Raw genomic sequence first — 126,309 nt, 5'->3', positions numbered from 1 at the left:
TGTTATCATGGCTTATAAGTAGAGCTTAGTGTGAGCTTGAGATTGATGCATGGTAGGTTATTAATTGCTAATGCATATGCCCATTAGATGAACATATTGAGTATGAGATACTGATGCATTGATTTGACCATGATGCGCATATTCGTATTTATTTATTTTGTTGCATCGTTGATTACACTACTTGTAGACTATAGAAGTAGATACTTGCTGGCCTTTATGTACACCACATTCTGGTAAAAAAAAAATTTCTAGATCTGTAGACGCCCCCGAGCCCATGGAAGATCTATCGAAGACTAGTTCGTAGTTTATTTATTTGTTTTATTCTTATAAACTTAAGCATGATAGATTATAGCCGCTGTGTGGGCATTAGGATCTTTTTATGGATATGTCTTTTGGGACTTGTTTTGACCTTTGGTGTTAGCTTGTTTTGTCTATATTATTTGTTGAAATATAAATTTTTTCTCTTATATATTGTGTCGAAACATTAATCAACAACTCACATGGTAACCACGTGGATTCTACTTATGTGAGGGGCACGTGTATTGGTGGTGAGTGTTACACACAACGTCATGCTAGCACACGAACTAGCTCGACCCTCTCAATCACATCCTTTGACTCGAGCAACGTATCTCCAACAATCCGGTCTGTGGTGATTCTCGCCTTCAGTAGCGAGACATGGAACACCGGATGCTTACGTGTTCCCTCCGACAAATTCAATAGGTATGCGACTCGCCCAATCCTCACCAACATGTTGAGGAGATCAAAGAAACGATGTGATAATTAATTTATAGTTTACCACTGGCCCCAAGATTACTTGGCAATAAGGTTGAATCCCAACACAAACTAAATTTTCCCCAAAGCACAAGCTATGTGAAGCAAAAAGAGGTCCAAAGATGATATCAAACCCTATGAGGAATTATGATAAACACTTGTCATGCATTAAATTAAGCATAGGGATACATATGAACTAGAATGATCTAAGATATGGAAAATAAGAAACAAACTAGCTCAAATAGATGAGAGTGAATGAGTTCATTCCAAAGAACTCTATAGAAAATTAATACAAATACTTTGTGTTCAACATAACTATAGTTCACATTCAACAAGTCAAATCTAAACAAAATAGCACAAAAATAAGATCTCACCCCTTTTAATCAAAATGAAAGTGATTAATCATAGGGTGACATGCTCTGATACCAATTGAAAATATTAAATTACCTTTTAATAGATCTACTTCACATAGAATGATAAGAGACAATCAAAATATGAAACACTAGGCTTATCAAACACAACAATTTTAATATGGAAAAACTCCTTATCAACTAAGGGTAAAAAATAACAAATCTCTTCTATGAGATCAAACCAAGCACTATAAAATTAATGATTATAAAACACTTACAACCCAATGGTTATTTTTCACAATTCTCTTGATGATGTTTTACTTGATTCCCCCTTAATACACCACTTTTCGTGCTTAGTACCCAACCTTAATGACCCTTAAGGTTATAAGTTTGCTTCTATAATCCTTGAGACAATGTCGAATTGAACCTTCAATATAGTGGAACTCCAACAAGATGAAGCATTGCTCTCCCCAACCTTCAATCACTTGTCCAACTTCTTTTCAGCAAATTGTCTCTGATTAACACACTATTATTACAAAGAAACCAAATGAAAGCTCTGACTTTTAAAGAAGTTTTCAACTTCCAGATATTAGCCAAGTCTTTGGTGATCCTTCCACCATTGTTAAGGAATTGGTAAAGGGATTTAACTATAAAAATACCATTATTTTCAAACCTCCAAATTACTCTATCTGCTCTACTTGTCCTTGGGGAACTATTTTAAGTTACATAATTTTTCAACTAATATTCCTCCTCAATCATACTCATAGAAAGCATTCCGTGGTAATGTAGATTCCAAATTTCAACACTCGGTCCCAAACCACATTAAACAAGTTAGAAAACCTTGTTGCCAGGAAATATTCTCCAATCTTCCAAAACTTTAACTTTGTTCCATTATGAGCTTCCCATTTCATTCCAATTTTGAACATTGAACCTGTTTGAATCACACTACTCCAAAAAGGGGACACTCTGCTAGAGTAACAAGTTTAAAAGAGTGAGCTTTCACTCTTCTCTAGTGACGCTACATAACAATCGAAGCCCACTGTTGGTTTTTAGAATAAGTAATCTCCACCACCATTTAGCTAACAGAGATACATTTAGTTCCCGCAAGTTTATAATCCTCATACCTCCATATTTTTTTCTCCGGCACACTCTATTCTAGTTTACTAAACATATTTATTACGGACCAGATCTGAAACGGTCCGTCCGAAGGATGATTATAAAAATTTAGGTGGAAGTAGCCTCATGAGTTAGGGTTCTAATGACTCTAGTTTCACCTGTATCGGAGATCAGAATGAAAAGATAAAAATAAAATAGTGGAAATAGGTCAGAGAGGGCAAAATGATAATTTTTAACATTGTGACGGTCGTCGGAGGGTGGCGGACGGCCAAGGGTGGTGGTGGACGGCCGTATGGCTGCTGGAGATAGGAGGTGGCTAGGGTTTGGATGCTTGAAGGGATCTACGGTTATGATCTATCCTTTTAAAAATAAAGACAATCTAATGGCTAATGAAAAAAAAGATAAGGACGAGAATAATAACTGGCTAAACTCAGATTTCTCTCTATTCACTTTCCACATAATTATTAATACATATCCACTCCTATTTATAGAAGTAAAAATTCATAGCGGATCGGATCCACATGCGGATTATTCGATTTATTTGAAATTCAAACAACAAGATAAAGCTAGCTAACTAACTAAATCAGCCTTGTTTATATTTCTTGTTATTTATCTTTCTCCGATTAATCCTTCGTTTCGTTTAGATTTTGAATCCGGAGAAGTCTTAAATATCAAAGTTGTAGATCTGGAGGTTAATGATCTTATCCCGCTATTTTGATATTATTCGGATGTCCGTAGAATATTCTGCGAATATTTTCTCAAAACTGCGCAAAGCTGGATTTAGCTAATTAAATAAAATCCTAATCTTCTAACTAAACCAAATAAACAAATAAGATTACTAAACTCAATCCATTGAGTCTAATCTCCCTTTGATATGATCTGATCTGACCGGTTCGCATCAATATCCTTTATTAGCCTCAGCTATACCACGTCACAAAAAGTCTCTTCTCAATTTATTAATTTTCTTACAAACCCAAGCATGCATATTGAAGGACATATATTACAGAGGAACCGCACTAATCACAGAATTATTAGAGTAATCCAACCACACAAGGATAGTAATTTGCCCTTCCAACCAACAAATCTTTTCTCAACTTTTTCAATCACCGGTGTCTGGTCCTTCTTCATCAATTTACTGTCATGAAGAGGTAAACCAAGATATTATATTTTATAGGTAATTCCTCTGCTTTACAATTCAATAGGTTGGCCAATAAATTTTCTCTCTCTTGGATTTTCCAAGATACACTAAAGAATTCTTCTCAAAATTTATCTTCAGACTAGAAATAGCTTCAAAGTCATAAAGTAAGAATTTTAAAACCATCACCACTCATCAACTTTTACAAACAATAGCGTGTCATATGCATACTGTAGGTTGATGACACCCCTTATCACACACATCAATCTCCAAACCCGTGAGCAAACCATTCTTTTTAGTGTTATTCAACATTTTGTTAAGACCATCAGCAACGAAAACAAAGAAGTATGGAGACAAATGATCTCCTAGTCTTACACTCTTCCTACATTTAAAATAATTCTCCAACTCACAATTTAAAGTAACAACAGAAGATCCAGATTTTACGGAATACATCACCCAATCAATCCACTTATTTAAAAATCCCCTCCGTTTAAAAATATCAGCCAAAAAATCCTATCCAACTTTGTTATAAGCTTTCTCAAAGTTTAATTTCAAAAATAATTTCATAAGCACTAATCACGCTATATAAAATATATCTATAATTTATAAAAGCACTTTGACTCATTAATCATAAAATCCTCTACTTTGTCAACCCCACATTTTTTTTTTGGTATTGGGAACATCCTCTCCGGTACGGTGTTAGATGGGCCATCGCCTTGACTTTTTAAAGAATTTCCGACGTCGCACCTTGGTTAGGTGCTTGCGTGGGTGTGCAAATAATCGAAAAAGTCAATAGGTGGCAGTGTTAGATAGACGAAGCAAAAAGTCCTTCATACTATGCCGATATCTGTAGCTCGACAGTCAATATGTTCTCTGTGTGGATTGGTAGGTTAAAATTTAGTCTTTTTTCATCATTTGTGAGTACTACATGTGTGTATATATATATATATATATATATGATTTTGAGCTAATTTCTTATGAGGAAAGCTCTATATTTTTTAACAAATCCAATGCAATCTTATTTTATTTATAATTTTTAATTATTAAATAATATAAAAATTATGTACTAATAACATTTTATTAAAATTTATTAATAAAATTAGTAACAATACTTTGTTTTTAATAAAAAAATTATTGCCGGAAAGCTTTTGTTGAGATTTTTCAAATAAGAATAATATTAAATAGTTTCGAAATTATTTAAATTTAATTAGTAGGTTTATTTAAATAAATGAGTAAAATATTAGCAAAGAAGATTCATCTTATTAGGTGCATACTGCATTAGATTATTCTTTACTGACTCATTAGATTAGATTTTAAATAGATAGATTTGAGAATCTGGGAATATTGGACACCCAAAATAATTTGAGAATAAATAGAAACACCGATTTCTAATAAGCTAGAATCAAAATAAGCTTCGAAAATACTAAAATAATATCTAAATATCGAATTTGACAAAATCAACAAATTTAAAACTATTATTTTTAAATCTCAAATATTTTATTAAAGAACAATAATTTTGGAAATATAAAAATTATATTTCCTTCTTCACATCATCTTATCATGTGCATACTGCCAAGTCTGAACAGCGACATCAATTGAGCACTGGCTAATCCTTTATTAGTATTAATTATTCCCACACTACCAACTTGTACATACGTAAACTTCATGCAACAGTTGGGAGGCCATGCAAGACCACGGTCTCCACCGTGAGCCCTGGCCCGAACCCAAACAGCACTCCCCATTCCAAACCATCTCCGGTGGTGGTCTTCCCTCCCTCCACCGACCTCCGCCGCATCTCATCCATCACGAATAGCACGCACGCGCTCGACATGTTGCCGTATTCGCTGAGCACGTGCCGCGACACCGTCAGCTTGTCCTTGTGCAGCCCTAGCTTGGCTTCCACCAGGTCCAGGATCGCCCGCCCGCCCGGGTGCACCTGCCAAAAGATCGAGTTCCAGTCGTCGATGCCGAGCTGTGCGAAGGCGTCGGTGAGGCTCGTCTCGATGTTGTTCGAGACGAGGCTGGGGACGTCCTTCCGGAGGCGGAAGGTGAGACCCGCCTATAGTACAAGTAATTTGAAATTAATTATAAACCTCAAGTGTGCACAAGAACTCCAAGTACGTAGTATACTATATTGTAAATGATAATTGTTTTCTATGAAGTTTTTTTAGATTACCTCGAGAAGGTGGCCCTCAATGGCGCCCTCGGAGTTCGTGGCGATGGCCTGGCTGGCATAAACGATTTCGTAGATCGGGCGCTCCACGGCTAGGTCGGGGTCAGAACCGACGATGACGGCGCTCGCGCCGTCTCCAAAAATTGCCGCGCCGACGAGGGAGTCAATGTGGCCCTCGGACGGCCCCCGGAAAGTCATGACGGTAGACTCGGAGCACACCCCAAGAACCCGCGCCCCGCGGTTGTTCTCGGCCAAGTCCTTCGCGAGGCGGAGCACGGTGCCGCCGCCGGAGCATCCCTGCTGGTACAACATGAAGCGGTTGACGTTGGAGCGCAGGCCGAGTTGCTTCGTGATCTGGTAGTCGGCTCCGGGCATGTCGACGCCGGAGGTGGTGCAGAAGATGACGTGGGTGATTTTCGACTTGGGCTGCCCCCACTCCTTGATGGCCTTCACCGCCGCCTCTGCCCCTAGCCTTGGGATGTCTTCCACGACCATGTCTTGCCGAGCGTTGAGGGATGTTCCCATGAACTGGGAGATGGTCGGGTTCGCCTTTAAGATCTCCTCAGTTAAATGTTGGTGACGCTTCCTGATCATTGTGTTATCGCCTGAAAAGAAATTAAGAAAGAAAAAAATAATAATAAATATAAACCATGCATCCATGCGTAGTTGCACGTACACATTAAGTTTCATTAGCGCCGTTGTTGCTATTTGGCCCCTTCTTGTCTGTAAAATTGATATGTAACACAAAAACGTACATATTTTCTTAAACTTCTTCTTGAGCTCTGTGAGATGTTCACTGTTGGTCGTGCGAAAGTAGTAGTCGGCGTAGTTGCTCTGGTACACGACGTTGTCCGGCGTGGCAGTGCCGATGGCGAGCACCGTGGCGGGGCCGTTCGCTCTCTGTGCCTTCCTGAGCTCCTCCACTGTCGCCATTGCTCTCTAACTCGGTCCGAGTCGGAAGTACAACTCCGAAGGTAGCAGGATAGAAGAGGAAGGAGAAGAAGAGGAAGGAGAAGAAGATGCAGGATACAGAGTAGGAGGGATATTTGATGTTGTTGGAATTAAAACAATGGGTGTGTTTGTGTATTTATAGCAGCGGTTGGGATATGTAATATCCATATTTCGTTGGACTTTTGTCACCGTGGTTAGGTAGCTCGCGTGGTGGAGTAAAAAATTGGAAAAGTAGACAGATAGAGCGCAGTGTTAGATAAAGCTTAGAAAATAGTTATTAAATTTCGTCGGACTAATATTACATACTTTCATAATCATTATTAAATTTCCAATTTTTATTACAAAAATGAATTTTTATTTTAAAATAAAATGTTAGGAGAGAAATGGTACACAAACACATCATTAATAAGAAAATTAGAGTATATTATATACGAAGATATTATATAGATAAGAATAAGAAATTATATTATACGAAATAAGTGTATAATAGTCCAGTAAATGTTAACTCTGTACCCACCTCCTACTCCTTAATTGATATTACACTAAATGAGCTGAAATTATAATAGTAATGGTAACTATTTCCTCACCGGATGTTAGAGATTAAAGTTTTAGTTATTTTAATTTACAAGAGCATATTATATGTATATAATTTGAGCTTATGGTTTTAAAAAGTTCGCTAGGTTGTCTGACATATGGCTGCGAAGAAAGGATTGAAATATTTTTTTTTCTTAGCTTTAAATTACAATTAATGCCATGTGATATTTTTCGGGGTCGTTACGTTCCCTATTTTGCCGTTTAATTATTACTATTGCCTCCTAATTCTTTACAACACAAGATGCATTTGACCGTTATTTTGGCCATATATGAAATATTTAAGTTGAGCACTTCATGTATGATAGGAAGTCAGATTTGAGTAAAAGACTATTGGGAAAACATCTCAAATACAATCATAACTTAAAAATCTACCCATGCCAATCAGCAGCGAAATTATCCTCGCGAAAGATGTGTTTAATTTCACAATTATGATTATTGCTAGTTAATAGAAGAATATCATTGGTGATAGATTCCATCGACTATGAGGCCAGAAAGATGCCCTTGATGATGTTGATTAGGAGGAGAAAGTCAAACTCCAAGCAGATATTAGTGAAATTCTTATCTTTCAAAAACAGCAAACCCTCCCGCATAGCAGCAGCTTCAGCTATCAAAATAATCCATACTCTACAGACAACAATTAGAGCAGTAATAGACGTTGGGTGAGGAGACAATATAGTGGGAAGGGGCATCCCGTATCTCAAGGGGTCCAAGTGGTTCACTACTCTAGGCCTTCCCTTAGACCCACCCTTACCTCCACGTGTCCCTTTCCCAGTCTTTTGACCAACCAGGTGAGTTTACCTTACCCTTTCCTAGCACTAGCGGTAATCTTACTGTTGATTTCGATGACCTGATCCACCATGTCCGCGCAGTTACCGACTGCCCGGTGGTGTTAGTAGAGGTTTGAACAACAGGGTCGCCACCGATTGCACCTAGGATAGTGCCCTCCTGGTGGCGACCTCGTCGGCCTCTCTTCTGAACACAAAATCCAAGGACCATTCTCGAGGGAGATAAACCCTCACTTCTTACCTTAGCACGAGCAGCATTTTTGGCGGCCAGCATCTCTTATTTCCTACCATATTTACCATCTCATATCTCGTAAAAATATGTTAATACTAATTAGAGTTGATTCTTGTCATATCTTTTCATTCATTGTTGTAGTGGCCTCATTCAACTATAAATAGGTCACCACTTGGTGCATCTCAATACATAAAAATATAATCAATCTTTCCACTATTACTATTCTACTATTCTCTTTCCTATTTAATTTTCTACAATTTCTACAGCATAGAGTTGCGTCATGGTAATTGGTATTCTAATTTCTCTGAAAGAGTGGTGTATTCCATGACAGTTTCAAAAGAATTATACTATCACATGCTACTTCTATAACTTATGTGTTTTAGAGCCATCGTTAGATTTCTTTTTCTTTTTTTTTTGGCAAATAAGTATCTGATCGTGAATGTAATTAGAATACTTTGTAAAAATCAGGATTATGAAATATTTAAAATATGAAATGCGTGTGCAATACAAAGTACAAGGTATTTGAATGACCACTCAAGCGTTTGAATATTTTTAATAGAGAAGCAGAAGTTGTTGCGGAGCCTAGAAACTACCCCTTAGGTGTTTAAACGCCTGAGCCATAGATGATAGTGTAGAGGATGGTCAAGGGTGGCGATAAATAACCGTATAATCGGATGGCTGTTGGAGAAAGGTTGTGGCTAGGATTTAGGTACTTTATGGGTTTTATAGTTACGATCTACTCATTTGAAGATAAAGACGATCTAACATCTATGATAAAAAAAATTGATAATAAGAAAATAATTAAACTCAATTAATTCTTAATGCTTGGATGTTTGGATAAATAAACTAAGCCTAGCTCTTCTATATATAGAGGTCGGATATAATGAGTCTTACTCGAACTTAGCCCTAAAGGCTTATACAGCTCAAACTAGGATTTGTCTTAGAGGCTTACATAACTTAATCGAAATTGTCTTAGTGGCTTACATGAATCGAACTAGGACTTGTCTTAAAGGCTTACATGACTTAATTAAACTTATCTTAGTGGCTTACATAATTTAGATGAACTTGCCTTAGTGACTTACATGACTTAATTAGACTTGCCTTAAGGGCTTACATAAGTATGAATTAATTAAAAGATAAATAGACTCGATCTATCGAGCCTAATATCCTCATGATGCAATCTGATCTAACTGATTCGCATCACCCTTAGAATCTGAGAGAATGGTCTAGCTAGCGGAGACGAGTTCATAGATGGGGCACTCGACGGCTAGGTTAGGGTCAACTCCGGCAATGACGGCACTAGTGTTGTCTCCAAAAATTGTCGTGCCAATGAGGGAGTCAATGTGGTCCTTGGACAGTCCCCAGAAAGGGAAACAATTATCTCATATCAAACAACAAGAACACATGCCACCCGTAGTTGTTCTCTGCGAAGTCTTTCGCTAGGCGAAGCAGCCCTGATTGGACAACATGAAGCTGTTTATGTTGGGCCATAGGCCGAGTAGCTTGGTGACCTAGTAGTCGACGCCAAGCATTTCAACGTCGGAGGTGATGTAGAAGATGAGGTTGGTGATCTTGGACTTGGGTGCCCCCACTCCTCAATGGCCTTCATGGCAGCTAGACCTGATCAAACAGCGGCCGCTCGTGCCCAAGCCTAACCCGGCCTAGTTTGGACCGGGCTTAGCCCGGCTCGAACCTGGTTTGGGCCCAGCCCAGCCCGAGCGCGAACTACCAACGAGCGGCACGAGGCAACCCTTTGCCCGCCCGGCCCGGCTTGGAAGCCCGCCCATTTGGCCGACCCGTTTGGCCCTCCCACTCAGCCCACTAGTTCGGCACGCCCGTTCTACTATAGTGAAAACCAATTGAAAATTTTGTACACTATACCGTTTTATAAATTTTAGCCCACCTCTCCCATCACATATTAGCCCAACATGTACTGTTTAAATTTTTTAGCCCACCTCTCTCATCACATATCAGCCCAACATGTACTGTTTAATTTTTTTTAATATACTTTTTTTTGAAAAGAAAGGAACAAAAATATTTTTAAAAAAATGTAACAGTAAAAAATATTCTAAAAATAGCTAAAAAATTCTGAAAATTAGCAAAATAGGACCTCCACTTTTTTACCATTTTACCTTTTTAACGGAAATAAACAACTAGTTTATAGGGGTATTTTGGTTATTTTAATTTTTCTCATGCTTATAAATAAATGATAAATTTTTTAAATTCATCACATATTCTCAAATTATCTAATCTCTCAAGTTCTTTCCAAATTAAAGGTTTTAAGATTTTTAGTCTTTAAATTAGCAAATTCTCTCCAATATGGATTCCTTTGATGATCATATAGAATCGCAATTGGAGGGCGAAAATTCAATTAATCCTACACCTGCATCTCAACTTGAACCTGATTTGGAAACTCTGGCTTCTACTTCATCATCAGGCAGTTCTAAGAGATTAAAGTCCGAGGTTTTGAAGTATTTCAAAAGCATTGAAACGAAAGATGGCCAAGCTAATGTTATAGATTGTAGAGAAATGTCTTTGATGTAATCATAATTTTTCTGCATTAACTAATAATAGACTACTCACCTAATGAGACATATTAAAGATAAGTATAAAAAAAGATCAACTTGATATTGGTCAAATGTTGCTTAATCAAGTTGCTTTCGAAAATATTTCTAATTTTAAAAGGAATTATGAAAATGCTCGTAAAGAAATAGTCAAATATATTATTTGTAGAAATAAACTTTTTGCATGGGTGATGAACCGGAACTTGAACGTTGTTTACAAAAAAGTTTTAATTTGGCTTTTAAAAAAATGTCTCGTCATACAATTAGAAGAGATGTTTTAAATAATTTTAGATTTTAAAAAATTAAAATCTATAATTGCTTTTACTAGTGATATTTGAACTTCATGCCAATGTTGGTTTATGTGTATAACCGCACATTTTATTAATGATTTCTTTTCGAAAGCTTGATGAGAGTCATACTGGTGAATATCTATCTCGTACTATTATTCAAGAGTTAACAAGTTATAATATCCAAAATAAGGTTTTTTTCTCTCACTCTTGATAATGCATTTAATAATGATTCCACAATTTCTAATCTTCAATGTTTTCTTTCTTTACTTTGTAATAGTGAATTATTATATAATAGATGCATATATTATATTATAAATTTAATTGTACAAAGTGGTCTAAAAGAAATTGCTGAGCTAATTCATAAAATTAGAGAAATTATACATCATATCATTTTTAATGATAAAAGAGCTAGAATATTTACAAATATGTGTAAAAGGTGTGAATTAAAAGGTTTCAATTGAAGTACAATATAGATGGAATTCTACTTATGAAATGTTAGAATTAGTACTCGAATATTAAAAAGCTATAATTTCTTATATTTTTTAGATATTAATAATGAACTAGAATGTCCTACTGATTTAGAATGAGAAAATACAGAAAAAAATAAAAGATATTTTAAAAATAGTATTTTATGCTACTAATATGTTGTCAAGCTCTTATTGTTCTACAATTACAATCGCTGGTATACAACTTGTTAATATTGTTCAACTTTTTATTGTTTTTAAAAATGATCGGACTTTACATAATGTTTTACAAAAAATGAAAACTAAATATGCTAAATATTTTAAACATTTTTCTTTACTTATTAGTTTTGACATTATATTAGAACATCAATTTAAGAGCCCGGCCTTTTTGATATTTTTAATAGTTTAAATGAAGATAAACAAGATGACTATGTTTCTCGTGCGGTAAATATTAAAAGTTATTTTGAAAGGTTTTTTAATGATTATTCTATTATATATAGTTATTCTTCTTCAATGTCTTCTGTTATTCCTCCTAAAAGTGGTAGTACTAAGAGGTCTTGCCCAACTTAAAATGAGGAGAACTTCTTGATCAATGTCGGAGAAAATTACTAAGCTTCAAATATATTACAATCATTTTGCAAGTGAAGGCAAATGAGACGAGATTAACAATTGTTGCTACCATGGCCCGTGATATATTGACCATACCTATGTCTATTGTACCTTCAAAATATGTTTTCAGTACAAGCGGATGATTAATTGATCAATATAGATCATGTTTCGGAAAAAAAACAATTGAAGCGTTGATGTGCCTACAAGACTGGTATGCTGTCAAATCTAGATCACAAGTGGACAACCATTTTGGAATAGAAAATATATGATTTGAGTTTTTAAATCTCAATGACTAATATAAGTTTATTTTATATTTTATAATTAACGGATGGATTATATAAATGATAAATAGTTGCGCCGGTGCTAGTTGGGATGTGCCCATTCTATAGTGATGCAAAAAAAAATCCTTCTATTTTTTATATAACTATTTGTTTAATTATGTAATTTTTTTGTGCTAAGAGTCATTGATCTATTCAAGTCACTCAGATGATCAGATCGTAGCCTTCAATCTTCATCCATCCGACGGATTGGGTCTCTGAGATGCCTCGCCGAGGTCGAGAGATGGGCATGACCGTGTGCCGCACTTGGGCATTCAGTGATGACGGGCCTAATGCTCTCCAGATCTCCCCTGGCTGCTTCGATGAGCACGTCTTCGAGGGATGCATTTGACTCGTTCTTCTCGTATTTGGTTTTCGGAGTGAAATTGGTGATGGGTTTTGGTTTATTGTGAGTTCCGTGTCGTGGTTTGGTATGATGAAGTTGAGAACTTGACAGGATTACTCGGTTGTGAATTGACTTTTACTGGAATCAATTGTCTTTCTCTTTCTTGCTAAGGTAAATCAATGATAAGTTTTGCATTATTTTAAGATTCACGTCTTGTTTTGCTATAAAAGTAAAATTGATTTTTATTTGAAATCCTCTCCTAGCAATTTTTATTCAATACATTGAAATGCTTTAAGTTTTTAGTGGAAGAGATCTCTAATTGCTTTGAGTCAAAATTGCTGGTTATGATAGAAAGAGTGTATTTTCCTTCTAAATGAAAATATTAATGGAATTTAAATATTCATCTAAACTAGAGGTGCTTCACTGTTCGCCTTCAGTTTTAATGTTGTTATGGTGACAAGACTTTCTCAATTAGTAGTGTTGTTGGGTTGCCAACTTGCATCATTAAATAGAAAGGAATATAGTATGAGAATATGAGGTTGTAAATTTGTAATTGTCTTTTTCTATGGCAATTAAAGTTTTAGTTGGATTAATGGTTTCTGTGGAATATATGGATGGTCAACATTGATTTGTATGAGTGGAATGTTAATAGTTTTAACTTGGTATATGGTTACATGTTGGATTGATGACTATTTATATTGGTAAAATGTAGTGAAGCAGGTTGAAGGAGAAGTCAGGAGAGAGAAAAGAGAAGATAAAAATTGTGTGATTTTCTTTTAGTTGTGAGAACTTTAGATAAAAATTGTTTGAGCATTCCCTTTAATTATGTGTTGCTAATAGTTTTATAAGAATCTGTGGTAGAAACTATGCTTAAATATTGAATTATTCAAATAGGTCGTATAATGTTTTTTTTTTTTTGTCTATAATACCCACCCATTAAGCCCGATCAGCCCCTCTCTCTCATGAGCTGATGGACGGTAATAGGCTACATTATTTTAGCCCGGCCCAATCCACTCGTGGGTGAGCCGACAAATACAGTGCTTGGCCCGGTAGGCCCGCCCGGTAGGCCCGACCCAGCCCGCCTGATGATCACCTCATATGGCAGCTTACACTTCTTCCCGTACGATGTCTTGCCGTGCTTCAAGGGATGGAGCCATGAATGCACAAATGTTGGGGTTCTCCATTAATATCTCCTCACTCTACTAGAAGTAACGTTTCTTGATCATCGACTTATCGCCTAAAATTAATTAATTAACCATGTATGCATGCATGCACGTATACATTTCGTTTATTAGGTAATCAACAATAATGTCAGCTGTGGAATGAAAAAAGAAATATACTAAAATAATATAAACTATGATGTACGAGATGAGAGGTCTCTTAAACTTCTTCTTGAGCTCGGTGAGATGCTCACTCTTGGTGATGCGAAAGTAGTAGTCTGGGTAGTCTCTTAAACTTCTTCTTGAGGCGATGGCGAGCACGGTGGCTGCGCCATTTGCTCTCTGCGCCGTCCTGATCTCCTCCACCGTCGCCATTCCAGTCAGTCTGGTCGATCGGACGATGAAGTGTGACTCACACTGTGTGAGGAAGAGAAGGGTAAGAGTGAGGAAAAGTGCAGGGTGCTTGGTGATCTATAGTTAAATAGGAATTAAACCAAGTGGCGACGGGCATATGCACCCCGTCGGTTTCGTTTAAGACCGACTAGAATCAAATCAAATAAATTTTATTGTTGATCTAATAAATTTCGAGCTGCCCCAGCCAATCACTGAGTAGTGATAGATCAACTACTATTAAGATCTAAATAGGGGCGCCACCTTCGCTATCCTTCTCAAACTTCTTCCAACTGAAAAGTGAACAACAAGTTGCCCATTTGCCCACATTTAAGTTTGTGAAATCATAACACAAGTCACAAAACTATTACCTATAAGATTAAATCATTCTCTGCTTAGTTTCAAAGATATGAAAGTGAGGTCAGCCGAAAGTAGAGTGAATAACAAGTTGTCTCTTTAACATAGTAATCAAATAAAAGAACTAAAATATTTAAATAAATATCAATATAATACTATATAATATTAAATGTAAAATTTTGACTGAGCCCCATTTAATATATTAGCCAACGGCCCCAAGATGCTACCGACGGCTTGTCAACCTAAACACCACTAAGATATTATTATGAACCGAGCTAAACTGAATTTATTTATCCAGATAGTGGTAGCGATTTGGTAGTCGGTTTAATGGAGATAGTGAGATCTAAGGATGATAGCAAAAGGAATAATAGTGATGATAATGGCATAGGGTAGATCTGTGATTTAGTGTGAGAAGATGGTCGACCCTAAAGAAGAAAGGGGAGGAACTAGCCGACGACTAGGGTTTGAGGGAGGAATGAGAAGATGGTCAAATTTACTAGACTAGGGGGATCGACAATCGAGAAGGAAAGAAATGTCATCAATTTAACAGCGTCAGCCTTGGATCTAGGAGAAGGTTGAGAGAGATGAGGTAGGAGATGATAGAAATGTCAATATTCTTTCGTAATCCCAAAATGGTTGTTTTTCACATATTTAGATGCTAACTAAAATTTAAATTAACTCTAACATAAAAATCTAGGCGTCGAGCGTTCGAACGTCGTTGGACGGATTACACTCTCAGATTCGGACGTTTGAACAACGGGCGACAACCGTTTCAACACCAAAACTCGAGAGCAGTCAGCATGTTTCGGCGTTCAAACGTTAGGTTGTCACAATTTAAATGTCAAAACCTAAGAGCACTTATTCTTCGATAGGGTTGTGGCGTTCAACTAATAATTTAGATCTGATTATACCCCTAAATTTAGGGTATTGCCAAAAAAAGAGTAAAAATTTTTTTTACTTTCTCTAATTGCCAATTCTTAGTGGCAACTTTGGAAGCATAGAAATGCGGCCAACTTCAGCTCACAATGACTATGGATTGATTACCTTAAGCCTAGCTTGAGCAATAATCCTCTAGAAAAGCACACGCTCCTCCACCTTTGATTAGTTGGTCTCCGCCCTCGAAATCTTAGGTTAAGCTCAATAATGATGGTGCTTCTGAGTCGACCAACGATGAGGATAGAGGAGGATGACTTTCCAGAGATTTTGATGCTAATATTCTTTTTGCAACTAGAGTCCTCATCAAATGCGAGAATGCCCTCTTTGCTTACTCCTGCCTGGGTCATAAGGGAGGCACTAGAGCAAGCCCAAAGTATCAACATCCAAAATCTGATTCTCTGAGTCAGATTCCAAACAACTAATCTTTCTTCCTCGAAAAGAGAGATGGAAACCAAATCATCAGAAATCTCGTCAGAGATATTCAACACCTGATTGACTCTTTTAAAAGAGTGACAATTAACTGCATTTTTAGAAAAACAAATTTTATTGTTAATTGGTTGGTTGCTTGCTTCTTTTATGTGAGATGGCTCAGGTATGCCTGAATTTATATTCATTTTGTGTCTTAGTGCTGCTGGCATCTTGTATTGACAAGGCAGTAGAGTGTAATTATTTTTTGGGGCGCCTTGCCTTCTAACAAATGCAATTCTAATTATCTAAAAACCCACACTTTTCCTTAGCCGGAAAAAAATTTAAAAAAAAAAAGATCTCCCACACTCTTAATCTAACCGCAGACATTAGATTAACAAGAAAATCTCAACACAAAAATGAAAGTTTTCTTCTGTTTCAGTGTTTCTTTCTTTCTCCACAGCCATTTAGATTTAAAAAAGATAATTGAGGAGGACAACAGAAAGCCACTATGAATAGGTCATTGCGTTAAGTATCTAATTCTTTCTATAAATATTATAATTGTATTTTGTTATAATTAGCTATTAAATTTTGGGTATTATTCCAAATATACGAGATGAAATTAAAAGATCTACGTGTATTGAGAAGGGATTTGTACAGGAATATCAACAATGAGGCAATGAGGCAATAATACACTGATTTCAGAAAATAAATTCTTGTGGCAACTGTAATTTTTAGGTTAATTTAGAAGGACGAGTTTTATTCTTTTTATTATCCATAGTTTATATATAATTTTATTTGATACTAATAAAATTACATAGTTTACATTTTATATAATTAAAATTTACATGAGTGATTTTTAATCTCGTAATTTTGTCTCTCCAGACAAAAAATAATTCATGGCTCAGCCACTCATAGGGGTTGCCTTGCTGCCCGTGCTGAAAGTTTTTCTGGGCTACTTAAAATCTAATAAATTGCATGGTCTTCTCAAGCTTCTTTAACTAAAAATGAATCAAAAGTGGCCAATTTGCCTACATAGTTTGTGAACAACCCACAAATTTATTGCCTATAAGCTCAAAATATTTTTCTGCTTAATTGCGAAGATATGAAAGTGAGTTCAAGTAGAATTTTTAAGGGAATAACGAATAGTAATTTCTTTAACATAGTACTCAAATAAAAAGAACAAAAGTATTTGAATAATTTATATTGATATAATAAATACTATCTATATAATCAAATGTTAAATTTTGAGGGGCCCTATTTAATATATTCGCCTCGGGATCAAGATGCCCTGGTCATAGAGCTTGTTATTAATGTACTTAGGTAGCATAATAAACTCAAAATGTTCCTACATGCATGCTATATTTTTTGTTACGTAAGATATCAGAGTTTTTGACCAAACTAAACCTCTTTCAAACTGAAATAGACCACTCGTTAAACTTAATATGAAAAAATTACTTTACTGTAGTATTATGTAAAATCAGTATTTTATCTAAACATTTTATCATCATTTTATATGTCGCGCCCAAAATAAATAAAAACTAAAGGCAGACTCAGTTGAATCGATCCATGTTTTATCTAAAAATTCTCAAATATCATTGATAAGTTCAACTTTTTATCGTATATAAATCACTGATAAGATTAGTATTTTATTTTGTTATCTTATAAATATAAATACTGAATTTATTGGAGCTTTTATCTAAAAGTAAAATATTGATCTTATTAGTATTTTAGTGACACCTTTTAGTAAGAAGTTTGGGGTTGGGTCTGTTCAGTAACAAAAGAAAGTTTGAAACATAGTTAGTTTGGTCAAAAACCGAAGATATCATTATATAATATTTAGAAATTTGCCACGATAAAATAACAACTGTCTCAGATTATTATGCACTTTCTATAATGCGACCAAGAGGGTCGAGTCAATTAGATCGAACTGAGTCCAGTTTACTTAGTTGAATTTGTTCCTTGCTTTTAATTTTAAAAAGTAAATGTAAATTTAACCTGGCGAATTGGATCTGACCTACTATGACTCTACTCCTATAAATAAAAAATATTATAGATTATTTCTATGTTAGGAATAAATATTAAGTTTGGTTATTTTATTATTTCACATTTATGTTTTATTTAAACTATTAGATCGTCTTTATTTTCTTAGGAGTAGATCTTAACCCTAGAACTCTTTTAAGATTTCAAACTCTAACCACTATCTTACTTCATAAGCTACCCACCCTTATGGCTAACCTCTACCGTCCCACGACCATCTGCTTCCCTATGACAATCGTTGCAACGTTGAATAGTCAATTCAACCTAATTCTGATCTTCCCTCACCCTTTTTGGCTATAACTTCTTACTTTAAACTCTAAATTCACTCAAACCAGAGCTAAAAGATCTCTAACTCATGAGGCTACTATTTTTTAAATTTTCATAATTTTCTTACAAGCCATACCCGATAGAAACAAATAGTATGGAGAATTTTTAATTGAAAATGAGGATAGAGATCCTAAAAAAGGCATCTAAATAAGGATTTGGAGGATAAGAGAAGGTTTCCCCTCCCTGAGCCGATCATTTTAGATGTGGTCCGTAACAACCCTTTCTTGATATAATAATACAGGAAGTAAAGCTTAAAATAGGCAATCACAAACACAAACGATATTACGTGGGAAAATCTCTAAACTCAAGGTAAAAAAAAAATTATCGATCTTAACTTGGATGTAACCGATCACTAAATTCAATGTAGTAATTACAAGATGGACTTACAAATTGTCTGTTGTCCGTTAATCTCCACGATTATATTTATAAAATCTCGCTCATTTGAATCCCTAATTTAGTGCTTCCTCGGATTGATTTCTAATCTCGGTAACTATAAAGTTGATGTGATCATCTCAGTGACCCAAAATAGAAACCTTTAGGAATTGGTAAAGACTGGATCTCAGTAGAACTTAATTTTTAGCACCTTCCATGCCATATTTTTCCAAAGTTGCAATCTTGAATTTTCATCGACTTCAAAGTGGAGGCGTGTGAATGACAATGAAGAAATGACCTAGGGTTAGACCTCAAGTCTTTAGACAGGTCTCTATAAAATTAAATGTCATAACTATGCTAAAAATAATGTAGATTGGCCTTTGGAAATTAGTGATCTGTCATGCGCTTGAATGGCCTGAAGTGAATGCAACTGGGAAAAATGTGTCTCTATTATTTTCAATGTTAATTTGTGAGAACACTTTGCAATTGCCTGGCACACACAAAAATCTCTGTCATATATATCATAACCACTTTTAAACAGTTTATAATTTTCTTCAATTTTCGTTTTGAAGTCCTCTCTATACTTGCAATTACATAAAATTGTTACAATACGTATACATAAAATCTAAACTCTTTTACTTATTTATATCTTATTTTGATCACATTCCCCGTTACATAAAACTTTACATTGTACGATAATTGCTATCGTTGTTATGTATATTAGAGTTATGCCAGAAAAGATAACTCTTCGACATACAGAATTTTCATAGCCTATCTTTATTTAATTATTAGATAGACCACTTTGTACATAAATAAAATAAATGTGATGATTCCGTTTTTATTAATTATGTAAATTTTATCTGCAAATAAAAGCAATTACTGGAAAGCATGGCATTTGTCCTAGATAAAGCATTTCTTATGTTTTGTGTTGATAGGAAAATAATGCATTGTAGCATGCCTCTTTTGGATCGAGACATAAATATGAAATCATTTCTTGTTTGATGAATTACTAAAATATTTCTCATTTTGCTCTTGTCACCGTAGAGTTAATTGAGCATAAGAGTTGTCATTTATTTTCAACCTGTTTCTTAGATAGCTTCGTTTTATCACTTCATTACACCAGACTTTCCTATCCTAAATGGGAGCAAACAATCCAAGTCGATCATTTTTTGGGATCCTAAATCTAGAAATAATTTTGAGAGAGAATGAGCTCTCAGATCTGTCAGAAAGAATCTTATAATGCTTTAATGTGAAGAGTAATCGAGGATTGAGCGCTAATCCAATGCACTCGTGCATCACTCTCATCTGACGCCAAGTTACTAACACAACTAATCCACATCAGCACGCACGCATGCATGCACGTCAGCTATCAAGTAAATTCCATGCAGAATATTCGGCGTGTGGTATTAATTGCATTTGATTTCGGTACACGTATAGACTACTATACCATGCATCACGAATGACTGATAAAACTTGGCATAATTGAGATTGCAACATGGCTCATTTTATTTATTCATCTGTACGTAGGTTATTCATGCAGAGCCACTGGCACACCCCAAGACGCACCGGAAGTTCGTCGTGGCGCAGCCGGCCAAGCATGTGATCTGATCTAGGCACCTCAGGATGCAAGTCGTCAGCTTTACACCACAGTCTATTAGGCAGGGCACTAGGTTACCTCCCGGCGCTGGGGGGGCGGTGCCCGGCGGTGGTGGGGTAGCGGCCGGAGTCGGTGGAGTGACAGCGGTTGGAGGTGGGGTGACGGCGGGTGGCGGTGGGCGGATGGCCGGCGGTGGCGGGGCGGCGATACAATGGGCTAGGGCGAGGATGGTGAGGAGGAAGACAAGTGAGCATGAGAGGATTCTAGAGGAGTTGTAGGGCAACGCCATGGCGACGAATTTGGTGGTGAGCAAAATAGAAATTGAAGGGGTCCCTTGAGGGTAGAGAGGTTTTATATAGGGATCGATGAAATGAGTTAAGATGAGAGGTTGGTGATCAATGAGTTGTGTGCGTGTACGTTGGTTTTGTTTTGGCACAACAAGAGAGGGAAGATTAACGGAATGCATGAGCGAGGATCTGGAGATGTTTACGGGGAACGAGGAATGCATGAAGTGGTACGTATCGAGCAAAGTAAGAATAGATTCTACTTGGATTTGATTAGTCCAATTTAAAAATAATATCGACAAAATTATTTCATCGTTGAGATGGCCGAGTTGGTCTAAGGCGCCAGATTAAGGTTCTGGTCCGAAAGGGCGTGGGTTCAAATCCCACTCTCAACATTTCATTTTTGTTCGTCTTCTATGTGTTGATGCATTTGTACCTTAAAAAAATGTTATTATTTTGAACAAAACAAATGATTAACTGCTCTGCTCATTTATTTATTTTTAATTATTACTAAGATGCACTTTAATTTTTCTCTGAATACATATTTATCTAATAAATATAAGTTATTTTGTCATTTGTGTTAGATTTATGGTAGTAGTTTGATTAAAATATGGCATGATAATAAAATTTAAAAGATAAATTTCTAAAGTACTCATTTCTATCCAAATCCCTTTTTTTTTTAATTATCACTAACTGATAACCGACCTTGGTATTTGTAGAACGAGTTGATACTCGACCCTACCACCAACCGTTTGGATCCTTCCTGAGTTTCGATCCGACGGTTATTATAATTCACTCCTTTCCTATTTAAATCCAGGCCCATTTCTTTCTCCCTCCACTGACCGTGGTAGCTTCCGTTCCTCCACCGCTTTCGAACGTCTGCTAGGGTTTCTATCGAGATGGTGAGCTTATCTTTTCTATCCACTTTAGGTTTCCGATAAGTACATCTTCTTCTTCGATTTCGATCCAATACGTTAATTATCGTTTAATTATTTTTGCAATTTTTGAACGAATTTCTAGGTTCTCCAGAACGATATAGATCTCCTAAACCCCCCTGCAGATATGGAAAAGAGGAAGCACAAGAAGAAGAGGCTCTTACAGTCTCCTAATTCGTTCTTCATGGTGAAAATTAAATTCAATCTTTTTTCCTTCAGAAATTTTGATTCCTTTTGAGTTGTGGTTAAATTTCTAATTTTGATGTATTTGTTGTATTTGTTGTTGTAGGATGTGAAGTGCCAAGGATGCTTTAATATGTAAGCTTATCTGTTTACTTTTTTATGTGAAAATTTGATTCAATTTCACCACCTAATTCACTGGTAAAAAGGGAGTCAGTTTCCTATTATTGAATGGTCGATTCACCACCTTGTATACTAAATTAACTGTTGTGCATATCATCCATAATTTGCTACCTAGTTCGATGGTATTGTCGGCGTAAAGTTTGAATAGATTTGATTTACCATCTAGTTTACCTTCTGTCCACGGATTGAGTCACATTCATAATGTGGTTAAATTTTATATTTTTGAATGATCTAGACTACTACATAATTTAGAACCTTTTGGTGAAATGAAGAAGATCAACTTCACAAATTTGATGCTAATGTTGGTTGTGATTGCATGCAGTACAACGGTGTTCAGCCACTCGCAGACCGTTGTGGTCTGCGGCAACTGCCAGACCGTGCTTTGCCAGCCAACCGGCGGGCGCGCGAGGCTCACCGAGGGCTGCTCCTTCCGGCGCAAGTGTGACTAAAGGTTGGTGCGTGCTCCACCTGCCCTTGACCTCCTCATGTCTCGTTTTCAAGAAGTTTTTATGTAGAAATACTGTAGGTGTTGCTGTCTTATATATGTTGTAAATTTCGCCATGTTGCTTCCTCAGAAAGTGCAGTATGTAAATTGTGCACTGTAACTCTTGGTTAAGAATGTGAATTGGGGAGACCTGTTTAGAATGGTCCTAATGTTGATCAACTAAAAACTAAAACTTGTTGATATATTGGAGTAAACTCATCTTATAGTTTACATTTTCAGAAAGAAATTATTCTAAGTATTTCTTAGACACATAAATGTAATGGAAGTGCCAATGGGCGTTGATGATGATGATGATGATGATGATGATCTTAGGTTTTGGTTTTGTACTTAATAAGATAATTGCTTTGGTTTACTGATCACTGATAGGCTTTGTATGCTTAGTAGTTCTCTCACTTTGAGGAGAGGTATTATGAGTGATGAATTGGATGATGTTTACTACTTATTGTTGCAGTCTTCTGGTTATGTTAAAGTTGTGTATGTGATATTTTAGGTGAAGGTTTAAGCTGGCTTATTAAACATTTCTTTCTTGTTATGTTATATTAAAGATACAAGAGTTCAAAGCATATGAAGGGTTGTATAAGGGAAATCAAGTTGCCAACATTTAGGAATCTATCTTAATTTACTTCATAGAAAATTCTGATTCATGAGATTTGATATATAAATATATATATAGATATAGTTATCCTAGCAAGACAAAGTCACAAAGTTCTGTATATGTTCTTTGCCATCTTTCATGATATACTTATCTTTCAAAAACAGAATCTATAAGCAGTCGTCAATGTAATAGTCATTATATTCTAATACATATTTATGTACAAATTTTAGTAATATGATGCATCGTTTTAGCAGTGGCCGATAACCTTCACTAAGCCCATTTTAGCTCACAAGATAGGGACGAACTCTTGCACACCAAACGTCCTCTTCCCTCTTTATGCCATATTGCTTTACAAGGTTAAATAAAGCAGTAACACAAGTATGTATATATTCCCTCTAAATTTCGGTAGATCACTTATCATCTATTAGCCTTGTATAGAGTAAATAAATGGGACTTCCTCGATTAGATATCTCCACTAATTAATGATTTGGATGGCCAATTAGGTTACAAATCTGATAAAAGAAAAAGAGCACCACATTAGCCTTATCAGGTGTTATCTGGAAACATCCGCACAAATATCCTCGTCATCTTTTAACTCTTTATAATCAATCAATGTAAAATTTTAAGTTATTAGATAATTGACGCGACAAAGGGTGTCAGAATCTCTGTTTCCAATCGCTAGGCAAAAGCCAAAAGGACTGCCCCTCCCCCCCAAGTGGCCCAATGTTCTGCATTTAAATGGGCCTAGTTTTTTGTGGGCCCATATCCTTGTGGCCCATAAGAATTGACGTGATGGACGCGACAAGGAGGACACACTGTCCCTATCCATGGATTCATCTTGTCCTACTGTCACGTGGCACCTCGTCACTTCTAACAACTTATTTGTTTAGCCAAATAATAATCATGCTCTTGAGGCTTTCGAGGAAGTTTCCTCATGTAGCTTTACTACATGATAAATGTAGGAGTGAGATCGGTAGAAAGGTAAGACGGGAGTTGTAACTGTATGTTACTTTTATTAAGTATCACCTATTAGATTTTTTTTTTATATATATAAAAATGTAGAATTTATATTAACTAAATGTTTGGGGAAAGTCGTACCAATAGTTACAGAAAAGTCTCTTGCGAGGTACATCTGAAATTAACTACCCAGTCTGCTATTTTGTTAACTTTCTGATAGATATGTTTCATTAATATATAAGAGATACAAGATAAATGTCACTTGCAGTCTTCAGTAAGAGAGGATATCGTCCAAGAAGATGAATGCTTACTATTCAACATATTTATCAGCAACTCAGAGTCAGTTTGTACCTCCACATGAGTATAACCCTGTGTTCGAAGCATGAGCAACCTCTCTTTTAGGCCTACAACTTTGTCGAGATTGTTGATTAGGAACTTGCGCAGTGACTTCCAGCTATTATTAGGGAGCTCATTGAGGAGCGTAGGATGAAGCCCACCTCGCTAAGCTCATTGGGTCTCAAGAATGAATCGTCAATACTAAGCTTAAGATACCTGATAGGAGAAGGTATCCAACGAGTGCGACGGATGGCTCATGTTTATAAAAGTAGGCTATTTGGCAATGGGTATGACGTTGATCCAAGGATCCTTCCAAATTGAAGTAGATCAACATTTCTAACAATCTTGAAGAAGCTATGCCTAGTATGATGCATAGTTTCTTTGAGCAATTTCTAGCTCTAAGTAGTATGATTGTTTTTCTTAATGTACCAACAGCGCATGGCTTTGTACTTGGCCTGAATCAACCGAGCCGAAACCCTATGGTGATTATTCAAGACTTGAACCATACCTTAGAAACTCCATGGCCCACCGGTTAGAACCCATAGCATGCATGTCATCCTCGTACGAGAATTTGAAAGTGAAAAATCCAGTCGCCATATTTATAACCGCATGACTCATACAAGAATTCACTATTGTTGGCCACAAACTCCTTGGGCTATTAACTTAATCGCGGAGGACATACTTTTCCTTATCAAATAATTTTAGAATTACGAAGTGAATCATGTATACAGAGAAACCAAAAAGATTTACAAATTAGCCGCTTGCTAATATGGGTCGGATTTTTTGGTTTGGTTTATATGGGTTGGGGATGTTCCCCCTTTTATCTTTAACGAAGCCTTTTATAACCACAATAAATAAATACTTTTTTAGAAAAAAAAAATAATAATAGTGGATTAGATTCATACTTTTCCTCCACGTCAGCAAAAGACGAAAAAAGGAAGAGGCCAAGATAAAGTAGCCCTACAATGTCGTTAACTTGTCACCTTTTGTTGTTGTTCTCTTGTGGGACAAATGCCTGCGATGATAGAGATGAATTTAAAAAAGAAGAAAGAAGAAGAAAAAAGAAACACCTCACTCTATTACATTATTACATAAGTTTGCATGTGTCTTTCTCCTTACATCTCTACCCTTTGGACCTCAATAAAGATGACAAAGGCATTGACCCAAGTAAACGTTATATAAAACAAGGTGGCATTGAATTTTGAGACGAGAGGATAGATATAAAACATAAGCTTCATGTTGGTGATCATAACGCTATGTGTGTGTGTATATATATATATATATATATACTATTTTCCTTACCACATGTTGTTCTTATATGGACACTACACCGACCTAGGGCCAATCATTGAGGGTTAAATAATTGAGACCTTGATCACTTTGCTTAGCAGCAATGGAGATGGCATCTTTAGCTTGAGCTCTCCAGTGGGTAATGATATCTTTTTGGGGTGGAAAACTTTTCCCATACTTAAAAGAATTATATACAAATAAAGTGCTGATGTGGCAGTATTCGATAATAATATTCGAAGACTCCTCTGAAAACTTAGGTCGATCGATAAAGAACAATGGCTCTAAACTTTTATGATATGATTCAATACTAAAAAGAAAGAATTATTATACCAACTAGTATAACGTAAGTATCAATCACTTCGTTATTATACCGACTAGGATACAATCTTCCTTCAGCAATTCAGTAATATGTTTTGAATCATTTTAGGGTTTTCCTAATAGCTCTTTAGTTTTTCCCTTGTAGGGTTTTCCTGATATGCATGGATAGAGATTATGCATTACGTAAAAGGTATAAGATATACGTGAAAAAGCCATCAAGTTATACTTAATTATTAGTGTAGACGACATTGTAGAAGATTAACAAGGAGGAAAAGTCATGCTTAAATAGGACAACCTACAATAGATTAGGTGTTTGTGATAATTATTTCTTAAACCGTGATTTGCAAGTCCTATTAATTAATATCATATGGTCCTTTTCATGGCCAATTAGTCTCCACGTTAAGATTTATTAAAGTTAAGTACTGGACGCTTATATGTGGATAGGATTGGATTGCAACCAATGTGGCCGTCTGTTTCCATTAACGTCAACAAAAGCTGCATTTGTTTTCAGAAGATGATGTCGTTGATGAGATTAACATTGCCAATTTTATACTTCACTCTTTGAGAGTTAATACTAATTAACATGGAATAAATTATAAGATGTAAACATTTGATATATATATATCATAATGAATCCTCATCCTATATATATAAACTTAACTTTTAAGTTGATTATGTTTTAGATTTATGTTCAAAACTTGTAAACTTGATTTGTGAGGTTCTACTTGATGATTAAATATTCAACATTTTAGTGATCGTTCTGATGTTGGTTTTTGACAGCTTCTAGTGATCAATGTGGACTTATTTTGGTTTGCTTGCTTGCTTAGTTACATGAACAATTAGATATTATTTTAGTAGATCTTCTGGAAACAAATAATGTCTTCAGTCAGCTTTCTTCCTTTTAAATAAGTTATGTTGATGAGATTCTTGATCTCATATAACTATTTGAGTAACATGTTAATGTTTCAAAATAAAAGTACATGTTGATGAGATTCTTGTATCATCTAAGACTAGCTAATCTTGGGCTACCCTTAGGCATTTAATGGACAACATGTTTCTCTGTTGAAATCTTATAAGTTCCTTAACTTTGCATTAAATATATTAAGTTACCTATGATGTAGATCAACTACTAACTATAAGAAGATTATTATGGTAGTATGACTAACTAATACCGAGCATTATCTCGTCGTATACTCTGAAAGCTTAAGCTATCGTTACATTTATTCTTCATATTTAACATATTTTTTTCAATCCTCGGCTTGAGATAACTAAAACTACATCTGCTTCACAAATAAAAAAAAATAAGTGAATATTCTTTTAATTAATTTGGCATAATTAGTGAGTACAATATGTTACAATTCTATGAAATTTCTGGAATTGGGGATTCTCAAGATAATGTTTGGTTATTGATTGAGATCTCTAGCAACTAAATTTTATGGAATTTGGTGGAAAAGACCTCAAGTTCCCAATTGTTCATATGAGATTCTTTGAATGATTTGCCATCTGTACAAGCAACTGTTGCTAATGTTAGCCATTCAATTTGTCAACAAAATAAATGACCGACATTGCATTTCACCATCATATAAATTAATTAGAAAGAGAGAAAAATGTCCTTTGTAATATTGACGTGATAAATTTATAATGGTACATAATAAAACTTGATTGATACCCAATATTTTCACATATATTATATTTCAAACTATTTAGATGTTGTGTTTATATTCACATAGGTTTTTTTTTGGGTAATATAGTTATATTTAGTTTTTTTTTATTTAGTATATAAAACTAAGTGCATATAGTTTGATGCATATTTTATTATAACAGCATACATGCAATTTAAATATACAATGCATATTAAAATTTATTATTACAAATTACAAAATTTAATATAATTAAATTACAAAATTTCCCTCTGTCACTAAGGACATCTTAATTATCGTACAGACCCATTCTATCACCAACCATCATATGGAACCCACATAAGAAACCTATTTCTTGAAGGTATTCTCTATATTCCAAGGATTCTCAATACAAGTATTAACAACAAATTAAAATAGTAAAAGCTAGATGATTAGGGCTCTTGTAATTTAATTGTATTATCTTTTTAATTTATTATATAAAACTAAGTATATTATATATATATATACAGCCAATACATTTTCTGTTATAATGAAATACGCACAATATGTATATGCTAAGTATACTAAAGTTTATTTCTATAAATTAAAAATTAAGTATTAATTGAATTGCAGATGATAACTTGAAAAAAGATTTAAAAGAAAGGGTAATTATATAATAGCCACTTAAATTTTTTTTTTAAATATCATAATTATCACTGGAATTTTTTGACTTACTTTTTGATAGAATATCCATAGAATATTACTAAGAGATGGTTGTTATCGTTAACAATACATATAAATGATTATAATACCATTCTTTCTTAATATTTAAAGTAGTTATGGCTAGTTTTTCTTCTAAAAAAGTAATGATTTACTTTTCTTTTTCTATGATATTGGATAATATTAGATAGTTTTTAAATTATTTTAATCCCTTTATACAAGGGTAAAATAGTATTTTCTTAATTTTGTTAGTTTAATTGTGATTAGTTAGATTTAACTAAGGGTTTTAAAAGCTAAATAATTTTGGTGGCAATTAGGATTTCTTTTTCTTTTCTTTTTTTTGAGAATACAGTGTCAATTATGATATTTTGAAAATGTTTAGTGATAATTATGTGAAATTCTAAAAAGAAGAAAAAGAAATCTGAGTTTAGGGAATAAAATAATAGCTTAAGAGCTCAAGATAGCTCTCAACTCCCATCTCTCTCCGGCTTCGTTATCCTTTATTTTTTTTCCCGTATCGAAGCAAACAATGAGGTATATATAATTTAATCCCGTATACGTCAAATAGTTGATTTGGTCTCACGGGAAATTTCTTCCAATCTCTCACTTTGAAAGATCCCAACTGCCCATTACTTTGTTGCCGCGGGAGATCTCAGAATTTAATAAAGTTTAGTTTTTTTTATTCGGGGAAAGGAGGAACTTTGCAGCAATAAATTGGATAGGAAAGTAGCAGAAGAGCCATAAACCGGGGGCTTGAGAACACCCATTTCTTCTTTTGCTCCAGCTTTAGAGAAAGTATCTGGTTTCGTCCATCGACCCAGTTTTGCTCCCTGTTTTCTTCTTTCAACTGGATTTGGGAAAGGAAGTGGAAGCAGAAAGGAGGATAAGGTGGAGATTATGAGAATATATTGCCCCTTTTTTGGGTTTCAATGAGGTGAACTGAACTGTGCTTAACCTTCTTCTTTGCTTACTTGAGTGCATCTTCACCTTTTAGCTCTTCCTTACCCATTTCTCTTTGTTGGGTATTATAGTTTTTCCTAAGATAAGGACGTCTCTACCATTGGAGTAATGGCTTCACCTCTGTTAGCTCGAATAGGCCGCCAACGACAGCGTTATGATAACAGCTATCGGCTTGTAGCAGGGTATTTTGCCTTCTTTTGCTATTGTTGTTTGTTCTTATTGTTATCATTAGATTCCAGCTGCTGCATCCCCCTGAATTGAATTCTCCTTATTTTGTTTTTGTAATGCGAAGGATGTGAAACTTCTTCTCAGCTGGAAACTTTGGTTGAATGAGATAACATAGACGATAAAATAAGTTAGTTAACTTTCTAAGTAGTTGAGCTTCCTCTACTTATGCAACTCTTTTTCACGCATTTTTCATCCTTGTGCTGGATTTGTACGAAAGAAGCTAATTGGCTCTTATAGCAGAGATCTTGTAGGTTGAAGTAGCTGGTGCTTTAGCTGTCACTTGTTTGTAGTATTTGATGAACTCTTCTTCTAGATACTAGTAGTTGATAACAACCTCTACTTTAAACAAGTTTACTCTGGGCAGAAATTATTTCACCTAAGTTGGAGAATTGCCTTTCCTTAATCTGGACCGCTAACTACAAAGCAGATGCAATTTTTGATACATTATCTATCACATTTAGTTCTCTTGTTATTCTCTATCCTGCAATGTAATTCTTTTGAGTAATATTTTTAAATGCTTGTTATCTATGGTGCAAACAGATGTATTCCATACAGGCTAAAGGAAGAAGAGAACCATTTCGGTGACTTGGTCAATAGGTTGGAAGTACTGATGGTTTCTACAGCGAAAAGAAATGATCTTGTGTTCCCTAAAGTAAGTGCACCTTCTGCTCTAGAGCTTCCTGATGAACAACACTCCATGAGAAACTCAAATTGATTATTTATTGTTGTAGGGTGGATGGGAAAATGATGAGACGGTCGACCAAGCAGCATGCCGTGAGGCCTTGGAGGAAGCCGGAGTGAAGGGAAAAATCAGTGTGAGTACTTGCATCTAGTTTCATTCTTGACATAATAATTCAGTGTGAGTAGATGCGAGTAAGTCACTGTATCAGTTCATTCAAGTTTAATTCTCCGTCTATAATAGAACCTTGCTTGATTTTTGTATCATTTAGCAACTTAGGTGTGATACCCTAGCATCTAAGTGAAATTCTTTATAGGTCAGCAAATGCTTTCAACTTTTGGATCTTGGTCATCATGAAATTAATCGTTCATCTAAATTGGTGAAATCTAATGTCAACTTTGTGTAAGTTTGAAGGATCATGCCAGGGGGCTACTAAATTATGTTTGGGAAGTTCGATTCAGCGAGCATCTAGACAATAATTAATGTAATATTATTGGCAGTTTGTTGGAGATCATGCCCTTGATTTACATCCATCATATGATATTCATCAGTAGACTGCCCTATCCTCAAAAAATATTTCTTCAAACTCCCAAGTCATAGAAGCTCTTTATCATTGATCTGCTCTGCCACCTAACTAGTATGCATGTGATCTGTTTCCTGTTGGTGTACTAACGTAGTACCTATCCTGATGGTGATGATGCTCTTGTCAGTTGTTCAGCAGTTTAATGTTATAGTTGAACTGTCATAGTATCTCATAAGGCAAAAGATAATAGAAGTCTACCTGTGGTGTTTGAAAATATTACAGAAGGGACAAAAAAAAACAATTTTTTTCGTGCTATATTTGTTTCAAAGGGAAACTTGTTACTTCCAAGTTACTTTTGATTTGCCTATTGTAATCTGTCATGGAGGGAGGAAGGATCTTATTTATCAACTTGTAGTCGTACACTGAAATACCTGAAGTTTGCTTCCAGTAAGCTTTTCTATGATCTGTTATAATTCTATGAAGTGGCAAAAAATGGATATGGTGGGAAAATTTGATTCGATGTGGTTATTTATCTTTTAGTGGTTTTCACAGATTTACGGAACACAACACACTTGGTTTTTCTACCGCACCTATTACTTTGAAAGTAATTTAACTGAAACCCAGTAGTTTGTTTAGGATCAAGTGCTATTGACTTCTCTACAACTACTTTAAGAAATTTACCTAGTTCAACTTTCATTTGTAAGATTACATTCATTATTGAATCAAATTAACAATTTAAGTCAATGTCATCAGTCTAAAGACTAAACGCATTAATGATCATGAACTGTTGTTTTTTTCAGGAAGATCCATTGGGTCATTGGATCTTCAGAAGCAAGAGCAGCCAGAACAATTGCAGCCCTGAAGGAGCTTGCAAAGGTTACATATTTGCCTTGGAAGTCAACGAGGAGCTCGATTACTGGCCAGAGCAGGCTAGCCATGGCAGGAGATGGGTCAGTGTTACTCTTGCATCATGTTCAAACTATTCTTTGCATAGACTAGCTGCATAGCTAAGAACTAACCAACTATTTTGAATGACGCCTCCATAAATAGGTGTCTGTGATGGATGCATACAAACTTTGTCGGTACGAGTGGATGTGTGAAGCACTTGACTTGCTCTTACAATTTCTATCGGAGAGTAAGCTTGCGACTTCTGCACCAGAATTGCCTGGGCCATCAACCTTGTGCAAGATTCTGTCTACTGCGGCTGAGTCAGCTGAGAGAGCTATAGCATTATGCTGATAGTTCCTAGATCGGCTTGTGGATGTGAATGTGAATGCTAAATCCACTGTTGCCTCTTAATTACAGTGATGGGCTGTAGTCTTCGATTCCTAAATCGTCGGATGGATCCCAGTTGTACAGGTATTTCTCTCAGTTGGCATTAACTTTGCTTCCAAGACGGGGAAAATCTTGTTAGTTGAAGTTTCACTTTACCCCCAGGAAAAGCTACAGTTTGAAGCTTTAGATGAAACCAAGAGTTGTTTCTGGGTCCCATATAAGTGCTGATTGTTGAGAATGATCACTAATGTATCAAGTTTCATTCTATATTATGTCTTACCGTCTGTAAAATGGAGTTTTTCTTGGTAAATATCGATATATGTGTATTAATAATCCAATTTGATCTATGTATGCATGTAACTAACCTGGTAGCAAATGTAGTTAGCAGGATATTTTATGATGATCTCCATCGATTTAGCCTTCGAGTCATGATATCAGACATTAACATTGCCATTGATAACAAACCTACCTGATCTTGAAATCGAGTCTTCTGTCGAGGATGGAAACATTTTGATCAATTTATTCATCAACTGAACTTGTCTCAAGTACAAACAAGGACAGCTAAAAAATACTACCATTTTTTGGAAGTAAATTCCGAAGTATTTTAATTTTAGCCCAAACTTTCTACTGACTTGTTTTTGAACCATTTGACTTGGTATAAACCTGAGTTGCATCTCCCACTACTTTCCTCAACGAGGAAAGTTTCAACTCTTTTGATGTCGGCAAACATCAGGGTATTTATTTTCACAAATCACACGAGTGGTATAAATCTTCTCGTAGTGAGTTTTTATACCTTTGAAATATCGGGCATCTAATATACCGAAAATGAGTAAAGAAAAACAAGGCATAAATGAGGCACTAATCCAGAGATGGCCTCATATTTCACGAAAGAACAACAAATAAAGCAAAGACGTTTTAAAAACAAATATTTCACACGCTTAATAACCTTGTGATTTTGATCTATATGAACATCAAACAAGATATCCAACAATAGATGCGTTGAACAAAGCTAGTATTGCGATACACAACACTAGAGTACCAAATAAGACAATATTGCTCAAGCAAGAGACGATAAAGATTACGCAGTACATCCGCTACAAAGCAACTAAATTTATGTTAAAAAGCAACTAAATTTATCAAGCACTGGATAAACAAACATATGCACCAAATAACATGGCTGAAGCTACCTAAATTCTATATGACGTATATTCTAAAAAATCCCATAACAATTAAAAAGAAAACATCTATCGAATAGGCAAACAGAGGGAGAACTTCCATACACGTTGGCCTGATTATCAATAAGTTCCATTCAAGTGCTATTCTGGCAAGTCCCAGACACTAACTACTATTTTTTCCGAAATTGTTCAGTTCTACACATCTCTACTTCTAATGTTTTACTGGTAATCCCTTCCAGGAACATCTCTCCCCTGATAAGCAGGTCCTCCATAACCTGATCCACCCTGTTGATAGTTAGGGCTGCCTCCTTGACCGTGGCCAGATCCTTGATTGACTCCTCCCGGATAGCCAGGGTTTCCTCCTTGATACGGCGGATTGCCTCCCTGATAACCAGGGCTACCAGGCATATTCCCATCAGGATTACCTCCTTGGTGGAATCCTGGGCCACCTCCCTGATAATCACGGCCACCAGGCATGTTCCCACCAGGATTACCACCTTGGTAACCTGGGCCACCTCCCTGATAACCAGGGCCACCAGGCATGTTCCCGCCAAGATTACCACCTTGGTATCCTGGGCCACCTCCCTGATAACCAGGGCCACTAGGCATGAACCCACCAGGATTACCTCCCTGATAGCCTTGACCACCTCCTTGATTACCAGGTCCACCACCTGGCATGTAGTTGTTCTGTGGATTAGGCATTTGGTTTTGATAGGTGTTCGGTGGACCACTCATGTTAGGAGGCGGCGGCGGACCAGAGCGATTTGGCATGGCATTGAAATCACGATTAGGTGGCGGCGGCATTGCATTAGGGGCATTCGAAATCGGAGGGGCATCACGAGGTGGCATAGAACCAACAGCACGGTTTTGGAATTCTTGGTTTGGCATTGGTGGTGCTTCTCTGTTTTGGAAGTTCTGCATGTTTTCCCTCCTGCGTTCAAAGTTCCTTGACCTATCAAAATTGCGAGGCCTATCATTGCGCCTGGATCTCTCGTTTGCACGGGCATTATTCCGGACCCACTCCTCATGGTATTTAGGGTCATAAGGAACAGCTTCACCATCTATGAAAGGTTCACCTGCAACAATAGGAAAAAAAAATAGGAAATGAGAAACTATCTATGTTATTTAGCATTTCCCCAATCAATAGAAGAAAACTAGCAAATATCCAAGCAAGGAAGCCAAAGTATCTCTTATGAAGAATCAGCCTTCCAAGTCCACCACAATCTAACTATTTTAGTTCGCCAAAGTCATCATTCATACAAAATCATAATAAATGTTAGGCCATGCTAGTAGAGCATTGAGGATTAGCAAAAGTCCTAGATCTTACATGTTGATGATTACACCTAAATCTTATATTAGGAAAGTTGTGCAGCTATCAACTGGGTTTCAGGCAATTCCAATTCATCCCATATTCTGGGATAAAGAAAGCCACAAGACAAAGATTGATTCTGGCATCAAGGCTGAAAATTCAGCCAATCTCGATCCGAAACAAGATCCAATACAGAAAAAACGATGTGAATCAGGTTGGTTCAGTTTGTTTCAATTTTAATTGATCGAGTTTCAACCGAAACAAGATATTGATGCCTTTAGGGTTTGTAAGTTTTAATCACAGCCCTATATTGAAAGTGAATGGCAGCAGCAATGATTGATTGAGCTTTAGGTTTGAAATTAGCATTGATTACTTAACTTTTATCTCTTTCTATTACTAGTCAACATTTATTTCTCCTAATTGCCCCATATATGGCAAAATTCAAATCTGTATTTGTAAGCCTCATTAGGCACAAATTTATAGAAACCAATTATAATGACAGCTGTAATTACTCCTCATTAATGGCTTCTATTAGGTAAAACCATGGTCAAGCACAATTAAGCAACACATAGTGAACCTTGTGCGTATCCAAACTACTCATCAGACAACAATTTTAAACTCATTGAACTGAAACTCAAGAGAAAAGCTAAGTCAATAGTGGCTATAATATCAATCAGGTTTTTCAAACCCCATTAGATGGCTTCTTGGAAGTGGCCTTAACTCCAAGGAACCTCTCATGTCAGAATTACTGTCTATTCAACAACACATATAGAAAAAGGAAAAAATCACAGGGGTAGAAAACCATCATCTCAAAACAGACTGTGTATGTGTATATAAGAATAAACAAAAATCAAATTAAAAATCTCAAGTGCATCTCAACTGTAATACCCATGAAGAAATACTGAAGTTACTTATTTCACTTAAAAGACAAAATAAACAATACAGGTTGACTTTTCTAGGCTTCTTTTGGTACTCACCTCCATAGTCCTTATTCTTAACATCCAGGTAGGAATCAGGAAGAACCCAGCGAACCTTTGGCAACTCTGCATCATTTTGATAGAAAAGGCAAAAAATTAACATTATGCTTATACAAAAGCAATACATAGTTGGGACAGGATTGTGGAAGGCATACCCTTGATCTTGTATGAAAGCTCCTCAGAGACCAAGCATCCAAAAGCAAAGTAATGCCTTGTCGAGACAGAGTATATTTTCTGCCTTGCTTCTTCTTCACTGCAACATAACAGCAAATTGAAATACAAAGGAACAAACAATGAAGAACAATAACACAGAGTCAATCATCTCAATAAGTTATCCAACAAACTACTGTTCTTCTAATCCCTAAATCAAATTTATCATCCCAGTCCAAAGATTTAGGCAAGTATCGGAAACCAACCAGCTGAAGTTAATAAGTCATAGACTTCTAGAGAACATGCTTATTCTTATATGGCAGCGAAAAATTTATCTAAAGTTAATAACGGATGAATAATAGCAGCTTCTTTTTCAATTTAGACATATATAGCAAACTGAAAGACATCTCCCGAGCCAAGTAAAAAACGAATCATCTTCGAAAGCACCTCAGAAAGAAAAAAAGGAGCAGAAAAAAAAGGCTACTATTAGATCTTTCAAGCTCTACAGAACCCCACTTATCATCCCAAACAACTAAACCTCGAATTCCAATTAAATACAAGTTAGGGTTAGGAAGCGCAAACCTCCCAACGATCATGGCAAGCGTCTTTATGTAGCTATCAATTATCTCATCACGAGAGATATCAGGATTCCCGGCCGGACCCGGAGGCGGCTCCATGACGACGAGCCAGTGCTCGAAATCGCAGCCATCTAAGAGGATGGTCTCTTTCGGCGGGCGGTTACTCCAGTTCGGAGAAGAATCCCGGAGCGACGAAGTGGTCGGCTGCGACGAGAAGCATCGAATGGGGGCGACGGCCGGTAGGCGGCGGTGGAGGAGAAGGTCAGCGGCGATGAGGGGGCGGAGACGGAGGAGAGACGATGAGGAAGAGAGGAAGGAGCGAGGGGAAAGGAGGGAGAGAGAGGAGACCTTCGACAGGAGGGATCGGGTAGCCATTTTAGAACCCTAGGAAACGGAAGCGAAGCTGAAGAGATAAACCCTGGCATTTATATAGCGAGTATTAGGTTAAGGGCATTTTGCGAAAAAGAAACAAAAAAAAAATGCCCTTATGACTTAAAAATTGAAGCATGTTTCCGTGAGATCTACGATTAATTGTGATATAAAAATATTTTTAAAATAAAAAATTATATGTTTCAATTTGTCATAGATTTAATATTATAAGTCATATTAATTTTAAATATTTTGTTCAACGTGGTGGCAAAGACTTAAATCATAACACATTTGATGCACCATAAAATTATTTGATTATTTTGATCATATATTCATAATTCATAATTCAGATGGTTATTTTTAGATATTCATAACATATATTTAGATGCTTGTGCTAAAAGTTAGTTTTAGATATCCTCATAAAGATCCAAAAAAAAAATTATAAATAAAAGGCTTCCTACTCTTCTTTCTCAATATCTCCACATAGTTTTTTTTAGCGCAAGCAATCGCAACAATAAATATCCCACTTGTTTGGCATCTTATGTCTTCTCGAGTTATACCTTAGCATCCTTCAAAGGTTTATAATAACTAATAAGATTTAGAACATTTGTCAAAAAAAAATTTACCTTTTGATGGGAATAGCATATACATGAAATTGTTGTTTTAAAAATATAATTCTTTTATCCTCCTCTCTCAAAAAGAAAAGATAGTAACTCTTTTATCATCAGATTAATAGTTTTCTACAAAATAATAGTAGAACAAATTTTGTTACCAGTTAAATATATTTTCTTCTCCTGTTGTTTGGAAGAAAATTATTTTTACTCTCGAAAATATTTTCAAGATCACTAAGCCTTTTAAACTTTTTTGACAACTATATTTTAGTGGTTTTATTTTTAATAACACCTCATTTTCTTTGAGCTATTTCTAATGCTACATCTTCTTCTTATCTATACTTTTTATATGACATTGTATTGTTATTTTGATTAACTAGCCTTAAACCCCACATTATGGCTTATTAAACTCTATGCATAAAGTACCCTAGATACTTTCTAATCTGACCTCATACTAACCATTATTTAGTAAGATAGCCTTGAAAAAAAATTAATGAAGAAATTGGGATTTTATAATGATACTTTAAGCACCAGGATTTTAAAGTTAAATGAAAGAGAAAAATAAAGATAATGGTATTTTAGATATTTTAAAAGGTAAATTTAGTGTTCTTAATGAAATATTTCTATTTGATAATGTTCTTAATGAAAGAGAAAAATAAAGGTAATGGTATTTTTTTTTTATCACTATGCCTTCTTCAAAGTTTAACTAAACTACAACTACAAATGTCATTGGCAAATATCTCAATTAAACTTTATTAAGATATTTCTTAAATAAATATGTATTCTAAGAGAAAATTTAAGGTGGCTTACCATGGGAGAAAAAATAATTTTTTTTTTCAAATGGGTAATACTTTCTAAGATAATAATAATTCATAAGAGAGAATTTTGTTCAAAATTCTTAGGATAAAATTTATTTAACCCTTAGATTATGCTATTTCATAAACACAAAAGTGTGCACTCAAGCTATTTCAAATTCATAAAATGCCAATCTTTGAATCAAGAAAGTATATTTCAAATACCCCTTTCTCCCATCAAAGTGCTATGTAGATTCCCACAATCAATTTAGTATTTATTTGAATGACATGCCTTTAAAACCATTCAAAACTGCATGAACTTGACTTGCCATATCCATTCTGCAATACCACACTTAAACACTTTAAAACAACAAAACAAAACAAAGTAGCTCCAGGCTAAAATTACACACTGGATACACAATAACACACTCAAGCACTTCCAATCCAAACCACAACTAATCACAAGCAAAATAATTCAAAAAAGAAAAAGGAGAAAGAAATAGCTCTCTTAGTACAAATATTTTGACACTCAAAAGAGAAAGAAAGAAAGAGAGATCTGGAAGAAAGGCTTAGCCTTCCCTTTGCCCATAAGACTTGCCGCTTGTTTCATTGATCCATATCCATCCTCTATATAGCTTGTAGAATTAGAGGAAGGCATGATCTTTTGAACTCAAATGCTCCATTCTTTTTCTTCCTCTTCCTCCACATCCTTGAGCTTTCTCTACTCTATGATTGCCAGTGAGCTCTTTGGCCCTCCTCCTTATATCCATGGAGATGCCTTGTGAGATGTGCATCTGCACCTCTTCCACCAACTACTACAATTGTTAAAGTATTAAAGCTATGGGAATATAAAACTCCAAGGTGGATTCCTGCATATCTCCACACATTCATCTTTTTGGGCCATCTAGCTCTCATGCTTTTGAGTTGTTTTCTTAACCACTTAGGCATTAGACTTTAGCCAAAATTTTGTAGAAATAAGGGGGATAAAGGTGTCCAACTTTGCTTTTGGAAAGCACTGCCACTTAGGGGTAACATGACAAAGACAATTGGAAACATAACCCTGGCATAGAAGTTTGTTATCTAATTGCAAAATACTTGTATATTGCCTAAAAATTAAATAAAAGAGTTATGTTTGAGAGGTGTTATTCAAATTTCCAAATTAAAGGTTTTGGATAGTTCTAATAGATATATAGGATCCACATCAAGATGTCTTCTAGATAAATGATATACGCATGCTAAAAATGCTCGAGTGTTTCTAAAAGGTATGGGTGGAGCCTGTTAGCCTACCTGGCCTCGTAAATCGTAATGCTTCATTGCCAACCATAAAATCCGGATCATTTTTATTTATTTTTTGGTTAAAAGGCAAATGCATTACCTAACAAAAAAAATGGCACAAAATACCTAGAGCATCTCTATATAGGAAGCCAGTGATTTCTACGTGAGCCAATGCCACCTTAAAAAGTCCTAATTTGCATTATAATTCGCCTCCCTGTAATACTAATACTGAGAGAAGAAAGATATATGTAGATGGCAGTTGACAAGATTCTAGCATTATTACAGTAAGAAGATAAACGAAGACTTTAAAAATTACATCGTAATTTTTTTGCAAGAAAAATAATGAGGACAAAGATAAGAACGAAGAGCTCAAAAGATAGTCACAATTCTTTCTTCACATCCATCGTCTAATAAAGAATAATTTTTCTTACAAAATACTTTATATTTTGCATATGAATGAGAAACGCGTTTTATCATTATTTTGTACTTTATTAAGTGAAACAGAGTTGTAAAAATTTTTAAAAGATAAGGTGAGGGAAAAATGATTAAAAAATTATAAAATAAGAAGAATTTGCAATGAAAATATAAAATAATATATCTAGTAATCAGACGGTAGAGGAGATTTAAGATAGTTGATGCCCCAACTAACAACAAGTGGTCGTGCCGGAGTGGTTATCGGGCATGACTAGAAATCATGTGGGCTTGCCCGCGCAGGTTCGAATCCTGCCGACCACGTTTTGTATTTTTACTCTTTCTTTTTCCCATTAAGTCTATGTTTAACGTTTTTTTGCTCTCAAGACTACATTTACCATTTCCACACCAAAAAGGAAAATGAGAACTTATCAATGCTTATGCCGTGAAAACCTTATCTAGAATGGTATTTCTATACAAAACTAGCTTTAAAAAAAGTATCTATGTAGTTGCTGTCATATTAGAGCTAGATCTTTTAAATATCTATTTAAGTTTCTAAGCATATTTCAAAATGTAAATATAAGACTATGTAGATAATTGGTGACTTATAAATATATCTCACCGGCTAGATCAATGACTTATATAAAAAACTTTAAATTCACTAAAATAAATTTATTTAAATATGAGAGAAAAAATTTTATATAAGTCGATTATTCAGTCAGCAACTTATATATGAAAGTCGTTAAACTAAAAACCTATTTATATAGAAATTTCTTCCCAAAATTTTAACATACTATTTTAGAGGATTTAAACTTTTTATATGGGTCAATGATTTTCACGGTCTAGTATTTAAAATTTTGAAATAAATTAGATGTGTAAAAAAAATTAAGGGCAGAGTTAAAAAATTAAAATAAAAAAAATTCACACATAAGATAGGTTTAAAATATATATATATCTTATCTGAGGGATCTAAATGTAAATTTTCTCTGGCTATATATAAGGCTTGCAAATTTGTAACTTTCTCATGATGGTCCTCTTTCCCTCCACATGCATCATCACCCCCTTCTCCTCCTCCTCCTCAACAACAAGAAGAGAAGCTTCAAATCTCTCCACCACCTCAAATCCATCCACGCGAAAGCCACCGTCCTTGGCCTCCTCTCCCTCCACCCTTCTTCTTCTTCTATTTCTTTTGTCACCGCCCTCCTCCACGCCTTCACCGATCTCCGCCACCACCTCCCTCCTCCTTCCCCCGCCACCATCTCCTACCCCCTCTCCCTCTTCCACCAAATACCCAGCCCAACCACCTTCCCCTACAACCTCGTAATTCGCGCTCACACTCTCCTCTCTTTCCCCTTCCAATCCCTCCTCCTCTTCTCCCGCATGCGCCGCCTCGCCGTTCCTCCCGACTCCCACACCTTCCCCTTCGCCCTCAAGGCCTGCTCCGCCTTCGGGTCCCTCCCTCTCGGTCAGACCCTTCACTCCCAGCTCCTCAAGTTTGGCTTCGCGGGTGATCTCTTCGTCAGCAACACTTTACTCGCCATGTACGCGTCCTGCGCTTCTGTTTCCGATGCTCAGCAACTGTTCGACGAATCTCCCATAAGAGATGTGGTCTCTTCTAACGCGTTGATTGATGGGTATGCCAAGGCTGGAGATTTAGTGGTGGCGCGTAACTTGTTTGACGGAATGCTGAAGAGAGATGTGGTGTCGTGGGGCACGCTCTTGGCAGGATACTCACAAGCAGGGCGGTTCAAAGATGCACTTGAGCTGTTTGAGAGGATGATGGAATCGGGGACGAGGCCTGATGATGTCGCGATTGTGTCGATGCTCTCTTGCTGTGCTCAGCTGGGGGCGTTGGATAAAGGCAGAGCTATTCATGAATACATACAGCAGAATAGAGTTACCTTAAACGTGTATCTATCAACGGGGCTTGTGGACATGTATGCCAAGTGTGGCTGCATTAATGTTGCTATAGAGATCTTTGAGTCGAGCCGACACAAGAATTTGTTCACATGGAATGCCATTATTGTCGGACTTGCCATGCACGGGCATGGGGAGCTGTCGCTTGAGTACTACGATAGGATGCGAGTTGTAGGTGTTCCACCAGATGGGGTGACCTTCTTGGGCGTCCTGGTCGGATGTAGCCATTTGGGCCTTGTAGAAACTGCAAGGAGACTCTTCGGTGAGATGGAGACAGTTTACGGGGTAGTTCGGGAGCTGAAGCATTATGGTTGCATGGCTGATATGCTCGGTCGGGCAGGACTTATAAAAGAAGCAATGGAGATGATAGAAGGGATGCCAATGGAAGGAGACACTTACGTATGGGGTGGCGTGCTCGGGGGTTGCAGGATTCATGGAAATGTGGAGGTTGCAGAGGTTGCAGTTCAGCATCTGTTGGAGCTGAACCCTGAAGACAGTGGGATTTATTCTATCATGGCTGGAATTTATGCAACTGCGAGGAGATGGGAAGATGTTGCAAGGATGAGGAAGCTGATGGATGACAGGAAAGTAAGGAAGAATGTAGGTTGCAGTTCCATTGAGGTGGATCAGATTTGTGATGTTTTAAGTGCAGGTTGATGCGGTTGCCTGTGAAATGCTTACAAGACTCACCCCACAGCTAAATTTTGACGATAACCACAATGTACCGTGGAGTTTGCTAATAAGCCAGAGGTCTTAGTAAACAAAAAGAGGATAGTGAGACGTTCGACAGTACTGGAGTTGGAGGTAGAAACACAGATTCAATTGCTTAAATGAAGATTTTATTACTTTAATCCAATGTTGCTAACAAAATGTCACTATAAATAAGAGGGCTATACAAAGATATTAACCAAGGAGAAATGTAAAAACGTCTCTCAATGAGATTATGCCTTCAACAAATCTGGTTCTAGCATCAAGGACGACAAGCCGGCACATTCCTGGTAAGGGAGAAATGTCAGAAAAGCTCCCATCTACTACTCACATGAAATGCTAGATATTTGTAAACTTATGTATGCAGTGTGGGTGTGTCTTTTCTCTCTCTGCGTTTGTGTGTGCGTGTCTGCTTATGTAAGAGTTAGACCGGGAATTTTCTTTGCAAGAAATTTAACACTTTCTTAGCCATTTGCTGCAAATTGAGATTGTGAAAGATTAATCCTAACATGGAGAGAGGAAAAGTACTCTCACTTTATTTCATCTTAACATGAGCTATTCCAGATCTCGAAGTGCATTCAGTGGCCAAAAAGTTGTTAAACTTTTGTCAAAATTTTCATGTAAAGGTTGCAGTTCAACTCTGTATATATAATGTGTGTGTTCATCCTTCTACTACCTGGATGAGATAGTTGCTCCAAAATCTCATGGAAGGGAGTTGAACGGAAACAAGTGGGGCATCAGTCTCCTGCCATTCACCCGATAAACTTGTTCCAGAGCCCGAAACCAGATAAAATAAATCATTGTCTCAGAAATAAAAAATGTCTATCCCATCTTATCAACCAATGGAAAGCATGCCTAGTAGAGAAAAATAGAAAATTTAGTTCTCAACTGCCATGATCAGTTCATAAAGAAAAGAAAAATATCTGCCAAATCCAGTAGTACCATGTGACAAAAAATGCACACTCCACTCCATCGCCCAATAAAGTACCAGTGTCATTAAATCTAGTATAGATGCAATATGTAATGTAGTTTATGATTGAAATCTTGCTCATGTTGATGTGTTTAAGGTGTAAAGACCATTATCAAGAAATACGACGTACTTTCATAAATAAAAAAAAGAAATATAACACCTGGAAGTTGGAAAAGATACAACAAAATATTGCAGAACAGAAATAACCAGCAATTCAGAGCTCTATATTCAGTCTAAGATAAATATGATAAACATACAAATCGATATATAAACAAAAGAAATATCAATGTGAAGCAAGAGTAGTCAGATAGAACAAGAAGCTACTTTCATGCATGAACTCCTACTCTATCATGTAAAATATCCTAGAATTCTTAGTTTATCAGTAAAATATCTTATAAAATAATACACAACTCCAGCAGTATGAGTTACTTACTCTCGAAAACTCCAGCATTATAAGCAATCTACCATACAGAAATAACATCATACGTAATGTTAATGTTAAAACTGCTGGTGGGCTAAGCAATAAAGCTGAACTCTGAATAAGAAAAAAATTTAGACTTATATGCTCCACAGTCATCTGCTCAAGCTGAATGTGAGCATAGAGATCCTCTGCTAAAGCCATAATGTCACTGCACAAATGAAGATGAATGACTTTCATTTTAGACTTTCCATGTGCATAAATTTTGAAAGTTTGCAATTAAATTTGACAGAAAAATGAATCCTAGGCCTCTTTCTACAGCATCCCCTCCTTATAAGAGAGTATTTGACTTCTGAGGGCTGCTTTATTTAGGGTATCTCAACTCAGCAAAAGATCCTCTCAAGAGAGTATTTGACTCCTGAAGCTGCTTAAATAGGGTATATAAACTCAAAGAAAGATAAGATCGCTATAGAACATTCAAATAAATGATACCAGAATCCAAAGTTCTGAGAGAAAAGTTCTCATCTCTAAGTTGCAATGAGTTAATTAAATTATTCGATTTTCACAAAGATGATAAGTTGGTATAAAACACTTAGTAATAAAAATAACATAAAATAGATTCATTTGACAAAGTCGTGTGAGATTCTGTTCTTATTTTGAGTTGTGAATTAATAGTATTTTTTATGAGAAAGCACGTCCGGAACCATTAATATGACATTATCTTGGAAATAGTCTGAAGCGGAGAGAAATTGGTGTCATTAAACTAACCTTAGTAGATAATAATGAAATAAAATCAAAGGATCTATCAAACAGCAGGTGCTTCACTAATTACATAAAACTACCCTGAGAAGACAATGGAGAAAATCCAAAATCCCATCCGAGTGGATGGAGAAAACTTTTCGATCAAATATCCTAGTAAATATTCCATGTGGATCTATCTTTATATAAAATGGGAAAGATTGATTTAAAGTGAAGTTGGTTTCAATCTTATTTGCAGAAGAAAATAAGTATACATTTATACCATGCCCAGATGTGCATAAGAAGCTGCAGAGGGATCTTTTACCACACATCTTAAATTTTGATAATTCACAATTTCACTCATCCAAAGAAAAACTACTTCACAGAATAATTCAAGATCCATACTACCAGAAAAACTATAATTGGAGATTTTGGATTTTCTGAATTATCTTATAATAACAATCTTCTATGAGCATTTACCACTAGAAGAATGAACGTAGCTACTGACAACTGTTTTTAATCTTGTTTAAGGGAGAAAAAAACAGATGTTCTTCAGTAATTAAAAATTTAAAACCAAATATGGTTGCCCATCACGCATACTCCTAAATTCTATCTCCAAGGGAGATGAAATTGTAGTAGCTGCAGTAAATGATGAGACATATAAGAAGGGCTTCTTCTATGTGTTCGTGTAACAGTTCAACATAGAGAAGAAAAGAACAAATGGATGAGTAGATCTACATCCTTCTCTCCTAGTTAGAAATTCATCAAAACAGAAAGGAAGTAAAAGGCAACTGTAGTAGGCTACTAACTTTTTGTCGATATTAACAGTCAATATTACCGTAGATATGTGAGATTTTTTTTTTTCTAATAGGAGATAAAGGAAGTCGGAGGCAATGTAAGCAGAAAGTCAAGTTTGTGAGAAGGCAATTATATACCTATAAAAGGGAAGTCAATTTGCAAGCATATAAAAAGAGGACAGTTTGCAGAATAAATCTAAAACATATGTAGTTATTTGTAAAGAAACCTTACAGTTATTTGGGCTCTTCCTCCTTTATCATATATATATATATATATATATATATTGTCCTCCTTTATCATATTCCCAAATCAGTTTTTCTAGTATTCAATCAGTTATCACCCTTTCGTAGGGAATTTGAGTCCAACATGCGAGAAAAATAATCCAAGTAAATGACAGACGATACCATTTTGTGAAGAGGCTTCCTGATATACCTTTATTTTGTCAAAGAACATCTTCAATGCTCTTTTTTTCTAGATCAACCAAATCAGAAGAAAATTAATATCTAGGAAGGAAACAGTATATAAAAAGTAATTAGATATTCTAGGTATTTTAAATTGGGCATTTTTCACGATTTCTTTAGGAGGAATGTAATTACTAATCAGCAATTGAATTCACCAAATAGAATGTAGTTAAAACATTGGAATCTCCATTAAGGTGGTAAAGATTGGAAATACAAACAAGAAATTCAACTGACAAACTGATGTAAATGAAGAAAGCATCTTCTGTAGATATACAATTACAAATTCAAAACTGAACTACAATGTGATAATAACAATACAATTTCCAGGAAGGAAATACCAATGAGAAATACAAATAACAAATCCAAAGATTAATCTGATACAATGAAGATTTCATCATTCAAAAATGTGTTAATTATTGCTGTGCAGAACAAACTAGCTGTTGCAGCAGACCCATTGGCAAGCAGCTTATATATTTCACTAAACTTACTGGAAGGTACTTGGCCAGTGTGATCTTTAGTATAAGATGGCAACAAAGTTCTTCCACTTGTCAAAAACAGCTACACACTGAAGGCACTTTCAACTTTTACTTGTGCCTGAAATCTTCAGCCACTCACTAAAATATGCTTGCATTTTATCACGATTTGCAGCATTGCCAACATTAACAGTTGGGATTATCTTATCAGGTCTCAGAAACTAGTCAAAAGAATGGGGATCAAAATGGCAGAATATAGAGCTGAAACCAAAATTTCTGTCACGAAGCTAAAATTGGTACCTTCACAAAATCTTTTAGCTCTGTAAAACTTGAGTGTTCGCTGTAAGGAACACCTGCAAAAAGCAATAGCTAAAATGAAGAACCCAATGAAGAAACAAAGACTCGAATTTTTAACTAAAAGTTTTGTAGCTAAGATATAATTTGCCTACTACTCCCTTTCATCTTACCAGTTCTCATGATCACAATCAATTGCATAGAAAGAGAGGCCTTTTCTTTTGGCCCTCCATCAAAATATTTGTCTGATGCTTGTGGAAAATAGAAATGTACTCTTGAAAAGAATAAATACATTTAAGTGAAACAAAATAGTATTTAGACAAGTTCAAGTCAGACATCGTACCATATATGGTTATGTTGTCTTTAGAACTTGGCTTGATCAGCTCAAGCTGGTTTCCAGTAGTCCCAGAGTATGTCCAACCTAGAGAGGCAATGAAAAGGTACAAGCAAATCTGCAACACAAAACTTGATTTCCAGGAGCAAGATTAATAATTCACCTGTGGGCCGGAAAGCAAGGACGGCTGTGAATCTTTGGTTAAAAGTCCCTAAGTACTCCTTCAGATTCTAAAAATACAACCATTATAGATGACAAGAAGGCCCTACTGACTCAACAAACTCCATTAGCTGATGCAAGGAAATTTAACACCAGACCTCATGCCGCAAGAATGAAAGAGGTAGGACATGGAGCGGAGAACTCTGGCCACATGAACAAAGCCTTCCAGACAATTCAGGCCAGCCAAAGGACTGAAGAATTCGTCTCCTTGATGCATTTATGTATATAGGGATCTACACATATAAGAACTTTACTTTGAGAATTGAAAATGCTAGACTCCATATGTATAGAACTCTCACAATGAACTACGAGAATAATTCTGTTTGTAGAAAAGCAACTCCAACCAACCTACTAACTGCAAAGTTAGAATAAATCTTAGCTTTAAATTTTCAAGAACCAAGTAATAGCGTTTATAAATCAGTTAAATGTCAGAGTTTTGTATCTTCTGACTATTTGAATCTACATTCTTGCGAGATTACCAAAAGCATATATAGGAGCATCTTTTCACACTGCTTTATGTTTATTATGTGACTAGAGGAGGACATCCCGGTATGTGGCCTAGGCACCAACATGTGCACATGCTAATGCTGTTCACTAGACACCCAGCCTATGCCAAGTGACATGTCTGGTACAATGCTATCAAGGATACAACAGTTACCTGCTGAAGAGAAGAGATGAATTATTGTTAGAATATCAGTACCAAAACTACTGTTTTCTAACAGTTCACACTTTTAGAGTAATTGGTGAGTTATCAATCACATCTTTCTACTTCCCTATAACTAACACCCTAATCTTGCCTGTATGGAGAAATCCTTATTTGGTTTTATTCTTATTTATGCATATTACTTTAAACTTTTGTTTTGATGAGGAGGGAATCAAATGGATGCCGGAAACCATGTTGGGCCATTTCGTTTGAGCTCTTTCCAATGTATAACAAATTTTCACATTTTATTGCAAATTCATTTGTTGCGGTTCATAATTATGATACGGATTAGACCCGACCAACCCGCCTCGAACTTCCTGGTATTTGAACGCGGCGTTCGAATGCCTGCATTGCATTCGCATATACAGAGGCACTGTTTTGGCCATTCGAACAACTTTGTAAGACTGGATTATTTCGTATTAAGATTTATTTATTATTTTTGGACGTATGACTAACCTCTAATATGTCGAATGATAGCTATTTGATATTATTGAGCATTTGACATTTATTTTGCATCTAGACTTGAGCCAACCTTCTCCCTCCTCCTATCTCACCCTCGGTACCCACTCTGAGATTCAACTCAGCTTGCAGCCGCTACTTGATGGCATTCGGCCGCACCAGGGAGTTACCTTGCAGCCGCTACTTAGCTTGCCGAGCACTGTGGACTCAATTTACAATGCAACTAGCTCTCACTAAGCCTGAGGAGACACATGAGTCAGGTATACCTGATGATTTGGCTTGTCTTACAAGAGCTTTCAACCCTCTTTGAGGAGCTGAAAGGGTTGCCACTAGCACATGAGGTAGACCATCACCTAAAGATCATGTTAGATGCTAGACCAGTGAACGTGAGGCCTTATCGCTACGCTCACATTCAAAGGGAAGAGATCTCTAAACTGGTAACCGAGATGCTGGACCAGGGGATCATACAACCCAGTCGGAGTGAATATTCTTCACCCATGCTACTGGTGAGGAAGGACGGGAGTTGGTAGTTCTGTGTAGACTACCAGGCACTAAACTCCATCACTGTTAAGAACCAGTACCCTATTTCGATCATTGAAGAGTTGTTAGACGAGTTGGCAGGCGCCTCCTTCTTCAACAAATTGGATTCAAGGGCTGGATGCCACCAGATCCTAGTGTACCCTGATGATGTTAACAAAATGGCATTTTGGACTCATGATGACCACTGAGTTCTAGGTTATGCCGTTTGGCCTAACGAATGTACCAACGACCTTCTAAGGCTTGATGAACGATATCTTTCGTCCCTTGCTTCGTCGGTATGTGCTTGTGTTTTTTAATGATATTCTTCTCTATAGCAAATCTTGAGATGATCACTTGCAGCACTTGAGAGAGGTGTTGTGTTTGCTGAAAAAATATGAGCTCAAATTCAAGAAATCAAAGTGTTTATGAGAAGAGTAGTAGATAGAGTATTTGGGACATGATTTCAGCAGGTGGTGTGGCCGCGGACGCCGAGAAGATACGTTGCATGGTGGAGTGGCAGAAGCGAAAAAATGCCCATGAATTGTAGGGTTTTCTCGGTTTGACAAGGTACTACCACTGCTTTGTTGCTGGATATGGAAGGATAGCCGCTCCACTGACCGCTCTACTTAGGAAGGATGGTTTTTTGTGGGGAGAAAAGGCTAAAACGGCTTTTGAGAAGCTCAAATTAGCCATAACCGCGGTCCTTGTTCTCGCCTTGTCGGACTTTTTCAAGCGATTCCTCATCAAGTGTGATGCATTGGGGGCTGGTACAGGAGCGATGCTGATGCAAAAAGAAAGACCAGTGGTATATTTGCGCAAAGTCTTATCCAAGAAATCGAGACAATTGTCCACCTATGAGTGGGAGATGTTGGCGATACTTCACGCGATCACCAAGTGACGTCCTTACCTCACTGGACGACACTTTGTGATCCATAAGAACTAGCAGAGTCTTCCGTACTTCTTGGAGCAACACGTACACACTCTCGTACAACAGAGATGAGCATTCAAATTGATAGGATATGACTACAAAATGGTGTACAAGAAAGGAACAAAAAATTTGGCTATCGATGCTTTATCGCGCAACCTGACGCCAGCCGAGCTTGCGGCCTTCTCCACTCCTACCTTCCCTTTCTTAGAGAACCTGAGGCATGCAAGTATAGCTGACCAGTTTTATTTTGAGCTGTTACAATAGATCATAGCTGACCTGACACGACACCGGAGCTTGAGGCACGTGATAGGCTAATTTTTTATTGTGGGCGCATCCGTGTACCCGCGGACTTGGAGGCGCGCCGCCGACTGTTGGAGTACTTCCATGTGACACTCCAACAACAAGTCACAAATGGGTGTAGAGGACCTATAAGCGACTTTCTCAAAGTTGTACATGTATAAGAACAAATGCGAATGTAAACGTTACGTCAAGAAATGTCAAATCTATCAACAAGCAAAGATGGAGTCTCTCAAGCCAGTTGGGCAACTCCAATCATTGCCAATTCCAGAGCAAATCTGGGAAGACATATAGATGGATTTAATAGAGGGCTACCCGAGGTCCGAGGATACTCAATGGTTTTGCTAGTTATGCGATAGGATAAGCAAGTATGGTCACCTTTTGACTCTAGCACATCATTTTTCAGCAATGATAGTTGCTAAAATTTTTGTGAAAAATGTACTAAAGATCCATGGGATGCCGAGGCCGATCGTCTTCGATAGTGACCGTATTTTTATCAGTGACTTCTGGGCGGAGTTTTTCAGATTACAGGGGACACGTTGACACTCAGTTCGACCTATTATCCACAAATAGATGGCCAAACCGAAATAGTCAACCAAAGCATTGAGCAGTATTTGAAATGCTTCGTGGCGGACCGATCGAGAGAGTGGTTGTGGTATTTGCTTTGGGCTGAATGGTCCTATAATACCATCTACCACCACAGTATTTAGATGACTCAATTTGAGGCGGTATATGGACAAACAATCCCCGTGCTATAGACATATGATAGGTTGGCACCCGCAAATAAGTCGGAGGCAGATTGGAGCTGATGGACTGGGATGAGACATTGAGACTACTTCATGAGCACATCACTGCAGCTCAAGGTCGAATGAAACATGTCTATGACCGTGGACATTACGAGCGTAAGTTTGTAGTGATTGATTAGGTCTTTGTGAAAGCGCAGTCATATCGTCAAGCGGCATTGCGACATGTACAAAAGCAGAAGTTGTCCTATCAATTCCTCAGCCCATACAAGGTGTTTGAGCATATTAGACTCGTAGCCTATCGCTTGGAGCTGCCTGAAGGAGCATAGGTACATCCAATCTTCCATGTCTAAGTTCTGAAAGCTAGGATCGGACCTGATCTAGCCATTGGAACTGACATACCAAAGCCTACTGAGGAGCGTAAGACGGACGAGCTTAGTACGGATCCTGTAACAACCAAAAAAAAATCCTCCACTGCATGGCACGAGTTGTCGTGCCATGCAGTGGCAGCTGGGTTGGGCACCACGCGCCCCAAGCGCTGGCCCGACCAACCTGGCCGAGCCAGCTGGCGCGGTGGGCCCCCGCCGTCGCCGCAGTCTCCCTCCCCACCGCCTCTCTCCTTTTTCTTCCTCTTTCTCTCTCTCTCTCTTTTTTCTTTCGAGTTCTTGCTCACTTTTCTCTCTTTCTCTCTCTCTCAAACACTCTTTCTCTCTCTACTCGCTGCTGTAGCCACCTCCACTAGCTCCGGTGAGCCTCTCTCTCTCTCTCTCTCTCTCTCTCTCTCTCTCTCTCTCTCTCTCTCTCTCTCTCTCTTTGTCGGCTTCCTCTCGGGACCGCTGGAGGATTGAGCCGTCGGCGAGAGGCCAGCCGCTGAGTGGCCACCAGCAGTCGCACCCCTCCCCCATAGCCCAACCCTCTTCTTTCTTCTTTTTCTTCTTCTTTCTTCTTCTTCTTCTTCTCTTTCTTCTTCCTCTCCTCCTTCCGGCTCGGCCCAGCGCCTTTACAGCGCCAGGCGCTAGGCTCGGCCCAACGCCCTGCTGTGCATGGTACTGGGCTGAGCCCAGTACTATATATATAGTTATATATATATATATATATATATATATATATATATATATATATATATATATATATATGTGCACAATTAGTTTAGCTTAGTTAATTTAATGTATTTAGTTTATACAAATTAAATATAATTATATCATAGTTAGTATATAATTCTAATTATATCATGTTTAGCAAAATACCTGCAATATAAATTACTATTTTAATCCTAAGTAGGTAATAGTAATTATTAGGGTTATGTACGTATATTCTTACGTAATTATTTGCAGTAACTTAATTTTTATTTTCTTAATTATCAAAGAGAATAATAGACAGATAAATTATATTTTAAATACACTATTAAATAATATAATTATGATTAATAAATAACAAAACAAATATAGAAATGAAGAGTACATAATTACAACAAGAAACAATCTTTCTTGCCGGGTTAATTTTAATGAATAGAAAAACTGACATTATTTGTTATAAATAATTTCAGATCCCGACCCCCCCGTTCAAGACCCTGTGGACCTAGCTATCGAGGCTTGATCGTTGTCGTAGCAACGTGAGCGAGTGATTGTTTGGTATTTACAGTGGTGGTGAGTAGTCTTTTCCCCTAGATGCCTTTCTCAAATTATGTTATATTATATATTATGTACATGCATGTTTTGGCCTCCAGCATGATTATATGATTTTATCTAGAGATGATTACAGTCGAGCATATTTTATCATGCATTTGATTACGTAGATCTAGAATATGAGTACATTGGTGATATATATAGAGATGATTCTACTGTTATGATTGTATACCAAGTTGATCTGTAGCATAAGTATGCATGTAATAGATTAGCATGAGTATGCATGTGTTGACGATAGAGTCAGAGACTACATTGCATCATTTTCTCTTGATTCTTATTCCACCTAAATTCTTGTTATGCATTGACTTATTATCGTACTGGATATATGCATATGATTTGTCATTTATAAGGAAAACATGAAATGTGATTGATAGGATAATTGATAGAAAGCATGAGGATACCTGAGTGGGCGCGAGGGTTAGGGCGTGCCTGGAGATGATTAATCGCTCGACATAGTCGCAATCCTGTTGGTCTTACGTCTGAGGTCATTAGTCTGTGTGCGCAGCAGACATTCGGACACATGTCATTCGCCAGGGCATATGTGGCGAGTTATCCTCACGAGGTTTCTATCAACTATGAGGGTGCTCGGTCTGGATGGATGTTGATACCCTAGCGGGTGGCGGGGTATGGTTATATTTGAGATACTCTTGCGGGTGGCGGAATATGCTCTGAGCTTTTGGACATGATGTTGAGACCGGGTACCGAGGTGTTGACTGTGCACAGTGGTCTAGTATGATGATATTATACCGAGATGTCGATGATGATTGTGATGTTGAGAAATGCATATGATTTTATTATTATTTGGTTACCTGATTATTGAGTGATCAATAAGCATCATATATGGTTGCAGTTGATATCATATCATGGTCATGGTCGGCATGCATCATGTGTCATATTTGAGAGAGAGTTATGATGATGATATGACATGGAGATTTATTTATACATTGTCGAGGATTATATATTTTATCAGTTATGACATGACATGTTATCTATTTTTCATTTATATATTATTGAGGAACATTCATATAATCATCCATGACATGATACTCTTTCTGATTTATATTATCCAGTACATGATTTACTCTCTGTTTGGCTTTACTGATTCGAAGTAAGCTCTATTCACTAAGCCTTTAGCTCACGACTCTCCTTGTTTTCTCATTTCCAACAACCCAGGTGAATGAGGAGTAGAGTGTGGTTAGTATTATATGCTAGATAAGTTATCTTGTCTGATATATTAGTAGACATCCTCCAAAGTGTGTATGTATCCTTGTCTTATATTGTAGCAGATGACTTTGTACTTGTATAATTATGTATATATACCACCGTTGTGTATATGTAGTTGTGAAAAGCTCTTGATGATGTGTTGTGGTCTGTGTGGGGCCCAAGTAGGGTTATCTGTATACTGTTGACAGTTAAACTTGAGTTATTCACAATTTATGTGTTGTGGATAAAATTATGATGCTGATACATGTTTATTTGTTTGTCAGTAACTAATCAAATTGTCAGGTACCATGCACGTGTCATGTAGGCTTGTGCCATGCACGTGTTTAGGGTTTGGGTCTTACAGATCCTAGCCAAGCGACGATGACGACATGATGGGCACTTGGAGACGGAGGTTCTAGTGGAGTGGCTAGGGCAACCCACGGATGAGGCGAAGTGGGAGATAAATAACTTAATGGACCGATTTTTTCCCACTTTGTATCTTGAGAACAAGGTGAGAAAAGCATGATGAGTTGTTGTTGTCCATAATTATAATATGGATTAGACTTGACCAACTTGCCTCGAATTAGATCATTTTTATTTTTGAAGAATAAGGATTTCTAGTTGGGGCTTTCGAACACTAGGAAGAGCCATTTGAACGCTCGACGGCTAGGTTATTTCGTATAAGGATTTATTTGTTGTTTTTGGACGTATGGCTAGCCTCTAAATATGTGGAATCGCAATCACTTACCTTCTCCCTCCTCCTGTCTCCCTCACGGTACCCGCTCTAAGATTCAACCAATGGCCAAGGTTATACCTCCGTCGTTTCTCCCACCTCACTCTGGTGACCAAGTCCACTTGGAAGCCCTCTTCTTCCCCTTCAATTTGTTCAAGGTACTAACGCATCTACCATAGTCAACTTCCACTTTCATAACCATAATCTTACCCACATCACCAATTTTCATCTTCCACGTCTATTCTGCCACCCCTGACATTTGATTAGTATTTCTACCATATCTCTTGATCTACTTATATGATTGACAAAATTTTGGTGGCCTTGGATTTCTGACTTCTAGAAAAACAACATATCCAAATCTCAGATTATTTCAACGGTTAGATCAATCCCTATTGTCTTCGAAAGTTTTGTGATAATTTCTATCCAGCACTGCAACTAGGGGTGGCAAAACTTGACCCGACCCGATAACCCGACACGATAACCCGACTGTTAATCAGGTTTGGGTTTAGATTAATCGGGTTCGGGTCATAAACGGGTCAACCCGCCTAACCCGATTATTAATTGGGTCGTGTTCGGGTTTATGCCTCTGACCCGCTTGACCCGTTTAACCCGTTTAAGTAAACGGGTCGGGCGGGTCGGGTCGACCCGCGAACCCGCGAACCCGCGAACCCATCACACACATATATATTCTAAATTTCTAATTTTACCCAAATACCCTCCTACCCTAAAACTCAAGTCACCCAAATAGCCAAAGTCCCAACTCCCAACTCCTCAATCCCCACACCCGCCGTCGCCCCCTTCCCATCTACACCCAAGCTCCTTGCGTCGCGCCGCCGGACACCCGAGACCCTCGCACCGCCGGACACCCGAGAGGAGACAAGGTTCGATCTCTTCTCCTCTCTAGTTGCTATACCGGTAAGAGCATCTTCACCTCATCTCGGAGAGGGGATCTTAGCTTTGCCCGTGTAGTGATGATCGACAATTTGTAAGGGGGATCTTAGCTTTGCCTCTCGTGTAGTGATCTCGACAATTTGCTTCTTAAAAGCTTCATGTTCTCAGCCCGAGTATCGGTATTGGTATGGACAGTACCATATAGCCCTTAAAGTCCAGCTCACAAGTGGGCACATCGGATCCTATCATATCCTCCATTTGGTGCTTGTCTCGCATGCAGATTGAGGTGCTTCTCATGAAGCCTAAAGCCCATGCTACCTACTTGACCTTAGCACTAAATTGGCATGCCATTGTGTGGCTGCGAAAGTTCCTATCCTTGGAGCTTTCTCTTTTACCAGTAGAAGCTTGGAAAAGGAAATATTAGATGTCCATTGTGGAAAGGAATCTCCTTGAGAGCATTAGTAAAGGAAAAGTGAGATTTCCTTCTCAATTTCTTTGGCGATTAATGATTTTCTCACAAATTTTGAGCCTTGCAAGTTCCATTAGCCTTTACATGACAATTCATGGGATTTTAGACAAAGTGGCACATTTAATGAACATGATCTTGGGGATCCAGGAGGTTCTGATACAGATAGGCCAAACAAATCAAATCCAAGCAATATATTCTGTGCTAACATAAACTAATACAATAATGAGAATATACAGATTACTCTAATCACAAATCAATTCATGAGCACAGTATATCATGTGAAATTTATCTAAAATACTATAGGAATGTTTGGTAGAAATATACTTGTTTTAAGAGACATATTTCTCTAGATATTGTATCTAGAAAAATAAATGACTTGTTTGATTAATTGTATTTCATAATGCTATATTTGTTAAACACATATTTTGTTAGCTATATTTCATAACAACATATTTAGTAAACAGGTGTTTAATTAGAAAAAGTCACTATTGCTGTCTATAGGCATTTTGAAATTATGCATTTTGTTATGTTTTTTTTTTTAATTTGAGAAAAGTCTATAGGCAAAGATTTTATTTATTCAATGTATTCTTTTCATATCACTATTACAATAGTCTCAATTTTCAGAGATACTGAGGAAGAAAGTCTTTTGTGATCAATACTCTGATAGAAGTTCATCTTACCTGATTTTAGTTCAATTTAATTTAGTTTCATAGCTTTGGTTCCATGTTATGATATTTTTTTTATTGCTTTCATTTTAGTTATGGGTGATAATAGTACTAAAGATGGAGAAAATATTTCTGAGGAGGTTCCTCCTCCCATAGTTAGTGGAGAGAATTCTAGTAATAAAAGAAAAAGAAAACAAACCTCCAATGTTTAGGAAGTGTTTACAGAGCTACCAAAAGGAGAAGATGGGTTAAAGAGAGCCACATGTAAATTGTGTGGTGTTATATACATATCAGATAGTAAGTATGGGACTGGAAATATGAAACGTCATATACTTGTATGCCCAAAGTTGAAAACTAAAGATATAGGCCAATTATTTCTTGCCAAATCAGAAGGATCAATGTCTTTACATGTTTCTAAGTTTGATCAGGAGAAATATCGTGAATTGATGACAATGACAGTTGTTAAGCATGAATTGCCTTTTCAATTTGTTGATTATGAAGGAGTTAGAATATTGCACAGTTACTTATGTGATGAGGTCAAACATATTAGTAGAAATACAGCTAAAGCAGATGTTTTGAAAATGTACAGAAGGGAGAAGAATAAACTCAAAGATTGGTTACATTCTATTCCTGGAAGAATCAGTTTAACATCTGACTTGTGGACCTCCATAACCACTGATGGTTATCTATGTCTCACGGCACACTTTGTTGATGAAAATTGGGTATTGCAAAAAAAAATTATAAATTTTTGTGCAATGCCAACCCCACACACTGGAATAGCTTTGTCTGATAAGATTTATACATTGTTGACTGAATGGGGTATAGAGAAAAAGTTATTTTCCATAACATTGGATAATGCATCTACAAATGATTTGTTTGTTGAGTTGTTGAGGAGCCAACTTATGTTGAATGATGCTTTATTATGTGATGGTGATTTCTTTCATGTTCGTTGTTGTGCTCATATTCTTAACTTAATAGTGCAAGAAGGTCTCGAAAGAAATAGATGATTCCGTATTCAAAATCGAGAAAGTATCAAATATGTTAAGGGTCACAAGTCGAAAAACAGAGATTTTGCCGAGTGTGTTAAACAAGTTTCTTTAAATAGCAGTAAAGGATTAAGACAAGATGTTCCTACAAGATGGAATTCGACTTACTTAATGCTTGACAGTGCTATTATATACCGCCGTGCATTTCTTCATTTACAATTGAGTGATTCAAATTACAAATATTGTCCATCACAAGAAGAATGGGGTAAAGCTGAAAAGATTTGCAAGTTTTTGAAGTTGTTTTATGATGTTACATCTCTATTTTCTGGATCTATATACCCTACAGCAAATTTGTATTTTTCTAAGGTGGTTTTGATCCAATTGAATATAATGGAAGGCATGCGAAGCTCAGATAATTTTATCAGTCATATAGCCACACAAATGAATGTGAAGTTTGAAAAATATTGGAAACAATATAAGTATTATTTTGGCGATAGCTATCATTCTAGATCCACGATTCAAAATACATTTTGTGGAATTCTCATACAACAAACTCTATGGCTCTTCTTATGAGATGATAAAGATCCGCGAGAAGTTGTTTGCACTTTTTGATTACTATGTTGAGAATACTTCTAAAGTTTCCAATGTGACATCTTTGACTACTTTATGTAAAGTTTCAAATGATACCGAAGATAACAACTCTATGATGAAGGTAATTTAATACCATTCATATGTTCTTATCATTATATTTTTTTAATATTTTTTATATATTCAGAATAATAATTTTTTTTTTTTATGTAGGAGTTTGATTCATTTGAGAGTTTTGAGTTTGTGAGCAAATCACAAAAGTCACAATTGGAATTGTATCTTGAAGAGCCTCGAATTGATCGAAGTTCTAAATTGGATATTCTTAATTATTGGAAATCCAATCAATTTCGATATCCAGATCTTTCTCTCATGGCATGCGATATATTAAGTATTCCTATCTCCACGATTTGCTTTCGAATCTGCTTTTAGTGTTGGTGGTAGAGTACTTGATCAATATAGAAGTGCTTTAAAGCCCGAAACCGTAGAAGCTTTAATTTGTACTCGAGATTGGTTGTTTCATACTAGAGGTAAGTATATTATTGTTTTCTTATATAGATATTAAAAAAGTTTAGTCTACTAATTATTTTATCATATTATGATAGACAATTTGGTAGCATTGGAGGAGCTAACGGAAGATATTACAAATTTGGACTTAATAGCTAATGCAAGTGAAGTTGTAGAATCTGGTGAATGCTCAAATGCATAAATCTAAATCTGGTGAATGCTCATTAACTAATGTAAGTGAAGTTTTTATATATATCTTATATTTTAGATGTTTACTTTTTGTTTTTTTTGGCAGGGTCGTGATATTTGGAGATGGAGAACTTAATGATAATGTTTACATATTTCAAACTATTTGTAATTTGTAATGGATTGTAAACTCTACATTTTGTTCTAATTATCATGGGATTGTATGGACTTTGTTGGAACTTTATTTTAAACTATATTGTACGGACTTTTGTTATGTTAAATTATTAGGATTATAATTTTGATATTGTATAAGTTTTAAGTTGGAAATGTATTATTTGTTTGTACGAATGTATGATACATTTTTGAGAGTTGGAAATTTGTTCTAAACTCTATTGAATGGGTTTTGTTATGATGAATTATTAGGATTGTAATTTTGATGTTGTATAAGTTTTGAGTTGGAAATGTATTATTTTGTTTGTATGAATGTATGATACACTTTTTTAAAATTGAAATTTGTTCTAAACTCAATTGGATGGGTTTTATTATGATGAATTATTAGGATTGTAATTTTGATATTATATGAATTTTGAGTTAAAAATAGGTTGGGTTTTATTATGATGAATTATTAGGATTGTAATTTTGATATTATATGAATTTTGAGTTAAAAATAGGTTATTTTATTTGTGTAATACACTATTTATATATAATAAATTAGTAAATATTAAATTTTATATAGAATTTATATTAAACGGGTTAGACGGGTCGTGTTAACGTGTCGGGTTAACACGACCCGTTTAAGTATACGGGTTAGACGGGTCGTGTTAACGTGTCGGGTTAACACGACCCGTTTATTAAACGGGTTAGGCGGGTCGTGTCGTGTTACCCGTTTATTAATCGGGTCGTGTTCGTGTTTACTAAATGCAACCCGTTTATTAATCGGGTCGTGTTCGTGTCAAGGTAATGTTGACCCGACCCGAATCTGACCCGACCCAAACCCGCTTAACCCGACCCGATTGCCACCCCTAACTGCAACTCGGATTGAAATCATCTTTCTCGAGAGCGATTGTAACATCATTCAACAAAAAGAAGCAATGATCATGTATAAGATAGTGATTATCATGTATGAGAAACAATATGATAGAGCTGCCATAGAGCTTCTTAATTCCAGTATAATATCATGTATACCGATCTTCAAATTTTCTCATGTCTTTTTCACACTTAGAAGTTATGATAACTGAGAACATAGTGATTATAGTAGATGAGAGGCATAATGTGATAGAGCTGAATGCAAACACAGCTTCTTAATTCTATTATCATATCAAATGTTCTTTTCTTCCTTTTGTACTTCTTAATTTCTACATAATCTTATTACATACTATTTGCTACATATCATGCATATTTTTGTTATAGTTCTATTTTTCAGCATTTACTCCCCTATAAAATGAAAAGTAATATATCTCCTTCAAGTATTTTATAATATTTGAAAATGTAACATCAGCAGCAGCTTAAACTCAGCATACGAAACCCTCTAAAACTTCAAAGGTTACATAAAATTTTCCATGTTAAGATAACTCCTTAATACGAGAAACATGAATGCAAAGTCAAATTGGATTTCTATGAAAAATAACACATGTTGAGTAGTATTATGCAAAAAATAAAACAATGGAAAAAGGATCTAATAGAAAATTATCTAGTTAAGCAAATTTCAATCATGCTAATGGTCTTGTTCACTAACCAGTCAAGCTTAGGGGTGGCAATCAAGTAGGGTTAGCCATGTTCGGGTTAGGTCATAATAATGGAAACACGAACACGACCCGTTTATTAAATGGGTCGAAATTTCGAAACATGACTCGTTTATTAAACGGGTTACGCATGTCATAAACGAATTACCGGGCGGTACATGTTATTCGAATTTTTATAAGTTATTCAGATCATAAACGAATTTATTCGAATTGTAAATGGATTTGTTCAATTTATAAACAAATTTGTGTGTGTTATAAATGAGTTAATCGGGTCATAAATGGGTTGGTCGGATCATAAACAGGTTATCGGGTCATAAACATGTTGGCGGATCGGGCCATAAACGGATTAATTGGTTGAGATAATAAACACAGATACAATTCATTTAATAATCGGGTGAAACGGGTTAACCCATTTATGACCCAAATCCTATTATATTAAACTCAAATCTATTTAAAAGCCAGATTATTGTGTCGGATTATTAGGTTGGATTAATTTTGCCACCCCTAGTCAAGCTTAGGCTTGTGCATCAAAGTGAAAAAGGAAAGTAAAAGTGAACCTGCCAGGAGTCCTTATTCGAACATATACCAATATGTTGATAAGCACAAAAAAGATGCGAACAACTTTAGGAAGATAAAATGTCCATCATTTAGCATATATATTTTATATAAACCTTAGCACCTAACACTAAGAGGAATTTTAAACTTATTATTTCTAACTATAACTGATCTGCAAACACATACCTTTAGATATTGAGAAATTGCAACAAAGACATTTTCCTTGCCAATACTGTAAGCTCCAACAATGACAAGGGTTTTCGGCTGTTTCTCTAGATAGTTACAAGTGGTCCTTACGACAAAATCCACAACATCCTCCTTAGGTGGGAACCTGGGAATAAAAACAACTTTCACAACAATCCCTGGAAGAAAAGGTGAACTGCAGAATTAAAGAAATATTATAAGAGTTCACCTATACTTGGGGTTTAAATATGTTGTATCCAGATAAAGCACATTAACGCGGTAATTGAGAAGAAGCGGGTGGGAGTGCATCACTTTAGATGCCCTAAAATCTCCAGTGTGAAGATAGGTTGTCCCATCGGTTAAGCGGAAATGGAGTAGAGCTGCACCGGGACAATGATTGGCTTCCAACATGGTTACCTTGATTCCCTCGATTTCATATTCAGTATCAAGCTCCAGAGGACAGATGTAACTGAAACAAAAAGGTTGAACCAAATTATTTTGAGATTAGAGGACACTCGAATATCACATATTCTGTTATTATAGGAAAGATGCTAGTAAACTGTAATCAAAACTCTTTCAGTAACACTCAAATGAAGCATACAGTGAATTTACTGAGAGACACAATGTCAGCAAGCGAGCTGTGAGTGCAGTGCAATAAATAGGACCATGGGACCATCTCTTGCTCAAGCCACCATAGTGGTCATAATGAAAGTGACTCAGAAAATATCCTGAGCATCCCTCAATTCGTCCATACCGAAAAGCATCTACTGTAAAAGGTGTGCCTACAAAGTTAAATGACATTAAGGAAATATCAGAAAGTAAATGAGAAGTCTGCACATCCCAAACATCAATTGTTTATAAGAGAATGCAATAGGTCAATTACAACAAGCACTCAGACAAGCCTTTATTCATATTATGGGTTAGATGTATGCCAGCAAGAGTCAAGCAAACCTGTTCTTTCAAATTATTTTAAGAAATCAACAAAGAGTATTCTGGGCAAGGGAGCAGAACCTGAGAAAAGCAAACAAGCTTAAAGATGCGCAATGTGGAGAAATGTCTAATGTATTCTACAATCATATTAGATAATAGAATAGGACTGAATCCAACATAGAGTCATCCACATTCTCTATTTTCAACCTTATCATTCTATAGATAATAAAGTCAACCAGAAGTAGTAAAAAGTCCCTGTATATAGGCATGAAAACCGTAGATTTACAAAAGAAACTTCATATAAGATCTCTTTTCAGTACAGCCATCTCATAACTATGTAATCCCCACTAATGCATGCTATTTCTAGTCAATCTATCATCATTACTGGACCACAATGCAAACTTTAGATATAGACTTCATTTTGATCAAGCCACCAAGAAGAAAATAATCAACAAGATACATCAAAACAACAATATCACCTGGCAGTTTCTTGTAAAAGGGGCAAATGCGAGGACGACCAGACCTCGTCTCAAACCCTTTCCTTTTCGATCGAGGAAGAACCTTCTGATCCACACGATCCTTATCCGCGGCACTTCCAACTGCCGTCTTTCGTCTCTTTCTCCCCATAGAAGAAGCCCTCGATCCCGATCCCACCTCCTCTTTCTTGGGCTTCTTGATACCCCACATCTGGAAGAGGCTTCTCTGGACGAGGCCCCTCTTCCCCTCCTCCCCCGCCTCCACCAAGCTGGACCAATCAGTCCCGCTCCGGTAAAAATCGGCGGAAAAGCTACTCGTCCCAACGAAGGATTCGGAGATCGCGGTGTTACCTGGATGGTCATCGCCATCGTCGCCCCCGACTTCGTCGGACGAGGAGGAGGAAGCAATGGGGAAGCCATTCTCGTCGAGCTCCTCGAAGAGGGGAAGAGGTGAATCAGCGCCGACTTCGGAGTCCATCGGAGGGGGAGGAGATGAGATGCGAAGTCGCCGTCGTTGTCTTCTCCTCTTGCTTCCGATTAATGAACGAATCGAGCTTTGAAATGGGCGGCGGGAAAGATATGAGAAAGGCCAGAGAGATTATAGGAAAGATCGCGATTCACGAGGATGCCGAAGCGGGTCTAGCTAGTATATTTTGGGTGGGTCGCGGAGTTGGAAAGTTAGGATCCAATATCCGACTCTATTACTAAAACCTTTATTATTTGGAGGAGGAAGATCTGGATTGGTCAAAAACTCTTCAAAAGTGACCTATTTGGGTGTAAAATTCATATTTCCTACTGAGACATAATATAGTTTGGTCAAAAACTCTGTATTAGGATGATGATTTGGTTGTTTCATCGTATTATGATATCTATGATGCTTTTGTTGGCTTTTACAAGGAGTTATGGCTTAAGGACGTCGATGTCCCTCAAGCATCAGATTACGTATATTCTCTCAATTTTATGTCTCACCTGCAACGGTGAACTACTCAAGCAGTTTACTATTGAGGAGGTTAGAAAAGTCTTATAGTTTATACCGGCCAGTAAAGCTTTTAGCGCCGATGGTTTCTAAGTTGAATTTTACAAACATTATTGAGATATTATTGATGATGATTTAGTGGCTTCTTTTATTGATTTTTAAAACTCTTCTTTTTTGCCGGACCATTGGAGCCAAACCTATCTTTTATTTATCCCTAAATAGGATAATCTAGTTATGGTGACAAACTTTAGATGTAGTGGCATTTGTAAATCATCACTAAAAATATATAATTATTACTATATAAAAATAAATAGTATCGTGTGTAAATCGTCACTAAAAATATAAAAGCAATATTTTTTTATATTTCACTACTTTATTTATTTATGAAAACTATTATGTCTAAATATAGTAGTAGAGTAAAAAAGTAGCTACAAATTTAAATTTTGCTACAATATTCTAATTAGCTACTAAAAGTTTGTTGCTAAATATAATAATTATTGTAGTAAAGTTTATCTCCCTTTATAATGTAAATTATAGAATCCTAGCTAAACTGTTGGCTAACTGGTTAAAGCCTCTCCACCTATATTGATAAGTTAATTTTTATAACTGATAGACACATACATGATAATATTGCTATTGTGCATGAGATCATTACTTATATAAATTTTTCTAACTGTAAAAATAATTTTATGATAATTAAGATAGATTTAGAAAAAGCTTATAGCCATGTTATTGAGAGGCTATTTTTAAAGCTATGCGACTTTTGTAATTTTTGAATAAATTCATAGGTTAGATTAATGATTGTGTGGTTTCTCTTATGTTTGTTATTATTGTTAATGTCTCACCTTCTAATTTGTTTAAAGAAGAGAAGGGTATCAGGCAAGGAAACCTTTTATCATCTTATTTATTCTGATTGCTAAGTTCTTTACTCAATTTATGAATCATGCATATAATAGCAGTAATTTCATCTCATTGCATTTTGGTGATAACATTCATGTCATTTAAGGTATACTAATGATCTTCTAGTTGTGGTTAAGGTCATCCATGCTTCATGTGCTACTTTTTTTTTTCTATATTTGATAGATATAAGTACATTAAGAAGATAAAAATTAATCAAGCTAAATCTGATTTTTTTTTTTTCTTTCCTAATAAAATTCCCTCTAGTCTGCATACTCCTATCATTTATGACCTTCACACGAGGGAAGGGCAGCTTCCCTTTAAGTACCTAGGGTCTTAAATAATCCATAAAAAGTTACTTATAGGGACCATGAAGATGTTTTATCTAAGATTAATATTAAATTGGTGGGTTAGAAGAAGTCATGTTTACTCAGGCTGGATGAATTATCTTAATTATTAAATTGGTCATTAATTACATGCCAATTAGGGGTGAAAATGGATCGAATAGTGCTCAACCCATATCCGGATCAATATTTTTAGTCCGGATACGAATTCAGATATGGATATTGGACGGATAGCAAAATTTAAAACTATATCCTAAATAAAAGGATACAGATAATTTTCGGATAGAGAATCGGATCTTAAACGGATATTGATTGAATTTAAAATAATTATAATATTTTATTTAGATATAATTAACAAAAAATTATTAAGAGTTTTACAGCAAATAATTTTTTTGTATGTCAAATATATGAAATTAGAGAAATTAATCTCTATAAATAATATATAACGTATTATTAGTAACAATATTAATATTTACTATTTAAATAAATAAACTAAAAACTATAAATCATTTAAAAAAATATGTGGGTAAATGAATATCTGATATCCATATCCGAATCCGAAAAATATATCTAACCTGTATCTGAATCCGTATCGGAATTTTTTTGAAAAATTTTATCTGTATCCGAATCGGATAGAAATTTTCTATCCGAATCCGATCCGAATCGAGTCTGATAGCGGGTCGGGTCGGAGTTAATCCGACTCGTTTTCACCCCTAATGCTAATACATTTGATGTCCTCCACTTAGACTCCTCTAGCTATAATTGATCGTATCTCCATCTAGTTAGCTAAGATCATGTTACCAAGCTTAAAAGTAAGAGAGGTCTAACTATGAGGGATATGTATACTACTCATGTCTCCTTAATGCCTAAGAACATCCAACATGTCTCAATGGCAGGCATGACCTTTGGATTAAAATTTTGACGGCTCGCGATGGTAGTAACTCCTCACCCTTAGGTTTCTAGAAAATTCAAGCACTATTATTCTAATTGACATCTTATTCTTTCTTCCTTAAATGAATTAAAATGTGTCTTTATTAAACTAATTAGAAATAGTTTTTCCACAAATATTTAGAAGGATTCTTAGTTGAGTCCTATTCCTCTTGACTAGTGGCTAACCTATCTTAACTTATAATTAAGGCACTCCATTAGATATGTTTCCCAGCTTATTGTGAATAGCCAGTAGGACTATGAAACTGTTATGACTATGTTTAGTCCTTAACACATCGATTCAATCCTTAGTATCAATCTTTCCATTCAGAATCTTGATGATATGTGGATTAAGACTTATTAGTTTCTTACCGAATACGCCTCATCCAAGTCGGCTTATTAGTTTCTTAAGTCTCCTAGTGAGATCTCTCCATGCTGGGATGGCTGGAATAAGACTTGGTCTCATCAGGTTCTCCCTAAGATCAAAGTTTTCTTATGGAAGATGGCTTAGGGCCGTCTACCTACTAAAGCCTATTTATTCTCTTTAAGATTGGCGTCAGATACTAGTTGACATATGTGCTCTATTACGATAAAAATTCACTATCGACCATCTTTTCTTTAATTATAGAGTGGCATCAAATCTTTGGCTCTCTAAAAGCTCATCTAGCAAATTATGTCAGTTAAGAGGAGAGATAGTATACTAATTTTTAGATCCATGTGGGTAACGAGTTATTGAATTCTGAGAAGACCTAGGTTTAGTGCTGTTGTGCTGTTCTACTATAACAAATCTGGAAGTTAAGAAATAAACTCATATTTTCTAATGAGAAAAGAGCTTTAGAATATTTCAGTTTGAACTATAGCCTTTACGAATGAATATTATGTTCAACTATATGTTGGAAAAATAAAATCTAGCCCAACACCCACATATATTAAATGGGATCCCCCGTCCCTTAGGTGAATCAAAGTGAATTCAAATGGTTCTTTTGTTAATTGATTTGTGGCTGGTGGGAGACTTCATAATCTAATAGACTAATGATCGTAATCTCATTGCAGAGTGCAGATGTGGATCCTACAAATTGATACTTATCGTAAAAGCAAAAGCAATGAAAGAGACTCTTATGTGCATAGTTCATACGGGTTACTCAAATATATGGCTCAAGTCCGACTCAACTATCTTGGTGAGCATTTTGAAAGATGGTCAACAGTTTTCATGGACTATTTTCTCTATCATCGATGTCATTAAAAATTGAACTAATAATTTCAACAATTGTAAAATTACTCATATGTCTATTTCTCGTCAATATAATCTTGGTGCTGATTGGCTTGAAGAAAAAGGAAAAATCATTGGCTTATGAGTTTACTTGGGATGAGAATATTCCTAGAACTTGTGCAACTTTTGGTCTCCTATTCTAATGGAGACTTTTATACCTAGTTAACTACTTAACATAATTTTGTTCCTTTTAAAAAATTATATTTTATAAGTAATAATAGTTTGGGTTAAATATATTTTCTCATCCTGCTCAAAATTGTTTTATCCATGTGCTTCAAAAGTTCTCAAATAAGTTAATAAAAACATGTACTTATGATTAAAGTAACACTGTTATTTTTTTTTTGTTAAACTTATATACAAAATATGCATATTGTACAGTAAAATATATTTAACTCTAATATTTTCTATCATTATTTATTACCATCACCGGCATGCGTTGCATATTGTACAGTAAAATAATAGTCAAACAATTCAGTTAAGGCCCATAAAGATGGAACTAAACTGACAAAATAATTGATAGCTAAACAGATAATAAATAGTTTAACGACTTTTAGCGAGAGCACGTAACCATCAACGAATAACGAAGAGGGTGGATGCGGATATTTAGCTCGCATAATTAAAGTTATTCGCATCATAACCACGAATTTTGAAGGTTGGTCGGTCTCGCACGCGTCTCCGTCTCCGTCTGCCTCTCCCTCTCCCTCTCCCTCTCCCTCTCCGTCTCCGTCTCCGATCTCTTATCGTCGACCTCAGCTGCCGTCGCCTCCCTTCTCCTTTCCCTTTTCCTTTCCCTTTCTGGGCGAGGAAGAAAAAGTAGGGTTTCTTTTTTTCGTTTCCTCTACGTCTCCTCCTCCTATTAATCGTTCTTTGATCTATCTCTGAGTCCTCGATAAGGCGGATTCGGGGGCGGATCTCTCGAAGGTAGCTAAAGTCCCTCTATGCGATTAATTTTTAAGTTTCACGATGCTATGCTGTTTTATCCTTTGATTTCAGAGTTGGATCTCGGTTCGTTTTTTGGGTGATATAATGTGATTGTTTTTTCTTTGTCGATCTTCTGTGTTCGTTTTCTGAGATCTCGACGAAGGATCGCATGAGATCTGTCCATGATTTACTTTTTGTTGGTTGCTTAAGAGTAAAGATGGGTAAAGTTTCGCCTTTTTATCTTTTACGTGATCAGTGTCTTCTCTTCTAATTATTGTCAAAGCAAATTCTTATGCATCTGGTATTAAATGAGACATGTCCGGGCAACTACATTAGTGTTTAGATTCAGAGATTTTGGCAGAAGTGGAAGATAGATTGCAATCATTTTTGAGAAAGAAAGGGAATGATGTAGTTAAGTTTAATTCCTGCAGCCGGTTCTTTCCAACACTCGAAAGAAAAAGGAATAACAAAATATGAAGTGAAGAGGAAAGTTCATGCGACATATTTCTTGCAATTTGTCTATATCCCTCTAGCATGCAATGGCTGTCAGTTAGTCTCTCATCAGTTCTTATTCCGTATCACTGTAATGCTTTTAGTCTTCAGGGAACCTTCATATTGAATACTCTCTTTTTTCCCTTCTATATGCCATTTTTCTTGTAATCTACTAGTTTGTGATGCTAGTTCTTAATTGTTGTCTATTTAGTCATATTGTTTTATTTATGTCGTACTATGACTCGTCCACTCCCAAAATTCTTAACTTAGCACCACTAGCTGAAATAAAATTCCCACCCTTTGGCTTCCAATAAAGTTAGGTGATTAACCATTTGTGAAGGCCTTCATAACTGATGCTCGTTTCTCTTGGCGTTGGACTGGGGTTTCACATAATTCATTGTATAGATCTCCATTATTTTGCAACACCAAGATATTATACCCAAACGCTTTGTTGTTTTTAATTTACATCCTTTTACTTGTCTGGCTTTGTGGTACCTAGCAAAGATGCACATCTTTGAGAATGCTCACATTATGTTAGACATTGAGAAGAAAATAGATTGACATTATAACTTATTAGAAAGCACAAAATTACAAAATCCATTCTAGCAGAATTTCTCATAATCTAAATTTATATTCCCACAATTATGGACGATCTAACCTCTGTTCCATCTTTTCATTTTCCTTCATCAAATAAAAATTATGTTCATGTGCAATTTAAGCAGAGTCATACTATTTTATGGTGATTTTGTATGGGACCTCAAATTCATTAAAATAGATTCAGCTAGGCATGCTCCAGATGTAGAAGACTTGTGGATACACTGATTCTTTGGAATTATGCAGGTTGTTTCAACTTTCAAGCTATAGACTGTAGATCGCATATTTTCTTGATGAAACTTTGTCAGCTACAATGATGTAAAGATAACTTGCAGTTGAATATCACCTTAAGATGGAGTTGTTGGCAACAAAAAACTTATAGAAAGAACATTTCTTAACCTATCCAGAGGAGATCTTTAGTCATTTTGATCCATGGGCGAGTGGGTTATTGGAGCCCTGATCAACATAGTTGGGAGTATTGCCATAAATTTTGGGACTAACCTTCTAAAATTGGGTCATGATCAGGTACTTAATTTTTTACTTCCTCTTTGAATTTCTTGCATGATAAGTTTTTCTTATGTGCTTTACTTATTTCATCATTTGGTATATCAACAAAAGTTCTTTTGCACTCTGCTTCTCAAGTTTTCTCTGAATGACTTAAAATGCATGCATTACCTTGCTGTTTCATTGGGTCGGGATTTCTAAACGATTTAAACTGCATTCATGGTTCACTATAATAAATCATGTTTGCTAATAAACTTGTCACAACGTGTAGTACACAATTTTGCTCTAGGTGAGTTCAACCTTCTGTATTCTGGTTTCACTCCCTTGCTAAGTGGTTTATAGGAAAATAAATTAACCAGGCGGAAACATGAACTGATCTTGAAAGTTGCTCTCATTCCTCCAAATTTTTCATAACAAAACATTGTTATTTTCCTTTTCTCAGACACTATTTTTAGAAACAAGTTCTTTTGCTCAAGTAATATGTTACATTTTTTTTCCACCATGTATTATAACCTTGGAAACTAGAGGATGACTTGAGTGTGAGCAGCAACAATAATGAAATTAATTGTATTGGTTCCTTTCTGTAATAATCATAGTTTCAAGTTTCGGTTTCGGCTCGTATAGAAAACAAAACATTTCATTAAGTTTTTGTTGGTTTTCTAGTTTTATTGAATAGTCTTTTTTATTTATTTTTCAATGCATCACATAAGATCTAATAATATTTAAGCAATGAGGTTGATGTTGAATTAGGTACAAATTGGATTGAAGTGAAATTCAGCTTTGAAGCCAAAACTTACTTCAAAAAAATGTTATTAGGTTTCTTTCGGTTGGATGCTAGTTTTGGGGGGATAATTTGAATGGATAGGACCAAAACTCAATGAAACATATCATTTTCGGATTAAACTTCAAACCATGGTTATAACTAGAACTTTATTGGCTTATTTGTAAACTTACTTGGTTACTTCCCATTAGGTTATACATAACTTGTCAGGATTGTCGTGTCGAACAACATGAAGCATGCTAGTAGACACTTGTCTTGCCGGTGCAGTTTTAGCATGTGGCACGAGGGGTGTCATATGACACCCCTCCTCTCGCCTCTTGGCAGCAATTTGCTGCTGCGAAGAAGCTTCTAGAGGCTAGTAATGGCGGAGGATGGTCAGAGGCATTTCTAACCAGCGGAGAGTTGGAGGAGATCATGACAAAGAAGATTGGGAAGTTGTAATGGCGGTGAAGGGTTGAGGTGACGATGTACTCAAGCGAATCATCTCGTAAAAAGGATCCCATTTGCGGATCCTATATATCACAACTTGTTTGCCTCATCTTCTCCATAGATAGGGCATGACGATGATCGCTAACGAGCGAGTAAGGCAATGACAAGGGCTGCCTTTGTTCTTGCGGTGTGGTTGGCAAGCGTTGCTGCACATGTCGTGCCAGCTATGGACAATTCTTGGGTGATGTTATTATTTCCTTGACTTTGGGCATGACATAGCTGGTTGACATACGTGGCTAGAAAGCCAATTGTATGAGTTACATTCTCTAAACGTGATACATATAGTGCTTTGTAAATCTGCTTAATAAGTCTAAGCAAGTGAAAAGAGGGATATTAGAGAACCTTCATGAAAAGTAAATTAGCAAGAAAATCCTTTTATGTTAAAGAAGAAATGGCTTAATTTTCTTCTTCATGCTTCTTACTTTTTACTCGTAAGAAACCAAGTATATCTTTCTCTTTAGCTCTGTTATGTACTTGACTTCCCATAGAAGGGAACGAAAAAAGATATATCCATCGGCATCCTCCCTGCAATTAAGACTTGAGAAGTAATAAAGTAAATATACATCATATGTGCATATGCTATCCAACATTTCCCTCGGTCCATTTTGGCATGTTTTCGATCGTTCTAAATTTATAATAATTTCTTTGGTAGCGAGAGAGGCTCTCCATACTTTGCAGCGATGAAGGCAATGACAAAATTACTCTGAAACCAATTATACATTTTCAGACATGGAGAGTGGGTATATTTCTTTTAAATACCATTATTTTCACTCATGGTTACTGGAAAGTTAAAGGCAATTTATTTACTTTGAACGCTGAAACTTTGATGCAGGTATACTCTTTTTTGCTCTGGGCAACTGCCTTAACTTCATTTCCTTTGCCTATGCAGCGCAGGTTCTCTTACATATTTTTCTCTTAATTTATAGTGTGCAGATAATTGGACCTTCTTAACATGACTAGAAGCTGTATCATTCATTCCAGCATCAGAAGTAATCATGAGCCATTATGCATTATTGCACTTTGGTCTATCGAACATGCATTTTTTTATTGATTTATTAGACTTAAACTGAATGCTTACAAAACAACTATGCCAAAAAGAAAATATATATCTTCTAAAAGGAAAGAGAGTTGGTATTCAGGGTTATTGTATCACTATGCAACACGCTAATACATATTGAAGGACAATTGATGATGCTGTCTTAAATATCTCAGTTGTATCACTATGCAATGCACTAATACATATTCACTTTGCAAACAAGCTCGTTGCATGGTCTTGTAGATCACAAGATAGTAAGATATGCCTGGTGACATGTTTAAGTATTTAGGCATGTTGTTATCAATTTTTTGGTGTTCACTTCTGATGTCTATGTGCATCTGAACAACTCAAGTTATTAAGGTTCAAATAATCTTCAATTTCTCTTAATCATTGTAAATAATTTTGAAGCTCTAATTTCCATAGAAAACAGTATTAGTAGAATGTACTCTTGAACTTCACTTTACCACTTACCTACTTAAATTTCTGTTCACTTGGAAGGTACTGAGCTTGGTCCTTGTTTTCTGTTCTCTTTTCCTGAAACTATTTATTATTCGTGTTCCATTGCAGTCGCTTCTTGCAGCTCTGGGCTCAATTCAGTTTGTATCTAATATTGCATTTGCTTACTTTGTATTAAGTAAGACAGTATCCGTGAAGTAAGCTCTCTTCCTTGCAATTGTTATAGACCATCTGTTAGTACATATACTTAAAATCTGATCAATGAGATTTTAATTTTCTTTTCAGGGTTATTGTAGCGACAGCTTTTATTGTTTTCGGTAACATCTTCTTAGTTTCTTTCGGGAATCACCAATCACCTGGTATCGACTTTATCTGTGCTTATTTATGGAGTGATCAATATTATAGATCTCAAAACACCATTAAACCAGACATACCTTTCAAGGAAGATTGATCAGTTCTGGGATCTAGAATAAAGTTGCTGAATTTTTCAACTTCTTTTTTGCAGTTTACACACCAGAGCAATTGATCGAGAAATACAGTAATTTGGTCTTTCTTCTGTATTGCCTGTCTTTGGTGTCAGTGGTTGCTCTCAATCAGTATATCTACAGGTGAGACAGTGTTCATATATTTAAATGTATCAACTAACACAGGCTTCCACATGTGGCATGCCTTCAGAGTGTTTCACCTCTGTAAGAGTATATTATTTGCACCGAGAGTGAACTTCCTGACAATTAAATTGCATTAGCAGGAGAGGTGAAGCTAATCTCTCAGTTTGTGGGCATGATTTTAGTGCCTATTGGCATACGTTACTGCCATTTTCTTATGCCATCGTTTCTGGTGCTGTTGGATCCTGCTCGGTATTGTTTGCAAAATCATTGTAAGTTGATCAGCTATAATGGATTAAAGTTTTTGCACGTGATAGACATAACAATTTGTTTTCTAATTTATCTTTTCTCTGACATGCATTTATTTTCGTCTGTTTTTTTTTCAAATTACTATTCAGGTCTAACATGCTGAGATTGATAGTTGGCAGCAACTATCAGCTGCATAGCTGGTTTACATATTCGATGCTTTTACTATTTTTCAGCACTGCCGGGTTTTGGGTAATATCATGACGCAGAACAATAGTATTTGATCATTCACTTCTTGTTTATGTTTTACCTAAAGCTCTTCAGTTCAACTTGTCTGATTAATCTTCTCTATATTGCAGATGACAAGATTGAATGAGGGGTTGTCTCTATTTGATGCAATTCTTATCGTCCCAATGTTTCAGATTGCATGGACCTTCTTCTCCATTTGTACAGGATTTGTGTACTTTCAGGAATATCAAGTGAGCATTTATTCATAGAGATCTCTAACACATCTTCTCCTTAATTTCCCTTCTGGGATTTAAAAATTTAGATTGCTTTGACAGGTATTTGACACACTAAGAATAACAATGTTCCTATTGGGTATGATGTTTGTATTCATTGGCATCTCCTTGTTAGCACCTGATGACACAAAAGGTATTACAGCTAATATTCCTTTTAGTGCTCTTATAATTGGAAGTCAAGCTCAGTTTGTGAATATTTTTTAATCAGCAAATGACACAAAGGATTCTTCCATCACAAGTCAAGGTCTTGCAACTGATTTAAACAGGTACTTCATAAGTTTTTTATGGTCCTAAATTGTTTCAATACATAGGTGATTATTTGAATATCTATACTTTCATGTCTTTCATCATGGTTAGTTTTTGTTACTCAATGAGACGTTGATTAATCAGATTATCAGCTTACTCGTGAATCACATCCCTTTCTTGTATAATTTCTTACTTTCAATTAGAAATAACATGAAAGCTTATTGTTTTGTAGGCTTTCCAAGATGCAAAAAGAGGAAGCTGAAGTAATTGATATGAACACCTTTGTGCATGCACTGAAGGCGAAGGCAAAATCTATATTAGTGAAGGCAAAGGTGCTTTGTCTAGGAAGGAGATCAATTTTTGCAATGTCTTTGATTGCGCTCTAGAAGTTCTCTTTTCATTTAATCTGGTTTCTACTGCAGGCTGCTTGCTCTGTCTCATTAGGCCTAGGTGAGGAGTCAATTAGTGCTTCCTCAGTACTTGTCATGCCTATGGTCTCTTCGAGGACAACAGGGTTTAGAGGATTCATCTCTGATCGGGCAAAGTTCATTCCTTTAAGAGACTCTGATTGGCACAATACTACTGATGAAGATGATGCAGAAATGCAGGATACAAGATCTTTACTTGCATAGAGCTGCAAGACTGACAGTAAATTTTGTTCTCTCAGGAAGATGCACATTCTTTACTTGTATGTCTGTATACCATGAATGTATAGATCTATAGTTCTTTCAAGATGTAATTCTTTCACTTTCTTTGCATATATCCACCCGTGCCCACGGCTGCAGGCACAGTGCCTGGTTTTGGATTACTCATTCTACCCATTTCGTAACATTTTCAGCTGCTTTATGGGTTTCCTGCTCAAGTATATAAATATATATATATGAACACTATCAAGAAATTAAAAAGAAAACTTGTACGCAATGGCTACTTGTCTCAGATGTTACTATTGGCGAATTGACTGATTAATTTTCTGGTTTTACTGCTAAATATTTGACAAAATAACTTATCATAGTTTTCTTATCTTGGAAAAGTTTTTTCTTCTGAAGTTTCTGAATTTTGAATCAGTAACTGGTTTTCTATTAGTGTTGACTATGTAAACATCTTAAATTTGTTATTTCCAACAAGCAAATTTATACTACTCTGATGATCAAAAGAGTGGATTGATGTGAAAACATATATATTGTTCTTAATGCAACATATTGCCACTTGAGCCCTCCGTTTGTCAGGAATTCACCTCAATGCGGTTTGTGTATGCTCATATTTTGTTCCAGTATCTTTTCCTGCGGTTACCTATTTGTGAGAACAAATTTATCTTTTGCTAGGAGTAAATCAACAGTAGCACAAGGAACAAATTCTACCTGATTTATTTTATCTTCTAGAATTGGATCTTATCCACTATATACCTTATAAATAGTCTTGTGTGTGTAGAGGAGGAGCAAACGAATAAATTATTCTTAAACAGTGTACAGTATATAAGATTTAGTCCTTCAGCATGCATTAGTTTTAAGATAAATAATACTCTGTATATCAATACGTCAAGTCTATCAGGTTATGGAAACGGTCGGTTTGATTAAGGTCGATAAGAAACAACTAAATGTTTGGTACGAAAATCTTGAATCACTACCTCGATCTAGATCACACAAGCATTAATAGCTCATTGATTCAGCTGTGCTCCATGGACGAAGGGAAGATTGCAGCTACCAACGCTGGCTTACCTCCCACAAGGAGACCTTTCTCTGTTGGATGGATGCAGCTTAGAGAGGAGATTGTTTTCATGTGATAGATGCTGTTATTTGCGCTTTTCCCTGACCGGGTATGTTTCAAGATCGCCTGAGACTACTCTGTTTCGAGTTATATATTTGGAGTTAACTATTAAAAGTTTATATTTAAATATTAAAAATAAAATTATTTTTATTTTAGTTTTTATATATTTCTCTTAGTTAAGCATATATTTATTAAAGTATTGACACTTAATTTTGAAAAGTAATTATCAGAGTATCTAATGTAAATAACAATGTTTTAAGTACAGAGACAAAGTGTATACACGGAAAAACAAAACATATAAAATTGAAGTAATTTCGTGATGGGGACTTGTTCTTCCGTTGGGGACTTGACGACTTGTTCTTCCTATTGTTAACCTCATCATATCATTCTGGTCAACTATGAGACTTGTTTCGGACGACGATACCATTAACTTCTCCCATAACCCGCGTCAAGAAATCTCCCATCCTTTCCCAGAAACGAAGCTCCCCCTCTATATAACAATTTCTTACACAACTCTTTCGAAATCAAACCCGGACTTTTTTTTCATCGCGACAAAACCAACGAGAAGAGAAAGAGAGAAATCGAAGAAATCGAGAGAGAGAGAGAGAGAGAGAGAGAGAGAGAGAGATTTAAGAGGGATGGATAAGCGATCGATTCATTTGAAGAGGATATCGTGCAAAGGGGTCAAATCCTTCCTCCCCATACAGAAACCCTCGCTCTACGCCGCCGTCTCCATCGTCTCCGCCAGATCCGATGCCAAGCAGCGTCACTCTTACCAGAAGACCGCCGTCGACCAGAAAGGCGGGGAGAACCCGGAGTGGGAACAGCCGATCCTACTCTACCTCGACTCCGGATCCGATATCCCTGATCCGGATCTTATCCTCCACTTCGACCTCAAGGACCGTGTCACCATCCTCGGCGACAAGCTCGTCGGTGTCGTCCGCGTGCCCATCTCCAATCTCGTGGCCGACGGAGATGTCCGCCACGTCAGCTACCAGGTGAAGTCCCCGGACGGCAAGCCTAACGGCTTCCTTAGCTTCTCGTACAAGATGGGGGATCCAGAGGTTCCGGAACCGGATCCTCGGGCTCAGCCTTTGTCGAACCCGGAGCCCAATTACCAGCCTTCGATACCGGCGTCGGGATCCGCTTACCCACCGTTAACACTGGGGGATCTCATGGGGGTCCACTTCCCTCCGCCGGCCCCGGGTTTGGAGTATTACCCTCCTATGGAACCGGCGGCGAGTTCTTATCCACCGGAGCCGCAGGTTAGTGGAGGTTTCTATCCTACGCCGAGTTATTATCCACCAACGCCGCCTGTTAGTAGCGGGTACTATCCTACGCCGAGTTTTTATCCACCGGAATCGTCAGCCTCCGGAGGACTCTATCCTGCGCCGGGTTTTTATCCGCCGCAAACGCCGGTTTCTGTTGGGCTCTATCCTACGCCGTGTTTATATCCATCGGAAACGCCGGTTTCTGTTGGGCTCTATCCTACACCGTGTTTATATCCATCGGAAACGCCGGCCAGTGGCGGGTCCTATTCTACGCCCAGCTATTATCCACCTCCACCGGAGTTGCCGATTACTGGCGGGTGGTATCCTCCGCTGGGTAGTTATCCGCCTCAGAACGCGAGCGGTTGCTACAATGCGCCGCCGGATTCTTGCGGGTACCAGGCGGGATGGAACAGTCGGTGTTCCTATTGAGACACGTGTCAGAGGCGTAGTGCTGCAACCTGGGCTGCAGACGATCTGAACCCGGAGTTCGAGAAGCTTCGGTGAATTCTATTAATTTGGACTTGTATCTAGAGACTAGTAGATGAAATGTTCTTTTGGTGGGACTTGGTAATTATATTAAAAAAAAGGAAAAAAATTACTCCACGTGCTTTTCCTAATTTTGTGATATGAATTGATTACTATACTACAAATCTCTTCAATTTATACTATGTGCAAATCCTATTGAATACCATATATAGATAGGATTGTCAAGGTTGACGAGCGGCTTGGACTCGGCTCGGTCAGAGCTGAGCCAATCCTAAGTCGCTGAAACCCGCTCGAAATAGGCTTGATAGCCTTACTCATCACCCTCACCCACTCCATCCTTACTCTCATCCACTAGACCACCACCCATAGCCTCACCCTACACGACCGGCCCACCCTCACTTATCTGGCCTCCTCTCCATAACTTCAGCCGCCGTCCACACCGTCACCGCCTCATCCTCTAATCAAACTCGAGCTTTACTCGGGCTTGGCTTGGGCTTGGTTGGACTTAGCTCAAGTTGAGCTGAATTGAAACTTAGTATAATTATAAGGTTTAAAAGTAATGTCGATCCGAGCCAGAGCCAGAGCCGACTTGCTCAGGCTCGACTCGTTTACACCCCTAACCATACATCAATAGTCAGTTTAATCCCACATTAAAGGGAAAAAAGAAGAAGAGGAGAGGAACAAAAAGTTTATTACCACGAGCTACTGCATATATCAAACTGTAAGAAACATTATTATTATTTGGGCCACAACATGTTAATCACTAATCTAATGTGAACTATACAAACCTCTAATTGGTTAGATTACTTTCTTACTTATAATAATGGATAGCTGTTTTGATCTAATCATTTCAATGTTCTGCAATTGTAATTTTGTACTTCCAAAATTAACTTCGTGTCAAGTGGATCATATTGTGGTCATTAGGAAGAGTTTCGTGCCAAGTTGCTAAATTATAAGTAAATTGATAATTTGCAAGTACCTTTCAATGGGTTGAAACTCGATTGAATTGTTATTTTTTTGTAAGTTCCTTTTTTTTTTGGCCACTATACAACCCAATTTACAGAATAATTTAACAGTCTTATTATTAAGAGACAATTATACAGCTCCTTGAACTATTCCTCATTTTTATATAAATTTATTTATTTTAATTTTTACAACACATTGATCTCTTTACTTATATAAACCATTTATAATATTGAGTTTTATTTTTGGAATAATTTCATCTAGCACAGACTTTCTCATTTATTTTTTTATCACAATACCTATCAATTTAAGATCTTTTAGGACACTATTTATTTTTATTTTAGAGAAAAGAAAGAAGAAACATTGATGATGAAATTGTTATTTAATATTATTTTGTTATATATATATATAGTTTAGAGGGTTATTGTGTACTTAAAAAAAATAAGGAGGTGCATTTTGAGAAGTGCAATAATTTGGGGGATCTTTGTGTAATTATCCTCATTTGGTGGGAGGGATCAACTTTTAAAATCCTAATATGCAACTAACCCACCTTCTAATCATCAAGTGGAGGCAACGAGGGAGACCGACTACGTGTCGCGCTCCCATTGGCGGCCTCGACGTGGCCCCTGTTGTGATTGGATGAAACAAGTCACTAACGGCCTTTCTTAAGTTCTTATTACTCCCACCCTTTCCGCGCACCGAAGGGAAGTCCCATAGAGATTCAGAAGCTATCCCGTGTATCTCTGCCGTTGATTTATTATCGTAAGATCGTATCCGTCCATTCTTCTACTTCTCCCTCACCTAGGGCTTTTGCGATCCGATCTCACATTCTCCTTGATCTGTCGTTCTCATCATCTAGGTTATGATGGGAAGGAGGCAACTCGCGTCGCAGCTCCTTCTGGTCCTGATCTCTTCACTCACACTCCAGATCTGGGCTTCGGATCCGGTAACTTTTCTCTTCGATGCCGATTTGGTGTCATTTCCCCCGTTTCTTCGTAATCTGTGGTCCTAATTTGAAGGATTCATTGGCTTGTTTCAGTTGTTCTACGAATCGTTCGACGAGGCCTTCGATGGGCGTTGGACTGTCTCAGAGAAGGATGATTACCAAGGTAAAACTTTTGACCACATTGTCATTTGTCACTGTAGTGGAAAAGCATGGGACTTTCGTCTCGATGGAAGTGTAGTTGCGTAAAGATCTCATCTTTTTGGTCCGATCTTTGGGTTTCCGGATCTTTGTGAAACATAATTTTTTGTTTTGAGCGAGATCCATGACAGATCGAAAATATTTTTGAGTTGATGCATTCAACTTAGCGTAAAGAACAAACTAGCGTTTTCTGTTTTGCTAGTACTGTTCTTTTACGATCTGTTGATTAGAGATGGTGAATGCATATTAGCAATTTAGACAGCAGTTGACAAGATGGCCACTCACCTGTGCTGTTCCTGCCCAAGTTGCTAAATTTGCATTCTAAATTTTCACCCATTGATCTAACGGTCCGTGTTGGACGGTGAGCTGTATATTTCTAATGGTGGGGGCTGTTCTCACGAAATGACCTTTAGGACTGTTGGAGTTGTGCTGTGAGTAAGATTAGTCTTCTTATTCTGTTATTTGGAAAATCAGTAGTCCATGATATAATTCTTGATAAATATGAATATTAGTGTGGTTAAAATACTTCAATGCATTCAGTTAGTTACTAGTAATCTTGTTGATCACATAATCTAGAATGAATGGGTAAAAATTGTTTACAACGAATAAAAGGATAGGTATGTAGGACAGGAAGCTGTACTTGAGTAACTTGTTAACTTGTAGTGTTGAGATTCGTTCTTGAAGAAACCTTTTCTGTAGGAAACAATTACTAGTAATTATTGATACTAGTTGAAAGGGTGATCTAAAGTTCTAAACTAGAGTCCCAACTTTTTTTATAGATCAATGAGAATTTCCTACCTGGAGGTTTGGAAAACCTGTTTTACAATTAAGATCAATTTTTTATAGATCAATGAGAATTTCCTACCTGGCGGTTTGGAAAACCTGTTTTACAATTAAGATCAATTGGTCAAGCTGAGGATGTTGGTCAAACTGTTCAACCTTTTCTGTAAGAGACAAGCACTAGTAATTATTGGTACAGTTAGTTGAAAGGTTGATCTATACTTAAGTCCAACTTTTCTCATAGATCAAAGAGAATTTCCTATTTGGGAGTTTGAATAGTTGTTTTACAATTAAGGCCCGCTTGTCAAGCTTAGGATGTGGGCTAGATGCTTGACAGTATTATGAATGTGGTTGTTATTTGGTAGATTTAAATGTGGATGAAAGAACAAGTATATTAGAGAGAGTCAAACTTGTATTTTTGTAATGTTTTGAAAATCAAATGCGCATTATGAACAGTCACCCCACCACATTGCACAAGACGAAAGGTGGGCGCTAAACCAGTATAGCATTTTAGTATATAAAACAGAAGATAATTATGTATGATATATAAAATATACTAATATAGCATATATAAAAATTTTAATAGTGCAATGTACAACCCGAACGGCAAAAGATCACAATTTATAAATATGCATATATGTGTGTATATATATATACATATTTTATTAATGCATCTAAAAGAAATTGATAATAGTGGGTGCATATTAGCTAGTGTGAGGGAGGTAGAAAACAACGGGTGAGCACATGGCCTTTTATAAGCCAATGAGAGGGAGAGAAAAAACAGAGGGAAAGAAAATAAAATAAAATAAAGTGGTGGTTCGGTTCCCAACGTGAGAAAAGGAAAGAAAAAATAAAGGAAGTGGTAGTTCTCAATGTTAGAAAAAGAATGATGAGAAAATAAAGAAAGTGGTGGTTCTCAATGTGAGAGAGAAAGAAAAGAAAATAAAGGAAGTGGTGGTTCCTGACTTTAGAGGGACAAAAAAAAGGAGAAAAAGAGTAGTGAAGAAGAGGAGGAAGAGGAGGAAGAGGAGGACAAGGGAAGAAGAAGGGGGAGCACCTGGCGGCCCATCGATTTTGCTTGTCGCTGCTTGCTGCCACTCGATTTTGCCAAAGCGGGCTGCCTGGTCCACCGAGCCTATCTCGTAGACCCAACGGCCGAACCACCTCTGCTCTGTCAAAGCAGCTGCTTTGGCCGCTTTTTAAAACACCGATATTTTGCAATGGAACCCATGCAATCACTATGAATTGGGTTGTTAGTCTTTTAATGGTAGTGATGAGAGGTTGTGATCTTGGGACCAAACCTAAGCTGTATCAATATCTCAGTTTGTCTTAGATGTGTTGTATAAAGGGTTACTTACAAGGTGTTTGGCTTACATGTCATCATGCACTTGTTCACGACTCCTCTTGGCAAAGTTCTCCTAAGATGTCTTACTTTGCATCAATGTTTTGAAAGGCAGCCGCGGATGGCAGGCGGTCACCCCACCGCCTAGCGCCTAGGCGGAAGGCGGACGACAAGGCGGGTGACAAGGCGGTCTAGCATTTTTAATATAAAAAAATTATAAATAGATAAATAAACATATATAATATACATAATTACAATTCACAACCATAATAACATAAATACATAATAGTAACAAGTTCTAAAATAAAATACTAAATAACATAATAACAATTCACAACTATAATACCATAATCACAATTCACAACCACAATAACATAATCACAATTCACAACTATAATAACATAAATACATAATCAAAGATTCAAAATTATCACAACCATAAGTTTCTAGCAACAAGTTCACAATCATAACAAATAATATGATAAAACATATCAAAATCATAAGGTCCATAACAAATAACATATAATCAAAAATTTAAAATTATCAAGTTCATAACAAGTTCACAATTATAACATAAAGGCTATCTTCTAATCTTCTTCACAATCTATGGGAGGAACTTCATCTACCAAAAGATTATCATCGGAATCATCATCAAATTCTAGCTCAACATCATCCTCATCATCTGTTTCTTCATCCGACTCAATTAATTGCTCATCTAGAGAAGTGGAAGGAGTGCTACTAGTAGTAACTTGAGTAGATCTACTGCTCCTCTTTGATCTTAAATATTCTTCGGCTCCTGATGCTTCTGTCACCATCTCCCAAGTTAACCCTTCACCTGGAAAGACTTCTTGCTCTACATGATCATTATCCAACCATTCCCTTGCATTATTTCTTTCTTTTGAAACGACTGGATCCTTATCTTTCGCTATCTTTCGATCCTTCATTCTTGTATTAAATTGTACATAAACAAGATCATTTAGCCTCTTCACTTTCAATCTATTTCTCTTCTTTGAATGAATATGAAATTATCAAATCAAAGACTAAATTAATTTGATAATAAAATTCATCAATTTAACTTAGTCAATACAATGATTAATGATATATTGCCTATTCAAAGGAGCTCCAATTTCTTTCACATCCTGAGGAGCTACATGTTAAATTAAGAATCTTAACCGCCATACATTTCAAGTAGGGGACACCGGCTCCATATACACTCCACCAATGAGCTATAATCATAAATAAAAAGTAACTTAGTAACATACAAAGAATAAAATTGTAAAAGACATGTTTTACACTTTTACAACATATGCTAATTAATAATTATTACCTGGGTTGAATTCATCATTGTTAACTTCTCTTGTTAATCTGGCTAGCGGTCTCCCAAATATCCCAGTGGCATCCTTATATGCTTTCATCTCCATATTTGAAATGTGAACATGAATGACTTGATCTGGATAAAAGTTCTCAATACAATTAAGAACACCATCCATTACATTAAAGTCAGTCTCCATTTCATTCAAATCTCTATAAAAATAGTATGGATTTAAGTAATATGCAACAGCGTGGAGATATGTATCAAGCTTTCCATTTGTGTAGTGATCAATTGTATCTAGAAAAGGCTTGGAAGATGTCTCATTATTATTGAAAATGTTCTTTATTTCTTTCTTGACATCTTTCAATCCACCATATATGAATCCCATTGATGGCTTTCTTTCACCATCAACAACTCGTAGCAACTTCACCAAAGGAGTGAATACTTTAACTGCTAATGACACTTGCCTCCAAAATTGGTTATTGAAGATAGTAGAATAAACCCTTTTTCCTTTCGCAGTTTTTGACCATTTGCAGCTTAAAAATTCATCGAAAGTAAACATAAGTCTTAATTTTTCTTTTTTCTCCAAAAGACTCTGTAATGTGAGAAATGAAGTGGCAAATCTTGTAACCCTGGGTCTCACGATCTCCCTTTTTGTGTAAACTGATGCATCAAACTCAATGTTTTGTGATGTCCATAAATGAACATAGTGATTTCCCTTCCACGTTCAATTGAACCCTTAATCCTTCCTTCCTTTGATATCATCTCTAACATCAAATTTATACAGTGGGCAGCACAAGGTGTCCAATATATACGAGGATAATTTTGCTTTAGCAACCGTGCTGTTGCTAAATTAGCAGCAGCATTATCAGTCACAACTTGAAATACATTTTCCTCTCCCACTTCCTTGATACCCTCAACAACAATATTGTGAATGTATTCACCTGTATGTGAATCTTTAGAACAATCAACTGAACGTAGAAAACTAACCCCAGCTCACAATTGACACATAAATTCATAATGCTTCTTCCTTTTCGATCTGTCCAAGCGTCAGTTAAAATGGAGCAGCCATTTTTCTTCCATGCAGCTCTATGGTTCTCCAAATCATCATTTGTTTTAGCCACTTGCTTCTTCAAAAGTGGCTCACGTAACTCATGCATAGTTGTCGGCTTGAACCCCGGACCATACTGACCAACTGCTTCCATCAAAACATGAAATGATTTATCAGTAACAACATTAAAGGGAATGCCACACTTATAAACCTAATGAGCTAAGTACATTAGCACTCTATCTCTTTGTTCTTTTGTAAAAGTATCTTTTATACTTGTCTGTACCATCTTCCCCCGCTCTCTAATTGAAACTTTTGGATCAATAGATATGTATTTGTCTAAAGGACCTCTACTTCTTGGCCTTTTACTTCCAACTTCTAAAATTTCTGGATCTTCTTTTTCTCCAAATATATTTACTTCTGCTCTCAATTCTGCTTCCTCTTTTGATTTATCCTCCTTTCTCCTTTTGTTCCCCTCTATATGCTCTTTAATAACTTTTTTGCCTCAATCTGTAGCTTTTGGACAAGGCGCAACATTACCTCTAACATGAGCAATATGCTTATTGAATCTACTAATTCCTCCCTTAGTAACCTTCCCACAAAATCTATATTTCATCGTGTTGGCATTAATTTTTTTTGGAAGGTATCCATATTGCCACCCTGGATCATTGGAGCCAACAAGCACAAAAAATTCAGATGAAGACCCAACCACAGACGGTGTTTGAGAGGAATTAGTGGTCATATTTGACTACCTGTATTCTGTAATGAAATTGGGCAAAAAACAAATATGATTGATAATTCATAATTCACATTTCAGATTTAAAAATAGTAATTAATTACTGTTTTACCTCCTCCAGTAAAACAGATAGTAAGATATTTACTAATTATTGATTACTAATTTACTCTCTAGTTAATACTAAATACTTAATTACTTAATCCAGTAATTTACTAATTCAAGAGAAATGTTAGAAACAGATTAACACTAAAAGTTAACTCACTGTTAAATCTTAATCTATAATCTTAATTTCTGAATCAATTAGAGGAATTAAGAAATAAGAAATAGAGAAAAATATATTATCAGACAATTACTGAATTAATTTCTGAATCAAATAATTAACAATCTTAATTAACAGAATTAGAGAAAAAATAGAAGAAATGAGGAACTAAGTAATAAGAAATAGAGAAAAACTGAAAAACATATTATCACTTATCAGATAGTTACTAAATTAATTTATGAATTAAGTAATTAACAATCATTAACATATTACTAATTAACATTCAAGTATTCAACATATTAGCAGAATAGCAGATAACTACTTCAATTAATTTCTAAATTAACCAGAGGAATTAAATAATAAGAAACACTGAAACAGAGAAAAATTGAAAAACATATTATCAGATAATTACTAAATTAATTTCTGAATTAAGTAATTAACCATCATTAACATATTAAGTGATTAGCTAATTAATGAACATATTATCATTATTATCAGATAATCACTAAGTAACTAACAGATTAAGATTTAACTACTTTAGACAGAATTGAAAATTAAAAAAAAAATTAACTACTTCGGTGTGAGACAGTGAAACTGTGAGAGAGGAGTGAGAGAGAGAGAAGGAGAGAGAGAGAGTGAGATTGTGAGAGAGAGAGGGGCCCATACCTCTGCAGCAATTGCAGGCGCAGTGAGAGAGAAAGGGCGTAGCGAGAGAGAGAGAGGGCACATCGAGAGAGAAAGGGCGTATCGAGAGAGAGAGAGCTCACCGAGAGAGGGTGCAGTGAGAGAGAGATTAGGGATTTAGGAATTTAGGGATTTAGGGATTTTAGTGAGAGAGAGAGAGAGAAGAAATATTAATGGTTAATGGTATTGGTTAGTTTTTTCAGTGGATATTGGATAATCTGATCCACTATAAAAAAACCCGATAAGGCGGGTTTGGCGGGCGAAGCGGCCAGCCCGCCTTATCGGGCCGCGCGGCCTGCTAGCGCTTTTTGGCGCTCAGGCGGCCCGCCAATGCGGCAGACCGCCTTCTACCAGCGCCATGCGGAGTGGCGGGGCGGCCGGCGGCCGCCTTTTCCGGTTTTCAATACATTGCTTTGCATGGGCAAGGTGTACAAGGTGTGAGCACCTTTGCATGAAGAAGGATGTGACCAGTAAACATCTAGAATTAATGTTCACCCTTTATATGAAGTATCAGTTTCTTCAGTGATATTCCTTTTATAAAAAATTAGCTGGTTTAAATTATGCTACTGTAGGTTTTTGCTCCAAGGATAGATGATATCTTGCATAAGCTTATTATCCATGAAGAAACTACTGACAGAAAAGCTCCATTGGAGATGTATTTCATTTTGTTTGTTCAATATATGCCTATCTAATTTATAGAGCACATTTTAGAAAGTCTGAAAATTTCAATCAGAAATATTGAAACAACAAACTGTGTCGGTCACTCAATGTTAAATGGCACATTTCACAAATGCTTTAATTTATAATTGCAAATGTAAAGTGGCTGTACTTCATGGGTATAAATGTCAGGCACATTCTTTATGCACGAAGGTCGGGCCAAATAGACAACGCCTTTTGAGAAGCTTGTTCAAGTAGAGTACAGCTTGTTCTGTTTTTTTTTTCTTGAAAAGTTTACAACTTGAAAGTATATTTTAAGTTTCTTGAACAATATAGTTACTTGTTATACAAGTTCAATAATAAACTCAAAAACAACTTAATTAGCAATTTAATGGTAAAAACTAGCTATTATATATGCTCATATGAATGAAAGCATTTGGCTGAAAGTGTCATAGCAGCTATGTATGACATGGTCACAGGAGTTAAACATCAGGCATAGAGATCATGCATGCAATGAAAACCACATCGACCGATCATATCTAAGGAAGTGACTTAAAATTCTGGATTAGTAACCTTGAGATTATGCTGTTGCCTCATGGGCAATTTCTAGCATGTGTTTCTGCAATGTATTTTACTTTTACAGAGTGAGTAATCATATGAACGTTTGAGATTAAATACGAGCAAGAAATCCATTCTAGAATTCAGAGACAATATGAAAGTATCGCCGGACGTATGGGAATAATGAAAGCAGTGGCACCTATCCTTCCTATATGGATTGGAAAATTACTCCTGGTGGTTTCTTTTACTATATCAATAGGGATGGTATTGTTTCTAATGGAAACAGTGGAATGTACCTATCATATATTGTTGAGCTCTTTTGGTGTTCCTATTATTGTTAGGCTAGTTTTATTTTGCCAACAATGTGTGACTGCTACTATGACTTGTATATCAGTGTTGTTATCCTTGTATAGAAACACGGATCTATTTTTTCTTGGTCCAACTTTGAATTGATTCCCATTTACTTCCTTGAATTATCGTCAGCCCAGTTCATCAACATTTTTCTATTTCAGGTGTATGGAAACATTCCAAGAGCGATGGACATGAAGATTTTGGGCTCCTTGTGAGTGAGAAGGCAAAGAAGTATGCAATAGTCAAAGAAGTTGATGAGCCAATCAGTCTGAAGGATGGGACCATTGTTCTGCAATTTGAAGTACGACTTCAGAATGGTCTTGAATGTGGAGGTGCATATCTTAAGTATCTCCGTCTTCAGGAGGCTGGATGGACTCCCAAGGGTTTTGACAATGAGTCTCCTTACAGTATCATGTTTGGACCTGACAAGTGTGGTTCAACAAATAAGGTGCATTTCATCTTTCAGCACAAGAACCCTAAGACTGGAAAATTTGTTGAGCATCATCTCAAGTTTCCTCCATCTGTACCATCTGACAAGCTCTCTCATGTCTACACCGCTATCTTGAAACCTGATAATGAGTTGAAGATGCTTATAGATGGAGAAGAAAAGAAAAAGGCAAATTTCTTGTCTGCTGATGATTTTGAGCCTGCACTCATCCCACTCAAGACTATCCCTGACCCTGATGATAAGAAGCCAGAGGACTGGGATGAGAGGGCCAAAATTCCAGACTCCGATGCTGTAAAACCTGATGACTGGGATGAAGATGCCCCTATGGAAATTGAGGATGAGGAAGCTGTTAAGCCAGAAGGATGGTTGGATGATGAGCCTGAGGAAATCGATGATCCAGACGCCACCAAACCAGAAGATTGGGATGACGAGGAGGATGGAGAATGGGAGGCACCTAAGATTGACAACCCAAAGTGTGAAGCAGCACCTGGATGTGGGGAGTGGAAGAGGCCCATGAAGAGGAACCCTGCTTATAAGGGAAAATGGCATGCTCCTTTAATTGACAATCCCAACTACAAGGGAATCTGGAAACCGCAGGAGATTCCTAATCCTGACTATTTTGAGCTTGACAAACCAGACTTTGAGCCAATTGCAGCTATCGGCATTGAGATTTGGACGATGCAGGATGGCATTTTGTTTGATAATATTTTGATATCTGATGATGAGAAGGTTGCGGAGTCTTATCGGGATAATGCATGGAAGCCCAAATACGAAGTTGAGAAGGAAAAGCAGAAGGCTGAGGATGAAGCTGCAGGTCTCTCAGATGGGCTTTCTGGTTTCCAGGTGATGCCTCTCTTGTGCTTCTATCAATTATGAAATTTTTTAAGTAATGCTGTACATTCTGTATATGTACACCTGCTTGAAGATGGTATTGCTTCTAACTATTGTATGGTTATCGCAGAAGAAGGTGTTTGATGTTCTTTACAAGTTAGCAGATATTCCTTTTCTGGCAGCATACAAGATCAAAATTATTGTAAGTACTAAGTTATGTTTAATTTTTTTGCATTAAAGGACTGCTTGGCTTTGAGATATTCTCTGATATTCCTTTTCACTTCAACTAATTGATAGATCATACTATCTTGGTTTTATTTTTTTGTCCCAAATACTTTCAGATTGGCAGTTTTGTTTCATTTGTTTGCCTCTCCTTTTTTATCATTTGGAGTCTTCTGTATTGCAGGATGTCATAGAGAAGGGAGAGAAACAACCTAACCTGACAATCGGAGTTCTGGTATCAGTAGTCGTCGTTCTTTTAACTCTGATTTTCAGAATTTTGTTTGGTGGGAGGAAGCCAGCAGTAAGTCATTCAGCTTGTTGAAGTTCTTCCTTTTCCTTTTCCATTCATGTTCTAAACAAACCCTTAACAATTTTTCTCTTGGCTTGTTGCAGGCTCTAGCTAAAACCACCACTACTGAATCTAAGACTGCCACGACTGCTGAGACTGACGTCCCTGGAACCAGCGCTGGTAAAGAAGAGGATGAGAAAGAGGAGGACGAGAAAGATGACGCATCTGCCCCACGTAGGAGGTCCAGGAGGGAGACTTAGTATAAGATAGATCTTCAATTTTGGAAGTAGAATTTCCGGTATTATGTGCCTTTTAATCTTTAGTGTTTTGAGTGTATATGAAATCCTGATCATATTTCTCCGGTCACAACTCACAAACGATCAGGAATATTTAGATGTTATTTTACCCCAAGAGGATGGTCTGTTTGGTTAGACCTAACAAACAATGCAATGTTTTAGCAAGTTGAGGTGTAATCTTAGATTGCATAAAGAATCTTATGGATTGACCATCCTATTTTTATTATTTAAGAATTTGTTGTTTTTTAACATCGGTCTGGTGGATCTTTGTAAGCCACTGGGGCAAGAATTTGTTAGACATGATATATGATCTGCCGCTTTGCTCTGCCGGAGAAGCTTCCTATCCAAATGGTATACCCCCTGTGCTTACCCACCAGTTGAAGCGGTAGCATATCCACTGTAGAATTCAAAAAGTTAATTGGTAACTCGGATTTGTAGGTCAGGAAAAGTTCAGATATATATATATATATATATGTATCTTAAAATCAGAGTGTGCATCTCTGATTTTTCTTCTGAGAGACCTAACTTTTTCTTAATCCTCCTTCAAACTCGTCTTAAGTTAGGCACCCAACAGAAAGTAGTCCTCTTTCAAACAACCATTTTGTCTGCATTAACTAACAAGGGCCAGTTAAACTAAACTCATACTTTTTGTTAAGTATCAAACTAACGTTACTAACCCCATCCACATCAAGCCATCATACTTTACAGATTCAAACTTACAAACTACACCCTCCACTAAATACATCTTCTAAGACTTGAAATAGGAAAGAGCCCGAATTAGTTTTTTTTTTATAAAAAAAATGCCTTGAGAAAAGACAAAATTAAAAATAAGAAAAGAAGTTCGTATTAATCGATCCCTTCGATCCGCCTCCTCCAAAACCCAGTAAAGAAGTTGCCTCTCCTCTTCCTCGTCTCGTACTCCCTTATTGTCTCCAGTTTTGGCTTCCACTGCTTCGCTCTACTTCCCACCAGCTCCTTATACTCCTTCTTCAACTCCTCCGTGCCACAAATCCGACTCCAACTCTGCCCTTCTTCCTCCCCCTCCTCTTCTTTAATGAACTCGTCGCGGACTCTTATCTGAAGCGTCCCCGACGCCGTCTTCTCTATCTCAAACGGCCTCAACTTTGTACAGTTATTTTTAGTGTTACCGGCGCCGGCTTTTTTATTACTGGACAGGAGTAAGGCGGAGGCGAGGGAGACGAAGGAGAGCACGGAGTGGAAGAAGTGGGAGGGGAGGAGGAAGTACGAGTGGCCCGGCTGGAGCAGATCCCGCGGGGAGAGGGCGGGGACCTTTTGCCCAATGTAGAAGGAGTCGGACCGGCAGATGAGGTGCTGCGGGAACTCCTGCATCAGATCCGCGGCCGACACCTGGCGGTGGTAGAGGCGGACGCGGCCGTCCGAGCCGACAAGCCGGGCCGGCTTGAGGCCCCGGTTGGTGTGCTGTGGGGCGGGATGGCACGTGGCTGGCTTGGAGTGGAAGCACCAGGGGAGCGCGGGAAGGGTTCGCATGTACTTGTTCAATATGCCCATAGATCGATCTCTTTGCTTGGCTCGATCACTCCATGAAGCCTCGTGCGTTACGTAGAGAAAGAGAGCGAGAGAGAGAAGAGAAAGAAGCCAAGAGGCACAAAAAAAAAAAAAAAATGCTGAAGACGAAGAGGAGATTGGAAAAGTTGATCGAGATGAGATGAGATGAGATGAGAGTAATATATAGAATACAGAATGGTTGGTGACGTACGTCTATTGGAGAAAGGCAGAGTCATGTGAAGGCTTTTATTCATTCTTTTATATTTTCGATAAGACGTAAGCACCCAAGCCAAGTCTCAAGGTATTTTTCGGCAATAATAATTTTAGTAAATATTCAACATAAATGAGGAGCCCAAGAGAAGAGAAGAGAGGGGAGAGAGAATAATTAAAATAATAATTATTTAATAACAGTGATATAAAAATGTTAATTAGATGAGAGAAAGAAAATTACTTTAGGTATATTATTTTAAACTAATTTTGGGAATAAACTACTATTTAAAAACTAAAATTTATGTATATTATTTCGTATTTCTCTTTTCAAATTAGTTTGAGCAGCAGATTTTATTTTATTTTATTCTGTATTATTTCGTTGTGGATAGGTTGGAAGTTTGACATTTTTGACTAATTTCATCTTTTTTTCTTGCAAGGTCTTACGTTACGTTCTCCTTTGTGGTTTGTGCGTCTAATTATATATAGTTTGTTGATCCGAATCTCTAGAAGCCATCGATAGACCGACTGTAGTTTTTCTAGATAGGCTGCGTGGAGGCGATAGAATTAGTATTTTATTTGGAAGCATATGTAACTGCTGTACAAAGTTCCCACAAACAGGGCTGTTGAGAATCCGCTCTAGTTTTGAGAATATTCCGCCCATATACCACCAAAATCTGATGTTAGATTCGGGTTTCAAAGTAAATCTTCCTCTTTCTATTTGTTTTTGTTTTAATTTGTCAGTGTTTTGACGTGCATTGCTTAGAATTAAAGAGAAATTTATATATAATCTTTTGTTTTATAATGTAATTGTGATTTATACCTTATATTTTTAAATTAAACTTTATAATTTGTCCAATATATATAAAAATATTTTATTTTAGATTTAAACTAACAATGTGATAATATTTCGTTAAGTAGAGATATTTTATTTTTAAAATAAGTAAAATACCTCTAATATAACTTAGTTAATGATATTTTTATAATTTTTTTCTTGTATAGTTAACTTAACTTAGATATTTAATTTAGTTTAACTAACTGATCTAACAACAACGCATTTTTTTCACATATTTAATAAATTATATAGTTCGATTTGTAAATAGTAAAAATATAAGATGTATAAAAATTAAGATAGAATTTTATATGCAAATTTCTCTAGAATTAAAGTATAAAAAGTCTTAAAAAAAAGCTAAAATCTTTACTTAGTTTGACTCTTTTCTAGATGCCGAACCTTCTAGATTATGTGGGTCTCGTACCACTTATACAAGGAATTCCTGCAGGGGTGGTTGCAAATGGCATGCATTGCTGCAGCTAAAGAAGAAAAGAACAAAAAAAGGAAGAAAAAGGATTGATTCCAATTGGATTTAGGATCTCAGCCGCCTTTACACTTTGTCAAGCCATTTCAGTGCCCCAAGGATATAAAACTCTCATTAGGTTTGAGTTGGGTCTGGTCTGGTGGGAGAGTAGTAAGTGGGTGTTAGGTTTGCTTGTGGTCGTGGAGTAGCAGCACTAGTTTTAAGACAATTTCTTTGGGGGTGTTTGACCACTTAAAAGACATAAAGAAAGCTCGGAGCACTAGACGTAGAGTAACACCCGGATGAGAAGTTCTATCCACAGGACTCCATTGCACGAGGGGTTATCTCCATTAAAAGAAGACACTAATAACCATTTGATAAAGGAGAGAGAGAGAGAGAAGGCGATGCAAACGAGACAAAAACTCTAAATGTCCAAAAACATTCAAAACCTCGAAGCTTAAAGGCATCTTTTGAATTCCTATGTCTCTGCGAATAGAATCTCTTATCTCTTTTTTTGGGTTTGCTTTCTTTTTCTTTCTTTTTTTCTACTTAGAATTGAACCCATGAGAGGGTGGCAAACTGACAACAATGGCAAGTCTCAAGGCTGCACACCCACACCAATGTCTTGGTAGTAGAAAACTAAGGACATGGGGAAGAACACGGAGATGATGAACGTAGTTTAATCTTCAAGTACCAAATACATTCCTAGTGTTCAAAATCGTACAACAAGACTCAAGAGTATGTGCATTGTATGATATGTGGTGGTATTGGTTGCATAGGGAGTTTGAATTGCACCTCCCTGTGCTGTAGATTCTCTGCTTCACTAAATCAATCACTACTTCAGCTAATTCCATGAATCTTGAATCTTGATGGTGTAGTCTAGCTCATCTCAGACCAATTAACAATGGCGATGATGTTGGTAGTATACCTTAATCTCGTTATATGGTTCAGATTAAACATTATTTTTGTTAAAGTGGAATAGTTTTCATATGCTTGGAGAAACAAGCTCTAGGAAGACGAGAGAAAATCCAGCGCAAGACATATAGATAACTTCTCCATGTTTTAGCTTAAAAAAAGCTGAACTATTTTTGTTTTCGTGTACAGTAGCAGTACAGGACCTTCAACCAGAATGCAGAAATACAATTCAGTAGAGAAATACTCTTCCTGTTCCCAGACCCCCTCATAAACAAACTTGATGAGAGGAAATCTAAGTGACGGTGAATCAAAGGTTTATTGGCCAATTCTACACTAGGACCTAAACGAGACGTCTGCTTTGCAGGAAGTTTAGATATTAACAGTATCTCCAATTGAGATCTTATCATTTTGGCCAAGATCATCGTCAATCGGCGGCCGCTGCTTGTGGTGATCGGTGACAGATTGGTACGCCATGCCTAGTGCTAGGGCCTGTATAAGATGCACAAACCACTTTCATTGTTTATAACATAAACATGTGAGCTAGTGATGGAAAAAGAAACTCAATTAATATTCCATGACCTATTAAACGACTTCAATTTAATGGAAATTGCACCAGAAAATTTTGACATCAGAGACATCCAGTAGATAGTATACAACTCAACTACATTGGTCCAGTTGCTATTATTGAGAACAAAAGTAAGCCCAAACGCTTATCAGTAACTCAACATGTACATATCTAAACACTCATTTCTATATAGTCATCAATTGCTTCTTAATTCCAAAAATTAAGATAGTAATGAGAAGTAAACCTTATCCATATCTTCCTTATATTTAAAGAGCAAAGAACAAGACAAAGGTCTCGATTATTCAACCATGTAAGGCTTCAGTTTTTAGCTGACATTAATCACCACCAACACCAAATTAATGGGCTGTTCAGGTTATAAAATATTCGAAAAAGGAAGGGTCCTTAGTCCAAAAGTAAGTAGAGATTGCGGTATGTCGATGTCTGCAAGTAAAAGATGACGAAAGAAAAAGACTTCTAACCATTATTTAAAATTCCACCATGCAAATACAAAACTCTTAGTTATTAGACAGTCTAAAACCACTACACCCTTCTCAAGTAGCAGCAGCAAAATCAGTATTAATATGAGAATTCCGAATGAAATAGAACTTACGATGTGATCATGATCAGGTGGCGCATATATGCCTGTCTGCATTGTGGTTCTCCGGCGGGTACCGCCTTTAGGTGGATCTTCGATGCTCTTAAAACCTGTTGGAACAACAATCACTGGTAAACCCACAAGATTTCCCAAGCAAACCAACTCCCAATCAGTGGCATTGCCGATAAATGCATCTACTGTGAAGCTCTGACGAACTTCACTGATCAATTTTCCTCGTGCTCTTTGTGCCTGCAGATGATAATTACTCATGTCAACAAAAAAATAAAAAACAAGAATCACAACTCTATTCTTAACATACATAACCAAGTTAGCAGGAAGACAGTAATATAAGAATGAAAGTACGAAAAATGCCAATTGTAACAACAAGATCCTTCTGTTTGCGCTCTTTGACATCGAATCATAACTTATTCTGCTACTGACTCACACAGCTGTAGATAAAGTATGTTGGCATATAAACCTGTAGATAGTCTACTGCAGGCACCAAGCGAGCACGACGAAGCTCCACTGGCCACTGGTCTTGGGCTTCATAATCATCATCATAGCCTGCTCGTTGCCATCTGTCAAAGTGTGTCAGCATATCGACATCCATTGTAATATTAAGTATGGATTGAACTGATTCAACCGAGTATTCCAACTTGAAAGGAACAAGCTTAACACCCATCGAGGACAGAACATCAACCACCTGACAAAAAAATTTAAACAGTAATAATTGACGCCAATTAAAGCAGATCAAGATGTTCCGTTAACTTGATCAGACTAAGCAATGATTTCACCTCCATCTCAGCATTTTCAAGATAACCCACAGTGAGTTTTCTGATGTCAACATGAAATGGGTCCTCTAGAGCAACATGACGGGATGAGAGGTCATCTGGATCCTTCCCACGGATGGCATCTATAACAATAGCACAGTCTGCTGCACTTCTGCAGAATGGACCAAGCTTATCCTGTTATACAAATTTCCATGTTAGCTCCAGTATCTTAAATGTAAACTAATAAATACACTGAGACCTCCTAGCATTGACAGGTGAGCTACTACCAAACTCTCAGATATGCTCATGACACCACTTCGCCCGACAGTCCCAAAGGTAGGGCGCAAGCAAGTTACTCCACAACGAGAAGCAGGGTATGTCAAAGACCCTGCCGTTTCTGAGCCAATTGCGAATGGAACCAAGCCTATTGCAAGTAAAAGAATGTTCTCAAAATAAATTGTTTTCTTCTATATAGATCTTGTGATTCCTCTAATGATTAACAAGAGATCTTGTTCCGAAATATTTCTTGAGTTAGTTATAAGAAGGACCTGCAGAAGTGCTGGCTGCCGGTCCAGCGGATGAACCAGTGGAGAATTCGGCAATATTCCAAGGGTTCCGAGTTCTTCCGCCAAACCAAATATCATCATAAGCTAGTGATCCTGAAACAAGCTTCGCTACAAGGACAGCCCCTGAGGATTTCAGCCTAGCTAATACAGCGATTAGAAACATAGCTTGGAAACATTTGAGATATATATGCTGAGTGCATGAAGTACCTTTTATAAACCCAAGCTTCTACGTTAAGAACTTGATCCTTGAATGTCTTTGAACCCCATGTGGTCTTATAGTGGGGCACTGCTATTATATCTTTCAAACCATAAGGTATACCATGAAGAGGACCTATAGTTCAGATAAAGATATTAAGGTCGTGTATGTTTCCTAATTATAGTTGTTCGAACAAATGGATCCGAAACCAACCAAATACATTAAAACTCAAATTCTTATGACATAGATAGTTGGATATATGACTATTAAAATGGCATAAACAGAAGTTGAATTAACAATGACCAAAGACTTGAAATCTTTATGTTGTCTATCAAGTTTCCCCTGTATGAGTATGACTATTCATAATGTTGACAGTAAATTTTTTCCTCTGTATGACATATATAGTTGGATATATGGCTATTCATACACAGAAGTCATGAAATAAGGAAGAGGCTAAAATTCCTCTGTAATTATTTATTACTTGTAGTCCTGTAACTTACATTGAGATAGAGACCCCAATTGGACAGAATATTGGAACTTCAGAGAACATTATCTGGATCTATCCTAGCCCTAACCAGTTAAACAGGTGTATGTTCTTATCCAACTTATTCCTAATGCAAAAACTTACTAATCAATTGTACATTTTGAGACATTTTCAGCTTTACTGGAATGCTGATACCAACATGTCTGTCTAAAGAAGCAAAAAAGAACACGAATCACTCAGGACTGGAAAATATGCCCTTGAAAACATAATCACTAAGGGAACTGAAATTACCCAAATATTTTCCTTGTGACAGCAACTCATCTGCCTCTGTTGCTTGCCTGTATGCTAAATCTTCAGTAAAAGAAATAACAGCTTCAAGGACATGATTGTACCTAATGAATTCCAGATTTACCTCATCAGTCTAAGAATTCTAATTTTAATCTGGCTACGAATTAAAGATATGCAAGATGCAAAATAGGTGAAATCATCCGCCTCCCACCTCTTTAATCTGTGGATGAATATGTCAGTAAGTTCATGAGAAGTGATCTGCTTGGTCCTGATGAGTTCTCCAAGTTCGAGAATCTGGAAAATTATTGATTTAACTATGAGAACAAGAAGTTGCAATCTTTACATGTAGTAATTGAATATGGCATCAGAATTCCTTACGGTCATAAAGGCGATATCATCATCCTTACTTGGTCTCTGGACTCCAGAGAGATGAGGGTAATCAAATTTATTATCAAGGAGTGCTGCTTCATTGCCATTCCATGATGAATTGAATACTAGAACTGACGGATGATGCAATCCTCCATCTACGGAAGCAACCAACTTACGATTCACACTATAGGCAGGTATGTTAAATTCTTGTGCACCCTTTTCCATTTCTTGTAACTAAAAGAAGAAGAAGAAGGCAACTTAAACTTATCAAGAAGTAAAGGAAGGATGAGCAAATTACTCTGCAATCGAGAAATTCTATTACTACCTTGGAATTATTGAAAAAATTGGCATCAAAATACTTCATTGCATCCTTCAACTCTGGCTCTGCGCTGACCTCTTTACTGATGGTATCTTTATCTGAAAGGGCCTCCTTTTTGACCTGAAAAGAAGAACAAGTAAGGAGAAGTCCACGCTGAAGGAAATTAGGGAACAAATAAATGGAGTATACTATTTCCCAACCTTCCATATCTTATGGTATCCGGAAACACGGACATAAGAATGGCCATGGGCTTTATGCAACAAAGATAGCCGTGCAACTTTTGACGAACTAGCCTGTGATTTCCATGTGCATGTTGGTTTTCTTACAAGATAATTCAGATAATTAATCAAGAAAATGCCACAATAAAAAAGGTCAACCAGACTCCTCACTAAACTCAAAAAGGCTTGAGCTTGAGTATCATACATCTAGCTTCGTCAACCATGGTACATTAATAGATAGATAAATGTTAATCTTAGGCTTAAAAAAGAAGCAAGTATTAAGATTTGAAGGTAGAGAGAGACAGAGAGACAGACAGAGAGACAGACAGAGAGACAGAGAGATCTCGTACCATTTTGGAACGAGTTCCTGCGGTTGGAGGCGAGGCCACGACTAGGAGGGCAGTGGGGAGGGAGAGGAATAGGAGGAAAGAGAGGAATAGTACACGTCGCAGACCTCCGCGACACATGGCGCCGCCGCGTACGGGATCCGTGTCCGTCGCGGTGGACGGGATACACGAAGATAATTTTGATTCAGGAAACTACACCCCTCCCTCTTCACCCGAGCCGGTCGAAGAAGTGGAGAAAGAGAGAGAGAGAAAGAGATGCGGGTCAGTGGGTGAGAGTGGATGGTGATTCACACCAAGTTTGATTCAATTCAAACTTAGTTCGAGCTTGATAAACGGTTCATATTTAATTATTTGGCTTGGACTCGAAATTTGAGATCGAGGTCAAAATAGAATCAAAATGAAATTATAAAATTCAAACTCAGTCCATTAATTTAGTCTCAAGCACGCATATCGGTTCGGATCCGCGGTTAGATTGGGCAGCCCGAGTCCGATAATAGTCGTGTTTGGGCCCTACCCTTGTTAACGGATTCTCATATCGAAAAAGAAGTTCCTCGATCGCTGGCCTCCTCAAACCCTCCCCTCTGCCTAGCGTTAGGCCTCACCCATTTCGCGGCGATGCTCCGACCGCCGGAGCACCAGGTAGCGGGGCATTACGTCAGCGAGGGAAATCTTGGCCCACTTATCGACGGGTCGGGTCTCTTCTACAAGCCCCTCCAATCAAAATCCCGCGGGGAGAACGAGCTCGCCTTCTACTCCTCCTTCTTTTCCCACCCCGGCGTGCCCCGCCGTATCCGCTCGTCCTTCTTCCCCTCCTTTCACGGCACTCAACTCCTCCCCCATTCCGCTGCCCCCTCCGACCTCCACCCCCACCTCGTCCTTGAAGACCTCATCGCCGATTTCAAGTCCCCCTCCATTATCGACGTCAAGATCGGATCCCGCACTTGGTACCCTCAAGCTGATGAGGACTACCTCCGCAAGTGCCTCGATAAGGATCGCGAATCGACCAGCCTCACCCTCGGGTTTCGGGTCTCCGGCGTCCAGATCCGCGGACCAGGATCCATCATCTGGAAGCCCGAACGGGATGAGATCAAGCGGTTCACGCCGACGGACGTGAGGGGGGCTCTGCGGCGGTTTGTGTCGACGAACAATTCGGGTTCGGTCCCGAGTCCGGATTGCGCGCTGGCGGCGGAGGTGTATGGTGGATCGGAGGGGGTCCTGGCCCAGTTGATGGAGCTGAAGGCGTGGTTCGAGGACCAGACGTTGTTCCACTTCTACTCGTCGTCGGTGTTGGTGGTGTACGAGAAAAGGGCGGATGGAGTCAAAGCGAGGGTTAAGATGGTAGACTTCGCGCATGTGTTGGAAGGGGATGGGATCATCGATCATAACTTCTTGGGTGGGTTGTGCTCTCTGATCAAGTTCGTGTCGGAGATTTTGACTGATCCGGAGGAGTCGAAGGCGACGACCCCATTGCCGCAGGTGGACAATGGGCCTTGAGAAGAACTCCAAATAAAGGTGACATTTTTAACTCCAATTTCGTTTGATTATTGAGCGTTTCACAATCTTAGTTCCTACTTAATTGGAATATATGTATGCATTTTGTTTGAACATTAGTATTCTCCATGTTGAGTTTTAGTGCTTGTTAAAAGACGTAAATTCTCCAATGGATTGTTATAACTAATTGAATTTTTTATTGTTGAGTATGCAAATTTTATATATGGGTCAATTTTTCTATACCTGCGACGTTTATGAAGGAGATGAGATTAATGCCTCTAGTCCAGTATCTTTTGTATACCTCTAAGTAACAAAATTAACACCTTAACCTATATTTGTTCTGCTTGTGTATTCAAATATTTTAGCATTTTGCTCCCATTTATGATAAAAATTTCATAATCAGCTATAGATTGAAAAATATAGATATGAGAAATTCAGTACTTCCTTATACTCTATAGAGATTTGCATTGCCTGCAACTCCTGGCGGTGGACTATTAACTTAGAATGGAACAAGAATCTAGTCAGTGCTGAGGCATCTAATCACAAAAATGATGTAGGTAATGAACTTTTTGAGGAAGCTTCTTGTGCACACTTATCACGGTGTATAGATTCCCTGTTCCCATGCATTGTTTATTTGACTTGGCTTCCAAATGACTGAACCACCACTCTGATTTTTTTGAGTGACAAAGCAAGTGTCGCTTTAGCCTTGGTTCCAGACTGTTGGTCACTCATATGGAAACCAAGTCAAATAAACAATGCACTAGAACAGGGAATTTATGCACCATGATAAGTTTGCACGAGATGCTTCCTTGAAAAGTTCACTACCTACATCACTTTTGTGATTAGATGCCTCAGCACTGACTAGATTCTTGTTCCATTCCAGGTTCATACTCCACCGCTAGGAGTTGCAGGCAATGCAATTCTCCACTGCCACCACTATTAAAGAAATAGGAAAACAAGGAAACTGCAGATGAATTCTTAGATCACTGATATGTTCCTTTTGATCCTAGAAATTTCTTCCTTCAGGATTAATATAAGAGAGCTATGTCATTTGCATCTCTTATATTAAATCTGTAAGGAAGAAATTTCTAGCATAAAAAAGAACACATCAGTGATCTAAGAATTCAGCTGCAGACTCCTTGTTTTTCTAGTGGAGAATTTTTTCTTGTTGATACAGATCCCTAAAATCTGTTTCAGCATTGGTTATTGGATCTTGGTTATTCACCATTTTAAATGAATTGACCAAGACTTCATTTTAGACATGTTCCTATTGAGATCAACATTATCTGGTGTTGCACTAGCTGTAGCTTTAGACTCGATCTTCTCTTGGTTTCGCCTGGCCTACATTCATGCTGCATGGACAACTGATGCTAAGTTGTATAATCCTTCTGAATTTGTTGAAAAGAAACTCCTTTTTCTCGGACATGAATACTATTCCAGATGCCTGATTATTTATTTTTGCTATTTTTATCAGTTGGTTGGACAAAATTATGTTTGCTATGACAGATCTAATTATCATATGGACCTACACGGAGGTTTATATGGAAAAGTAATCTATGCCAGTAAGTTAATGTTCAGATCTCAACCATCTGATGGTAGCATATTCTTGTTTGAATAAAAAGAATTATTCAAGGAGTTTGTGCTGTTTTTCTTCAATTCAAGCTTGATATCAATGATATGGATGTAGAAAAGAATTGGCATGGTGTCTTTGGAGTTGTCTGGTTCCTCAGAAGGTAGAGGTATGTAAAATGTATTTTACTTCAGAAGACCTGTAATTGCAGTAGAATGAGTCTGATGTGCCTGGATCATCCTTAGTTTCTTTAAGTACCTAAAATATTAACTCCACTATTGATGATACGTATTTGGTTTCAGACTTAAGTAAACATAGGTGATAAGTTTGTTCTAGTCATATACAGCAGCACTCTTTCATGAATCTATTTGCAGCAGCAGCCTTGTAACACTATTTTATTGTTAGGACATCCCCTATGGTGAGTATGTTCGGGTCTTTTGCCCATCCAGTTTAATCCAAATCCACTTCTTAGGCCTATTGAAGTGAAGTGAAGTGTAGACATAATTATCGGACGGGCCGGGCCAGGTTCGGGCCGGGCTAGAATAGTCTAGCCCGTTACCGTCCATCGGCCCGTGAGAGATCGGGCTAGTCGGTCGGGCCGGGTCGGCCCAACCCATATTTTAGCTATTTTTAAAATTCTTTTTACTATTAGCTTATTTTAAAAAATATATTTATATTTCTTCATTTAAAAATAATTAAAATAAATTAAAAATTTTTAATGGTGTGTTTAAAATAATGCAAAACGGTACAATACCAAAAGGTTTACTGTAGCAATGGTAAATTACTGTAGCAGAATGGGCAAAGTACTGTAATAAACGTACAGACTACTGTACTAAAACAGGCGGGCCTAGTTGCGGGCCAAACGGGCGGACTTCCGGGCCGGGTCGGGCAGGCAAAGGGTTGGCCCGTGCCGCCCATGGATAGTTCGGGCTCGGTCTAGGCCGGGCCTAAACCGGATCCGGGCTGGGTCGGGCCGGGTACGGGCGGGCTGGGCCGTTTGATCAAGTCTAACTGCAGCATAAGCAGCAACCTGGTCAGACTTTTGGGCTAGGCCTAGCCATCTGGGTTGGGCCTGAGTTTAGGGGTATCAGGCCAGACCTAAACCTTGGTTGGACTCTGCCAAGCCTGGATACACCCTCATTAGTAAACAACTCTTGCTGCTTATAAGCTAAGAAGAAGTATTATAGTAGGATTTTACATAAAATCATACCTTCCTTAGTTGACCTTTTATGTTGCCTCTAATCTCTTGTAGAAGCTAATAGGATGATGAAAGATTTTGAATCAGTTGGATGGAAAGATTGGCATTTAAAGTGGCAGGTTTATACTGTTTTTATAGAGCAATATAGGTGCTCTGGCACTGCAGCCACTAAGAGTGAAAAGATATACTACCCCTTTAGTCGGCGTGCTCTATGCGTTCAATCTGATTGAAAGCTATACACAGTTGTTCAAACACGAAGACTAGATTGGATATCTTTTTTTGGATAGGCTTGAAGCATAGGCATAGTTTACTATATTATGTGAGATTAGAGTACCTTAGTGACTGATTCTGGTGAAAGAGCACTTGTGGTTCGACCACTCCCTACCAAGAAGGCTAAGATGCTTGCTTTATTACTGGTGCTTTAGTCCTAACGCATTTTGATTGTTATACAAGAACAGTAATGGCCCACCTGATTGTTGGTTTTATGACCTTGAATTTTATTATTATTATTATTATTATTATTATTATTATTATTATTATTTGTTCTAATGGTGATTGATTGGTTTGTAAGTTGGGTTGATATTTAGGTGACATTGTTAGGTCCACTATCCTTTTCTTCCCTGCTGCAGGGCTGATACGTCATATGCTAACAGAAACGCTTTCTAGATTCACAAGCGATTAGGACAGCGTATTAAATATTCAATTATAGCCGTTAATCTATGTCTTCACACCAAATCCTATCAATTCTCAATGGAGACTTCTCCTTTTCCGATTACATAGTGGGTAGTACGCACTTTGTCTTTCTGATTACATAGTGAATAGTATACATCTGTGATGCTTAATTTCTTTGCAGGATGATGCCTTTGTGTCTTTTTAAAAGTATCTTTCAAAATGTTATAGATTAATGACTAGGATTTACTAGAGAAGGAAAATATAATCTAGCAAACATCCATCATCTATACGTTACACTCTTTATCTTTGTCATTTGGGGATCGTAGACATCAACAATATGACTAGTACGAAATATAAAAGCATAACTGCATGAACAAGTTGGTATATATTGCTTATTACTATAGTACCATGCGACTACTAATCAAACTTGGAGTCATGCCCTTCTCTGAACTTTTCTTATAATTTTCTTTTGTGTAAATTCTCTGCATTTTGAGTTCGGTATTATGAGAATTAAAATAATTAGCATTTGTCCACTAACATATCTATGTAGAGAAACTATACCATGCATGTACATCATTATGGCATAGATAAAATATTTAGCACTTGTCTACTAACATATCTATGTAGAGAAACTATACCACGCATATACATCATTATTACATAGGGGAAGTCTAGTCAGCCTTGCAGCCGTGTACATTTATTCATAATGGAGGAGATACAGTATACTTCTATCTCTATTTCTATCTCACACACGAATCACCATCACTAATAGTTTAGAAAAAATAAGGACAAAAAAAATCAAAGAAACATATAAGAAAACACTTATCCTGGCGTGGCTAATGACATACTCCAAAATCCTATGTTAGCCTTTGATTTTTGAGGTAGTGATGGACTAGTAGTACTACTATTTCTCTTAACCACCCCTTGAATGATCAAAAGTTCTTTGTCTTGACCAAATGAACGCGTTTGTTCTGGACATTCAAGACAAGGAAGTCTTCTAGGGTAGTTGGCTCAAGTTGCTCGTAAGCAATATTGATGATTTGGTAACTATATTTCTATGGCATCACACACCAATTAATTACCTTAAGATCAACTAGGGGAAGGTGATAGATGTACAAAGTGAAGGGGAGATACGCTATTGGCGATGTAAATTGGCTTTGGAGTTAGAAATTCTCCTTGTGGAATTCGAACTTGGTGGATGTCTTCCTCGAGAAATCAAGGGAAAGTTGGCGCAGCTCCTTTGTCGGATGCGGAGCTCCACAGTAGAATACGCCTGCAGTCAGGACAAATGTAGGGGTTAATTAAAGATAACGTTCCAAAATATTAATGACGATATATATATATATATATGTATATATAGTAGTTGATGACTAGATGCAATATTTCCAAGTCTACTGCGTAATGTATTAGGCAAATGGGTTGTATCTATCAACTCTTAAACTATAGTGCAGCATATTATTGTGATATTATTTTCATGATTGAAAGTCGGTTATCTCCCAAAAACAAAAGGATAGTTAAACAGTCACAAGGGTTGGACACCATTTCTTCACGTCTAATTTGGTTAGAAGATAAAGCACGTCATTCTGGTCGATGCCAACTATTATTTAAATAGAACCACAGAACTTTGCCAGCGTTACAACTGTGTAAAGCGATAATTTATAGTAGACATATTCTTTTTTGAAACACGTAACTAGTCAAAATTCAAAGATAGTGATATGCTAAATGGCAATGATGTCGATATAGTGGCTACCAATTAAACGAATCTAGAGATATTTTTCTACACTCAATTAATGCTCCTTTTGTAGATTAATTCTAAGCTTAGACCCAAATCACCCTTTTGGTTATATGAGGTCTCATAATAAAATTAATTTTAGAAAATATTATTTTGAAGCAGAGTAGGTGAGATGAAGTATGAATGCGTATACGTACCGATACGTTGGTCGCGGTGGTTGAGGGCGATGCGCTTGAAGACGTTGCGCCAATTCGGTCGGGCGAAGTGGGTCTTGACCCGCGTGCCGGAGACCACGTCGACCCCGTGCTTGGCGTGGTTGAGAGATTGCAGCATGGCAATTAGTGCGGATCGAGCGTCGCCTTCCTCGTAGACGCTGGTGCAGTAATTGTGGAGCTCGATCACGCCCTTCTTATCCGTCTCCGCCACCTCGTTCATCACCCCACGGAACCACTCGAAGTTGCCCTGCTCACGTGTCATCCAGTAGAAGTAGGCACGTCGAGTCCTGAACGACGAGCTACTCTTGCTGCTGCTAGCATTACCGGCGTTGGGTTCGGACTCGATGTCGTCTTGGGTTTCGAGCTGCTTGATGTTGTTCATGATATCCTTGAGGATGGAGATGAATGGGGTGGCTCCGATGCCGAGACCGACGAGGAGGACCACGTCGTATTTCTTGTAGTCCTGCGCTGGGGCGCCGTAGGGCCCATCGATTAGGACACGTGGGAAGCTGCATCACACGAGAATTGTGTCCAAGTTATATGATGAAAATTAATACGGTTGCCTAGTTAATTAACTAACTAATTTTCTACTTAAAAGAATAAAATAGTCGATTGTGGATAACAATACGGACATATCTTCTAGTTAAGATGATCGAGTACCATCGAATAGAGTGCAAATCACAGGGAAAGAGGAGTTCATGTCCAAACAAAAGAACTTTTATCAAGGGGGTTGGATTGAAGTAAAGAAATGGTTTAATCTGGAAAGGAGAATATAGAGCGATGGATCGCATTGAATTGTAAGAAAACAAAAGAATGGGGCAATTTCGTCTGGATCTAATTATTTTGTCAGAGAGGTGGCCATCATGTTTGACATATGCGCCCGTATCCCCTCCCCCTCGCTTGGAATCGGTTTCGAAACACAACACGGGCTTTCTCTGACAGCAATAAGGGCAATTTAGGAATTGGAAAGTGAAATTTTTTTGTTGAATTCTCAAACTACCCATCACAAATGATAGAGATCTTCTCGTAAAGAATATCCGACAGCTAATAGTAGAGAGATAGATGGGCAGAAATAGATATGTATGTATTCGCCAACTTACCTTGGGCTCGAACTGTTCTCTTCCTGATCATAATCGGCTCGCAGAAGCCCGCTCTTTCCCGCGGTTGAAGGCTGGCACACCTAATCACAACAAAATCCGGAATTATATTTGTTTGTCAGGGAAGATTAGACTAACGAACTATGTGCTAAGTAATCATTCAAGAATAGAAGACTAGTTAATTTACTACCTTGGAGAAGACTAATTTGAGCTGTCGGGTCCAGTCGCCCACAGTGCGGATGTGAACGCTTACGTAGTCGTCCTGTGGAGCCGATGTGATGGAGAAAGGATGCCTGCAATTTGTCGAAACATAAAGGAAACAGCCATTTGTACTTAAGATAAGCTCGACGTCCATTGAAAAAAAAAATATCTAGTTACGAAACTTTGTTAGTAATTCATTAAGCTTAATTACCACTGGAAGGGAGAAACGGCAGCGCAGTTGACAAAGATGTATTGGCCACTTCGGTACTTGAATCCCTGCGGCTTTGAAACGTGGAGGGATAACACGTTTCCAGGATAGACGGCGACCTTTAATATCTTAACCGGCCGCACGGTCGACCTCAAAGCCCTCAGCAGCCGTTCACTCGCGTATAGGATCACCGGAATAGCTAGATACATCCAAGTCTGGCAACAAAAAAAAAAAAGACTAATTAGTTAGTACTTTTTTAATTAAGCATACTTATTTATTTATTAAATGATAAAATCAAATTGTATGTAGTTGGCATACGTACCGATTTCTTGTACCACGTATGGGTGAGATAGAGGAAGTTGCCGTGGATGACGAGGAGGATGTAGACGATGACGAAGAGGTGGTGAGAGTACCAGAAGGCGTTGAACCCAGTGAGGCGATTTAGGGGTTTGGGAAGATTGAGCCGGCCTCTCCTGAACCAAGGGGTGGCTAATGTGAACGCTATGGCCATGAGGACCACCATAACGACCCCGGTCCAACCCTCCGTGCCTTTGACGAACCACCAGTAGTTGTTGGGTCGGGTGTGCCCAAAGAAAGGCTCCATAGGCACGTAGGCTTGGTCGCTCGCGTGCAAAAGTCGTGGAAAGTCGCAGGTCAAGTGAGAGATAGCATGCAGCCCAACTCCGATGGCAATGCCTACCGCAATCACCTACACCAACCACAATTTCGTTTAATACTAACGGTAACCACTACTGACCTTTGCTGAATTATGACATTAAATTATTGATATCTGTTGGATAATTAAACTAAAGGAAACTGGGCATATTTATTGAGAGAATTGGTCAAATAATAATTGGAGTACTACCAACCTTGTGGAAGTTGAGATTGTCGTCGAAGGGAACCAAGTGACCGAGCTTGGTCTTGTTTCGGATCCAGGTGATGGTGTTACGACAGACGGGTAAGAGGATGAGGGCCATGTTGAACTTGAGGGTCTCGGCGCCGCCCTTGGCGACGCAGACGCAGTAGCCCATGACGTGGTACACTGCGCGCCTCCTGTACTGGATGAACTTGAAGGTGAAGAGGGCGGCGCAGATGCTGAGCCATAAGGCCATCACCCACACCCTCTTCCAGTGGTCCTCCAAGAAGTACTTGGCTTGTTGGTACCACCGTTTGATCGGGTTGGGCTCCAAGGTTGGCCGTAGGTTCTGGCTCAGCATCTGGCTCAGGTTCCTGCTGTTCGTCGTCCCGATTCGAGCCGACTGGTTCGGAGCTTGAATCAGAAGCATCTCCAAGTTGTATATCTGAAACAATTCGGATGTAAGCCAAAGATTTATATTACCAAAATTGCAGGTAAGAATTGAGAAAATTGATGGTATTATAAATTAATTTACCTCGATGTAGCCGAGGCCATTGGGGTCTAATTCTTCCATGATGAGGCGGGCGTACTCTTCTGCTTGCTCCTGGATATTGGACAGCTTGTTGGCAGAGGCGCTCATGGAGATAATCTGGGTTCGTTAATTAAACATTAAATCGTGTTAGTCAACTTAAAATTGACGAGCTCGTGAAGCAAACATTTGCAAAATTAGTGCGAATTAATTATTATACCTCTTTCACCTCTTCTTCGGTTACTCTCCCATCAGCGTTCTTGTCCACCCTGTATGATTACTATAATTATCAGCAACTCAGTAATCTAAAAGAGAGAGAGAGAGAGAGAGAGAGAGAGAGAGAGAGAGAGAGAGAGAGAGATAATTTTACATGTCGAAGAAGGTCTGAAGCCTGCAATCAAAGCTCTGATCAGATATCTGATCCCAGAACTCCCTCAGCTCCTCCTTGGTGATTGAGTCGGAGGTTATATTTCTCCTCCTTGCCAACGCATCAAACAGCTCGCCTGCGAACTCGTTCGATCCCTTCATCCCTGCCCAAATTTCGCACAAAATTAGACAAAAATCTCAACACACTCGCTCATTCAATTTCGAGAAATTAATTAGATACCACAATTTAAGATCGGCGTCGGCGATCACTCACCTATGCACTGGGCGAATCGGGAGCGATTGAGAGCCCCATCGACAGCGAGCTCGTCGAACCGCTTCTCGACCGCCGGCCACCCGGCGGCGCCGTCGGTCTTGCTGATGAACTTGAGTCCCTTGAGGGCGTGCGCGGCCCCCGACTTTGACCGATCAATCAGGCCGGAACGCTTGGAGAAGGAGGCGAGGCGGCGGAGCTCCTGCGAGACCTGCCGGATCCGTGTCGACGCGCTGCGGAGAAGCGACGCCGATCGTTTCTCCAGCGTCCGGGCGAGGAGGAGCACCTCGGGGTCCTCCTCTCCCCCGGGCTTCACGCTGTGGACAGCAACGGAGTCATCGCGCACGTCTAGGGTGATCTCCACGTAGGCCTCGTCGTCGTCCGTCGCCGCCGCGGACGGCGACGCGCTAGCGGAGGACATGTTGAACCGGGCGCTCTTCCGCCCGCCGCGCTTCGCAAGGGGCCCGCTGTTGGGGATGCGATCACCGTCGGAGCTTTCCACTTCCGCGATATCGGCTTGCTCGATACTCTCAGCCTTCATCTCTCGCCAACTATGTCTCCTCTCTCTCTCTCTCGTTCTCTACTTTATTTCTCTCTCTCCTCTTATCTCTTGGTTCGCGATTCGTGTGTATTGAATTTGGACAATGAGGTCGTTGGTTATGGTGTCTTATATTTATATAGGCGGGGGAATTAAGTAGTTATTAGGGACTAGTGTTCGTTCTTTGTGGTGATAAAAAGCCAAAGAAGAGAGGAGGAAAGGGAGGGGAGTAGGTGCCGTAGAGGAGGACGAGGGGGTTTCTGGGTGGAGAGCAGATGAAATGAGATGGACAACAACTTTGACCGAGAGATCGAGAAGGAAAAAAAAAAATTGGAGTGGGTGTGAACCAGCCAGCCGTGAGTGTGTTCCTACTTCCTGACCCGGATGAGATGAGATGAGATGAGATAAAAGGATCGGCTCGGCTCGGCGGTAACCGGCACCCACAAGTAAAATGGTAATGGTAACGATAAAGTATACACCAACTAGCTAGTAGTAGTGCGTTTGCTTACTTATTTATGCAAAATCACCCTTAATTTTTTCAATAAACATAAAACATGCGTGATTCTCGTGGGGAAGGCTAATTATTTACTGTACTATTTGATTTTGATGACAGTCAAGTGTCTCCATTCGTTCTAGACGGAAAAAGCACATCTAGTTCCCACGTAAGCTTTCTATGGAGACATCCAAGACCGTGTAAAAAGTTTTAATTTCATCCATTACCCACGTAAGGCATTATATATAACGGCATTTTCTTTTCTTCTATATTTTTTTTTCTTTTTATGAGTAAAAGTGTTTTAGGGATCGATTCCATTGATGCAAAGAGGGGGGAGATAGAGCGACGGCTCGTCAACGCAAGCTCTTTACTTATTACAAGAGTAAATATTATGACATAGAAAAATAAGATATCAAGCTCTAAGATGCTAGCAAAATACAGTATGGACAAATCGTTAGCTCTTGTAGATACAGAGACATAAATAACTTAAGATTAGCTTATGGCTCCATCGTGATTTAATAATTATAGGTACACAACTCTTTGATCTATAAAGATTAAAAAATAATCTCCAATCAACAAAACGACAATATACTAATATATAAAAGAATAAAAAGGATAGACTAATCGATGAGCCAAAAATAAAAGATCTCACACCATCAATTGTTGCTGCCAAGAGAGGGATAGCTACACTCAACGATGATGAGGGAGCATTCATAGACAATGACGAGGCGACTAGTTGGAAAAATTCTTAAAGGGCGGACAATAACAAGAAGGGAGGCAACAAACAACAACGGCTGGGAGACGATAACAGCTAGGGAGGAGCGACAATGATGAGATAGAAGACAAACGATAACGATAAAGGAGTTGCAGCTATCTAACAAGAAGAGTTCAGTGATGTTGAAAATAAGAACAATAACAACAAGGGGTGAAACAATGATGATGAGAAAGAGGATGGCGATGACAAGAGCGAGACAAATGAGCTGATAATGAGGGGAAAAAAGAAAGAGAAGAGAGAGAAGTTTAGAAGGAAAAGAGTAGGGAGAGGGGGCGAAAAATAAGCAAAGGAAGGTTTCACGACACCCCTAGCCCGAATGGTTAGGGAAGGGGAGAGAAAAAACTCGTTGACAATGAAAGTAAGAAAAAATTATCTAAGATTGAGGAGAAGAGAGCAGAGCTACATCCGGCACAGAGGAATACCAAATCCACACATTTCTAGTTTCAGACAATGACTTCTAGCAAGATGTCAACCATACCGTTCAATATTTTCATTCCTTGTTTTCCAAGTTTCTATGCAAATTAAGGTGGAAGAAAGTTTGCATAACGCATAGAGAAATACATATGTGCTCTCAATCATCTTTTATATTATTATTTTCAATATAATATTATAATTTTGCATGCTAATTAATCCAGATTAGGAGTTTTCCTTGTGAGCTATCAATAATCGAAAGTCCAAGTTCTAGTACGCCCTAAGTAAGTGAGCCATCAATATTTTACGTTCAGAAAATTAAATCAGAGAAAAATATTTTGGGAATGAGAGTAAAAGAGACAGAAATCAAAAGGTAGGTGAAGAACTAGTTTAAATCTTTTGGAATTAGGCAATGTGGAAAAATAAAGTAGAATCCAGTTGCGAAGCTTCTATTAATAAAATAACTGAGAACTCACAATTAACCGAAAGTCAAAGACTATTAGCCTCAAAGTCAAATGATAGGAATATAATTAATCTAAACCCGAACCAGGTTTTTGCACGACCAAGGACCAAACGCCTACCTTGTTTTGAGAAGTCGAGCGATTTTTTTTTGTTTGTTTTAAGAAGTCCAACAATTTGAATACTAAATCTTAGTTTAGACTTTAAATTATTTACGTTTCCGAACTAAATACTGTTGCTGAGATATTGTTCTAAATTATCACATTGTTGAGAGTTGCTTTTTTAGAAAAAAATTATTTAGAGTTAGAGTTAATACTATGACCTCCGTGTTAATAAAGTCTAACAAATTTTGTACTCACTGCCCACCCGATCATCTGCAGCTCCGGTTATAGGAATTACATGCATTTGGATACTTGGCAACCCCTAATTGATGAAATATTAACCGCTTAATTGAAAATCAGTTGACATGTAACTTTTTCTAGTGTAAATAATCTATAACAAAGAATAAAGAACATCTAACTTTATTCTTCACATAAGTTTATAAAATTTTAAATTAAGGAAGTTATTACTTCATAAATGATTGGCCGCTTAATAGTTAGAACAATTCCCTAGGAGCCTATTAGCGAGTATATATATATATATATATATGATATTGGTGGATGTACGTGAGCATGACATTTGGGCAATGTAAATATTGAAAACATATTGGAGAGTGGACATATATATATATATATATATTGAATATGGGATAATTCTATACACTTAAGATCATTTTCAAATCATTGTCCATTTTCATATACACTTTAAAGTTTAGACAGTGTATTGAAAATGAGTCTGATAGTTTAAGTGAAATTATCTCTATTAAATATTTAAAACACTTTCCTCCAAAGAGATGAAAACTAAAGCTAAATTTAAATATAATTAAGATCATAAGGAAATCATTTAAATGTACTCCTTGAATTATAGATGATAAGCATTTGCTAATTTATTTAGTTATTTTTGAAAAAAAGCGTATTTGGCAAGATTTCAACTAGAAGATTACAGACCTAACATATAGAAAAATAATGTATTAATGTGAGGTAAGTTAAACAAGACTCACAACTTGGTGAAGATCTAACAACACAATATATTATAAGACTAGAGGGTGAAGATAAGTAAAAGTAAATATAAGCATGCCACAACACTAGGCTTCCAATGGCTTTGTTATGGTCCTTAAAAATTAGGGTAGTGCATGAAATGCATCATTAAAAAATAATCTATAGTAAACAATATTCGATAGAGACTGCTATAATAATGGCAGCAGCAATGAAAGCAGAACGACAACAATTGAGGCAAGATGAATGGGGCGGCATAGCCAGTAGCAGCGTGAAGGCAAAAGAGCGACGGCGAAGATGGTGTCTCATCGACCGGAGGTAAGGAAGATGAGGACGATGAGAATAGAGACCCTAGGAGGGCAGATGGGAGTCAATGGAGCAAAAAAGATAGGAGAATGTGTAATACTAAGGAGGGAGTAGAGGAGGAAAGGGGAAAAGTGAGGATAACAACGAGAAAAGAAAGAAAGTTCTCACAACAAAAAAAAGTAGAGAAGATAGAAAGTAGAACAAGGAAAGTAGTCAAAAAAAAAAAAAAAGAGGGAAAAAGGGAGCGGAGAGGAGGAGATTGCCTATGATGTCTGAGAAAAAACCACTTCTAGAAAGAGAGAATGAAAGTAACTAAATCAAATCCTAGTAAAAACTAAGGCTGACAACCTAAGGGCAGTAATAAAATAGCATTTGCTACCTTAAGAGTTAAAAAATAAAATTTATATTTAATAAGTCAGGATAGCACCGATGTCATCCATCACAAATCTAATCTACCTCAGTTGAAGGTGGCGTGCGAAATTCAAATGGTATGGAAATTGGAATCTCTCTTTCGATCTCTTGAAAGGGCATCATACATAATAATTAGGTAGCTAATATATATATATATATATATATATATATATATATGTACTTAGGTATGTACAAGGAACGTAAGATTAATTTGATTAGCAAAGTTGATGTAAATTAATATCATATACGTAATTATCACACACGTATAGTTGGAAAACGATCGAACGATGATAACATTAATGGCCTCCTGTTTTTAGCTCACGGAGATCCAATTAAATGAATAATATTAATACCATGGGCGTGGGCGTCGAATTCATATTCTCTTTTCTACATCCTCTTCAAGTTCTGGCTTCTTATCTATAACTCTGCCTGGATATTATCCAATCCACAACTAACAACGCAAAAGAAAATTGATGTCATGCCCACACGTACGTCCTTCTCCTAAAAGAACGAGTCCACTCCTTTGCTAGCTACTCTACTTTCACAATATGTTCGCCTTCGTTACCTCATCTTTATCCTAAACTTATCAACCCCACCAAATTAATGGCAGTCAATAAATATATATATATCCATTGCTTTTTGTCTCTAATCAGAAGAAGTTAACCATGATAATTAAAGAAATGCATGGAATCATGTCATTCTTAATTGACTATATATATATATATATATGTGTGTGTGTGTGTGTGTGTCTTTTGTAATTTAATACATTTAGGTTTTTTTTTAATTTAGTATATAAAATTGAGTGCATATATTTTATATAATTAATATATATTTTATTATCATAGGGTTCACATAATTTACATATGCACACTAGAATTCATTATTATAAATAAAACAAATTAAATATATATATCATAAAGAATTGTTATTCTAAATTAAAAAATAATTAAATATTTAGGAAACGAATCTACAGCAAGATATCAATACAAAAATATGAAAATCTTAATACATAGAGTTTTATTGTAGAAAAATCCCCAAATATAGCCTATCAAGAGTACAATCAATTACTAATATCAATAAGTTCTTTCTCGCTTGAGCCTATGTTACCTGATTGATTTCTTACCTTAGTGACCCTCCAGATTAATGCTTCCATCTTCCAGAGCACTTTAGGGTGTGAAGTAGATAGCCTTTCCTTACGGATTCTTCCAAAGCAGTGATCAAAACTTTAAAGTGGAGAGCCAAATGATGCAAAAGAGATGTATTAAGATTAAGTCAAAAGTCCTTATATAATTTCTCCAAGTATACTAGAAACTATTCTTCAAATGTTTGTAAAACATACTAAAAAAACTCTGTGAAATTTTTTTCCAACCAAATCCTTTGGAACATATACTAATTTTCATCCCTACTAATTATTCAATTCTTTTCATCTGTTTTTCATATCGATACATAAAATCTAGATATACACTTTACATGAATAAAATTTTGATTGATGCATAATTTATCGATTATATGGATATAAATAAAATATTTACATGAATCATATTCTTTTGTTATTTTAAATCGGTAAGCTTAAAACAGTGGGCTAGGAGGCTTGAGGCTCTTTAATTTATAGTGAAACATTATAAAAGGAGTTGTATATGTGTCTACCATGCAGCTTACGTGTATTATATGTGTAAGGTTTTAGTAATAAGAGTATAAGTTGGTTGGTGAGACTTCAATTTTTTTTTGGGGGTCATATGGAAGAGGAATGCTAACCAACTAAACTCCTCTATTTATCTAGATTATGACTTTGGGATTTGTAATAAAGAAATTAAGCGATGTGATTGTGACGTAAGGAATGCTAACTAATTGGCAAGGTATGTAAAAAAATTGACTAGGATGTTGACTGCCAGGTGGATGACCGCGTGGTGGTTCCTTCCACTTAGAATAATTGTCAAAGTCAACCCGTGCAAGTTAGAACAAATCCTGCTCCTGGATTGAGATCCATCAATTGGATTCCTTCTAAGTTTGAAACTTGGTAGGTGAACCGTGAATGAATGCAAGAGGTTTCACATTGAGATCTATTACCCATATGAGAGCTAAACTTCTGTCTTTGTCTTCATCTTCTTAATAATTAAGATCAATTGATGAAGATGTGTTTGGAATAAAGAAATGTGCAACATTACCTACCAAAATTATTGATGATGGTCATCTAAGCATGCATTAATTAGTAGAGATGACATATGGTATCATTGCCAGCAATCAGAGATTAGGTACGTATGATATACCTCCAATAATTGTTGCCAAAAGAGTGTGTTGATATATGACAGTAGATCACCACTTTCTAAGACAGCAACTGACTTATAAGACAATAATATTGTCTTAAGGTAGCAATGATCTTTCTAATGAAGCAGCAATTAATTAGACCACTCCATTAATTGCTTTACCACTTTATAATGTTTCATGCCACCAAAGGTGCAATATTGAACTTGAAGAATGCTAGTTAGGGACCATATATTATGTGTTAATTTCATGTTTGGAAGTGGAATGTAATCTGGGATCGATATCTAAAGATAACAATATCTTTGTCAACATCAACTACCACAAACTAATTAAAGACTTTGGATTGTTATTAAAATATTAGCTAATAGAGCACGCATAATTAGGTCATTTGTAGAGTATCGATAGTGTGCTCCTATGTCAGCTTAACGTAGATATCTCATCACTTAATTCCTTCAGATGAAATGCCCTTGGGAATCATCATAGAAAGTCTATTGTTTTCAATGCATGCATGGGGGTTTTTGAAATATAAGTCGGAACAAAGTTGGAAAGAGAAATGAAACCTCTAACATTGAAATGCGAGAATGAAACCTGATAAAAAATGCTTAACTGATAAGAAATTTTTTATGTTTGAATAGTATTCGATCCTTTTGATTAAATTGCCGAGAGACTTTTTACCAGGATAGAAATGCGAACCTTGGAACAATCAATGGCGAACAAAGGACATCGATCGGTCAAAAGGGTTAAATTAATGTATTGCTCGAGAACAATCAATGATGTTTGGCAAGTTCACCCTTTGAAATGTATCATGCCACATTTGCAACTCATGAATCTTTTACCATCTCCATCTCCATCAAAGAAGTTCTAACCAACAACCCACTGATGCAGTGGACTGCTTTAGTTTGCAAGAATTTTCTTTTTTCTTTTTGTGTGGCAGACGGACGACTTGCATCTCCTCGTACTAAAAGTCTCCCTTTCTCATTGTTATTGAGGGATGAGGGCCGGTGAATACGAGATATGCTACAGAAAGGATGATGCAACGCATTAAGGCCGAAAGGAAGCCATTACTGCTGCAAATGCTTTGATACACACGTATACATACATACATATATATATATATATATGTGTGTGTGTGTGTGTGTGTGTGAAAAGGCACTAGAGTTGACAATTTATTAGCTTTGTTTATGGCAATAGATACCAACCTATTTGTTTTGAGGGAGACCATAATATCTGATGTATCAAACCTGTTTTAAGAATAGAAAATTTCGGAAGTTAGATCTTGACCCATCTAAAGGTGGAGGGAGAATAGTATGAGTAGTGGATGAATGTTTTAGTAGTTGCAAAACTTAGTCAAAACAAAATAAAATTTAAGAGGTAAAATGATTTTAGTGAAAAATAAATAAATAGAATGGGGTGAAATGTATTTAACTCTAAAATTAAAGTTAGTTTTAATAAAATTTGAACTCTGGAATCTCATATTCTATTGTTATTAGAATTTTATCTTTTAAATTGTAGAAGTTAATCGAAACTACTTGAATCGAGGTTGGAAACGAATTATTTAAAGCAAATATTCATTGTGTGGGGGACTGGTATCAGAAGGACAAGACCCGGCCCACTTCTTCTGTCTTGGGCCTAAGCGCAATTTAGATCTAGAAGAGCATTAATAATGTTAAGAGAGACACAGACAGAGTTGCTCCTATTCTTAAAACTATTCTAGCGAACCTATGGAGTTTGAATTTTGAATTTAACTTGAGTTCGAGAGTTTTTTTTAATTGTTCATAAGCCTAAAAGTTAGATATGGGCTGAATAAAGATTCAATTCTTTTTAGATACAGAGGCATTTAAGCTCCCACCAAGCTTTTAATTAATATGGTAAACTGTCTAGTTTATGTTTCAAGCCATGTACGTCATCAAACAATTGCTCCGAACTAATCGCCGCCGAGATTTGTTCTAAGCCGTCGACAGCTACTCTAAGCCAACCGCACTACCGAGCTATCAACCGAGCCGAACTATTGAGCTAAGTCATTAAACTATTAAATAAATTTTCTATAGAATATTATTTGGAGTTAGAGTTAAACTCCTAACTTTCTTGATCGTAAGAAAGATATCTGATTGGTTGCTTGAGTTTGAGAGTCGATCAGATGAACTTGTTTTTAATCATACCCGAGTCAGTAGATCCCCTCTACAAGCAGACCGCTTACAAAATCTTCTAAACTCACTGGAAGTTGTAGTTTGCCGACAAATGTGAGGCTGCGAAATAATGGTTGACTGTAGCGGACTTCCTGCAATCTAGGCTGCATACGATTTGCTAACTCTCTAGGGTTGGTCATGAAATAACAAACCTCCGCGTGGCACGACCGAACAGCCGATCTAACTTACCCATTAATAATACGCCGCGTGCACACCTCTCTTTTGTGACATTTTTTAAGATTTTAAGTCAAACTAATGAATTGCTATCTTCTACCTTTCGTGGTTCGTGCGTCTCTCCATCAAATCCACGTTCTTCTATTCATCCCCCTCCCCCCTCCCCCCTCCCCTCCTTTGAAATCTTCCATGTAATCTTGAATTTTTATTCCCTTTCCTTCTTCCTTCCTTCCTCTTTCCCTTTCTCCTATCTCTCTGATCTCTGAGAGGCACGTCGCATCGGGGAAGAAGGAAAGGAAAGCTTCGATCTTTGAATTCCGATCACGCGATTCCCTTTCCTTCTATCTTATTTACAATCCGTCCGTCGACGGTATGTCTCTCTTCCTTCTCCTTGGAATCATCTTTTGATATGTAATCGATCTCTCCTATCGCGGATCTCTGATGGCTAGTTTTGAATCGTAGTTTTTGCTATTAAAAGTAGGATTTTGAACAAAGGTTTCCTTGTCAGTCGGAGAATCTGAGTAACTTCCATTGCTCATGGAAATTTGTGCCTGATCGAATCTGATTCAGAGCAGCGAATTGAAGTTTTCTTTCTTATTGGAGAAGAAAAGTAAGGATGACAATGAACTACTCCTTTCATCGAATTAATGAATCAAGCTGACAAACCAATGATTACTTACCAGGAGCTAGTAGTAGAACTCTAGTTGAGCAATAGATTCTCAAATTTATGCAAAGTGTTAAGCTACCTTTGAAGAGTAGGCACCTTATTGGTGAATGAGGTTGATCAACTATACTGCTGAAATTCTGTGAAACAATCCAATTTAATTGAAATCCCAATTACGAGACTTGGAGAAATGAAACTAAATGAATCCTCCTCATTTGGCTTAGTAAAGGTTCCGGGCTTGGGCGAATTAATCTCGATTCATGGACCAAATATATAAATGTTTGCTCAACTGAAGCCTAGGTCAGAAGAATGTGATCCATTTAAATGTAGATAAATCTCAAAACCATGTAGATAGAACCAGCCACCTTATATGCTGGAATGTTGTGTATCTTGGTTTATGGAAAGTCCCATAGGCATGATCATTCTAGAGTTAAAACTTAAAAAGTCATCACATGCTCATTCAAAGATATGCCAAATTTCAAGTGGTGCACCTTGAGATTGGAAATCATATCATTATTACTTTGAAGACCATGGTTATAATATTATGTATTGGATAAACTTAGTAAAGATATTTAACTGGAGCTGAAACCTGATGCCCTCATACATGACTCAAAATAAGGGTTTGTTTGAATGGTTGTATACATAGACCAGCATTTTGATTGGTATTACATGAAGGAGGGCTGAAGACGGAGGCTTTGCTAAAATGGTGTTCATGGAGCATGGGTTGCAGTAGTGGTCCAACTTTGACTATCTACTTGAGCAAATCAGTTTAACTCCATTGCACATTCTAAGGGAATGAAATAATGAAAGAAAAATATCTCTCTGTCCCAGATCTTGTCGCACATATTGGAAAGTCTTGTGAAGCTTGTTTTACTACACTAAGCATTTGTGTTTTATCCAAGCATGTGTGCCGTTTCTGATGGATTAGTTTTAATTGAGAATATATCTCGATAAAGGTGAATAACTGAATATGAAGGGTTTTGAACTAAGTACAAGAAAAGAGAATACTGAATTAAGTACGAGATTTATGCAGGATAGCGCCACATTTTAATGTTGGGTAGTGAAAGAAAGAGCAGATTAGAAAAAGATGAAATGGTAAGATTGATTTTTTTAAGGGGTTATAATCAGAAAATTGTAAAAGGTACTTAACTAGAGTCTCGAACAAAAGTAGTTGGGAGATTGTATAACCTTGGTGCAAATGGAGTAATTTATATATTTGTGATCAACGTGGGAGATTGTAACTTCTATATAGTGCGGAACGAAGTAGTTATGCATTTATTAGGATTTAGGAATATTTTGTTAGGGATATACATGCAGCTACTCTTTCTTATGAAATGTTTGTTAGATATGAAGTTAAAATCTTTTCAGAACTTCTGTGCTAGATTGGTTTTGTTTCCTTGAAAGGCAACATGTTTTTTATTTTTATGTGAAAGGGCATTCAATCACTTCTTAATGAAGACGTACATAACATTTTCCCCAGGCTGCATTATGACTAATGTTGTTCAGAACGAAGGCGCCTCATCTAGCTCAACATCCCTGAGCAGCCAAAAAAGTGAAACAGATGATGATAGGATGATTGCAGTTGTTCTTTCAGAAGAATATGCCAATTTAGATGGTGCAATTGCTAGACGCCTTTCCAACTTGTCTTCGATTCCAGTAAGATACTTACGTATTGCTTCTTTTGTTCTCTCTTGTTGGTATCTGGGAGATTTAATAGCTGTAGTCAATATCTGATTCTTCTTCTTGTAACTTTTATCTTGCTGCTAAAATTTCTTTTCATATGCACTTGTTGGAATTCTTGTCAATACATTGACATGGCTATAGCTGAAAATATGATAATGAGCCAATTTAGAGTGATTCCTCTTCATGGCAGAGATGTTTTAGAGAAGACACTGGAATTCTATGTCATGTATCGGTAAAATGTTGCTTAGTTGTTTCTCATTTTGTACATTTTGTATTTGCAAAGTACCTTGTGGGTATTTTTCTCTGTTGGATATCAAGAAGATAAGTAAAGCTGATTTTAGCCTATAATACGAATTCTTGGATCCATCTGAATGGTGCTATATCAAATACTATTTAGTATTTATTATTGGACATTAACAGCTCTCTTGCATGTACTTTTACTCTTTTTCATCCATGTTTGAATTGTTTTATTTAGTTCCTTTTTGTTACTTCATGTAGCTTTGCTAGTTGCTATTTAATGTGATTGAGCTCATTTTGATTTTTCTTTCCATATGACATCTCTGCAGCATGTTCCACGGATTAACACCTTTATTCCAAACTTGAATGATGCCAGTGTAGATCATCAGCGTCTTCTCCATAGGTACTTTTACTCTATGAAACATATCTGGTTTACATGGACTGGAATCTTCTTATGATGTGTAGCAAACTCAAGGATTTTACACTACGTTTATGTAGATTTCATGTTAATTGAATGTCAGTACTATATCACCTTCTATTGGTACGAGTATACTTGTTTGTCTCTGCCTATATAGTATATATACTTCGCTTTCCATTTCCAGCTGCTAGCATAGAAAGAAACTGCTTCAGTTTCCATTCTGAGAGTTTCTTCCACTACATATGAAATCAATAGTCTGTTTGTGTTATCTTTTCTGCATTTAGTTTAAGTTGTTTTGTATTAAAGAAATTATAATTGTACTCTTGGATGCTCAGTTTTTAGTGCAAGGACAGACCTCTTTGCCACAAGATTTGTTAAAGATAAGCAAGATGTTCAAGTATAGAAGTTCTACACCTCAAGTATAGATTAAATGCATTTGAACAAATGCAAGTCTTATTTGCTATTTGTCAGAATTAGGATGCACTAGCACCTCTCTGATAGGCAAAGCCATACTCCTGTTTATGCTGCATAGATTCTGCTATAAGAGAAGTATTCGTCAACCATGTACTTGGAAGTTGATAACCTTGTGATTGCTTTAGTGCTATAATATGATTAATTATACCTAAATTTTCTTTGATCTTCCAATTTCTCTGTTAGGCTAAACGCTTATGGCTTATATGAAGTGAAGGTCTCTGGGGATGGCAATTGCCAGGTTTGTTAATCTTTAACGCATTAACTAACTCTTTTTGTGCAAAATAAATAAATAAATAATAGACTAATTTGAAGACCATGTGATGCAAGCTATCAATGGGTTGACTCATTTATAGTTAATGTCTCCGTCTTGTAGTTTCGTGCCCTCTCAGACCAGATGTACAGATCACCAGAGTATCACAAGCATGTCCGAAAGGAGATAGTAAAACAGGTACTCAATGCATTGCAGTTACTTGCTGTTATACCTTGGGTTAAGATGAAAATAAAGGCTAAAATTTTGGGATCTTACAGGCCATAGTGGCTTTGAAGCTTCCTCAATTGGAATCATTTGTAATTAAACATAATGCCTTTTTATCTTTTAGAAAAGGAAGAAGGATTTTAGGAAAATGAATTATCAGTGATTGAGAATAAAGCATCACTATCCTTTCCTTTTGGCCCAGGGGTGTGAAATTTGAATCTGCATGTAGTTTTCTTCTGGGATAAATGAAACTCAACTTTATTTTGCATCAGTCAATATGAAGGCCAAAATTTAGGCAATTAAAATTTCTAATTTTATGCTATTTTTGGCCTCAAAAATAGTAGTGCATATCTTCTTACATTTACATCTGTTTATTCTTATTCAGCTTAAGGACTTCCGTTCTTTATATGAAGGTTATGTCCCAATGAAATACAAGCACTACTACAAGAAAATGGCCAAGTATGTTTTCTTCCTCAACTTTGACTTTTGATATCGCTGACTGTGTTTTAAGGTGATTGATCTCCATTCTTGAAGATCAATGACTGATTTATCACATTTTACAGATCTGGTGAATGGGGCGATCATATTACACTACAAGCAGCAGCTGACAAGGTCCAGTACTTTTTGCGTCATTATAATTACTCCCCGTTTCTGCTTCATTACAAGTAGTCCAATTGCATATATAGGGACCTGATGTATATACCTTTCTGTCATTTTTTTCTTTCTGAAACTTTATACTTGTATCAACCACTGAAATTACTTTAATAAGTTTCCGTAAAATGTAAGTTTTTGACAAACATTAGATGGTGATGGCTTCTTTCAGATGATTTTACTTTCTAAATATCATACGATATTCAGGAGGCTTAATTCTTTCTTGCACTCTTTTAAGGAAGATGCAATTGGAATGAAATGAGCATCTTGAACTGTCTTTATTCCTCATGAAGGAAATTATTCACCTCTAAATAGTTTTGCTTGTCTCTGACAGGACCTTCTTGTTAATTTCTCACTCCTGTTTCCTCATGAGATTAAGCTCCTTTTGTCATTAACTTTTCTGTTTTGTATGTTGAGGATAAGTATTTGCTGCAGAATTAATAAGCCTGCTCTTACATATTCATCACACATTAGTTCCCTACACTTTGCAATTTCATTTTTGCCAGCTATATTAATTCCTAATTTGGTGGTATGGCAACTTTTATGCTCTATAACCTTTTCTGTGTTACAATATTCTATAGTAATTAAAACATGTGATCACTGAGGTTATAATAGAAATATTAATGACGCTCTTGAACCATTGTTCATTTTCACCATTTCCTTCCTGCCACCGTTTCTTTTTTATGTTCTGAGATGTCTTTTAGAATTTTAAATGATTCTCTAGCGAAGGTTCTAGAGACCATTGCACTGATTGATTTTCCAATGACTTGAGTTTTGATTTCAATAGAAAGAACTGCTTTAGTTTTACTTGTTATGCTGTTTTCATGCAGTTTGCAGCAAAGATATGTCTTCTAACTTCATTCAGAGATACCTGTTTCGTTGAGATTGCTCCACAAAATCTGGCTCCTCAAAAAGGTAATACTAGAGCAAGAGCTAAAACTAGTGGTCAAATATGTTCCAACACCTCGGGAAACTGGTAGAGATAGATGACAGCATCTTTCTGTAAATAGAGTCGATTGTGACAGAGACGTGGAAAGCCGTGGGATATGTTATGAAAAGATTTTAGATGTTTTAGTATGATTACATGCTCTCTTTGGTTCTCTCAACTGATTGAATTGTAAGATGTAGTACAACTGCTAGCCTTAGCTAATGGATTAATTATGCCCAAGCTTTTGTTTCATATTTATTAACAGTTTTCATTATTTCCTTTTACTTTTCATGATTCCTGTTTGCCATCAATTGTTTTTGTTGCATTTAAGACAGAAAAAAAAAACATAAGAACTTTTACTAGTAAAGTTTGCATATAATAAAGCCATCCAAGATGTACAGACAATAGTTAAATGTGGAGCTAAGTGTGCATTCACACTTGAGTTCTGTGATTTTTCATAGCGAACTGCAAAAAAGTAAAATAGAATTGATAAACCAACCTAACTATGGTTACGATGTCATTAGATTACCTTTTGTGATACTTTCCCCGTGTCTCATATGTATGCCATATTTACTTCTTGCCTGAAGTCTAGTACGACAATTCATCAAAATCTTGATTTGATTGCTCAAAGGAATATTTTACCTAAAACTAAACCTATAAACATGTCAATATAATTATATTGTTACCCTAATTAGACGTGAAACACAAGAATACAAGATAAGTTCTTAGTTTACGCAGGTATATATTGATCCTCAGTGGATTACAAATAATATAGATAAGGACATTATTTTGACACTAACTACTTTTATAAATTTTACTTTGACTCAACATTTCTTTGATTCAGAACTATGGCTAAGCTTCTGGTCTGAAGTTCACTACAATTCAATTTATGATGCCCGAGGTCAGAATTGGATATATTCTTTATACTGCATTTTTTTTCACTTTTGTTCTGTTTGATCTTACAAATGTTTGTTTGTGATAGTAAAGGTTTGGTTATTGTTGTTGTGTAGATCTTCCAGTTAGATATAAGCCTAAAAAGAAGCACTGGTTATTTTAAGTCTTGCCTCATGTGGACTGGTGGAGCAGGGTGGGTCAATGAAACAACTTTCTGATAAGTGGAAATGAGGGTACTGTATGCATCTTGCCCTCTCAGGACCTAGCATGTCCAGCAGCAGCATCCACTGGGCTGCCTCTTCTTATTGATATACTTACGGAGTCAAGGAGGTTATTAGTGTTGTGAATATACATTTATGCAATATATATGTCTTTTTGTTTGTTCTTATGCATTATTTTGCTTAATGTACTGGATATTGACGATATTAATTCCATTCTTTATATTTTTTAACTTATATCGTTGTTTTAAAACAGTTGTCGTGGGATTGATGACTTCATGGAAATTTGATTTTGAATAGGTTTTCGTTTTTCTCATTGATATGAACAACCTTGAAGCTCACCTTCTTAATGCTAATTTCCTTTGTAATTATACTAGTTTCTCATCTCATATTAGCTTAAGTACTTATCTGAATTCTCAAGTCCTCTGGCAGTCTGTCTAACCCCCAGTTGACTAGATAAGTCCTATGCTTTATGTTTATGGCTGATATTGTGTAAAGACGTATTTTCTTTAATGTATTATGTGATGAGAATTCTAATGCTTTAGCTGGATCATGTCAGTCAACTAGCCTTCAACCTCCTAGTTGAACTTCTTTTAGAAGTTAGAATCACCATGTAGTTTAGTTCTTTTTAACTGTGAAGTCTGTTGTTTGATACTTTGATCTCAATGTGTTCCTCTCCTAGAATTCAGTAGCTGGTTTCTCATGAAAATTAGAAACATATAGCTTCTATTCATACGCATAGAGTGGGGTGTGTCCTACGGAAGAAATTAAGACCGCCTCTTCTCTTCTGCAGAATGACTTATATAGTATCTGAAGTGCTGGTATTTACTTGAGCAGAGAAGTGCCATTGTTATAACATCTTTCAGTTGATGATGCAACGAATAGTCACATCCATTGTTTTCTTTCTTTTTCTTCTCTCTTTTTCGTTTTTGTTTTTTGGTCTTCCTGAAGGGTCTACTAGTAGACATACATCTTTTATATTTATTAGGCACTAATATACCTAGTGTCATAAATACGAAATCATCTATAGTGAATTGCATAAATAACACTCAAGACCTTGAAGATCCGCTTGATTTCATATTTCATATGATTGCTCTTCCAACTTCTGAGGTTTTCAAATTTTGCAAAGAAGATTTGGTTGTTTAAATACATTGCAAAGTATCTGCTGTATGTACTTTGATATTAATTTGGGCCTCTTTTTTTTTTTTTTTTTTTTTCTGAGAGCCATCATCGTGCTAATCATCACCTTGTGCACATAAAGCATTTACTGGGAGATCCATCAAGAACCTTTGTACACTTTCTTTTTTCTGAAGATGGAGTGATTGACTTATCAGCAAGTAGTACGCATTTATTTACTGTTACTGTTCAAATGATCTCGTCCAATCATTCTGACCTCACATTAATAGCCTAGAATTACTTGTCTCACAGAGACATGGATGGATTGAATTGAATTGATTTAGTGAGGGTTAATGGCAGCTCATGGTAGATTGTGACAGAAGAGAGAGGGATTAAGTTGGTTAGATTCAAAGGACAAAATCCAGGATGCCCAGCAGTGCAGATCCTCCTGTTTGAATGATCGGTTCGGTTGGAAGCTTTGCTGCAACGAACATCAGGACTAATGCCATTGTTGTGGAGGGGGAGGGGGTCGCAGGCAAGTCCCTATCACTTGCTGCTCACTGACTGTTGCTTGGTTAATTATTGACAAGGCTGGCTGCTGGTGCCACTGCACATCTTATTTGTCTCAATTCGGATGCTCATCTTGTTTTTAGTATGACAAAGATTGGTGTCTGCTCTTAATTTTTCGTGTGTTTGCTGATGTTCTTTTCACACACATGCATATATTTATTTATTTATTTATTTATTAATTTAGGTTCTTGGATATTTTTAACTATTTATGCCTTAATTTAAGCATATCGAAGTTGGATGAAAGTTTAGCTGTCATGCAAATGGCACATTTAATTTATCTGCATTAGTTTGTCTTCGTTCATTCTTTGGCTACAAACTTAATGACGCAAAGATGAATGAATGCGGTCAACGATCGAGTTTGGTGGTTCTCATCTCTCACCACCAGCTTATAAAGAAGCAATTTGATTGGGAGGTTTTGTGGGGGCCGTAGCCAGTGGAGTTTATCGACGTGGTTGGATACTCGACATGCATGCCACGTGGACGTCAGTATGGATGAAAGATCCCGTGTTCCTCCGTGTGTTAGGAATATCACATGGTGGACCCACCTCTTGTTTATATATTACCAATCGTCTGATCTGATCGATGTAATAGGACTACGTATATACGTGCAGAGAATGAAGTACTACAGCTCCCACGTAATGCATATATATTAATGATCTTTTGGGTACTCACTGGATCGATTGTGGATATATGCATGGGAGTATGATAAGTATATTGATTAGTTCCCCAAGCATCTCCCTTTGATGATGACATAACAACGAGTCGAT

General features: G+C 37.0%; 14 protein-coding genes and 2 non-coding genes across 26 annotated transcripts; 10 read left to right on the top strand and 6 right to left on the bottom strand.

Annotated features, from left to right (window-relative positions):
* Positions 1-4,847: 4,847 nt before the first annotated feature.
* Positions 4,848-6,604, bottom strand: LOC140798252 (chalcone synthase 3-like). The gene is made up of 3 exons (XM_073152050.1): positions 6,301-6,604; positions 5,549-6,150; positions 4,848-5,431 (listed from the first exon to the last, which is right to left on the bottom strand). Exons 1-3 carry the CDS (start codon positions 6,476-6,478, stop codon positions 5,036-5,038), a joined length of 1,176 nt encoding a protein of 391 aa, XP_073008151.1. The 5' UTR covers positions 6,479-6,604; the 3' UTR covers positions 4,848-5,035.
* Positions 6,605-20,879: 14,275 nt separating this feature from the next.
* On the top strand, positions 20,880-20,960 carry TRNAL-AAG (transfer RNA leucine (anticodon AAG)). Its single transcript has one exon. It is a non-coding gene; the product is annotated as a tRNA-Leu (tRNA).
* A 441-nt stretch (positions 20,961-21,401) lies between these two features.
* Positions 21,402-22,594, top strand: LOC140797863 (small ribosomal subunit protein eS27y-like). Its single transcript, XM_073151549.1, has 4 exons — positions 21,402-21,467; positions 21,586-21,687; positions 21,790-21,818; positions 22,186-22,594. The coding sequence occupies exons 1-4, from the start codon at positions 21,465-21,467 to the stop codon at positions 22,310-22,312; spliced, it is 261 nt and encodes an 86-aa protein (XP_073007650.1). The 5' UTR covers positions 21,402-21,464; the 3' UTR covers positions 22,313-22,594.
* A 6,085-nt stretch (positions 22,595-28,679) lies between these two features.
* Positions 28,680-32,206, top strand: LOC140798068 (nudix hydrolase 13, mitochondrial). The gene is made up of 6 exons (XM_073151797.1): positions 28,680-29,137; positions 29,235-29,345; positions 29,932-30,043; positions 30,123-30,206; positions 31,394-31,543; positions 31,644-32,206. Exons 2-6 carry the CDS (start codon positions 29,272-29,274, stop codon positions 31,830-31,832), a joined length of 609 nt encoding a protein of 202 aa, XP_073007898.1. The 5' UTR covers positions 28,680-29,137; positions 29,235-29,271; the 3' UTR covers positions 31,833-32,206.
* A 914-nt stretch (positions 32,207-33,120) lies between these two features.
* Positions 33,121-36,486, bottom strand: LOC140797250 (multiple organellar RNA editing factor 8, chloroplastic/mitochondrial-like). Its single transcript, XM_073150551.1, has 4 exons — positions 36,062-36,486; positions 35,485-35,582; positions 35,330-35,395; positions 33,121-34,119 (listed from the first exon to the last, which is right to left on the bottom strand). Exons 1-4 carry the CDS (start codon positions 36,430-36,432, stop codon positions 33,263-33,265), a joined length of 1,392 nt encoding a protein of 463 aa, XP_073006652.1. The 5' UTR covers positions 36,433-36,486; the 3' UTR covers positions 33,121-33,262.
* A 3,274-nt stretch (positions 36,487-39,760) lies between these two features.
* TRNAS-AGA (transfer RNA serine (anticodon AGA)) lies at positions 39,761-39,841 on the top strand. The gene has a single exon. It is a non-coding gene; the product is annotated as a tRNA-Ser (tRNA).
* A 723-nt stretch (positions 39,842-40,564) lies between these two features.
* On the top strand, positions 40,565-42,624 carry LOC140797919 (pentatricopeptide repeat-containing protein At5g61800). The gene has a single exon (XM_073151624.1). The coding sequence runs from the start codon at positions 40,565-40,567 to the stop codon at positions 42,089-42,091; it is 1,527 nt and encodes a 508-aa protein (XP_073007725.1). The 3' UTR covers positions 42,092-42,624.
* A 3,069-nt stretch (positions 42,625-45,693) lies between these two features.
* On the bottom strand, positions 45,694-63,156 carry LOC140797229 (DNA cross-link repair protein SNM1). Of its 4 annotated transcripts, none has more exons than XM_073150513.1 (9): positions 62,296-63,156; positions 61,488-61,668; positions 61,116-61,355; positions 60,890-61,034; positions 46,946-47,080; positions 46,792-46,858; positions 46,638-46,715; positions 46,301-46,353; positions 45,694-46,221 (listed from the first exon to the last, which is right to left on the bottom strand). In XM_073150513.1, exons 1-9 carry the CDS (start codon positions 62,768-62,770, stop codon positions 46,105-46,107), a joined length of 1,491 nt encoding a protein of 496 aa, XP_073006614.1. In that variant the 5' UTR covers positions 62,771-63,156; the 3' UTR covers positions 45,694-46,104. The 4 variants fall into 4 exon arrangements, with proteins under 4 accessions (XP_073006614.1, XP_073006615.1, XP_073006616.1 ...); XM_073150514.1 differs by having other exon boundaries at positions 61,122-61,355; XM_073150515.1 differs by having other exon boundaries at positions 61,488-61,653; positions 62,296-62,923.
* A 4,162-nt stretch (positions 63,157-67,318) lies between these two features.
* Positions 67,319-74,518, top strand: LOC140797455 (probable magnesium transporter NIPA8). Of its 5 annotated transcripts, none has more exons than XM_073150890.1 (14): positions 67,319-67,627; positions 68,960-69,238; positions 71,140-71,227; positions 71,320-71,381; positions 72,091-72,176; positions 72,265-72,338; positions 72,485-72,587; positions 72,728-72,856; positions 72,983-73,082; positions 73,190-73,309; positions 73,394-73,484; positions 73,560-73,617; positions 73,830-73,929; positions 74,020-74,518. In XM_073150890.1, exons 2-14 carry the CDS (start codon positions 69,146-69,148, stop codon positions 74,227-74,229), a joined length of 1,314 nt encoding a protein of 437 aa, XP_073006991.1. In that variant the 5' UTR covers positions 67,319-67,627; positions 68,960-69,145; the 3' UTR covers positions 74,230-74,518. The 5 variants fall into 5 exon arrangements, with proteins under 5 accessions (XP_073006991.1, XP_073006988.1, XP_073006992.1 ...); XM_073150887.1 differs by having other exon boundaries at positions 72,725-72,856; XM_073150891.1 differs by having other exon boundaries at positions 67,348-67,627; positions 69,049-69,238.
* A 1,204-nt stretch (positions 74,519-75,722) lies between these two features.
* LOC140797456 (uncharacterized) lies at positions 75,723-77,235 on the top strand. Its single transcript, XM_073150893.1, has one exon. The coding sequence runs from the start codon at positions 75,760-75,762 to the stop codon at positions 77,059-77,061; it is 1,302 nt and encodes a 433-aa protein (XP_073006994.1). The 5' UTR covers positions 75,723-75,759; the 3' UTR covers positions 77,062-77,235.
* Positions 77,236-78,728: 1,493 nt separating this feature from the next.
* On the top strand, positions 78,729-89,287 carry LOC140797454 (calnexin homolog). The gene is made up of 7 exons (XM_073150886.1): positions 78,729-78,843; positions 78,941-79,027; positions 79,121-79,190; positions 87,114-88,243; positions 88,362-88,433; positions 88,638-88,754; positions 88,847-89,287. The coding sequence occupies exons 2-7, from the start codon at positions 78,944-78,946 to the stop codon at positions 89,000-89,002; spliced, it is 1,629 nt and encodes a 542-aa protein (XP_073006987.1). The 5' UTR covers positions 78,729-78,843; positions 78,941-78,943; the 3' UTR covers positions 89,003-89,287.
* Positions 89,288-89,884: 597 nt separating this feature from the next.
* Positions 89,885-90,568, bottom strand: LOC140797674 (uncharacterized). Its single transcript, XM_073151302.1, has one exon. The coding sequence runs from the start codon at positions 90,566-90,568 to the stop codon at positions 89,885-89,887; it is 684 nt and encodes a 227-aa protein (XP_073007403.1).
* A 2,540-nt stretch (positions 90,569-93,108) lies between these two features.
* LOC140797149 (uncharacterized) lies at positions 93,109-98,009 on the bottom strand. The gene is made up of 13 exons (XM_073150420.1): positions 97,703-98,009; positions 97,335-97,427; positions 97,141-97,254; positions 96,825-97,049; positions 96,658-96,740; positions 96,450-96,550; positions 95,686-95,809; positions 95,461-95,615; positions 95,200-95,336; positions 94,937-95,107; positions 94,621-94,845; positions 94,158-94,391; positions 93,109-93,471 (listed from the first exon to the last, which is right to left on the bottom strand). Exons 1-13 carry the CDS (start codon positions 97,817-97,819, stop codon positions 93,352-93,354), a joined length of 1,899 nt encoding a protein of 632 aa, XP_073006521.1. The 5' UTR covers positions 97,820-98,009; the 3' UTR covers positions 93,109-93,351.
* A 217-nt stretch (positions 98,010-98,226) lies between these two features.
* Positions 98,227-105,156, top strand: LOC140797708 (inositol polyphosphate multikinase IPK2-like). 4 transcript variants are annotated; one of them, XM_073151343.1, is made up of 2 exons: positions 98,227-99,211; positions 104,525-105,156. In XM_073151343.1, exon 1 carries the CDS (start codon positions 98,315-98,317, stop codon positions 99,191-99,193), a length of 879 nt encoding a protein of 292 aa, XP_073007444.1. In that variant the 5' UTR covers positions 98,227-98,314; the 3' UTR covers positions 99,194-99,211; positions 104,525-105,156. The 4 variants fall into 4 exon arrangements, with proteins under 4 accessions (XP_073007444.1, XP_073007442.1, XP_073007441.1 ...); XM_073151341.1 differs by lacking the exon at positions 104,525-105,156 and adding an exon at positions 100,697-100,828; XM_073151340.1 differs by lacking the exon at positions 104,525-105,156 and adding an exon at positions 100,665-100,803.
* LOC140797707 (respiratory burst oxidase homolog protein C-like) lies at positions 103,255-108,937 on the bottom strand. The gene is made up of 11 exons (XM_073151339.1): positions 108,109-108,937; positions 107,839-107,998; positions 107,689-107,737; positions 107,475-107,588; positions 106,953-107,384; positions 106,406-106,792; positions 106,087-106,298; positions 105,865-105,967; positions 105,678-105,757; positions 104,560-105,086; positions 103,255-103,903 (listed from the first exon to the last, which is right to left on the bottom strand). Exons 1-11 carry the CDS (start codon positions 108,644-108,646, stop codon positions 103,794-103,796), a joined length of 2,712 nt encoding a protein of 903 aa, XP_073007440.1. The 5' UTR covers positions 108,647-108,937; the 3' UTR covers positions 103,255-103,793.
* An 8,375-nt stretch (positions 108,938-117,312) lies between these two features.
* On the top strand, positions 117,313-124,093 carry LOC140798322 (OVARIAN TUMOR DOMAIN-containing deubiquitinating enzyme 12). The gene is made up of 10 exons (XM_073152139.1): positions 117,313-117,584; positions 119,359-119,534; positions 120,128-120,201; positions 120,874-120,928; positions 121,064-121,138; positions 121,551-121,624; positions 121,729-121,777; positions 122,647-122,731; positions 123,589-123,645; positions 123,755-124,093. Exons 2-10 carry the CDS (start codon positions 119,367-119,369, stop codon positions 123,799-123,801), a joined length of 684 nt encoding a protein of 227 aa, XP_073008240.1. The 5' UTR covers positions 117,313-117,584; positions 119,359-119,366; the 3' UTR covers positions 123,802-124,093.
* Positions 124,094-126,309: the final 2,216 nt, after the last annotated feature.

Source organism: Typha latifolia, chromosome 11 (assembly GCF_019914945.1).
Source record: "Typha latifolia isolate L0001 chromosome 11, TyphaL0001v2, whole genome shotgun sequence".
Taxonomy (NCBI): Eukaryota; Viridiplantae; Streptophyta; class Magnoliopsida; order Poales; family Typhaceae; genus Typha; species Typha latifolia.
The sequence above is the reverse complement of the archived record's forward strand: the minus strand, read 5'-3'. Positions and strand labels throughout refer to the sequence as shown.

Coding starts and splice junctions, on each gene's coding strand:
- LOC140798252 (XM_073152050.1), bottom strand. CDS start 6,478: ATGGCGACAGTGGAGGAGCTCAGGAAGGCACAGAGAGCGAACGGCCCC. Junction 6,151..6,300: donor GAAGAAGTTTAAGAAAATAT/GTACGTTTTTGT, acceptor ATTTCTTTTCAG/GCGATAACACAATGATCAGG. Junction 5,432..5,548: donor TTGAGGGCCACCTTCTCGAG/GTAATCTAAAAA, acceptor CTTGTACTATAG/GCGGGTCTCACCTTCCGCCT.
- LOC140797863 (XM_073151549.1), top strand. Junction 21,688..21,789: donor CTCCTAATTCGTTCTTCATG/GTGAAAATTAAA, acceptor TTGTTGTTGTAG/GATGTGAAGTGCCAAGGATG. Junction 21,819..22,185: donor TGCCAAGGATGCTTTAATAT/GTAAGCTTATCT, acceptor GATTGCATGCAG/TACAACGGTGTTCAGCCACT.
- LOC140798068 (XM_073151797.1), top strand. CDS start 29,272: ATGGCTTCACCTCTGTTAGCTCGAATAGGCCGCCAACGACAGCGTTAT. Junction 30,044..30,122: donor ATGATCTTGTGTTCCCTAAA/GTAAGTGCACCT, acceptor TTATTGTTGTAG/GGTGGATGGGAAAATGATGA. Junction 30,207..31,393: donor GAGTGAAGGGAAAAATCAGT/GTGAGTACTTGC, acceptor TGTTTTTTTCAG/GAAGATCCATTGGGTCATTG.
- LOC140797250 (XM_073150551.1), bottom strand. CDS start 36,432: ATGGCTACCCGATCCCTCCTGTCGAAGGTCTCCTCTCTCTCCCTCCTT. Junction 35,396..35,484: donor GCTTTCATACAAGATCAAGG/GTATGCCTTCCA, acceptor AAAATGATGCAG/AGTTGCCAAAGGTTCGCTGG. Junction 34,120..35,329: donor TAAGAATAAGGACTATGGAG/GTGAGTACCAAA, acceptor CTATTGTTGCAG/GTGAACCTTTCATAGATGGT.
- LOC140797919 (XM_073151624.1), top strand. CDS start 40,565: ATGCATCATCACCCCCTTCTCCTCCTCCTCCTCAACAACAAGAAGAGA.
- LOC140797229 (XM_073150513.1), bottom strand. CDS start 62,770: ATGGACTCCGAAGTCGGCGCTGATTCACCTCTTCCCCTCTTCGAGGAG. Junction 46,859..46,945: donor TTTCATTCTTGCGGCATGAG/GTCTGGTGTTAA, acceptor TTGTATTTTTAG/AATCTGAAGGAGTACTTAGG. Junction 46,716..46,791: donor CCTTGCTTTCCGGCCCACAG/GTGAATTATTAA, acceptor TTGCCTCTCTAG/GTTGGACATACTCTGGGACT.
- LOC140797455 (XM_073150887.1), top strand. CDS start 69,146: ATGGGCGAGTGGGTTATTGGAGCCCTGATCAACATAGTTGGGAGTATT. Junction 69,239..71,139: donor TAAAATTGGGTCATGATCAG/GTACTTAATTTT, acceptor TTTCTTTGGTAG/CGAGAGAGGCTCTCCATACT. Junction 73,310..73,393: donor TGTACTTTCAGGAATATCAA/GTGAGCATTTAT, acceptor TTGCTTTGACAG/GTATTTGACACACTAAGAAT.
- LOC140797456 (XM_073150893.1), top strand. CDS start 75,760: ATGAGACTTGTTTCGGACGACGATACCATTAACTTCTCCCATAACCCG.
- LOC140797454 (XM_073150886.1), top strand. CDS start 78,944: ATGATGGGAAGGAGGCAACTCGCGTCGCAGCTCCTTCTGGTCCTGATC. Junction 79,028..79,120: donor AGATCTGGGCTTCGGATCCG/GTAACTTTTCTC, acceptor GGCTTGTTTCAG/TTGTTCTACGAATCGTTCGA. Junction 88,244..88,361: donor ATGGGCTTTCTGGTTTCCAG/GTGATGCCTCTC, acceptor TGGTTATCGCAG/AAGAAGGTGTTTGATGTTCT.
- LOC140797674 (XM_073151302.1), bottom strand. CDS start 90,568: ATGGGCATATTGAACAAGTACATGCGAACCCTTCCCGCGCTCCCCTGG.
- LOC140797149 (XM_073150420.1), bottom strand. CDS start 97,819: ATGTGTCGCGGAGGTCTGCGACGTGTACTATTCCTCTCTTTCCTCCTA. Junction 97,050..97,140: donor ATTTTTTCAATAATTCCAAG/GTAGTAATAGAA, acceptor TTCTTCTTTTAG/TTACAAGAAATGGAAAAGGG. Junction 95,337..95,460: donor GGCAGCCAGCACTTCTGCAG/GTCCTTCTTATA, acceptor TACTTGCAATAG/GCTTGGTTCCATTCGCAATT.
- LOC140797708 (XM_073151343.1), top strand. CDS start 98,315: ATGCTCCGACCGCCGGAGCACCAGGTAGCGGGGCATTACGTCAGCGAG.
- LOC140797707 (XM_073151339.1), bottom strand. CDS start 108,646: ATGAAGGCTGAGAGTATCGAGCAAGCCGATATCGCGGAAGTGGAAAGC. Junction 106,793..106,952: donor ACAATCTCAACTTCCACAAG/GTTGGTAGTACT, acceptor TGGTTGGTGTAG/GTGATTGCGGTAGGCATTGC. Junction 105,087..105,677: donor GAGAACAGTTCGAGCCCAAG/GTAAGTTGGCGA, acceptor CGTGTGATGCAG/CTTCCCACGTGTCCTAATCG.
- LOC140798322 (XM_073152139.1), top strand. CDS start 119,367: ATGACTAATGTTGTTCAGAACGAAGGCGCCTCATCTAGCTCAACATCC. Junction 121,139..121,550: donor GAAAGGAGATAGTAAAACAG/GTACTCAATGCA, acceptor ATTCTTATTCAG/CTTAAGGACTTCCGTTCTTT. Junction 121,625..121,728: donor TACTACAAGAAAATGGCCAA/GTATGTTTTCTT, acceptor CACATTTTACAG/ATCTGGTGAATGGGGCGATC.